Below are 144,179 nucleotides of genomic sequence, written 5' to 3'. Positions count from 1 at the left end.
GTTACAAGTCGGTTAGATATAGGAGATAACCGGTAAGTAATAACATATTACAGGGATCGATCATATCCTAACAGATCTCGTAGCATCTTCAGGATATCACTCTTGACGTCTTGCGGTACACGCCAAGCAGTACCGTGCACCGTAAGTCTTCGTCTTGTGGGCTGGACCACCCCTGACGGCGCAACACATGTAATCTGCCGTGGGTATCCGGGGTCATAGCCCCCACAGTGTCCTAATTTTTGGGCCTTTTTTTGCAGCACAGAAAGATCCGTGATACCTGTGGCGTATTCGGTGCAGGGGGACGCGGTGGGTGATTAATTAGTTTGAATCTTTTATTTGAATGAAATTGAAATGCATTCTTACTCTCAAACTGTGTGTGAGCCTGTTTTCTCTTGCTCTGCTACAACTAGAACCACTGAGTTGTTTAGAATACTAGTGACTCCTCCATTCTCAAACAAGCTCTTCAGTCTCCTTCAATGGACATGGCAGCGTGTGGGATGTTGATCATGGACACTCTGTTTCTTGTTGCGGGAGCACTTTATTTGTAGTGATATATCTTCAGTTCCTAGAGCTTGTAATGTTGTGGCACATGAGTTAGCCAAGTATGCTATGTGTGGGGACCCGGGCAAGCTCCATGTGTGGGCAAACCCCCTCCCAAAATTTGTAAAGACACTTATTGCTCGCTGATTTGGTCGAGCCTGTGTTGCCAATAGTAATGTCATAGAGCCGAAATTTGCTTAAAAAAAGATCTTTCGTCTTGGCTATTAGCTTGGCATCCATGGTCCATGCATGCATGGTGACTGGTGAGGAAATTGCAGGGTCTCGATCGGTGGAGAAGAGGAGTAGCGCTACCGCTACCGCCTGGTTCATCAAATTATTATTGTTGTTATATCTAGAAAAATAGGAATAGGAGTAGGACAATTAAGCACTCGTTCAACCCCGTCGCGACTGGTGAAATGACACCATGTGCATGTCTGGAAGATGGAAGTTGTAAGGACAACATAGAAGGGGACCTCACTCAAATCAAAACCGTATATCCTCCACAAGGCTTCTGGAGGGGTCACCCAAAATTAAAGGAGAGTGATCGTGCAAGGCAGCCCAGGTTATTAATATTGCATACATTGCTAACGCGATTTTTAAAATAAACAATAATAATAAATATATGCATATAATTTAAAAAAACCAAAAAATGAGAGGAATAAACTCTTTCCATGCGAAAATAAATTAAAGATATAAGAAGTTTATCTAAAGTAGACATATGCAAATAACAATTCCCTCAAATTCATCTTAGATAGCTGTGGTGAACACAGGTGTTGCACTATAAAATGGATTTAATCGATTTCAAAGTGATCATGTCAAGATCACATGTTCCACCCGGCACTAATACGAAGACTAAATCTATGTGTCCCCGTTTGATACGAAGTCTTCAAAGCTCACACGTTCACATCCTAACCGATTTCAATACGAAATGTCCGCATCCAATATAAAGTCCTTATATCTCACACGGTCCAATTACTAAGGTTCACTCAAAAAAAAAAAAAAAATTGGCCCACGTGCAACGCACCGGTATTTATCTAGTGATTTAAAAGATGCCCAGGCCACCATAAGTGAGGAAAAAACAGTCTCAACTGAGTAGCTAGGTAGATTACCAAGAAAAGTGAACGAAACGTGCTCAACTGAAATCTAAGAACTCACTAATCACAGCTGCCTACGATTGCTGTCTGTAGTGCAGACACGCATGCCTACAAATCGTAATCCAAAATCTTACGCCTGATGAGTACTTTCGCTCTCTTTTTTTCCCCCTTAAGATTTGACATTTTCAGATCATGCAGCAATTAAGGAGTTCTGCAGAAAGGTGAGAGCTTACTCAAGAAAAATGGAGAAACATATTTTGGCCTTGTATTTGCCGTAGAGGTCGTAGTGCTCTCGCCGGAGCCCGAGCTCCGCCGCGATGTCGGCGATAGGAGGCTCGACGGAGCTGGCGATGTCAATGTCCGCCGGCACCGGCGAGGCCACGTCCAGCCAGATCGTCAGGCTCGGCATCTCCGGCAGCAGGTGGCGGCGCTGAATCTCACGACGACGGCTTGGGCACCGTACGTGGCGCTGGATTTGGCGTGCAAAGAAAGCCCGCTCGCACGCAAACCAGAGTATGCGCACCGCGCGGGATCCGAGCACGGGCCCTCGCCGGGCGAGCGTCTGCGACCCCAGCTGAGGTGTTTTTTTTTTTTCTGTTCTTTTTTTTTAAACGCCGTCTCCCAGACGGGATAAGGACGGGCGTTGTACATACATGCCCTGAGGAGGGAGAGAGCGGGATGCAGCCATGCAGGCATGCAGCGGAGAATGAATTGCCGGCCGCCGTTACCATGTTCCGTCGACTCAGGTCGTCCATCGGCCGACCATAACCAAGTCCAAGGATGATTCGAATGTCTACTGCTCTAGATGGACAGACCTAAGTCCAAATTGTTTAGGCGGACGATCATGCTAGTTCAATTGGACAATGCCAAGGCAAATAGTCCGATAGCTTAAATGGACAATCCGCATAGACCGGCTAACAACCTATTGTGTCAAGTGTTACCTAAGTGATAATGTGTTACCCTATCGTCCCTGTATATGTTCTATGTTGTATCTAAAGTGTTTCTACCTGAACTAGTGGAAATGCACGTGCGACACGGCATGTGTCTATCAAAAACAAAATCCTTTATAAGAAAGAAATAGCAATGGTTTATTTTTGAGAAGAATGCACATACAACACACTTTTGAGAAATAAGAATGTACATACACCATACATATCTAAGAAATAAATTCATATATAATGTTCAATTATCAATTAATTATCTTGAAAATTGAGCTTAGTATTGTTAATTATTATTCTAAAAATATAATGCATCGATTAGAATTCATGATGGATACAAACATAAAAGCAATGTGCACTAACACTACTAGAATCTCGAATTACCCTGTGGGATGACCAATTTTTCTGTGCGTTTTTTTCGCTACACACAGGAAAAATTCCAATTATTCTGTCGGTTCCTAGAATATACCGACATAAAAATACGAAAAACTCACAGGATAATTGTATGATTTTTCTATGCATCGACAAAAGAGACACAGAAAAAGTATACACTGACAGAAAAATTGAAATTATTCTATGGGTTTTTATAAAACTCACAGGAAAAAACTATACACGCATGGAAAAAACACAATTATTCTGTCGGTTTTGTATTACACACAAATTAAAATTATGTACGCACAGAAAAAATAAGTTCTGTGCATGGATTTGGCTTTGACGCCCGATTTTTGATAAGGGCGCCTGCCTTTTGGTATTGTCATGGTATGAAACAGAAAAGAAAGTGAAAAAAACAAAAAAACTCCAAAACCTAATCCTCCAGCGGCCGCCACCCCCGCTCCCTATCCCAAACGTGCCGCGGCCCGCGCCGTTATGACCCGTCGCTCCCAGTTCCATGTCTGCCGCCCCATCTCCGCTCCACATCCGTCGCTCGCCACTCGCCACCCCAGCTCCATGGACATCGCGCGCCGCCCTAAGTCCACCGCCGCCCGCCGCCCCTAGATCTGCCTCCTGCCGCACCAAGAGCTTCGCCGTCGGCCACCGGCCCTCTAGGGTGCGGCCTCAGGCATGCCGCTGGTCGTCCAGGCGCGTCCCCAAGGCCCACCGCCACGTGACTCGCCTCGACCGTCCTCCAGGCCACCGCCGCGGGACGCGCCTCGCCTCCAAGCTGCCTGTGATGATGGAGCCACCGTCCGTGCCCACCGCCCTATGCCTTGCGCCTCTGTCTTGTCCACCTCTGACCCTCGCCCCGCCGCGCTCGCTCTCGCTCTGCCCTGGCACCCAGGCGTCCAGATCTGTAGCTATGAGCATCCACAACACCAGGTATGCCTGTCCCTTCTCTTCCCTTCCTTTTTTGTAAAACTTAGCACTGGAACCCTAATTTAAGCTATTTGGCTATCTGTAGATCTAAACCCAAGTGTGTGCTTGTATGAGCAAATTTTGATTTGGTCTTCCTGCAGGATGTGGATTGAATTTTGTTAATAAATCTGTCTATGAATTTGGACAAACTTAGAGAAGTTTGATACAAATGAGTTAACTTTGACATTGCCCTGTAGTGTAGGTTTGTCTCAAGCATATCTCATTTTGAATAGTTTATGTATCTTGAAGCCAATACTTCTTGATACAGATAAAGGCACTTATGCTTAATTTACTCTAATTCTCTCACAAGTTGTTCCCTTATTATTCCTGATTCATATATGTCTCACAATTAAAGTACTACTTTTGACAAGTTGCATCACAAATCCACGACAATTGTATCCAGGGAGTTTTAATCTTTAGGATATTGCTATGCTTATGATTTTATTCTTGTAACTGATATGCATCACAAATACATGGAATCAGGAAATCATTCTATGGAAAATCAAAATATTGTCTGTCATGTATTTTCCTTTTGCTCATTGTTATTAGCATTATTTGAAAATCAGGGAATGATTTTATGGATGTATCTCACGCCAAGTATGAAGCTAAGTCAGCTAGAGGTGCTTTGCATTTACTGTGGTTGTGGACATTACGCATTTGTACTGTACAGTTCATAATACGAACGTCACCTGATATTGTGGATTCTTTGATCGTTGAAATTTTTGTTCCCTGAACTGCTTGACATCAACAGGTATCCATAGTTCTTATGTTAAAGTCTGTGAATCTCTCGTGTTGCTTTTAAGGTTTTTATGTAAGATAAGTTGGGGTGGAATAATTTAGTGGAAGCACTGGATACTTCTGTGTATGTTTTGGTGCTCGTTGCTCAGGGGGGGCCTGCAATAATTGAAGAATACCAAACTCTGATCTAGTCCTTCAAATACTCTGTGATCCACTTGAGTGCGCAATGATAAGTTTTGATTGGGCTTTCCAAGGAGAGTAAAAGTAGGTATCAATGAGAATAGCATAGTATTTCTCCAATAAAGCCTAATCGCTATAAGCTTATTCTTTATAAAGTTTTGTTTCTTTCTATTTAAGATGGAAAGATTGTGCGCCAACTGTTTGTAGAGTTCCTTATAGTTATGTTACTATCACATATGAATGTATGATTGGAGCAGTACTTTGGACTAGGCGCAGAACACTTTATAATTCTTGTGATATTATTTTCATTGGTATTACTCCTTGGAGTACATGTTACTGTGATTTTACCAAATGTTGCTGTAGTTGACAAACTGTTGACAAGCCTATTCAGTCCTACTAGTTCAGTGGAAAACTGTTTTCAATCCTAATAGTTATTCAGTCCAAATAATAAGCTACATGGCAGGATTGTATCCCATAGACTCCTGGTATTATCAAAGCTTCTATGTGCTCAAAACATATATCCATAAATGATGAAATTTCTTCTGTTAGACACTAGAGCAGCTGGTATACATTACAAAGGAAGTAGCGATCCATCCATTTTGCATACTCATCATTGCAGGTCAAATAGATCAATATCTATTGGAAATCTGGTATAACTTGTTTGTTCCTAGTTCCATGACCTTACTGACTGATGGTTAGATAGGGTCTGTGTAAGGTTGTAAGCTTTGGGATTGGCAGATGCATGTAATCTTTGGCAAGTGATCCTTTGTTGTGTTTGTTAAACTATGTGATTTTGCCACAAAAAAAAAAAAACTGTTTCATGGTTTGTGTGTGGAATCACATGAATGCATTCATCTCTTTGAGCATATTGTTGGACATATTTGATTCTCTATTTACCACTATTGTCTATTAGAGCACATGCTCTTGATCATATAAAATTAAAAGTAGTTACTTGTCTTTGTTTTGGTGTTGGCAACTTAGTTTGTTAGCTACTAGCTTAATTTGTTATCGGGACAACATGGAATAACCCAAGCACAGGATCAAACAGACAGGGTGTTCTTAGTCCACATGAATTTGTTAGCTACTAACTTAGTTTGTTATCTACAACACTAAAAATATGTAGTTACTTGTCTTCGTTTTGGGGTTGGCAACTTAATTTGTCTGTTTATTCATTGTGAGCAGCTTGGGGAATCTCTCTGTTCAGTCCTTAAATTGTTATACTAGCTTTATCTTGGTTATGAGAAATTATCTTTCAAAATCATATCAGTCTTCCATTTTGTTGATCATTATTCTTAATGTGTCAGGAAAGGGGTATGCAAGTTCTACAATGGAAAGTCTGGATCTCTTGCAAAACTTCAAGATGCTTGTAATACCTGCTCTGCTGAAAGACCTTCCAAAGCCAGAAACACCATCCCCTAGGAAGCACAAAGGTCTTCTTCCATTCAGTTTCAAATGGGGCAAACCGCAGAATAAAGAGGTATTCCCCGAAGATGATGCAATCTAAAGCCCCACAAACTGCAGGAGGATGACTATATCGCCTGCTGCCACAAGCAGCTCGGGAAGCAACAGTGGCAAGCGATGACGAACATAACCACTCCTAGAAGCTGTCTTCCCGTCGCCCACACAGAAGGCCCAGCAATGCCATGGGTGTTTTTGCTTCTCCGCCTGCACCTCGTCCACCCCAGCAGTTCTCAGCTCTCATGAGATCTCAGTCAATGCTTGACCGATGTGACAGACTCAACTGCCATGGTCACTCCTAGGGACAAGCGCATGAAGAATTAGCAAAAGTTGAATAGTATCAGGGACAAGCGCATGAAGAACTAGCAAGAGCTGAATCTTGGTTAGTATGAGGGTTTTGAATGTATTGATGCCGGAACATTTGGACATCATCTATGTACCTATGAATGTGCTGAACATTTAGACACCTATGAATGTATTTATTATGTTGTGATGTGTCATGAACTTACTGTATGGACAATATATATTTTCATATGCTGTTTCTACTGTGTGTTTAACTCTTTTTCTGTGAGGATGGCTACACAGAAAATTACTTTTAATCTGGGCGAAAGAAATTTTTCTGTGAGTTCACCTAGACCGACAGAAAAATGCACGTATTTTCTGTGTGTTTATTTCTTTTTTTCTATGTAGATATATATCCTCACAGAAATTTTATTTTTAATCTGGCCAAACACAATTTTTCTGTGCACGTAAGACCGACAGAAAAATTGTTTCTGACGGCGAACACACAGAATAATTGAATTTTTCTATCATTATATTTCCGTGTGTATTTTTCTGAGGGTACACCGTCAGAAAAATATTTTCTGATGGTATTCGCATTTTTCAGTGTGTTTTGCGCACACACAGAAGAATGCGAGTTTCCAGCAGTGTAACAGCGTCTAAGTCATATCATTTTAGCAAAAGGTATGGTGGAAAAAAGATGAAAATATCAAGTACAATTTTTAACTTCACCCAAATAAGAGAAATGCCACAGCAAAATATGTACAATTGGAACTCTTGAACTGGTAATCATCTACATAATTAATTAAGTATCATATTATCTACTTATAAGCTTGCTATGTTGAAGGAGCCGGACGATTTGGCTCCGAGAGCAGCTGACAACTCAGCCACCAATCCGATGCTGATCTTGTAGCCATCCTTCCCGCTCACCATAGGAGTCAAATGTTTAGTGGCAGGCAGCCTGTGGTAGACATTTTTGCTCCACTTCCTGTCAAAACACACAAAAGGCAGGGAATGAAAATCAACCACTATGTTATCAATCAGTCGAGTTGTTGACATATAGATAGACGATGATATGTTAGTCTTGGGGATACAAAATTAAGTACAAGAAATGATCACGAGCACATGTGTATGGAGATACAAATACAAATACCTAATTCTATCAGATAAACAACGACAATAAACAAATATACCTTGCACACTCTATGTTAGAATCATGTTTGCATCAGATCTATCATGTGCAAAAGGGGGAGTTAAAACAGAGGAAAATCAATCGTTTCATATGCAATAGGATAGCTCAAGGAATTTAATCTATGACCCATCAATTGATCATGAGCATCAATGGAAGAAAATATGGTGGTTCTTAAGTAAGCACATGTTTTATCGGTTGGTTCATAGGTTATTTAAGTTGTAGCTACTACTACTACGACGACGACGAAGAGGCTAGGTGATCATACATGTTTTTCCAGCCACTGAATCTCCTACCAGCTCTCAGATATTTTTAAACGAAATTACCTACTCAACGCAACATACTTGCAACTTCGCAAGTGACAGGGCTAGGTGCCCTACCGGAGTTGCTGCGAAGGTTGTAGGGATGGAAGAGCGGAGGGCGAGGCTTAAGGGAAGCGGGCAGCGGGTTGGCGCCAGTGGTGATCACTGGCGCAAGGAGGAAGAGGAGGTGCGGCTAGGGCTCCCAAGGGAAGCCGGCAACAATTATGTTACTTCTGCTTAATTCCAATCTCAATTGTTTACAGAGTCTTTATCCTCTCTAGGAATCCTATAATTAAGGAATATATACCATAAATAGCTAATAATAATAATATGGGCTGTTAGCCCCTATAGCCAGCGTCCTCCTCTAGCCACTAATGGGCCTGCGCCTATTATAGTAGACGCCGGTCATAACATCTCTCCCCGCATGCGCAAATAGCTCGTCCTCGAGTAGAAAGTCAGGGGTAGAGGCCTTTGAAGTCGTCGAGGAGCTCCCAGGTGGCTTCGTCGCTAGGGCAGTCCGCATGCCATTGGATGAGGACTGTGCCAAGCGCCCCGCCAAAGAGTTGAGCTCGGAGGGTGCGCTCAGGAGCAGGAAGGAGCCGACCATCCAGCAGCGGCGGTAGAGCAGCAGGCGCGGCCGAAGGATCCCCCTTGTGAGGCTTGAGAAAGCCCACATGGAAGACGTCATGCAGTCGAGCGCCGGCCGGAAGCTGCAGCTGGTAGGCAACCCTGCCAATGCACTCCAGCACTTGGAATGGCCCGGTGTAGCGAGGGCCAAGCTTCCCTTTTGCCCCGGGCTCCAAAGACTGTGTGGTCCGATGAAGCAGGTGCAGCCAAACCCAATCGCCCACAACAAACTCCAGGTCGCGGTGGCCGGCGTCGTAGTACTTCTTAGACAGGTGCTGGGCCTGAAGCAGGCGCTGCCGGACCTCTGCCAGCACCTCAGCTCGGCTGTGGAGTAAGGCGTCGGCCGTATCAGTCCGCGCCGACCCCGGCTGGTATGGTAGTATCGGCGGGGGCGGCCAGCCGTAGACCACTTCGAACAGGGTGGCACGTAGGACGGTATGAAAGGAGGTGTTGTAGCAATACTCCGCCCATGGCAACCAGTCCACCCACGCCCGTGGCTGATCACCTATAACACAACGTAAATACATCGCAATAACCTTGTTGACCACCTCCGACTGGCCATTCGTCTGAGGGTGGAAGGCCATGCTCATGCGCAAGGTGACGCCTGCCATCTTGAAGAGGTCGCGCCACACGTGACCGATGAACATGGGGTCCCTATCGCTGATGATGGAAGAAGGGAAACCATGCAGTCGAATGATGCCGTCGAAGAAAGCACGGGCGACGGAGGCGGCGGTGTAGGGGTGACCAAGGGCTATGAAATGCGCATACTTGGAGAAGAGGTCGACCACCGTGAGAACGACGGATTTGTTGCTGACCTTGGGCAGCCCCTCGATGAAGTCCATGGAGATATCCGCCCACACCTGGGATGGGACTTCGAGGGACTATAGCAGACCGGCGGGTTGTAGCAACTTCGTCTTTTTCCGCTAGCATGTGCTGCACGCCCGCACCCAATCCTGGACAAGGGCGCGGTCTCCTAGAATGTAGAAGTCGGTGCGCAAGTGGTACAAAGTCTTCTGGACCCCCTCATGGCCTGCCAAATGAGCCAAGAGAAGGACTTGGTGGCGCAAGTCGTCATGGTCCGGGAAGAAGATGCGGGACCCGTGGAGAAGGATATCGCCGTTGAAGTGCCACAGTGCCTGCAACTCACTAGCTTGCAACCGTTGGAGGAGCTGCTGGGCGTCCGCAGCTGCTGTTGTAGCCCGGCGAATGTCATCAAAGAGGGCGAACGTCGGCCCGGAGAAGGCATGAGCAGCAGGGACAGTAGCTGGACCCTCCTCCATGCCGCAGCGGGACAACACATCCTCCACGATGTTCAGGCAACCAGGGCAATCCTCCACAGTAAAATCAAAGCCAAACAACTTGCTGATCCGCCGGTGTTGAGGTACAATTGAGAGGCGTTGGTCCAGCAGGAACTTGAGGCTGTAGTGATCTGTACGAACATGAAAATGACACCCCCATAGGTAAGGTCGCCAGTGACGTACAGCCTGAACCAGCCCAATCAGCTCGCGTTCATAGGCGACGAGCTTGAGATGGCGAGCAGCGAAGGACCGGCTGAAGAAAGCGAGGGGTCCGGTGTCTTGGTGGAGAACAGCGCCGAACCCCACGTCTGACGCGTCATAGTCCACCACGAACTGCTTGTCGAAGTCGGGCATTTGGAGGATGGGTCCCGTGAATAGGGCAGACTTGAGTGCCTGAAACGCCACGTCCGCCTCGTCGTCCTAGGCGAATGCATCCTTCCGTAGGAGGCGCATCAGTGGCGCAGCGATGAGGCCGAAGTCGTAGATGAACTTCTTGTAGTAGCCGACGAGGCCCAAGAAGCCCCGCAGCCCATGGGAGGAGTAAGGGACTGGCCACGAGGCGACCACAGCCCCCTTGTCGGTGTCCATAGCGATGCAGCTTGCTGATATAACGTGGCCCAGGTAGGCCACCAACGACGCCCCAAAAGAACACTTGGAGCGCTTGAGGTGGAGCTGGTGCACCCGAAGTGCGTTGAGGACGATGCTGAGGTGCTACAGGTGTTCGTCCCAGGAGGCGCTATATATGAGTATGTTGTCGAAAAACACAAGCACGAACCTACGCAAAAAGGGGTGGAGCACGTCGTTCATCAAAGCCTGCAAAGTCGCCGGTGCATTGGAAAGGCCGAATGGCATGACCAGGAACTCAAAATGGCCATGGTGAGTGCGGAACGCCGTCTTGGCGATGTCGTCGGGGTGCATCCACACTTGGTGGTAGCCCGAGCACAAATAGAGCTAGGTGAAGAAGCGAGCCCCGTGAAGCTCATTGATGACCGGAATCGGGAATTGTCGTTGGACGTCTTGGTGTTGAGGGTCCGGTAGTCGATACAAAAGCACCAGGAGTTATCCGCCTTGCGTACCAGTAGCACGGGGGCGGAGAACAAGGATGTGCTTGGGCGGATGATGCCTTGGACGAGCATAGCAGCGCACTGATGCTCCAACTCGTCCTTCTACGGCTAGGGGTAGCGATAGGGGCGAACGGTGACCAGAGCTATACCCAGTAGCAGGTGGATGCGGTGATCATACGGCCGCATCGGAGGGAGCCCTTGTGGCTTGGTGAAGACTGACTCAAACTGCTCTAGGAGCCAGTCCAATAGTGGCTAGGAAGGGGCAGCGGCGATCGCCAGCGCTGCCAGTTCCCAGATGTCATCACGGGGGGACCCCTGGCCCTTCCATAGAATGTGCCAGGTGCCCCATGTGAAAGCCATGCACAAATCCTCAAAATCCCAGAGGATAAGGACCCAGGGTACGTAGGAACTTGATGCCAAGAATAAGATCAAAACCACCCAGGCTGATGCCATAGCAGCTGATGGTGAACTCCTCTGTACCGATGGTCAGGGCCACATCCTGGGCAACGCCTTCGCACGGCACACGATCGTCATTGGCCACCAGTACCTGCATGGTAGGATGCGGTGCTGTAGAGAGGTGTATACGACACAGGAGATCAGCGTTGATGAAGTTGTGCGTCGAGCCGGAGTCGAGGAGCGCCACAAGCTGATGGACATGTACGGAGATAGGAAGGAGCATAGCATTCTCGGTCTGGATGCCGGCAATGGCGTAGAGGGACACCTAAGGCCGGGCTATAGGTTCTTGCCCCGCTGCTGGTGCAGGCGGAAGCACAACAGCCTCCTCTAGAAAAAGCAGCCACAACAGCCACCTCCGCTGGGATGTCATCGTCGAGGTAATCCGCCGCTTCAAGGTAGAATAGGGGTTGGCACACATGACCGCACACATAGGGCTCATCACAATTGTAGCAGAGACCTTGGCGGCGGCACTCCAATTGCTCCGCTGAGGACAGGTGGCGGAAATGACGAGCAGAGGCTGCAGCGCCAGCTGGTGCTTGAGTTGTGGTCGCCCCTGGGGCTGCTGGTACCGCTGCAGCAGGCTGTAGCGGTGCTGGAATGCCCGGGCGCTGAGGAGGCTGGGCGCCACGTTGAGGAGTGGCCGGTGTCATGGCAGCGGCGTGGCGCTCAAAGGCCATGACCAAATACATGGCCATTTGGAGGTTCTGGGGCTCCTGCAGCTCCACGTCGACCTTAATGTGCTCCAGAACCCTGCCCACAAACAACTCCGTCTTTTGGGATGCGGAGAGGTTCTGAGCATGACAGAGCACCGCATTGAAGCGTTCGGAGTAGGTCCTGTACCATGGAGGTGAAGGGTAGGCGAGCAAGTTCGGATAGATGGGTCTCACGAACAACTGACCCAAATTACAGATTGCACAGCTCCTTAAAATGATCCCACGTAGGCATGCCCTCGTCTTGCTCGAGGGCATAGTACCATGTTTGGGCCGCACCGGTGAGATGGTACGACGCAAGCCAAGTGCGGTCCAAGGACAGGGTACGCTGCCCCGCGGAAGAATTGGTCACAATGATTGAGCCAATTGAGGGGATCCTCGGCGCCATCGTAGGTGGGGAACTCCAGCTTGTAGAAGCGCGGAGGGTGAGCGCCGTGGCTGACACCCGGAGCTGCTGGTTCTGGATCAAAGGCCGCGGATGACAAGGCGCCGGAGTGGTGCTGCATGTTGCCGCCATAGAGTATAGGGCCATCAACGCCTCCATAGACATACCCCTCCATGTAGGAGGGCTGCTGTACCGCCCCACCGTAGTTGATCAGGGCGCCTGTGGTAGGGGCTGGTGCAGCCAATGTCGTGGTCGTCGGAAACGTTGCCATCGTATACACCGGCCCGACCGTCGGGGCTAGGGCATAAGATGGGATTGGCGACGGGAAGGGCGGCATCTGCAGTAGATGGATGGTCATGCCTGTGGTGCTAGACTGGGGCATCCCAGCAGGGAAAACCGGTGGTAGTGAGGCCATGGCCGATTGCGGCGGCGGTGGCGGCGGTGGTGGGCGCGGTGGGGAGGGCAGCGGCTGCTGCGAGCTGAGGAGGTAGGACTGCATCGCGGCCATGGAACGGGACAGCTGTGGATGGCCGCGGTCATCTGCTCCATCGACATTATAGAGGACGAAACGGCCGTTGAGGCGGATGGCAGCAGCTGCACAGCAGTGGTGATTGGCGGCAGCGGCGGTGGGCTGGTGGAGGTGGAAGGAGGGTCTGACATCTTTGATACCAGATTGATAGGGCTAGGTGCCCTACCGGAGTTGCTGCGAAGGTTATAGGGATGGAAGAGCGGAGGGCGAGGCTTAGGGAAGCGGCGGCGGGTTGGCGCCATGGTGATCACAACGCTAGGAGGAAGAGGAGGTGCGGCTAGATCTCCCAAGGGAAGCCGGCAACAATTATGTTGCTTCTGCTTAATTCCAATCTCAATTGTTTACAGAGTCTTTATCCTCTCTAGGATCCTATAATTAAGGAATAAATACCATAAATAGCTAATAATAATAATATGGGCTGTTAACCCCTATAGCCGGCGTCCTCCTCTAGCCACTAATGGGCCTGTGCCTATTATAGTAGACACAACAGCAAGTCTCAACTAAATGCATAATCTCCTACCAGTTCTCAGATATTTTAAAACGAAATTACCTACTCAACGCAACATACTTGCAACTTCGCAAGGCTCAACTAAATGCATAGACACAGTTACATCCTAACAAAAGGCCAAGTCCCAAGAGAACTGACCTGAACAAACAAATTTATATTGTTGGGGCAATACATAGCTAGACAGAATACTTTGATGGCCTGCAAAGGAGACACAACAGTCTTGAATGAGCAAAAATTACAAAAAAAAATGTCATAACAGTTGACATATACATACTTGCAAGTCTCAGTGCAACAACAAACTATCCGTCCCGGCCAGGCTGTCTCATTGCTGAACCCTCCGAGGGCGCTTGCCTCTACATACTCCAGCCAGTCTGCCTCCTTGGCGGATCCGTCCAGGGCGAGTGCCGGGCTGCCTACTCCCCTATCAGGCTGCCTCCTTGCCATATCCACCGAGGTCGAGTGCCTTGCCGCCTGCTCCCTGGCCAAAAGAATTCACCGAGAAAACAAAGTTTTTTGAGATCACTGGATAGTACAATAACCTGATCTTAGTAACGCACAGTTTTGAGTCATACATAAAGCAGCACAAATAAAATGAAATGTGAATCAAACATCTAAAAGTCTACGTGTTTTGGTTATCAAGCCATAGAATAAGATTTATAACTCACCCAAAAAGGGTAGCATACATAGAGTTACTTATATTGTTGGTTGCCGCCACCGGTGAGCATGGAGAGGTGCCGCCGCTAGTACTGGTGGAGATGGTGGCGCCGCTGGTAGGGGTGAGGGCGCCGCCGCGTTTGTTGCGGGCTGGATCTGGTCCACGCGCGCTGCAGGGTGGGGCGCCGCCACTGTCGTGGGAGAGAGGGCACTGGAACCGCGGCGACCACCTCACGCCCTACGGCTCCGCGTCGCCGCCGAGGCTGCCCATCGCGGCGGATCCGAGAGGCGCATGTGCCAGAGGTGAGGTTTCCTCTCGTCTCATCCCCCCTTCCGCTTCTTTTCCGTTGCTCGAGCGAAGAATACACAGAACGGGCGGGTATACGGAGAAGGAAACCACCATGGGTACACGCGGCCGGGTAAAGAATCCTTCGGTGAAAAAAGAAATATGACGGGAGCACTACCCCAGATCAGGACATCACTGTCGGATCAAAATCCCCCTTCATTGCCGGATTTTAAATCGGCAGTGGCATACCGGCAGTGATGTGGGATTCACATCACTGCCGGTACTCAGAACCGCCAGTGATGTCCAGGCAAGACTGTCGGTTACTGGAACCATCTGGTATTGTCAGTTGAGCCAACACTGCTGGCTCGTGGCACGAGCCGACAGTGATGCTCAAGCAAACACTGTCAGCTTGTGGCACAAGCTGACAGTGATGCTCAAGCCAAAATTGCCTTCTTGTGGCTCGAGCCGATAGTGATGCTTAAGCCAACAGTGCCGGCTTGTGGCTTGAACCAGCAGTGTTGCTCAAGACATCACTGCCGGCTTGACATGCAAACCGACAGTGATCTCTTTTTTGCATTCTATTGTTTTATATCATTTTTTTGTGGAATCAGGTTTCGCTTTATATTCTCTACGTAGATGACAGGTCCATCAACATTAAACATTACAAATGTTGTGGTTACAGTTCAAATGTGTAAGGAAAATGGATCCTTGGCCCATTTACTTTGGATTTTGGTGTTTGATGATCAACAAGACTAAATTGGACTAATGTATTTGGAAGTGTTTACTTTGTAGTTCAATAGGGTGCAAACGTGACTTGGACGAAGGCGATGTGATGATCCGATGATCAACACCTCAAGCAAGACCTAAGAAGCACAATGGAAGACATACAAGATCAAGCAAAGTCCAAGGCACCAAGTTGGAACCAAGCCGGACGCAAAACCACGAAGAAACGAGCTTGGTAGAGGCGACCGGATGCACCCTTCATAAGGACCGGACACGTCCGATGAGCAGTCTGAGACAGCGGCAAGCGTCGGTAGGTGATCGGACGCTAAAGAAGAAACATGATCAGACGCGATGATGGCACTGTTCATCATCATGACAACACCTTCAGCGCGACCGGACACGGCGGATGGATGATCGGACGCACCAGGCAGCAGCGTCCGATCGGTTACAGAAAGGTTCCAAAGAGGCATAGACATGACCAGACGCGTCCAGTGGCAAGTGACTGGACTCAACACCGAGTCCGATCCACACGCCAACTTCAACGGTCAGGAAGACCGAACACGTCTAGTGTGGACGTGACCAGCGTTCGGTCACTAGCAGATTGTTGGGTTTCAGGGTCCAACGGCTAGTTCTCACTTGTTGGGCTATAAATAACCCCCAACCAGCCATGCGAAAAGTGGAGAGTTGAGGAAACATATCATGGATGTTGATACACTATTTTAGTGGTCTCTACTTGCATAGTGCTTAGTGATTCATTAGGTGATTAGCGTAGGTGCTTTGTAAAGTGCTTAGGTTGATTAGACCACCGCTTATGCACTTGCTCTAGGTTTAGGCCTAGTGTTTAGTGAGGTTTGCACACCTCTTATCTCTTGGTGCTTGCATGCACCATTGTTGTATATCAGAGGGGCTTGTAGTCTTGCGATATCACACCAACCACGTTTGTGGTGTGGCCTGCCACCAGTGTATCGAAGGGAACAAGGTCCGCGGCTATTCGGCCGGAAGCTTGATAGTGAAGACAGGCGGGGAGCGGTCCAGGAAAGGCTTGCTGGAAGGCACACCAGAGACCCACTTTCATGTGGGGAAGGCCCGAGGGCTATCCACGAAGTTACCCGACTAGGGGTAAGCTTGAGCGCTTCTCGATACCTCGGTAAAAATACCAGAGTCGTCGACTGGGAGTTTGCATCTCTACCTCATCTTTACCTTCGGACATTTACATTGCTACCTTGGTTGTGTGCTTTACTTCCCTAGCTTAGTTGATAGGCAAATTGATAGGATTGGAATCCTAGGTTGCATAACTCTTTTACGGTAGAGATATCAACACACCTAGCAAAACTGTAGTTGCACATTTAGATAGATTACTTTCTTGCATAGGTTTTGACTTGGTGAAATTAGAGGCCTTAGTTAGAAGTAGAATTTTAAAGTTGCCTAATTCACCCCCCTCTTAGGCGTCATGATCCCTTACAAAATGTACTTATGAAGCTCTCGATCCCTTGAAATAAAAAAGAAATTACAATAGTCTAACGAGCCACTCTGGCCGTACTGCACCTTGTACTTCACGGACTGTGCAATGGAGAATGTCCCTTTTTTCCAAGCACTCCGATATGATGAAGGCTGCTAGCTCCAATGATAGTACTATGACCTCCATTTCTAACAGCCTATTGTGTTTAAATTTCTTGCGTTGTCATTCAAAAAACTGATTTCAAAAGGCAGAAATGTTAGAGAAATAAGTAGATCATTTTGTTGACTTAATAGATATAAATGAAATGAGGATTATACACACCAAATCATATGTCCACCTCTGATTTTACTGCCGAGGCAGCGAAGCATTGCCCACATTACGTAGAACCCGCATCCATTGTTTCCCGCCGGCCTGGTCTGGGGTCTCCAATTGCATTGGTGCAACCTAGAATTGGACCTTTGCCCCACCGACCATTCTTGCTTGGACACTGTGCCACATTATAAAAGTGTGAAAAAGGGACAACATTAGAATATGCTATATGCGATTAGAAAATAATATGTTATTAGGTTCGCTTATGCATTAAGCACATCGACTAGGGGATCGAGCAAAGAAAGTGGCTTTTTCTTCGAGTCCCACACCTTGATACGATTTCTTTTAATATCGACAACAATGAAGACAAAATAGTTGATGCAATCACAAAATCCTAGTTAATGAATAATCGTAACTACAAAAAACAATCATAAAAATAAAAGCAGAGAACACATACTCGCAGTTGTAGGCTAGAAGTATTTCGGTTTTATTACTCATCTTGAAATTTTTGAAAATGGCAATCAGTGTCTCCGTCAATCTTCCACTTTATTTCCATGCATGCCTCCACATGTTCTCTTATTGCCTAGCTCGGGGTCCAGGAAAGACATATGAGCATACTTTTTTTTGAAGCAATGTTTTGCTACACACATGCATAATTCATGGGGAATGTGTAGTCGTTAACTATTTGTGTATCGAGAGAGTAGTTAATTATAATATCGTGCAGGTAGGGTACTTACATAGTCCACAACGTCAACATTTGTGTATCGAGATCGCATCTCTGGAATAGCTGAAACAAGTGATCCCAACCGACAACGTGCTTCTCTTCATTAGGATAATAGAAAACATGCAGCAGGCGGATAATATATTCGAAACCTGCCTGCCCCGTCTCAAGTGCTTAGGTCATGTAATAATCATGCAAGTCAAAATAAATATGTTGTCAAATTTTTATACTCCTCTTGGTCCACCAAGAAATTGCCTTTTTGAAACTGCATTGCCGGTCTTGCCGTCTCATATAGTGAATCATAATAGATGTTCGCGGCATCATCTCTGGTTAACCTGGGGTTGTCTTTGACAACTTGTTTATCTTCCTTTGATCTTCATGGTGTATTTCTTTGACTTTTAATTGATTATGCTTACTCTCTGTTTGCCTATTGAATTCGGACTGTACCCTCCACTTGGGCAGTGAGGCAAATAGATTCTAGAATCTAACTTTGTCTTCCTTGGAGGCTACTTCTGGATTTTGTTGGTTCATCAAGTTTGTAACGCTGCCACTCATTGTCCTTTTCTTTTTTTGTTGGTCCACTTTGGGAGCATTAGCGACCGAAACCGAGGACCTTTTCTACGACTACGAGGATGTCTTAGATCTTGTTTTGGGTTGTTGTGGAGGAGGAGGAGGAGGAGGAGGAGTCTTCTCTTTTGTTGGGGTAGATGAAGATGGAGGACAATAAGGAAGAGAAGGAGACTTCTGTCTTCTCGAGGGTGATGGCAAGGAACTAGGGAAGGTAGTGTGATCTCCTTTGTTAGGAGATGGTGAGTGATCATCTCTGGGCGGCGAAGATCCACCATTGTCCTCATCATCATCCGAAGACAACTAGTGATCAAGCTTAATGAAGCGCTTGCTCCAGGCCACATGATCGCCCTTGTTCTGAACAAGGTGTTGTTGTTGATGGTAGTTACCGATCATTATAAACATCAATATAACTTGAGATAATGCATGAAAATGATCACCAATATAGACTTAGGGGTTTAAACTGACAAATACCACAAGTTTAGGTGAATCTATGTTTTCAGCAGGGTTTAATCAGAAAAACGTCAAGAGGGATCTAAACGTCAAAGGAAAAATTAGAATTCCGACACGAAACCAAGTCCAAAAGGTTCCAGGGGACTCCAGAAGCCTCATCACCAAAGTGGAGGCTGAGATGCTGCCCACTTGTTGGCCGCCCAGCCCCATAGGGGCCCACCTGTCAGCCTCGTCGCTATGTTGGTTTCCCACCGCCTCCTAGGATCCATCTAAGCCATTGCTTAAGTTGGTTTGATCCAAGGACTCACGTTGGACCCTCAGGGCTATATAATCCAGCCCCTGCACCCCTCCCTCATTAGATCCTCAGAGATCTAGAGAGATCCTGAAACCCTAATTCATATTCTCCTCATGAGGATTATAGCTAGCTATCAAGAGAAGATTAGTCATCCATAGGATCTAGTCTTATAAATAGAAATAGTGAGATAGAGAGTGAGGGAAGAGTTTGGAGGAGATGTCGACCTATCAGTGCTCTCTCTACGGCTTGTACCTTGGCGGATCCAAGTTCTACTTGAGCTTAGTCTTTGAGATATCTCTGGTAATCAACTTCTGATTCAAGTAGTATCTTGTTTATATTGTTCATCTAGATCATGACTCTCTTTTGAGTGCTTTATTCTCTTCCTAGGGGAGTAGAGTATTAAACAGTAAGTGTAAGCGTGGTGCTTAGACTTAGGTTAATCATGGATGCCCCCTGCATTCCGGATCGGTGGTAGATCACGTGTGTGACATCAGTACTATATAGCATTATACTATATAGCATCATTGATCCTTTGTAGTCCACCTCCCAGTCTGTAGGCACACTGTAGGACCCGATTACTAAGGAAAGCATCCTCTGTTAGGTGTCTTCCCTTAAGTAATGTCCCTAGTTGAACAGTAGAAGACATAAGCTTACCCAAGTCCAAACTAGAGAACCTCAGTTATCCTCTCTACGCTCCTGTTTATCATAACCTTGTTGCTACTCCTAGTTAAAGTAACCCTTGACCTAATCGTTACCCCTTGTTAAGTTAGACTGTAGTTAGTCTCACATGTTTCCCTGTGGATACAATACTTGGAATACTTCTGGGTGAAATCTACAGCGATATCCGTGTGCTTGCGGATTTATCTGTGTGCATTAAATATACCAACAAGCTTTTTGGCACCATTGCCGGGGAAATGGTTGCTGAATTAACTACAAGCCTAGCTTAACATTTTATCTTTTATTCTTTCTTTTGTTTTACTTTTTCATTTAGCATGGATTCCACTCCTATCTATCAATATGCTAAACCCACGAGCGCAAGCCTAAAGCCACCAGAATCCTCAAAGCCTATCATAACACCTGGTTATGAGCTGCGCCCGTGTTTAGTAAAATTGATTCGGGATAAATCCTTCTTGGGAGAAGGCTATGAAAACCCATATTCACACTTACAAGAGCTTGAATAGACATGTGCATGCTTGCGTATCGCTGGCATGTTTGATAAGACCTTAAGATGGAAGTTATTTCCATTCTCTTTGATGGGAAGAGCTAAACATTGGTATAGTCAAACCGTAGGAAGTGTGCAAGGAGATTGGGAAATGTTATGGCCTAAATTTTGTTTTCATTTCTTTCCTATCTCTAAAGTGGTTAGCCTTCGGAAAGAGGTTCTAAATTTTAGACAACTAGAAGAAGAATCTCTTGGCACATTGTGGGATCATTTTAATAAACTCATCATCACTTGCCCAGCACTTGTTATTCCAGGCCCAATGCTCCTTCGACATTTTTATATGGGTCTTAGCAAGGATTCTACGCAAACCCTTGATGCAGCCTCTAGAGGAGCTTTCATTCATTTATCTACTAGTGAAGCAAGGGCTATGCTTGATAGAATTAGTGAAAAGACTCCATGCACTAGCATTCATAATGAACTCCTCGAGAAAGAGAAGGAATCATCTTCCGAACAAGAAGAGAAGTTTTGGTAGCCAAATCACAACCACTTTAATCCGAAGATTTAGCTATCAATCCTGAACTACCAATACACCAAAATCCTCCAAGAGAAGAAGGAATTCCACCTTTGGAAATCCCTATTGAAATTACGGATGACCTCTTTGGTGCTAATTTTGGGAGGACATTAAATTCTCATCTTCACAAGAGACCTTCGAGCGAATATAATTCAAATCCTCTTAAGAAGAGATCTCTTGGAAAGCTGTCCTTATTCCCATATAGGACATTGGGAAGAACATAAGGGTGGCATGTCTAGTGAAACCATAGAAGGAGAGCTAAGCTATCTAGAAGTCATTCCTATCCTCTCCCCTTCTATGCCCACATTAGATGTCTCATCTGAACCCATCTGTTTACACCAAAATTTAGGAGAAGAGCGCGGGAACTCACAGGATTCCAAGATTGTGCCAATCAAGGAGTCAATTGAGTAAGAATTGATATCTGCCGGGTTGAATGCGACACTGGGATCGGTTCTCTCCGAATGACGTCAGCAGATAACAATGACGAGATATAATTGGCATCGAGAAGATACATATTGGACTCTACAAAAGGGGAAAGATTAGAGTCCAAGTTATCTTAAAATAGGAATGTTTTCTTCGTACCAAAGATTGTACTGAGTCATACTCGAGTAGGATTCGTTTTTAGGCTCCGGGTATAAATATCAAACCCCAGCTATTGTAAAAGACACATAATCAATCAAATACAAGTTATTTACTTTTTCGGCTTTGGCCACCCCTTAGGAGTAGGAGTAGAGTAGATCTCGGCGAGTTCTTCAGCAAGTATGGTTGCATTGATCTGGTCGACCTCCACTGCTTGTATGTAAGTTTCGTCATGGCTTATACCTCTGTTTGTACGGCTGCATCGATCCGGTCAACCTCCACTGCGACTCTGGTATAAGTTAGTTATCGACCCTTGTCTAGTTCAAGTACGGCTGCATCGATCCGATCGACCTCCACTGCTCGAACTAGATTAAGGTCAAGTTATCGGCTCTATCTAAGGGTGGTGTTCCTTCGGATAGATTCATTAAGTTACCGATATTGCTTATTGCTTCCATTGTTTATTTAATTCCAGCAATATCACTTCACCCGATTGGGATTGATCTAGATCGGCCTTATATCTTGTTTAACCCATCGTTTGTTAATCTAAACTGATCTAATTTGTACTTTAAACGATGAGTTATGTTTTATTAGCTATTTTATGTCAATCTTGATTGTGCATAGCGTGCGGTTAAGACGTGTTTGATCTTAAGTAGATCTATTGGCTAGCGGAAACCGTTCCATAGCCTGTTATCACGGCCTGTGTGATTCTGCCTCACACCCCACTGTTAGCACCGTGGAGTGGGGATCATTAGTTGGTAGATCTGTTTCTGAGAGGGCATGATCTTAACTGTGCGCTATGCCTGAATCGGCTATTTTAGCCGATATCGAGCGCTTTCACGAACAGTTCGCATCACGAGATCGTTGAAGTAGCGATAGGTTGAAAGATGTGTTAGCCCCATGATCTTATTATTGTATTACGGCCTGTATGATTCTGCCTCATGCCCCACTAATATTAGTAATAAGTTAGGGTTGTCGAGTCTATTGTTGTTTCTATGGCCTGCATGATTCTGCCTCATGCCCCACTGGTCATAGCAATAGATGAGATCTAATATATTCATTAGATTTATCTCTATTAAATGGTTGAAGGATGATGAACTGTTTCTTTCATACAAAAGGGTTTGGTTACTTGCAGTTATTGGCTTAGCATGAACTAATTATTGTTGATATCCTTTTGCCAATGACCAATATTTGTCTAAACAATGATATTCATCCAGAATGATAACCGATTCTTCTTTCACAACCCCATGAGCTTTAACCGATTTATTCTTACGAATATGCTGGAATTGACTATTTAGTCGATCTCCTTTCATATCGGCTCTCAGAGCCGCATATTCGGGACTATCTAGCAACACCGGCATGTTCCGCCCTTAATTACTGATAAATTTTCTCTTCTTGTCAATTGTAGGGTCAAATTGACTGGCACGTCTCAGGAGGAGTGCGCGGGATCGACCATCCCTGCGTTGAAGCCAGGCGGATCTCCAGCTCCATCGAGCGGACCCTTCTAACTTGCTCATGTGCCCTCAGCACGAGACGAAATTCCGTGTCGACACCATCCTTGACCCCGATGATCCCTTTTATTCTCTTTCTCCTCAGTCTCATGATGACCCTAGAAATCCACCAAGATACCCAAAGCATAGGAATCATGAAGGCCACAAGGAAGACCAAGAAGAGCAACAACAATGGCTAGAGGATATTAAGAACTTATGTGTCGTTGCCATTGAATGGATGGACGAGGCTTTAGATGAGATAAACCCAAGAGTCACCAACCTAAGGGAAATCTTGGACAACAAAATGTCCAATGAATGTCATAGGCATAGAATGATGGAGACAATGTTTCCACCTATAGACATTCATGAAGAAACACCTTTGGGGATTGAAAAGAAAGATGACATCAGCAAACATGGAAGTTATTTCTTGAGCACCTCATCAAATCCATGCTCACATGAGAAATTTCCTAAATCAATTGGTCTCTCCAACTTTGCCACACACTGAGATCTTCAACCCCTCGTACTTCCTATTCATAAAAACTTTAAAAGGGTGGTTGTAGATGCTTATGTTTATCATAAATATTGTAGATCTTATTGTGTGAATCTTGAGATAGGCACACAAGGGTTGGTGTTGGAGGGGAAACCACTTCACCAACTTGAAATACAATTCGAAGGTTTGCCAAGAACGAGCTTTCTCCCTAAAGCAAGCACTTTCGGGAGATAACATGAGTTTTCATCTTTTGCTATAATGCCCTTGTGAAGTGAGCATAGAAACATAATTGTGAAAATATTCCTTCGGGTATTTTTGTCACTAACCATTCCAGGTTTGAAGTAAAAAGAATGAAGGATGATGACGCAAGGTATGTCCAACCCATTATCATGCAACATTTAATCACATCCATCCAAACTTGATTTTGCATTTGCAAAATTCAAGCATGGAGGTTGGAATTCTCTAAAAAATCTCTTGCCATGTTGCTAAATTTATCTTGGTTGTCTCTACCTTTAAACTACGCTCAGTTTGCTAAATAACAATCATGCTCTTCATCTCTATTTGAATAAAACTCTATAATGTTTTCATGCTACCTTTGTTTGCTATAGTATGCTTAAGGTTTGGAGTATGTTCATACATCTTTTATATTAAGCATGGTGCTTAGTTTAGGAGTGCTGATCCTACTTTAGAAGGCTTTTTAAATTAAGCGTCATGCTTAGGTTAAAATGCTTTCCTAGATTAAATTAGACAAGGTGTCTAGTTTGATTTTTGAACCAAGAATATGCTATAGTGGATACTGGTCATTTTGCTAGATTAACCCCTATAGGAAACTCTTAATTCAATTTGGGTAAGTCACGAGATGAATTCAAATCAAAGATGAAGCAAGGCACATGGTGAACTCCAATAACTTTGCGCAAAGAAGACACAGCTCATTCATCATGGATGAAAGAACTATAAGTATCAAAGGTCATTCACTTTGTCTTCTGCTGCAAGTTACCTTTGCCTTGAGCCATGTTTGTATAGAACATGATAAAGAAAAACTATGCTAAAATAATTCTAACACTATCTTTTCATTCGCATAGATGGAAATTACAAAATTATGGACAAACAACCCATATTTCAAAATTGTATATTCCTCTAGGTATGCGTTGTCCACTAATCCTTTGCAGGCATAAAACAATGAGTAAAGAAAAAGGTCTAACAAGGTGTCAAAAGATCGAAGAGCAAAAAAATGGCATGACAGAAGGATGAGAAAGATAAGGTGTGAACTAGGAAACAAGATGCTCATGAACAACTCGTACCACGAGGCTAGCCAAACAAGGAAAACTTCAAGAAAAAGGGAAGGACCATCACGAGTCATCTACCCTTTGTCATATGGTGTCATTACGCTCCAATAACAAAGATAACATCCTAAGGTAAATGGTCATTATTCAAAAAGCTTTTCCTTAATTTTGGTAGGCACATAAATAAGAAACAAACATGTTTGAGTTACAAATTTACTTGATCCAATCTGATTAACTCAACATGTTTAGTTCTTTAAACTTGTTCCTAGCACCGGTTTCTTGAGCTCATAATCTTAACTAAATGAGCTAAAACGTTGCACATCCTTATCTCTGAAAAATGATAGTCATAATCATGTAAAGATTTATACATTATGTAAAGATAGACGATCCTTCCATAGGTTAAGCAACTCAATCTTTTTTAGCCAAATGTATTTAAATGCTATATTCATGCTCAAACGTCTGATCTTACCACCCATGTTATAATTAAACAAAGCAAATAACATCAACTTCATCTTGTTAAGGGTGCCTAAGGCTAGAGAAGAATAAATAAAGTTTTGGTTCTGTTGGTGTTTTCCCACCAACAGAGCCCATGCACTTGATCTCTACCTTGTCTGTATGAATAGGACACACTTCAAGCAGAGTATGGGAGAGTTATTGATTTCCCAATTTCTATAAGTGAAGGTTCTGAACTTGCTAAGCCAAAAATCAAAACTCAAAACCAAGACAGGTTTGGTGGAAGAAGGTAACATCATCATCAAAGATACCATCACAAGATATGCAGTCATCTAGGTCTCCATCGTTGAGACCGGATGATACATGCAAAAGGTAAAGGACTCTTCTCCAGCCGAGTCTGGTCTGGAGGACTTAAAAATCCAAACCCTGACTGTGAGGTAACATCGGTAGTTATCTATATTTACTTTTTAGCATTGCATGAATTATTTTCGCTCTTAGCGTATTTATTTTTCTGCATTAGCATTGCATTTAGAAAAGAAAAATAATAAAAAGTTTTTCATTACTGCATTACATCATCGCATCATTAAAGCCTAAGGCCCCATGTGAATAAATCTATGGTGTGTAAAAGCCCGTAGGAATATTTATTGTGGTGACATAAAAATATAAAAATAAACATGCATACATATTTCTTTCCACATTATATAAATAAGAAAATCCAAAAATATTAAATAGACATCCTGTTAGAACTTGAACAATTAGGAAATCTTTCTAAACCTCCAAGAACAACAAATCTCTGAATGACTGGCCGCTAACCCTTTATCCTAATATGTGCCATGAGTTTTGGTGTTCTTATTGGAGTATTTTGCCGGATGATCAAGAGTAACGCCATCCATCCAACGTATATTCTTCCAAAACGTTGCTAACACCCGCTACACGAGGAACACAACTTTTTGGACGGATAAGAAAAACCACGACAACATCCAGCTTGGGGGAGCAGTATCCTCCATGTATCTAGCTAAGTATTTCTTTCTCTTTTTGGTTCTACTATTTTTAAGTTTGCTTCATATTTGCAAAAGAAATAAAAAGATGTACAACAAACTAAAACAAAATAAAAATTTATCTTAGCTATATATATAATAGTAAGGTGTGATTTTAAATTATGAAAACAAAATAAAAAGTATGTGTCTAGTTTTCTGTTTTTAAAAGTTGAATAAAATAAAGAGGACTCGGAATAATCTCTTAAATAAAAATGATGAATAGTTGCTCTATTGTAATTCCTTTCAAGTACCTAGTTTTTAGTCTTGAATTCTCCAGAGTTTTGGATACGACTGATTTGATATAAAGATTTACTCTGAATTTGAAACTCGTGGGTAGCAAATGCTTAATCTAAGTCTAGGTAATTGATGGATATGATATGAGAAGGTATGAGCTGTTGTTTATCTTGTTCCTAGTGACACCAAAATTCTAGAGATTTATTTTTGAAAATATAAAAATACAACATGATGAGTTCCTGTATGACAAAGCTTGAATTCCCACCAGAGCCATACATGTTATTTAGGCTAGGAAAACTTCCACATATATGCTGCTAGAATATGGAAGAGGAGAATATATATATTGTATTGTACCTAATAAAATTCAAGAAATATGAATAGAAATATATATTGCATTATATAAAATATGTCAAGTAAAATGTCGCAAACTAAATAAATATAGATCGACGATGCATATATACATAGCTATAATGTGAGAGAGGAGAACATATATATACCTACAATGAAATATCCAGGAGCCATGACCAAATCACGTAGAGTGAAAAGAGTGAGAAGTGAGAGTATGTGAAACTAAGAAATGAGAGTGAAGTGAGGGTGCGTGCGTGGGTATGTTCCTAGTTCCTTTTTATAGGGGGAAGACATATCACTGCCGGTTTTAAAACAAAACCGACACTGATGGTGACCGACAGTGCTATGGTTGACAGCACGTACTTCCATGCATGTAGCAATAAAAGTCATTACTTACAGAAAAAATAGTAATCCTATGATCTTTATTGAATGCATAGATAATATCCAAAAAAATTCGTATCAATTGCATAATTTTATATATGGGTACAAAAACACCATCGTCCACCAAAAAAAATGCTTGATAATTAATTATTAGGGCACCATATATATGTAAAATGTCCATACATGCATTGCCATTTCAAGAGACAAACATATATATATATATATATATATATATATATATATATATATATATATATATATATATTTCGGTTACAGAAATACAACATAAAATAACAGAAACCTTAAAATAAAATTACATATACGATAACAAAGACATGACACTAAAATTAAATATACGGTAATAAAAACATATTTCCTTCTAGGTTAATGTTACAATCGAAGTGTACAAATACATTATAAGATAACCATCTCAGAATCATTCTTCTAGCACTCGTGTAGGGTCGAATAGCCGCCAGAGAACGCTAGAGATGACTGACGAGCTACGCCTTCGGGAGACGAACAGAGAGGTTGCCAGGCACTGTTGAACCCATGCCTCTCCGGACAAACAATCCAGAGCACATCGGACGGTTGCCAAGCGCCGATGAATCCATGCCGCTCTGATCAGACAGGCTAGAGCACATCGCATAGGATGACTCTGTCAACCTCGTGGCGTCCCCAAGCTTCGGGGTTGCTCTATCTTCAGAAACATTCTTCTAGTACCTTTTGTGTGCATCATCCTTCCGGATGACCATTGAAATTTGTATATGGAGGGCTTTCTCCCACAGAGAGGCCATAGATGTGTATACTAGCTAAAGAGAATGAAGTGAGAAATAAGCAGCAAGAGAGTGGCAAGACTTGGCTGTTGAGAGGCTTCCGGCCGAGGCCCATTTTATAGTGGCTAGCAATCGTGGTACGTTTTTTTGAACTAAAGTCGTTGGGGTAGGTGGGAGCAGTGCTCCTGCTGTGGTGGTCAGCGGGAGCACTGTTGGTCTGTGAGGAGCATCTAGACATCACTATCAATTTTGGTTTAAAAATCGACAGTGAAGGTGGCCTTCTGTGCTAGTTTTGGAAACCGACAGTGATAGCTTCTATCACTGTTGGTTTTAAAACCAAAACCGATAGTGATGGGCCCTGCCATGCTAACACCCAGCAGCTGAGTTGTCTGTTGTCGCAGCCTTATTATAAAAAAAAAAAATTCTCGCGCCTAGGATTTGAACTCAAGTCTCGGCGTTCTTAGTTTGGAGCCTTAACCACTGCGCTGGAATAGGGATTACGTTAGAATTAGTCGTACATTTTCTTTTATCCCGTCGTAAAGCACTACTACTACATAATAAATAAAAAATAAAAAAAGTTTGGCCCGTCTAGGATTCGAGCGCGGGTCACAGGGTCGAGAGTGTGCGGCCTTAATCGCTAAGCTAGGATAGGGAGTTCGGTTAGATTGGTTTTATCTTTTCTTTTATCCCGTCATAACGCACTACTAAATAATAAATGAAAAAATAAAAAGTTTAGCCGGCCTGGGATTCAAGCGCGGGTCTTGGAGTTGATGCTTGTTACTAACCTTAAAGCAAAAAGATCAAGCCATTCTTCCAAATCCAAGAGTAAGCTTCACGGTGAAGAGCAGCCGCAACAATAGAGGGCGTGGCCCAAACGTGCACCTCTGTGCTCGGGATGGAAGAGATGAGGAAGGAGAGGACGGCGCCAGCTTTTTGTACTGCTATTTTATCACCGTCGGTTCTTGTCTCGAATCGACAGTGATAGCACCAAATCACTGTCGGCTCTTGGTTAGAACTGGTAGCGATAAGTGGTCGCCAACTCACTGTCGGTGCAAGCCACAAACCGACAGTGATATGGTCCTTCACTGTCAGTTTTAGCCTAGCCCCAATCATTTTCTCATTTTCAAGCTCAGAACCGGCAGTGAAGGTACATCACTGCCGGTTCTCACAAATCTGACAGTGATGAGGCCGACAGTGATGTCCAAATCTGTAGTTGTGAGATAAACACGTTGTCAATGTAAATAGTTTCCGACTGGAACCACTTGTCAGATCAGGGTGAGAGGTTTAGATGCGTTGAATTAGAGTTTAAAGTCGATCTAAGGGACTAGAATCAAAGTAGGTATGAAATATCTAGGTGAAAGTTTATTTCTAATTCCTTCGCTCCTTTACAGTATAGATAGAAATGAAACAAATAAAATGGACACACGTCGATTTCACTTGTTTTAACAAGCCATAAAGAATCAGAATTTATACTACTTGGACAGTCTTAATATTGGCCCTGTTCGCTTTGCTGAAAAAATAAACCGAAATACTGTTTCGATTGATTTGTTGTGATAAAAAATACTGTTCCAGCTGAAAAAAGCAGCTGAAAAGTACGGATTATAAGAGAAACGAACAGGGCCATTGTCGTCGAACATCGTGGATAAGTTTTTTGAACATAATGACTATTTGTATTGTTTATAAATAAAACTATTCATCCCAAATTAAATTTGGTGCGATTATTCCTGCCACAGACAGCGCGTATCATCAGTCCTAACTAATCGCATTCAAGGCCAGATATACTAATATTAGAAGGCATGTGACTGACTGCTGTGTGCCGACAGTTACGCCCGTGATGTCTCTACGTCCGCTCATCTCCTCTCCTCTCTCCTGTCCTGCGACCGATGGATGTCTGTCTCTGGTAGTCTGTTTGTTTCCGCTAGTCATGGCTGAAAGTACTGTTGGTGTTGGTTGGTTTGGTGTGAGAGAAAAATACTGTTTGTTGGCTAATAAGCCAAGACTTATAAGCCGAATACATGCTACAGTGTAGGCCCGTGATGGATGTCTGTCCTGCGACCGATGGATGATACTTTTGATCTACTTGTCGAAGCTTCTACTACTGTCCTTTTTATTCCGAATAATGCTTGTGGTGAACAATACGCCTGCACTGCATGCAAATGAAGGATCTCGCGCTGCAATGTCAACTAAGCTGAGCTGTGCCAAAAAGAAACACATAACTGCATAAGCTGTCATTCACATTTGCTTCAGTTCAGTCCTGGAAAAAGGAGACAATTGGAGCTCGTCGTCGGCCGCGTGGCCGATTTGTGATGTTCCATAATAATAATAATTCGAGGTCTGTCGCTTCTACAGACTGTAGTCTGTGGGAGAGCTTGTGCTTGTCTAGTTGTCCTTGGGCAGCATATCGATCAACTGCATGTTCCGCACTGCAGCAAGACAGCTGGTGTCAATCTGCTGGTAATTACTATACTACAGTAAAACTAGCGTGTTGGCTCCATTCGCTGGTCTGAAATCTGACTAAAACTGGCTGAAAAACACTGTTCCGGCTGAATTGTTGTGAGAGAAAAACACTGTTCCGACTGAAAAAAGAAGCCGAACAAGCCATTTTTAAGACAAGCGAACGGGGCCAATGTCAACCTCATGAGAAAACAAAATTGCCGACAAATTAAACATCTCGGCTTGATCTAATCGGATAAGTCATCCAACGCAATCGATGGTTTCGAGTTTATTTATTTATTTGGTTTGGTTTGACTTGTGCTGCGTACCCGCCCAGTCTCCACCTTGCTTTGGTTGGTCAGAGAAAAATAAATATCAGGCCTGGTTTAGATTGAGAAAAATTTTAAATCGATGAATAGTAGCATTTTCGTCTTATTTAGTAAATATTGTCCAATCGTGGACCAACTAGGCTCAAAAGATTCGTCTCGTGATTTACAATCAAACTGTGCAATTAGTTATTTTTTTACCTACATTTAATACTCCATGCATGCATCCAAAAATTGATGTGATGGAGAGAGAGTGAAAAAACTTAAATTTAAACAAGGCCTCAGTATTGTTGACGCAGGTTAGCGGCTGGGTCACGTCAGTCAGTTTGGTCAATCCGATCAGATAGATCATCCATCGCAACACATCAAGACAAGACCAAAACCAAAAGAGAGAGAAAAAAAAATCTATACGCTGCACGGTCGGCAACCCATCGGCGGCTGCAAGTCTGAAGATGTTGCGTGCATGTTCAGAGCAGGAGTACAGCACATTGGAAGGCCGGAGATTTCTTTTTCAGACTTAGGTTCAGCGCCACTCCATCATCACAATTCACAATTCAGATATCGCATTCCCAAGTCCCAAGTCATTTTTGTCAACACTAGTAGTATGGATTCAGTTGTTCATGAACTTGGGGAATAGTGTCAGATTTTTCTTCTCAGACTATCAGACAGCCTCTCTCTCCCTGTCAGTATCAGCTGCTTCAGTCAACACAACAAGAGCACGTCAGTGAATCGAAATTCGAAACTGTGTGGGAGGACCAAGGATCAGTCATGCCAGGGATTGCAACAACGGTGGAGAAGAGAAGACAGTCGTCAATCGTCAATCGAGCTTGTGCCTGTCTCAGTCAGTCAAGTTTCCGATTGATCATCTTTTATTACTAGTATATTACGCAAGACTGTTAACCTGTTGATAACAGCACACAGGAACAACATAAGTAGTACATAGAACCACACCACAGCAAGGAAAACTAACGCGAACTAGCAAAATTTCCTTCCACAGTACAGCACAGCAATAGCAGCGGATGGACTGACATGGACCAAAGTCATCATCATCATCAACCGCTGCCTCCGCCATCGCCTGTATGTACAACTCTGACAGGGCCCGCCGCCAGCAGCAGTGACAAGGAACAAGGAAGGCCGGGCAAGAACCGGACCGCTCTCTGTCTGTCTGAATCCACGGAGCAGAGCAACTCGCCTCTGCTCTGCTCTGCTCGGTGCTCCGACCAGACGACATCAGAGCGCGCAGCAGTAGGATGCCAGCCTGCTCCAAGCAGCGACGGCGGCGTCCTTCCTCCCCGCCCTCCCCGGCCGCGTCGTCGCCGCCACGCCTTTGCCGGCGGCGGTGGGTCGTCGTGTGTCGTCCCTGACGCCGCTGCCGCTGCCGCGGGTGGTGCTGGGTTTGCTGAGCATCTCCCACATGACGTGCACGTCGCTGTACTCGCAGGTGCGCACCTCCTTCCGCAGCCGCCCCAGCCCTGCACATCCATCATCGAAGCCATGTCAGCCGCCTCGCCGTCGTCTGATTCCCAGGTCCATTCCACCGGCGTGCGTAGGTGTATATATATAGGTAAAGACGTGACGACTTACCGGTGGTTCGGCGGAGGCCGATGCGCGCGCGGATGCCGCGCCACACCCGCTTGGCCGGCGGCACCAGGCACGACATCCTCGGTTCCGTCCGGTCCCCTGCTCTGCTGTCCCTACTCGATCCAATCGACCTCGCCGGAGATAGCTGCTCGTGCTCGTCTTCGCCTTTGCCTCGCCTGACCCTCCTCCTCCTTCCTCTCCGGCCGCACGCCTTGTACGTTGACGACGCGCACCGGCTGGGTTGGGCTGACCCCGTTGCCAGCACTGGGACGACCACAACTACTCTTTATTTATACACAGGCCGGCGGTGGAGTGGAAGGAATGGAGATGGCTCCACGTCCACGAGGAAAAAGGAGCCAGTGAGAGGGCAGCCAAGCCGACGGCGGGCGTCCGCTGCCCGTGCCCCGATGTGGACGCGGCGACAGCCGGCGATCGCGCACGTGGATGGACACCACTGGACACGGCTTGCTTTCGTCGCGCCTTCCCGTCCACACCACACGCTCTGCTTATTAAGACAAAGCTCAAGAGGCACCCAACGGCTACACATGTGTATTTTCCGATTGGGTGCTTTATTAATTAATTTATAATACTGAATGAAAGAGCCTAATGGTCAGTGTCTGACAAGTCCACTTTTGTCTCCATATTTTAACAAAACAAATGAAATTTCAATTTCGTTTCCATCTTTTGTTCCTCGCCCAAAGTGTAAATGAACATCGATCTCATCTTGATTTTTTCTATATCAGTAGGTAGGAGTATTATATTCCTTTAGGCCTTGTTTAGATATGCATGTATTTGTCTTAATCCACGTGTATTGAAGTGGATTGGTATGGAATTAAACTAAGTTTCGTACCAATCTACTCCAATACATGTGGGTTGAAGTGGATACATGCGCATCCAAACAAGACCTTATATACCTGCACTGTACTAATCTCTCGATCGTCATCTCACCTGTGAGTAAATAAATAAATAAAGTAGTGCTGCTTTTCCCCCGTAATGTGTACAGCAATAAAAATTTATATAAAAAACCGGAGAACACCACTAGATAGTTTGACTTGAGATAATTTTATTTTGTGATGAAAGGTTAACTTTATTCGATAAGGACATAGACGCTGCTGAGATGACAATTTTACTTCTATAGTTAATAAGTAGAATAGATCATGTATATTATACATTCTTGCCTGATAACGATATGGACGCTCCTTAACTTATTGAATGTCCCAGTCCCAGACACAGTCCTCCTGTTCATTAAAAACAAAAGCCCAATGCAAGCGGATGTTGACAGTTCTGATCAAAGAAGAAAACGTCAGTTTCCTCAAAACAAAAAAAAAAAAGAAGAAGAAAACGTCGGCTGCAGTTTTCAGCAGCAGCCAGCGACTGCTAAGTTGCCCCTGCACCGTTAACAACAACAAAAGATAATCCGCCCTTGACTGTCAACAGATAGAAGTTCACTGTCAGGTTAGTTGTCCATCAGTCCAAATCAGCGGACGACTCTACTACTAACAACAAGCTGTGGTTGTTAAAAGAAACTAGCGGCAGGTCGTCCCTGTCTGTCTCATCCGAGTTGCCGATCCATCAGCTGCTGCTGCCTAAAATACTCAAAACTGCCGCCCCTGAAGCAATTAAAACAGGATTAGCGCCTGACTCATTACACCACTTTATGCAGAAAAAGAAGGCCGTGTAACACAGACTGAAAGGCAACACGTGTCTTGTTTTCCATTTTGTTAATAAATTATTATAATACTTGTATATTGTATCTTATACTATGGTTGGTTTGGGGATCCTTGTCTTTTTGCAGGAGATTGGTACCGAGTGATGATTGGGTGGACCAAGTTAGGTCCGGCCAAAACCTATGTGTCCGGATTAGACTCCGTGCTCATTCATTCAACTATTTGTCTACGTGATCACATACTGTACGTATATATACTAACATACAAAATGTTGAGGGCTTGTGTCACCGAAAAAAAATAGGGAGTATATCTACCATGTACTCGGGTGTTCCGAAAGGCACTGACACCCGAGTGTCAGATCGGCTGAAATCATTCGATTCTACCGAACCAAAAAAATCGAGTGTTCCAGGGCTAGGAATCACTCGATTTTCGTAAGCACACGATCCACATCTAAGGGACCAAATATAAAAGATCACATAAATACAAAAAATAAAATGAAGGATCCATATGGACATCGTCAGTCTCCGTTCGGCTTGCTGAATCTTGGCTGAAACTAGCTGAAAACACTATTCTGGCTGAATTATTGTGAGAGAAAAATATTGTTCCGACTAAAAAAACAAGCCGAATATGGGGTAAGCCGAACGGGGACGGATCCTTCGTGCATGAAACATCTACAATTCGGTCAAATTTGGTGCCATTCTGAATACGATGATCATTGGTTCACGAAAGCCAAGAATGGGTTTGTATTGCTCCGAGGAATAGCGAGTGGTTGCGAGGCTAGTGACGGGTTCCATTTGTCATCATCGTCTGAACCGGTGGTGGCGTCCATGTCCTGCTCATACTGGCGCACACCTTCTGGTATAAACTCAAGATAGTCCACGTTGCTGTAGAGACCTATCTGCACTCAAGTAGCCTGCCGAAGGTGCACACGAAGAGGACGCGACGGTCATCGGCCATCTCCACAAGCTTTTAGCTATTCGACTCGATCTTGAGCTCGTCCCTGCCGATGTGTGGCGAATGTGGTAGCTCCTCCGGATCGTGGGACACAACGGCCTATGTGTCTCACCGCTACTAGATTCAGGTTCTTTGCCGAGTGCCTGAGACACTCGGCAAAGAACACATGGTAAAAATTTGATCGGCAAAGTCCTCTTTGTCGAGTGTCTTTTATCGGACACTCGGCAAAGAAAAGCGACCGTCACGGCGCCGGTCCCATTGACGGTCGCTTTGGCGAGTGCCAACCCTGAAGGCACTCGGCAAAGATTTTTTATTTTTTTTTAAAAAAAATTCTTTGCCGAGTGCCCTCTATCCGGTCCTTAGCAAAAATGTTTTATTTTTTTTCTAAAAATTCTTTGCCGAGTGTCCTCTGGCCGGCGCTCGGCAAAGTTTGAATTTTTTTTTGCCGAGTGCCCTCTGGACGGCACTCGACAAAGTTTGAATTTTTTTTAAAAAAAAAATTATTTACCGAGTACCATGGTCATGGCACTCGGCAAAGCTGGAAAAATGGTTTTTCGAGCGCCCATTTTTTCAGCTTTACCGAGTGCTGTGACCATGGGACTCGGCAACGGAGTCCTTTGCCGAGTGCAACACTCGGCAAAGTGACCCAAAACGTCTCACTCGCTTCAAGTATAAGGCGCTCGGCAAAGAGGTTTTTTGAATTTTTTTAGAAATTTCCTTTTTGCCGAGTGCCTTCACATAGGCACTCGGCAAAGGTATTTCAAAAAAAAATGTAATTTTTTTAATTCCTCCCTTTGCTGAGTGTCAAAGCTGTTAGGCACTCGACAAAGACATATCAAAAAAAAAATATTAAATCTTTGTCAAGCGCCGTGTCAGGAGCACTAGGCAAAGTATTTTTCAAAAAAAAAATCTTTGCCTGACCGAACACCATTACGTGGGGCAGCCTATGCCGAGTGCCACGCTTTTGCCGAGAGCCTGGCACTTGGCGAAGAAGTCCTTTGCCGAGTGCCCTTTTTTACCGAGTGCCGGCACTTGGCAAAGAATTCTTTGCGGAGTGCAATTCTTTGCCGAGTGCGGCACTCTGCAAAGAAGGCCTTTGTCGAGTGCCTGATTTTTGACACTCACAAAACAGTTTGTACTTGGCAAAGGCTCTGTTTCCAGTAGCGCAGGCGTATATATATACAGGCAAATCTGTCGATAGTGAACGCATTGCCCTTGTGCGCAACGACGTCTTTGTAGCCTAAGTGATGGCCGTCAGGATTCCTCAGTGTCTTACCAAGTTCTCATCGCCGTCTCTCACGATTGCCTGAAGGAGTTCGTTGGCTATCATCCCGATTATGAGGTAGCCATCGCCGATGTCGGACGATGAAAGCACACGACGATCCTATGGAAGGCATGATTGGTCCTAACACCAGGGATGACGACAATGGTGATAGGGGATAATTCGACTCGATGGCCGGTGTAAGGGTTGAGGAGTTGGGCGCTATCGTATTCGTTGACGATGGCGAGCCAATCGTCCTTAGCTCTGACGCACCACTGCTCCCACACATCCTAAATGAGTGCACGGAATGTGACTGGACCTCCCTCGCGTGTGAGGTGCATTAGCTGGTAGGTTCACTCCTCGTAGTCGTTGCGGCGAGCCCCATAGTCGTCCTCTTCTTTGCTAGTCATAAGTAGACACGGTGTGCCAAACGAAATGCGGTATGTTCAAGGCGACAGCCACCTTCTAGGGCGTGCAGACGGTTGCAAGCTAGGTGCTATTGTAAATAGATAGGGTATATCGATCATTTCATGTCACTGCCACCGCTATTGTAAACAGATGGGGTATATCGCCTCCATGGTTCATCACTGTTCCTGCCATCCACTGTCAGAGCTTGTCTGCTAGTGCGCCCATTGAAGGCCAGGCGTGCTTCTTCCACCAGCATCAGTCGAGGGGTACACAACTCCTTGCTGCTATACTTCACAGGTGCAGGTGCAGTCAGAAGAAGATGGGTGTGGCCACACGCATCACAATCAAGAACAACAAGGGAAGGATACTCGTCTGCTCTAGTCTCCACTCCTTGCATTTGGCTTGCCAACATTTTGCAAGATGTTTGATGTAACACTCATCTGCTTGTGTGCAGGACTTGACTATGATGGCACTGATGATCACGTTCAATAAGAGGAACCAATCTTCCATGGCAATTGGTGTATTCCAATTCTATAGAGGCGACTGCCACACGGGCAAGTGGGCTGGTGGCCAGAGCCACAACACGGATAAGCGTTTTGAGAGCTGCTTTGATGGCTATTTGTCCGAGAACTACCAACCATCAACTTTGCATCATCAAGGTATTTACTAAGTAGTAAAGAAGACATAGAATGCTTTTCAGGAGCTGGGTTGGTCCCAGTTCGCTTGCTGTTTAGGAGAGTCCTTGTAAGTTCATTCTCCTCTGTTTATTTATATGCTTAAACTTAGTGGGTAGTCTCCACTGACCTAGGGTAGCGGTTTGAGTGGCGATACACTATTTTGCTCAATGGGTCCTTAGGGTCGATGCGCTGGTCGCATGCCGGGCTCAAGAATAACCAGATGTCGCCCACCACATGTTGTGCCCGACATGGTTCGCCGATAGCCCCAACTTCGACCCACCATGCCTTACCGACAATGGGGCCAGACACAACATTCCTCCACGAGGTTGGGCTGGGATTGTCTTTTGGCGTGATGCCTAGGAAGATGTGCCCTCAGCCAAAAGGCCTCGAGCACAACTTGTGTTCAAAAACTCGATAGTTCGCGGGATTCTGCAATTTACATCAGGTATCACATTTGGCTACATTCTTCGTTCATGCAAGAGCCGAGATATCTGCTATCGAGAGTCGTGTGGATTAAGATAGCATCATTATGCGGAGAGTAGAAGGCAGACCAACCACCTCGCCTGACATGACAATATAAGTGTTCCTTGATGCCTAAGGCGTTGTAGATTCTGTTGCTTCCCCTCCGTCCTATGATGGAGCTCAAGGGACAATGGTCATGCTAGAGCCCAGTGGCACGGGAGATGTGTTTGTGGTCTATTTTGTTTAGGGGTCATGGTAATCATCCTTCCATAGTTACACCTACAGAAACCTTGTTATGACCTCTATTTCCTCTAAATGATAAGGTTCAATGGACTTCTCATGACGTCGGGGGTGGTGAACTGCCCCTGTCGCCGCAATCTTCACTGGACCATTTAATCGGTAGGATCACAGGCGATGTGTACAAAGGGTAGGGACATAGTCAACATGAGCTAATGACTCGCTCTTACTAGTCATCCCTTATTGTAGAGTAATGATTGCAATGATCTATCACCATCACAGTGAAATTTCCCAAGATTACCCACGCCCGTCGACCAAAGCTATATACTCGTTGAATACATCAATGTAGTGCGTGTGAGCTTGTTGGCCAAAACTATATACTCGTTGAATACATCAGTGTAGTGCGTGTGCGGCCTAGAACATCTAATGGCATCAAAGACCTATTATTGCTTCAAACATCTATGGCCTATTTAAAGTTTGTCAATCCTTGCTATGTCCGGACCTGGTAAGTTTCCCTGTGTTGATTCAAATTAAGCTGTAGGATCTATGCCTGGTGGGGCCCTTCCACCAATTCAATTAAGTTTCAGTCTTGCGACCATAGTCCCTCGGAATCCAGACACTTTGAAATCCAAGAATTTCAACTCAGACCATGAAGGTATGAATGCCCCCGACTGTCCCTATTATTCATTACTTTGATCCCAAAGGCCAACACATTCAAGGGGTGCACTCTACAAAGGAAACATATAATGGATGCAACTTCCTGTGGGACACGTAGCAGCACACAAGCACTTGTCACGGTAGCAGGCAAAAGGTGCCCGCAAAAATTAAGGGACACAGATGCCGGGAGTCGACTGCACACCATCAGGGGTCCTTCAAGTAGTCATAGGTCCAATACAACTCATGTGCCAGTGTAGCCACAATGATTAAACTGCCCAAAGCATCCCTTCACGCTAGGCACAATAAGTCTACTTGTGAGGATAGCAACCAATGGTCCATAGAGCACCACTACAGAAAACTGGATCTTTGCCGAGTGCGTAGAGGTTTGCCGAGTGGCAAAACTCGGGCACTCGGCAAAGAGCCACTTTGCCGAGCGCCAAACCCAGCACTCGGCAAAGGACGCTTTGCCGAGTGCCTGACTCTCGGCAAACTCGGGCACTCGGCAAAGAGTGCCAGGGGGCAAACGGCATCCATGGCCGTCACCTTTGCCGAGTGCCTGCCGTTAGGCACTCAGCAAAGAGCTGCCACGTGGCAGGCTCTGGGGCCACCAGGTCGGCTAGATTTTGCCGAGTGCCATGTGGCCGACACTCGGCAAACGACCTCTTTGCCGAGTGCCAGCCCTAGCACTCGGCAAAAAATATTTTTTTTTTGGTTTTGGCTGCCAGTTTTTTTGTGAAGCATTCCTACAGTACCATGATCAACATGTTCAAATTTGGCACATTTTTAGTACATTTTGCTATATTTTTCACTTTATTTCGATTTGTTGATTTTTTCCGGGAAATGTAGGTTTGAATTGCGGGTGCATCGAATATTCGATTTGAATGATTCAAAAAATGATATTCTTGTTTTTGAGTGTAAAGTTAGGCCAAATCCATGAACTGACCCAAAATTTCGATCAACGTGCGCACGGGGCAACGCCACCATCTTCCGTGCGGGCGGTTTTTGGGGATGTACTGGTTTGTGAACATCGTACGTGCAACGTGCTGGAAACTTTTTCAAATTTTGACCACAGCATACGCATACGATATCATGACATCTTGACAAGTTTCGCGATTTTCGGAATTCGTTTGCATTTTTTAGAATTAAAAAACCGCCTGCACGGAAGATGGTGGCGTTGCCCGGTGCGCACGTTGATCGAAATTTTGGGTCAGTTCATGGATTTGGCCTAACTTTACACTCAAAAACAAGAATATCATTTTTTTGAATCATTCAAATCGAATATTCGATGCACCCGCAGTTCAAACCTACATTTTCCGAAAAAATTCAACAAATCAAAATAAAGTGAAAAAATATAGCAAAATGTACTAAAAATGTGCCAAATTTGAACATGTTGATCATGGTACTGTAGGAATGCTTCACAACAAAATTGTTGGCCAAAATAAAAAAAAATTGCCGAGTGCTAGGGCTGGCACTCGGCAAAGAGGTCCTTTGCCGAGTGCCGACCACGTGGCACTCGGCAAAGGCGAGCCGGCCTGGTGGCCCCAGAGCCGGCCACATGGCAGCTCTTTGCCGAGTGCCAGCCGATCTGGCACTCGGCAAAGCGCGCGGCCCACCGTAAAACTGATCGCGCACGGCCCGTGCCCGCACGCCACTCGACACACACACGCGAGCACGCCCGCGCCCGCCGCCGCTGCATGCCACCGCGCAGCGCCACCGCCGCCGCACGCGCCGCCTCGCCTCGGCCCTGTCCCGGCGCCGCCTCGGTCTGGCCCTACCGCGCTGCCGCCACACCGCGCCCCGGTCGTGCCCCGCCGCGCCGCCCGGCCCTGCCCCGGCGCGCCGCCTCGGCCCCGTCCCGGCGCCGCCGCGCCGTCGCATCGCCTCCCCGGTCCGGCCCCGCCGCCCCCGGCCCCGGCCCCTTGCCCCGGCCGGTCGGAGAAGAGGAGGAAGGAGAGGAAGGAGGAAGGAAGAGGGGGAAGAAGGAGAAGGAGAAGGAGAGGAGGAGGAGGAGAAGGAGAAGGAGAGGAGGAGGAGGAAAAGGAGGAGGAGGAGGAGGAAGCGCCGCTAACCAACCCATCCCCGACGCCCAGCCATCCTCACACGTCGTCGACCACACCTCGCTCAGTGGCCCACCAGTCCGTCCACGCCGTCCTAGGTATACTCTCTTTTCTCCTTTTTCCTTTCTCGTAGTAGTGTAGCCGTGTGTTGTGTTGTGTTGTGTTGTGTTGTGTTGTGTTGTGTTGTGGTGGTGATGGTGGTGGAGGTGGTGGTGTGGTTGTGGTGGAGTAAATGGAGGTGTTTGTGGAGGTGGAAATGGTGGTGGGGTTGTGGTGGAGTGGTGATGGAGGTGGATGTAGAGTTGGAGGTGGAGGAGGTTTTATGGCTTCATAATTAAAGTATATGGTTGTGATGTATGCTTGTGGTCTTAAATGTGTACTTGTGGATGTTTGTGTGGTTGCCGGCCATCGTGCCGATGATTTTTTGCAAGTTTTGGGAACCTCACCGTGCAGGGGAGGTTCTGCCGATTTTTTTGGAAATGACAGTATTTTCTTGTTTTGCAGAGAAGAGCGGATCCGGAGTAGCCCCGCGCCGTGCCGGTTTGCCTGCACAGCGTCGCCTCACCTCAGCACCGCCACCCTAGGTATAACCCCTGTACTCGTACCTTGGTCATAGATCTCGTCAACCAGTTAGGCGTCTCCCGTCCGAAAGAGATATGGTTCCCACCGTATCTCTTTTGGATTGTCCACATTTTTTGGACAGCCCTTGGATACGTAGATGGGTTAGCTTCCATGTTATGCTCCTATCCGAGTTGGAGTTTCGGCAGCACCTCCCCGTTGTTCTCTAGATACACACTCTCCTTTGCAGGATGTGTATCGAGAGAACAGCGGGGAGGTGTTGCCGAAATTCCGTCTCGGATAGGAGCGGAGCATGGAAGCTAACCTTATCTACGCATCCTCGGGTGGGATTAGGACCTATCCTTCACCTATTAGATGGTAGGAACGCCGTGTAGATGCAATTGCTTGTTTTATTACTCGCTTACATATGTGTATGATAGAGGATGGATAACTATGAGTGGATGTACATGGGCTACGCAAGTAAGAGCCATGAATGGGTTAGGGGGACCGGTCATTTCCTGGAGCATGCATTTGGCAGGGCTGCTAAAGGGTCGAGTCGGATGCCGCGTCCCTGCAGCAAATGTAAGAACACGAAAAGAAAACGAAAGAGTCAGGTGGTGAGAGATCTTTACAAGCACGGATTCGTTGCAAACTATACCCGCTGGATCTACCATGGTGAAGGCGATCGTATTAGAGAGGAGGTGGTGAGACCACGCCTCGAGGAGTATGATGGAGATGCCGGGATGGCAGACATGATGGCAGACTTTCACGATGCACAGTTCGTTGAAGGATTGGAGGAGGAGGAGGATCCAGAGGAAACCGCAAAGGCGTTCTTAGCCATGCTGGATTTGGCACAGAAGCCCCTTCACGAGAAGACAATGGTTTCGCAACTGGATGACATTTCACGCCTAATAGCGTTGAAGTCGCAATTGAGCCTGAGTCGAGACGGCTTCGATGCCATGTTGACAGTTTTGGGCAAACTGCTTTCGGAGGGTCACATCCTACCGAAGAACACGTATGAGTCACAGAGACTCCTTCGTGCACTTAAGATGCCATATGAGCCGATCCATGCTTGTCCGAACGGGTGCGTCCTATTTAGGGGAGACCACGAGAAAGCAACGCACTGTCCAAAGTGCAAAGCCTCTAGGTTTATGGAGGTAGACGGTAGTGATGGCAAGAAGAAACAGTCTAAGATCCCCGAGAAGGTCCTACGGTACCTTCCTTTCCTACCGAGGATCCAACGGCTATACATGACAGAGGAGTCCGCGAAACAAATGACATGGCACAACAATGGCAAAAGATACAGTCCTGACAAGATGATACATCCATCGGATGGTGACGCATGGAAGCACTTCGATGACATGCATCCTGGCAAAGCTATGGAGGCTCGAAATGTACGTGTAGCGCTGGCAACAGATGGGTTCAACCCGTTTGGAATGATGGCGGCCCCGTACACTTGTTGGCCCATTTTCGTGATCCCCCTCAATCTTCCCCCCGGTGTCATTTTTAAACCCAGGAACGTGTTCTTGTCGTTGATAATACCTGAACACCCAGGCAACAATATGGGTGTGTTCATGCAGCCAGTATGGGATGAATTGCAAGATGCTTGGGAAAAGGGGGTACTGACGTACGATCGAGCTACAAAGAAGAACTTCACAATGCATGTGTGGTACTAGTATTCAATGCATGACTTCCTGGCTTATGGCATATTCAGCGCGTGATGTGTTCACGGGAAGTTCCCTTGCCCAACATGCAAGGCAGCTATGATGTTCACCTAGCTGAACAAGGGTGGCAAGTATTCTTTGTTTGACAAACATCGTCAATTCCTGCCTGACAACCATGAATTCAGAAGAGACATCAAGCACTTCATGAAAGGTGTTGAAGTCACCGACCCCATTCCTTAGATTATGGGCGGTGTCGAGGTCCTTGCTGAGATAGAGGCTCTCCAAATTGATGAAGTCAAGGGTGGTTTTATTGGATATGGTACCAAACACATGTGGACTCATATATCGGGCTTGACTAGGCTCCCCTACTTCAAGGACCTTCTTCTTCCACACAACATCGATGTAATGCACATAGAAAAGAATGTCGCCGAGGCACTCTAGGCAACACTCATAGACATAAAGGAAAAGTCAAAAGACAACGTTAAGGCTAGACTGGACATAGAAAAGATGTGCGATAGACCAAAGCTAGTGATGAAGACCCTTACGCCCGGCAAGAGATGGAAAAGGGGCCCGGCCGATTACATCCTGAAAAGGGACAATAGGAAGGAAGTACTGCAGTGGATAAAGACGTTAATGTTCCCTAATGGGTATGCGGTGAATCTGAGTAGGGGAGTGAACTTCAAGACTATGAAAGTCAACGGGATGAAGAGTCATGACTTCCACATATGGATTCAGCGACTCCTTCCTGCGATGACCCGGGGATACCTCCCCGAAGCAGTGTGGCGCGTACTGGCAGAGTTGAGCTATTTCTTCTGCTAGCTTTGTGCCAAGGAGTTATCTCGGGCCATGATTGCTGAACTGGAGCGTCTTGCACCTTTGTTGCTCTACAAGATGGAGATGATCTTTCCACCCGGCTTCTTCCTGCTGATGCAGCATCTGATTTTGCATGTACCACGCGAGGCACGTTTGGGGGGGGCCGTGCAGGCCCGTTGGTGCTATCCAATCGAGAGGTGTCTAAAGGTTCTTCGGAAAAAGTGTAGAAATAAAGCCAAAATTGAGGCTTTCGTGGCAGAGGCATTCATTCTGGAGGAGGTGTCGAACTTCACAACGGCGTACTATAATGAGACCCTTCCCAGCGTGCACAATCCACCCCCTCATCACAACACCGTCGAAAGTTCATCGAACCTCAGCCTTTTCATAGGGCAACTCGGAAGAGGAAGCACAGGTACCCCCAAGAACTTGTGAGATTCTGAGTGGCGCACTGTCTTCCTCTACGTGTTGTTGAACCTTGAAGAAGTGAATCCTTATCAGAGGTAAGTTCTCAATGAGCTTGTTACATACGCCGTCACTATCCTCCACCTATCGATCTGACCCCCTTGTCTCTTGTTTTTTAGGGAATTTATTAATGAATACTAGAGAGGGAATAGGGCTCCTTCCATTCAAGAAGAAGACCATCTTCTCAAATATGGTGTGCCCAATTTTATTTCCTGGTTCTGTACGAAGGTACCATCCAACTTACCTCGTTCCAACTTTGAGATTCCACTTTGCTCCTAGGAGCGAGTAATGTAACGATCTACCTGGCCTCACCTTGCAGGCCCGCACGGATGCAGAAATGAGTGATGAATTGAAACAGGTTGGCAGGGGCTTCTCCCATAGGGTCAAGTCATTCACCGTTTATGATGCGAATGGCTATCGCTTTCGCACGAGAAGCTACGAGGAGAGTCGGCCCAACCGAAGCACCACATGCACCGGAGTTCGTACGCCCGGCACCGATGCGTGCGACTATTACGGCATAGTCGAAGAAATATACGAGCTCAACTTTGAGGGTCCCACAGCTCTTAATCCAGTGGTTTTCAAATGCCATTGGTTCAATCCTGAAGTCACGAGAAGAGCCCCTGAGATTGGGCAAGTCAAAATTCGATAGGATTCCGTCTATAAAGGACACGATGTCTATATTGTGGCTCAACAGGCCAAGCAAGTTTATTATCTCCCATGGGCATGCCAAAAAGATGAGAAGCTTACGGGTTGGTACCTTGTGCACTTGGTATCGCCGCGCGGTAAAGCGCCTGTCCCAAACGATGATGATTACAACTTTGACCCAAAGACAGATAGCAGAGAGTTCTATCAACCTAAGGGGCAAGAAGGGAGTTTGGAGATAGACATAACTTCGCTGATGGGCATGGAAGTAGACAACGACATCGATGAGGACAAGGGTGATGAGGTGTAGAATGCTAAGGACTTAAGAATGCTTGAGCGATGGAGGATGGAGCGCGATGGAGTTGTTGAGGACGATGTATATGATGAGGACGATGTAGATGATGAGGACGATGGAGATGATGCCATTCGTGGATATGATGAGGACTTATACGAGCTCAACAATATTGATAGTAATGACGACAATAGTGATAGTGATAGTGATGATGACGACGACACGCCAGTCACTGCCGTTCGTGGAGATAATTTCTAATTAATGTAATAATATATTGTTATTATTATTACCTTGCAATTATGTTTTGTTCATTTTGCATCTCTTTACAATTACTTCTCATTTATTTGTGAACAAGGGTTTAATCTTTGTCATTGCAGGCACACAAAAAAATGCCGGGCGGAAGGCGGCAGCAACGACAGGGGATCACCTCGGTCTACTAGAGGGACCGCTCACCCACCGCCAACAAGGAGCCACCGTCAGTGGAGCCATCGACGAGTAGGGAGAGGAGGCCCTGCGGACGTCGCTCGACGACGAGGAGGCTGGAGTTGCCTCCTGACCCGACGCCCCAACAGGGGGTGACGACGACGACGATCGGCAGTTCCTCTTCCTCGTCGGACTCAGACCATGGGGGCGAGGCGACACTAAGGGAGACACCTTCCTCAGGTTCGAGCAAGGTCTACTCGCACGGGCCCTCGTCCCTCCCTTCAGCGCCGCTCGCGCCTTCCCGCCGCCCGGTGATTTGACCCTGTGGTGACAAGTAAGTAACCATTGATGTTTTCACTACTTCTTCATATGACATGTTGAAAATCATACTTCAGACTAACAATTATTCTTAATGACCGGTGCAGTAACTGGACGATTATGAGCGGAGGGGGCAATGCACGCCATGTCAATGGCATCTAGAGCCTCCGGCTTCGGAAGCACTACCCTAGCAGGGTCACCCACGCTAGGGTGACAGGGCTGCCCTGGTCGTGGGAGCACTTCACCAGCGTCGTGGACCCCGACCATGGCACCCTTGCGACGAGGATCAAGAGGGAGTTCTGGGTGAGTCTTCATCGCACCGCATTGCTCAGTACTACGCATTCGTTGGACGTTCTTGAAATAATGAAATGATACATGATGTCTGTATGCAGGACTACTTCACGTGCGAGGATAGGAAATAGGCCGAGGCAGCGCGAGTGCAGGACAAGGTCTATAGAGAGTGACTCAAGGACCTGTACCACGAGGGGCATATCCAGTGCATCATCACCTACAACGCCGACGTGCTTGGCCGGGTGGTGAGGAAGAGGGAAGCCAGGCAGATGATGCTCCAGAGGGAGACCGACCTCACCAGGGAGCAGTAGCTCCAGGTAAGTAGGAAACATTCATTCTGATTCCTTCCATGAAAAATAAGTAGGCTTCAATTCATCTTCTGACATGTCAAATACTTGACATCATGCAGATGTGTCCTGCTTGGTGCTCCAAGTACAAAGACTGCTGGGTGGACATCATGAACAAGTGGGTCTCAAAGGACACGTACACTCAGCGCAGAAGCCGTCGGAGGTGCCGCCTGGAGATGCAAGGGCCGTCACACCACCAAGGGAACCGGTCCCTCCCAATCTACATGGAAAGATGGGTACGCTTCTGTTGATCTATTTATTTATTTATTCTAGCGCTCAATTGTCATTACTTGTAATCATCTTTGTGTTTTCCTCATAGTCCTAGTCGCATGGTGGCCAGGAGATCAACGAGTTCATGGGGTACGTCCTGGCTCACAAGGGCCCAGCGACAGCGGCGGACAATGTCTACAACCCGGAGGACGGGGTCGACACGTACACCGACGCGAGCGTCTACCCCAAGCTTGCCGAGTACACCTCGGCGGCTCGCATGCGCCATGGGGAGGACTTCGATCCGGCCACCCAGCCCCTGGATATGAACCTCGTGATGAGGTTGGGAGGAGGGAAGTAGCACGGCCGGTACTGGATGGCCAACAGCGCAATCGAGTCATCCTCTGTTGCCAGACTGAGCCATATTCGACAAACCAGCACGAGCTCCTCCGACATCCCCATAGCACCTCGGCAGCCGAGCTCCACACAGATGGTGGTGGCATTTCAGGTAAGTATAGTTTTATTCGTCGTTCACTGGTTTTACACATGTACTTGGCCTTTGCATTGTTTAAACCTTGCGGGTGTAATATTGCAGGCCTAGCTGGCAGAGTTGCAGGCCCAGCAGATGGCCCAAGTAGAGGCCCATCAGCGGCAGCTGGAGGCTGTCCAGCAGCAGTCGGCGCATCAGCTGGAGGCTATCTAGCAGCACTCGGCGTGTCAGCTGCAAGACGTGGCGACCTACTTTCAGGGCCTTCAGATCCCGGGTTTGGTCCTGCCGCCATTGCCTCCGTCGCTGTTCGCTCCACCCCCTCCTCCTAGTCCTACAGGGACTCCGATGAGTATATATGGTTGTTTATTACTTTAGCTTATGCGGCCATCCTGCAGGTACTAATGGGATCGCTTCTCCTTTGTGCAGGCACAGTCGGCGGGTTTGAACCCGACTCCTCCAGGTGGCCCTTCTCCACAGCACGGGTGGCTAGTTGGCACGGTTGGCCCGACTCCACAGTACACGTGGCCAGCTGGCGTTCCTCCGTCTACGCAGCATGGGTACTTCTGGTGGACAGGCGGCCATCTTCCACCGCCCAGGTGGACATTCCAGGGTGGCCCTCCGCAGCAAGGGTGGCCTTCGTGGCCATCTAGGAGCTCTTCACACTCTGGGGGCCATGGGGACCAAGGGACGTAGTAGGTACCTCTCATTTCGCTTTTGGACTTGTGATGGTTATGTTGGACTAGTGATGGATTGGCTTCTGTGAGGGTTATGTTGGACTTATGTTGGACTAGTGATGTATTTGTGTGGATGTACTTGTGATGGATGGATGGATTTGTTATGGATGAACTTGTGGATGGATTTGTGTTGAATTGTATGGATGGAATGTGATATATATGTGATATATGTGATATTGTATGGATTTGTGTTGAATATATGTGATATTGCATGGATGGAATGTGAAAAAAACTGAAAAAAAAATTACCTAGATTTGCCGAGTGCAAACACTCGGCAAAGCTGGGGAAGTTTTTCCCAGCACAACAACTTTGCCGAGTACTGACACGGCACTCGGCAAAGTGACCATAAGTTTGCCGAGTGTCAGCACTCGGCAAAGATTGTTTCAAAAAAAATTACTTTGCCGAGTGCCTATCAAAGCGGCACTCGGTAAATATTATTTTTTTAAAAAAATTAAAAATTCTTTGCCGAGTGTCTGCCACGTCAGCACTCAGCAAAGAAACCGACAGATGACGGTGGACGTTAACTTTGCCGAGTGCTGACATGGCACTCGGCAAAGAATTCTTTGCCGAGTGCTCTTTGCCGACTGCGGCACTCGGCAAAGCCTTTGCCGAGTGTAAAGCGGGCTTTGCCGAGTGCAGCCTGCACTCGACAAAGAACCAGAATCCTGTAGTGCACGGGAGCAACCAAAACCTAATCAGCTACACGCCAAGAGCATGCGGCGCCTCAGGCCAGCCATGACCGCATGCCGACCACCATGGTGCAGCTGCCAGCCTGCAACAACTAGCTGAAACTAGTAACAACTACCTAGCAGTCAGCCAGGGCTGCCCGAGGGTGGCCGAGGGTCGGGTGGAGCAGTCCTAGTGAAAAGGCCCAAAAAACTTGTGGATTCACACCAGTTTACCCAGGTCTCAGCCACCCGAACACCTTCCCCCTACTATACTTGAGGGGAATCCCTCGCCCTAGGAGTTTTGGGTGTTTTCCATTCCTTACAACACACAATTTTGGAAAACAACATGAAATTCATGTGATACGAAGTTTTCCAAGTGTCTCGCTCAGAAATTGGGGGTTTTTAAGAACTAGGCGCACGTGAGTCGTTGTGACCATAGGTGGACCAAACCTTGGACTTTCCAAGTGCCGGATTCATGGGCGGGTCCCCAGAGGTCCAAGGCGGCCTGGTGGGACCAGGCACGTTGCCCATTTTTGCCCATTTTCACCTAATTTGGCCTCTCGTGAACCATTTTTGCCTCTCGCTACCCGACTGGCTTTGCCGTTTTCACAACCGCCTTGGCCCGAGCTTGTCATTACCTAACCGACTTCGCCATTTTCACAACCGCCTTGGCCTGACCTTGTTGTTTTCACAACTGCCTCGGCTTGACCTTATTTTACAACAACATATATGGGTTGGTTGACTGTAAACTTAGGAGATCATTTTGCATTATCTTTCATAATGACAAAGGTGGATAATTCATAAAATTATTAGGGGTATTTTAAATTCTTTCATAATAATAGATGTGGGCAATTCAGATATAAAGTTAGTGGATTGTTTTTAATTATTTGTCATTATGAGGTGATGCATCATGAGTTCATCCTATAAATTTTGGTGGAATCAACCAATTCGTTGTACATATACTAATTATTAACTTATGAAGAATGAGGTGGTGATGGATCAACTCGTCCTACTCCACCACCCAAATAAAAAAAGTGAGTGAGAAGAAGATGGACCACCTCATTCCTCAAACCAAGCCACGGGCACATAATTCTTTAGTCAGGTACTCGAGTGTGATGGATGTGAAATGGAGAACATGATAGACAGTGGTATCTCAACACACGAACCATATTTCATATCCTTCCTAGAAGCCTCGCTGCTATGCAAGCGACACAACTTGGTTAGCTAACTAACAACGAACAATTTGTTTTTCTTTTTCCATTCAGTTTCTATGTGTGGTTCAGACTTGTAGAGCGATGACCCAGCGGTAGGTCGGTCCACATTCTCCCCGATCATTTTACCGGTCGAAGGTAGCTCAGTGTCGGATATCTATACCCGAATATCCGAGTCAAAGGATTAATGAGCGTCATGTCAGTTCATCCGATGGTTAAGAATGCAAGTGCAGCCTCGACCGACCCCATGGGCCGGGCCACGCCTTGTCCGACTCCAAGGATGAGGTTTCTGCCGCATCCAACCCCAAGGCGTGGGCTTTGACTTTGAGGATGAGGTTTCCGCCTCATCCGACCCTAAGGCGTGGGCTCCGACTTGTTCGATCCCATGGGGAGGGCTCCGCCTCGTCCGACCCCCAAGGGTCGGATTCCATCTCGTCCGGCCCCCAGGGCGAGATTTCCGCCTCACCTATTCCCTGGGGTCAGATTTGCTACCGGACAAAAGCAGTGGCCCCAGAGTGGGACCTGAACCGCTTCAACCACTATGGCGTGGAGGCGCACTCCCGAGAGCACGTCTTGGCTGAGTTCTGATGTGACTGGCGGTCGCATCAGTCCATGATGGGAGACTCACGTCGCCCACCGCATCATCAGGGCAACACCGTGCTGCCAGCTCCCTGCCTGACCACCGTCCAACTTCAGTTGATCGGCATCAGTTGACTGGCACTGTACCACCAGCCCCCCCCCGTATGGCCTTTGTCAGGGGACCCTTTGACCATTTTGTCCGCTCGAATGGGATGGAAGACAAGAACGGCGCACGACGCCCGCACGTATGCTGTAGTGGCAAATAGGACCCCGGTGCGACACCGCTGCCACCACGATCTACAGGGTCAGTGGGACCGACGCGAAGAGGAGGACGGCACACCCTAGGGAGCCTTAATTTCTCTTTCTTTTTTCCCACTTCCCTCCTCTCAGTCTCTGGTATCCTGTTCTCTCCCCTTGGTCTATAAAAGAGAAGGCAGGACACTATTCTGAGAGAGAGAGAGAGATCGACCGATAGATCGAGCAGTAGAAACATCGAGCAATCAAACCAAAGAAACTTGGGAGTTCCTCCCTCTCTCGCTAGTTTGTAACCCCCTACTACAAACTTAGTGCTGGTAACATGAGCAGCCCGAAACTGGACGTAGGGACATTCAGCCCGAACCAGTATAATCCTCATGTCCTCTTAGCACACCATCCGGGTCAGACACGCAATATTAGAAATTTACTCATTGGTGTTTGCTTGAAACACCGACAGTTGGCACGCTAGGTTGGGGTACTTTTGCGTGTCTCGACATCAACACCAGGCCTCGGATGGCTAGTCACAGCATTAGCTGGGTCACGGGTGCACACGTGCGTTTAGGGGACCTGGACTTCATCATCACGGCAGAGGGAGAGCTGGCACGGGTGCCTGTCGTTGTTCAACCCCTCCACTCCGCTGGCCTCGACGCGATCACTGAGGCGCTTGAGGAGCTACGGCTGCATGCGTCAGAGGCCCACACCCCCAGGAGCGGCTAGCTCCTCGACTTTGACTATGGGAGGTTGGAGCGTCAGCTCAGCGTCTTCTTGGGACCCCAACCGTCCTGGGAGGGCCTGTACCACCTCACCTTCTTGTTCGCCAACGTCATGGCGCAGCTTGCCGAGGGAGAGCCATTCTCCCCAGAATACCACATCCGGAGCACCCCAACAGTGCTCCTGTTCGCTCTCCGCAACGCCGAAGAGACCGGTGGCCACCTTGTGGCGCAACGCATGATTCCATCCCCCACGAACGATGAGTTCGTGGGGGTGATCGAACACATCATGGAGTCTTTCCATGACCTTCTCGCAGAGTAGCTAGAGTCACCCTCTGGCTCTGACTCCAGCAGGGGGAGCCATCACCCCTCTCATGAATGCTTCATGATGGGTACCCCCGAGGGACATGTTGAAAGCATCCACAAGGAGGAGGCTACCTCGACGAATGAGGTCGAAGGGGATGCAGGAGCCCCCCCCCCCCGCCTACGGGTGGAGCGGCTGAAGGCCCGGCACCTAAAGCTTGAGGAAGCGTGACTCTAGCTCGAGCAGGAATGCGCGGAGCTCGATCACGAGATCGAGTGCCATGGAGACAGGGGGCGCGCACGCACCATGGCCCGTGACATTATCTGAAGGATCATCAAGGATGATCAAGCGCTCCCACACTTCGCCCAGGCAAGCCAGAACATCGCTGCTACGGCAGCCTTGCTCAGGGGGCTTCCAAGGCCTACGACGCCCGAGGATCAACGTGCCCATCATGAGATTTGCACCCTGCTTGAGCATGCGGCTGCGCAGCAGGCCGAGAGCTCACTATCTCGGTGATGGGAGCTTGACGCCAGCCAGCGCATGCCCTCGGTGTGACCTGACAAGGACACATCAGTCCACCAGGCGCCGCACGGTGGCAGGCCACGCATCATGGTTCCGGTGCATGAGCGTCTCAGCCACAACTGTGACACGCACGACACCCTTGAAGCCCGCTGGCGTACCCACAGTGATGTAGGAGAGGAGGCTGCCGACCATGTCTACCATCCTCGCCGTGGTGGAAGCTACGACCGCGAGGAGGACCAGAGTCATAGCCCCAAACCAACGGGGCCCTAGGCTTTTGATTGGCATATCCTCAAGGCGGCACTCCCTCCCCGATACCACCCGCCGACTAACATCCTAAAATACTCTGGGGAAACGAACCTCGACTTATGGCTCGAGGACTACCAGCTCGCCTACCAGGCCAACGGTGCGGTCAGTGATGACTTCGTCATCCGCAATATCCCCCTCATCCTGGCCAACTCGGCGTGAACATGGCTGGAGCACCTTCTGCCCAACTACGTTTAGAGTTGGGCAGACCTGAAACAAATCTTTGTGGAGAACTTCTAGGGCACTTACGCGCACCCTAGGAACCCCTAGGACTTGAAGAACTGCCGACAAAAGTGGGAGAGACTCTCCACGAGTACATCCCACACTTCTCTAGGCAGTGCAACGAGCTCCCTAATGTCACCGATGCCGACGTCATTGGAGCCTTCCTATCAGGGATGACCTGTGAGTCCCTGGTCCATAAGTTGGGATGTAAAGGCCCATGGACTACCAAGGAACTTCTCGACATCGCGACCAGCCATGCTTTCGACGAGGAGGTGGTTGGAGCAATTTTTGATCGCTCCAGAGGCAAGGCGAAGCGGGACGAGGACACCGACGAGGGCCCCTCTAACTGTTCGAATAAGAAGAAGAACTAGAAATGACGTGGGGGCTCGCTCATTGCTGCTGCCAAGCGAAAAGCCGGTCGAGCATCGGCCGAGGGCACCCTTGATCACTTCAACAAGTTACTCGAGGGGCCATGCCTGAACCATGCCTTCCCCCATCAAACACATGTATAAGGACTACTCCTTCATGAAGCGTTTCTTCACTGACGGCTCCAAGAAATAGGAGCAACAGAATAAGCCCAAGGCAGAAGCCGATGACACCGGAGAGAAGGATGATGACTTCCCATTGCCGGATGGCTGCCTCATGATCTTTGGTCAGTCAGAGGCAAACGGCTCCAAGCGCCGACAGAAGCTCGTGCACCGAGAGGTCTATGAAGCCGAGCCCACCACGCCCGCTTTCCTCAAATGGTGAGGGTCTCCCATAACCTTCGACCGATCTGACCACCTGGATAGCGTCACACACCTAGGCAGGTACCCGCTCATGGTTGACCCTATCGTCAGCACAAAGTGGCTCACCAAGGTACTGATGGGCGGGGGCAGCGGCCTCAACATCATGTACGCAGAGACACCTGATGCCATGGGCATCGACCGATCATGCATCCGGCTGACCAGGGTGCCTTTCCATGGCATCGTGCTGGGAAAGCAGGCCATACCGATCATGCAGATCGACCTGCCCATCACCTTTGAGAATCCGTCCAATTATAGGACAGAGACCCTCACCTTTGAGGTAGTCGGGTTCCCCCCGGTCTATCACACCATTTTGGGGCGACCGTGTAACGTGAAGTTCATGGCTGTCCCCAACTACACCTACCTCAAGCTCAAGATCCGGGGCCCACGTGGGGTCATCACTGTCGGCACTTCTTTCTAGAGGGCCTACAAGTGAGAGGTCAAGAGCTACGAGCTCGCTTCGGCAAGCCTCGCTTCTGAGGAGCTCGCAGCCATTGCGAAGGACATCGCTGAAGGAACGCTCGATGCGAAGCGGGCGGCCGGATCCTTTGAGCCTGTAGAGAATGTCAAGAAGGACTTCATCGACCCTAACAACTCCGCCGACAAGACGGTGTGCATTGGCACCGCCCTCTCCTCCAAGTAGGAAGGCATGCTCGTCGACTTGCTCCATGCCAATCAAGACATCTTTGGTTGGAAACTCTCGGATATGCCAGGAATTCTGAGGGAAGTTGCCAAGCATGCCTTGAAGATTAGGCCAGGTTCCAGGCCGGTCAAACAACACCTACGCCGCTTCAACGAGGAGAAGCGCAGGCTCATCGGCGAGGAAATTGCCAAGCTCTTGGTGGCCGGTTTCATCAAGGAAGTATACCACCCATAGTGGTTGTCCAATCCTGTTCGGGTAAAAAGGAAAAGTGGGAAATGGAGAATGTGTGTTGACTACACGAGCCTCAATAAGGTGTGCCCAACGGATTCGTTTCCTTTGCCACACATAGATTAGATAGTTGACTCGACCTCGGGGTGCAAAACCCTATGCTTCCTTGATGCATACTCCGGGTACCATCAGATCATGATGAAAGAGTCCGACCAGCTCGCGGCCTCTTTCATCACCCCGTTTGGATCATTCTGCTACGTTACGATGCCATTCGGGCTCAAGAATGATGGGGCTACGTACTAGCGTTGCATGACCAAATGCTTTGGAGACCTCATCGGGAGGACCATTGAGGCTTACGTGGACGACATCATAGTCAAGTCCAAACAGACCGACCAGCTCATGGCTGACATAGAGCAGACCTTTAGGAAGCTCTGGGAGAACAACATCAAGCTCAACCCTGAGAAATGCGTCTTTAGGGTCCCAAGGGGCATGCTGCTCGGATTTATCATCTCTGAGCGTGGCATCAAAGCCAACCCAGTAAAAATCTCAGCCATCATGAAGATGGGCCTGATTCTAAACCTAAAAGGAGTTCAGAAGGTTACCGGGTGCCTCGCAGCGCTTAGTTGCTTCATTTCGCGCCTTGACGAGTAGGGGCTCCCCCTTTACTGGCTCCTAAAGAAAACTAACCGATTTGTGTGGACACCTGAGGCTCAGGAGGCACTTGACAAGCTCAAAGTGCTCCTGACGAAGGCCCCGATTCTGGTCCTGCCGGCTGAGTGAGAGCCGCTCCTACTCTACGTCATAGCTATGACTCAGGTGGTTAGCGCCGCCTTTGTTGTAGAACGGGGAGAAGAGGGACATGCCCTCAAGGTACAGTGCCTCGTGTACTTTGTTAGCTCCAATATGCCATCCTGATCAACAAGAGGAAGCTACGCCACTACTTTGACTCACACTAGGTGACCATCATGTCATCTTTCCCCCATGGCGAGGTTATCTAGAACCGGGAGGCCATAGGGAGAATCGAAAAATGGGTGCTCGAGCTGATGGATCAGGGCATCACGTACGCCCCACGAACGGCCATCAAGTCTCAGGTACTGGCCGACTTTGTGGCCAAATGGACCAAGATCCAGATGCCATCGGCGGCCGTCGATCAGGAGTACTGGACAATGTACTTTGATGGATCACTAATGAAGAAGGGCACCGGGGTTGGGCTAGTTTTTGTTTCCCCCCTTAGGGTGCGCATGAGGTACGCAATTCGCATCCACTTCCCAATTTCAAATAATGTGGTTGAGTACGAGGCACTCCTCAATGGCTTGTGCATCGCCATTGAGTGGGGCATCCGACGGCTTGATGTCCGAGGCAACTCACAACTGGTCATCGACCAGGTCATGAAGGAGTCAAGCTGCCACAATGCCAAGATGGCTACGTATTGTCGTGAGGTCCAATAGTTGGAGGACAAGTTCGACGGCCTTGAGCTCAACCATATCTCAAGGTGGCTCAATGAAGCAACCGACATGTTAGCAAAGATGGCATCGAGCTAAGAGCCAGTCCCCATCGGCATCTTCGCAAGCGACCTACACAAGCCCTCGGTCCGATATGAGGAACCATTATAGACCGACAACGAGCCACCAGTTCTGGGCTCGAGGGCTGACCGACCCTTAGTTCCATCAGACCTTGAGGTCATGGAACTCGTCAAAGACCTAGTGGCAGAGCCCAACCCTCCGACTGACTGGAGAACACCTTATCTCGATTGCCTCCTCCATGAGGTGCTCCCTACCGACAAGACGGAGTCCCGATGGCTGGCGCGTCGTGCCAAGTCCTTCGTCATTATCGAAGGGGAGCTCTACAAGCGTAGCCACACCAGAATCCTATAGCGTTGCATCCCCACCAAGAAGGGGAAGGACCTGCTGGAAGACATCCATGGAGGGGTCTATGGACATCATGCCGCGCCTAGAACCTTGGTTGGAAACACATTCTGGCAAGGTTTCTACTGGCCAACCGCAATGGCCGACGTCGAGCAGGTCCTACTCACCGACAAAGGATGCTAGTACTACGCTCGGCAAACTCACCTACCAGCCCAAGTGCTCCAGACAATCCCCATCACGTGGCCATTCGTGGTCTGGGGGCTTGACCTGGTAGGGCCCCTCAAGAGGGCACCCGAGGGCTTTATGCACTTACTTGTCACCGTGGACAAGTTCACGAAGTGGATAGAGGCTCGGTCGATCACCGTGATCAAATCTGAGCAGGCCATGTTGTTCTTCACGGACATCATCCACTGATTCGGGGTCTCAAACTCCATCATAATCGACAATGGCACATAGTTCATGGGGAAGAAATTCCTCTAGTTCTACGACGACCACCACATCCGCGTTGATTAGGCTGCCATAGCGCACCCCCGCATGAATGGGTAGGTCGAGCATGCAAATGGCATGGTCCTCCAAGGCCTCAAGCCTAGGATCTTCAACCGGCTCAACAAAGTCGGCGGACGGTGGGTCGTGGAGCTCCCCTTGGTACTCTAGAGCCTAAGGACATCTAGCAACCGAGCAACCGGTTACACGCTGTTTTTATGGTCTACGGCTCTGAAGCCATGCTCCCGACCGACCTCGACTACGGAGCGCCAAGGGTCAAGGCCTACAACGAGCAGGGAAACGAAGCATCTTTGGAAGATGCCATGGACCTGCTTGACGAAGCACATGACATCGCCCTGCTCCGTTCGGCCAAATACCAGCAGGTGTAGCAAAACCGACCAATTTATAAGAGCACAAGTACAATAGCAGCCAGCAAGCGGTCACACTATCATACTTGAGCCCATATAAACCCGGTAGTCCATCGAGTACTATGATAAGTCTCAATTAACCATCAACATACAACCAAGATCATACATGATTCAACATACATGTCATATGTTACATAAAGTTCACATATACAATTCATTCATCAGAGTACGAATTAAGGTTATTACAAACCAAGCTCAGTAAATAATAGCGGAAGCAAATTTAAAGTTTTAAACTAACATCTGTCATCATAGTTCAAATACAGTGCCAACTAGTGATCACACTCCCACAAAAGCATATAAGAAGGATTAATAAGAGATGCCTACCCAGGGCTCACTCCTCGTCCACGGCAGGACAGAAGCAGTTCTTACAATAGCCATGATAAACTATACCATCCGCAACAATGGGAATAAAACCCTGAGTAAAAGAAGGTACGCAGCTAGACTTACTTGTCATAAACCAAAAATAAGGTGACTCCAAGGATTATGTAAGGCTTTTATAAGTGGAGGTAGCTTAACACATTTTGCATAAAAAGCGATTAACTCAGTTATATGATTATAAGTTGGTCATCAAGTTGATTATAGCTCTTTATCTCTAGATTAGCAACTAACCTATGCCAAACATGTGGTATATCATTTAGTAGCATACAATAGTAACCATAGCTGGTGTAGTAATTCTATGTTCAACTGAACCATCATGTTCCATAACACAGTTACTATGATGTTGGAGCTAGCCAAGTTTCTCACTGTCCGGGAGAGATGGTGATTCGAATCGATTTCAACCAACTGGGAATTTATTCCTAACACAAACCCAGGCAGACCAGATCAACAGTCACCTAAGGTCACCTTTGGTACAACTCAGGTACACATTTCGCGGGTTCACCCAGCGCCGCACAATCAGGGACAACCAGCTGCCAGGACGATCAGGACTACCCTACCCTTGGGCTTATGGCTGGCTCCCCGAACATCCTTACTACCATCTAGAGTGTGCACTCTAATAGAGCAGGGCCTAGCCCGAGTTGAGCTACTCGTCTTCATGGTCAGAAGGAGTTATCCAGCCAGCTAAGTGAGAGGCATGTGTTCAATCTTGTCAGAGTGCCAACAATGGTACGGTCCTTAATCAGCGCAGATGGAATCACATGAGTCCACCTACACATAGACTCCGTCCGGACTCCATTTACATTACCCCATGGTTCTTTTCCACAATAGCAAATATAGCCAACCATGCTTCGGTATCCACCTATATCTCGTAGGTGACAGGAAATCACCCGACTTCTACCGGTCTAAGTATGGCTAAGCATATATTCGATTCTAGACCTACACAGGGTTAAAGGTATATGTAACTGAACAAGGTAGTTCTATGCATCAAGTGGTTCCATTCAACTCTTATAACCTAATGCATCAAACATAAAGGACTCAAGTAATATTTTTTAAAACATAGGAGACTTAGAATGCTCCGGGGCTTGCCTTTGAGGAAAGAGGTGGGTCGGTGATCTGGGCACTCAGAGAGATCTTAGAGAGTTTGCTCCTCTTTTCTTGGAGCTGTGGCCTGAGGTGTCTCCGGCTGATCCCCTTCCTCTTCTTCGTTGAACTCCAACAGCATTATTTCTTTGAATGATCCTATATGCATGAGCATGAAATAAGATATCACGAATGCATATATGATGACATGTATAATATAATATGATAAGATAAATGTGTCCTCATAAGTATTTTCAACAACATGGTATTAAAGTAATAATAAGGTGCATCATAGTTTACTTAGTAGGTGCATATCTCTTTTCTAATAACTAAACAAACACTTATTTAAATTATTTTCTAAACTATAAGATAACAGCCACTTGTTTTGACCATAACTAGAGTTATACACATCAAAGTAATATGATTCTAGACATTCTAGAAAGCTTATGAAATTTCCTACAACTTTGTTTTAATCATCTTAATGTGATTCAGCAGTAATCTACGTCAAACAATTCCATCATTCAAATCTATCTAGAGAACAAGCATTTCGGACAATAGACTTTTAACAGCTATAATTCTTAAACCCTAAGCCTATGACTACGAAAATTTAATACAAGGTAGATCAGTAAATTATCTACAACTTTGTTACTAACAAGTTTTACCAAAAGGACCATTATCATCATGAAATTAACATCGCAATCGAAACTATACATGCAGCCATCTAGTTGAATTATAAAGCAATAATTAACTAGTTGCGTACTACCAATTGCTTTTAAGCCTAACTAACAACATCAACTGATCATATGCATCACAAAGCACCATAGAAAATATCATGGTTAAACTTAACTAATTTATTTATATCTATTTATTAATTTCCATAGATAATAAGGTGATTTAAAGGATAAATATTTATATTCCTTAATAAATTCTAAGAAAATTACAATAGCCCACAAATAATCTTAATAGCCTACTGTACAAATTTCATACCATTTCGATAAGTGTAACTACCTTTACAAAAATGACCAGTTAGATAAGCTTATTTTAGCAAAAATAATTTAGCATAGTAAAAAGTGTCAAGAAATAGATGTAATATTTTTCTTACATTACTCCAAGCATAAGAATACTATTTAAGAATTTGCATAACCATATGTTATGTATTTTTACCTTAATTAATTCCACTAGAAACTAGCAATTAATTAGGATTAAATATGAAGACCACATTCAAAGTATGCTTATACTAGGTTTAATATTTTTTATAGCTAGAGCATGTCAACACAAGACCAGAAAAATTAGAATCACAATTTTATCACTTTTCTAACTCAAGTTATGCAATTTATAAGATAGAAACTATTGAAAAAGCATTTATCTAAATACATTTTATTATCCTAGAAAAATACTAGAAATAGTGTATCTCATATTTTTATCAAATACTACACTTCAAGATAAAACTAACAAAATTTGGTTCACCCAATTTGGACACTCCTAGCTCTAGATATGAATTTTTGAAACATGCATTCAAATCTAGAAAAATAAATCAGAAAATCAAATACTACACAGACTGACAGCCGGGGGCCGCTGGTCAGTGGGACCTAGACGTCAGTGACTCCGGAGCAGAGGAGGTGCTTTGACCAGTGATATCTCACTAGCAACGAGATCACTGGCGATGACGACAACACCTACATGCTCGGCTCATCAATCCGTGTCGATGGGTGTGCTCGGATAGACCGGAAACTCATTGGAAGTAGCTCACCGGCGGCAATGGCGGACGGCGGTGGTCGCTCGGTGGTACGCCAGCATCCTTTGGTCACCATATGCTTCGGTGAGGTGCTCTACAACTTTGTGGTAACCTATCGGAGCTAACCTAGGTGGGTAGGGTTCCGGTGATGTGATGGCGAGCTCTGACCGTGTGCATGCCGTGGCAGCAGCGCACGGAGCACGGTGGTGCTCTTCCCATTCTAGTGAGATGGTGATGGGAGAGAGGTCTCCACCATGCTGTTAGCTAGACCTAGGGTTACCCTACCGAAGGTGCGAGAAGATAGAGGGACACGGTCGACTAGCTCAACGGCGACGAGCTCCAATGCCACGATGGCCATGGCAGCTAGTAGCATCAACCCTTGATTCGATCTAAGCTCTAATGCCACGATGGCCATGGTGAGCCATCCGACACCGACACATAGTAGCGTCAACCCTTGATTCGATCTAAGCTTGATTCGATCTAAGCTCCAATGCCACGACGGCCATGGTGAGCCGTCCGACACCGACACATAGTAGCGTCAACCCTTGATTCGATCTAAGCTACTAGACACTAGCGGGGTGCTGAACCAAACGAGATGGATGCATGTGATGTAGTGAGATGGCGGGGCCACGGTGAGCCATGAGCACGGCGACGCTCCGGTGACAACGGTGGCTGCGGCAAGGCGAAATGCCGATCTACCTGTGGTCGGTATGCGGTGCTGGTGGCTCGAGGAGGTGGAGGCTATGGCTGGGAAGAATTGGCTGGTGGAGCTATGTTGGCGGCAAGTAGTTGTGGCAGAGCTACGGTGGTGCTCGGCACGGTGCTGTGGAGAGGTGGAGCGAGCAGGAGGGAGTGAGCGAGCGAGTGGAGTGGCGGGTGCGTGGCGTTTATGCGCGCGCGCTGGACTAACCGATCGGGCCAATGTTGGCATACTATCGCCATGTGGCGGCCATGGCCTATGGCTAGTTGGCCACTGCCAGGCGCACGGGCGCGGGTTCAGTCGCTGCGATCGTCGACTGACAATGCCACTCAGCGATACAAATACTCCTAATCCGCTGTGAATTATCAAAAACCTCCTTAATGAAAGTTGTAGAGCTATATGAGATCTCCAACTTTGCTTTAAGAACCATCATCTAACTCTCACTGGTTAACAAACTGCACTGCTCCAAAGTGAGGTACTTTGAAACTGAAAATCGTTTCAACACTTAGAAAATTCGACAAGTCTCAAAACAACATTTTGTTACAACTTGTGAGATATTTTTGAACATGCTATACACTGAATTAGACCTTGACCCAAAAATAAAAGTTGTTACCCTAGTCAAGTACTACAACTTTCATTTAGGTCACATAGCCATGCAAATACTCTAAGCTACTTTCAACTTTAGTCAAACTAGCATCATGAAAATGGTATTTCAAATGAAACCAACACTTAGAAGCAAAATTGGCCTTGGTCATGAATATAAACATTGTTCCATTTACCATCCTAGACATGTCTAAGATGATTTCATGACCTCACAATCATTTCATACATTGGGCACACATGATTGCAAGCATAGCATACATATAAAATCAGCATTTCATGTGATAATGTATAAATGAGATGAAATTCCATATGCTCATGTTCATGAAATACTTGGATGATGCTTGTGCTCATGAAATGCAAGTGCCAAGTGCAAAGCTTAACACAGAGGTGTTATAGCAGACGCTATGATGGTACCATAGCTAACGCGTGTGGAGTCGCGCCTTCGGCGTAGGCAATTTAGTCCTTCGCCGCATCTAGAGCAACAAAAATCGCCACAAGCTTTCGGCATCGTGGGAAGGACCATACATCATCGCAGAAGTACTCTAACCCGGCACCTACAAGCTCAAGACTACTGACGGCAAAGCCATTGCCAATGCCTAGAACATCAAATAGCTACATTACTTTTACCCTTAGTCTTCCCGTTCCAAAGCTTCCAATATGCTTATCAAACTAAGTAATGTTTCTGCAAAAACTAAATAATGTTACCTCCTATCGGGTTCACTTCTGATCTGATCGGTCTTCAGTAACACCTGACCCCAGCAACTACCTAGGGTCGGGTTTACTCAGGGGCTGATAGGAGTACAAATACTCAGAAATATTTTCCCATCCGACCCTTCTTTTTTATGACAAGACCTAGAAATAAGAGTTGCCAAAAACTAACAATGAGTAAAACTGGTCAGAATGCAAAAAGCCTACGCCCCAACGGCTACGGCATCGCTTGCTCACCAGCGTGATCATTACTTAGTCGCTCGCAACTTAAGTTTCTAATGCCTTAACATAAAACAAGGGTTCGATCGCAACAAACTTTATATATATATTATATATATATAGAAAGGCCAAACAATGTTTCCAGCCATAATAAAAGTCTTTACAAAAAGACCAATGCCGGACTCAGCTATCTAACTAAACACCCTTGGGCAGGATTTCTTCTCCGACCTTCTCTGCCAAGTCCTATGCCAGGGGAGTCGCTTCCTTCTCAATTTTGTCCAGCTCGGCGTCAGTGTAGCCAGGCGTGAAGCCCTCACTGATCACCAGCAGGTTGATGTTAATGTAGTGGGAGTGGGCGATGGCGAACGCACGATGGACGCCGGTGTACAGGGCCTCCCTTGTAAGCGCGCGCCCGATCTGGGATATGGGTAACCCAGGCTACGAGCGACATCGTCTCCATGGCTGGGGCGACCCCGAGGTCATTGAAGACCAACCCGATGGCAGTGTGCAAGGTGTCATGGTCATCACTCTCCGACTGGAGTTGACCCCGCACCTCGGAGAGTTGCCTCTGTATGACTGCCTAAGCCGAACATCAAAGAGCGTCAGAAAACCGACTGCAAACGTCAAGCAAAAAGGTAACCAGAGCCTCACCTTTCACTTGCAACTCGAGGACCATCTTCTCCATCTGGAGCACGCCAACATCCCCAGCCAAGGTGGTGGCTAGGCCCTCAGCTTCTTCCCTTAACTTTTGCTCATTTTCGAGCTCACGCCGAGTGCCGGGCGGAGTCATCCAAGTTCTGCGGCATCTTCCCCGGCCTTGGCGACCACAGCCTTGAGCTTGTCCTCAGCCTCGTCGGTGTGTTGACGGACTTCCCATTCCTTGGTCTGAAGGCTCGCCACCTCCTCCTCCAGCTGCGGCACTTTGGTAGCAAGCCCCCAGACCTCCCTCTCGTGATGGAGGAATAGAGACTTCTCCCGACTGCGCATCATAAGGGACTATAAAAAAACTCAGGTTAGAATTATATAAACAGGGCTCGAAAGTAGAAAATATGAAGACATGACAAACCTGGCTGGCTGGGGCGACGTCATCCTTCAACACCCCCAACACGTCGGTCAGAGAGCGGACTGCGGACTCAAGTCCCGAGCGCACGCTCGTCCAGTCCTTCACCTTCGTCGGGTCGTCGAGGGTGAATACCGAGTCGCTCGGGTCTAGCTGCCTGGCCCAACAGAGCCGATTTCTTCCCCACGCAAGCGGATCATCGCCCGACCAGACAAGGGACTAGGAGGGCCTAGCCCCAACCGAGGGGTCGGCCGTCGCAACCATCGGTGTCGGCCCAACGGGAGCCGACGATACCTCCTCCGTCACCGGCGCTCCCTCAGGAGCGGACCCTCCGATGGCAGAGGATGCCTCAGTCGCGCCTCCTCCCCTCTGCCCCACCTTGGGCACGTCGATCGGCATGGGCACCGATTCCACGAGCACCTCCTCCAGCACAATCGGTGCCTCCGCCTCCCCCGCTTCCTCAGGCAGCGCCGTGTCCGCCTTGGCGCCATCATGGCGTGCCCCAGCACCACGCCAGTCAGCTCCTGGGGGATTGGTCGACACGTCAGGATCTTCTATGGCGGCAATGCCAGGAGGTTGCAGGTGCTGGTCCTATGGAAAGCACCAATGTTGCACGATGAAATCCGAGAACGCAATGAAAGGGCGAAGAAGTCATTAGCTCACCTCAACGCCATTATCTAAGAACGTTTCGGGGGCTGGTCGCTCGACTCTGACTCCGCCACATCAGCAATTGGCTACTTTGATCCCTTGGTGGGGTCGGTCAGAGTAGGGTGGACTTGCTCCACTGACCTTAGGGGCGCATCCTCCCCCGCTGATCTTGGAGGCGCATCCTCTTCGGTTTGCGTCGAGGCGTGCTATGAAATCGGGGTCATGTTGGCCTGCTCCGCGTCGGCCTGCTCATCCTCACGCGTAACCATGCCCCATGGGATGTTGGGGTCAGACTCGTCCTTCTCCTCTTCCTCCTCCTCATCGCCGTCACTCACCTCCGAGCCTTGCTGGCGCTTTCCACGCTGTAGCTTCGCTCTCTCCTTCGCCTTCTTCCACTCCTTCACCTTCGCCACCTCATCCATGGCGTGGTTCGCCGCCCTCCTGGCCACGTCCTTTGGCAGTGGTGGGCCGGACTCATAGGTGAAGAGGTCGGGCTGCAAATCTCGGCGCTTAGAATCTGAGAACAGAGGAGGGTCGACCAAGGAAAGAAACTAGAAGAAGGCTTACCAGTTCGATGAAACCCACGTCCGGCCACATCGTGGGGTGCCCCAGGATAAGGTACACCAGGGCAAAATCCACCGATAGATCCACCGGGCACTCCATCGCCTCCTTGATGCGTTGTGCCATTTCGCCAACGCTGAGGGCCTCACCGATGACCATCACCGTCCCTTTGGGCGTGGAATCCGGCGTCATCTTGTACATCAGAAGAGCGCGCGCCATCAGCGGTGCTAGCCTCCTGACGTGGTATGCTCCGACGATGCCGGTCCCACAAAGACCGTGGCCCTTCAGAGTCACGATGGCTTTGAGAAGGTCATCGAGCCTCTTCTACCCCTTCGCGATGGGCCCATACCTCCATGCGTCTGGCGCCTCCTCGATCAGGCGGCTAGTGAAGATCGGTAGGGGGGCGGCGATGTCGTTCCTCAGGTAGAACCAGAGCTTATGCCACCCCTTGTTGGACTTCGATGGTGGGATGGACATGTACTCCGACGACCGATGGCATCAAAGACGAATGCTAGCACATCCCATCAGCACCGCCAGGTCCGGCTTCTTCCTCTCCTTCTTTTGTAGCTCGACGGCAAAGAAGTACTTCCAAAGCTTGAAGTGGGGCTCGATCCCCAGATACTCCTCGCACAGCGCGATGAAGGCCAAGATGTGCTGAATGCTGCAGCTCAAGCCTATAGTAGTGCAGTTGCCCTCGGAGGAATCGGTGGGGAGGAGTCATGAACCCACGCTCGTGGAAGAGGGCGAAGAAGACGATGTAGCCGGCCGGCGGCAACAGCGCATCCTCACCACCAGGTATGATCCACTCCATCGTCGCGGTCCTTGCGCGGAGAAGGCCCTTCTTAACTAGACCCTCCACGTGCGCGTGGAGAACGTCGGAGCAAAGCCACTGCTCCATCAAGGAATGGGGATGGCGATGCAGACGATCCAGCGGTGGCGTAGGGCTGGAGAGCGAGAACTTCGTCGGTGGTAGAGCGGAAATAGGGGAGCAAAGATCGAAACTCGAGAGCGAAAGGCAGAAAGACTAGAGGGGCAAGGATGCGGCTGGGCGTACGGAGGCTAGGGAGAAACTGCTCCGTTTATAAGGTAAGGACGAAACGGGCGAGGGGCGAACCATCCGCCTAAATTAACACATCCCACGCCTCACCAGATCCGCTTCCTTCGGGGGTCATGCCCTCACTATTCCATGCTGCATCAGTCGCATCGCCGCCTCGAGAGACAAGTGGATGCCTATCCAAATCTTCCCCACGAAGGATCCGCTGGGCAACGGTTCGCCTTCAAAGGCTACGGGCCGTCGCAGGTAAGTGGGATACGGAGCTGAAAATGCTCCCATGGCCTGTTAACGCCCAGGAGTTCGAAGGCTAGCCCACCAGTGGGTTCACGGCCGCTCCAGGGCACCCTAGAGTGAGGGGAGGTTAAGGACGGGCCCGATAGCGGCCAATACCGGAGGCGCGCGAAGCGCCATGAGCGTCCTGACCCTCGTTTCGAGTCTTGGATGATGCAAGGTCCATGGTTTTTCCCCGAAGAAAGGCATCGAGCCCTTGGACCGGTCGAATGGATCTAAGAATTATATGGACCGTCCACCAAGAATATGGAATCAATCATCAGCTGATCTCGAACCGGGCCCCCGCAAAGGGATGCTGGGGCTCCACTCGAATAAGCCCGTTAACAACTCACCGAGCACCGTGCTCCGTCCAGTGACAAAAGCATGGCATGGCTCAACCCCTCCATTCTAGCAAATGGATGCGTGAGGGACGACGATCACAAGACGAACCGACCCCCCGACCGGACCACTGCTACACGCGGGGGCTTGGGGGCTCGGCATCGCAAAGAGACCGAACACGCGGTCGTAAACAAACGACGAGTCACCTTCGGTTGCGGAAACCGCGGAAGGAGTGATGCAAGAAACCAGGCGACAGATCTCAAAAAGCCTTTGCAGGAGTGTCTCACTCCTCCAAAGGTTCGGGGGATACTGTCGGATATCTATACCCGGGTATCCGAGCCAAAGGATTAATGAGCGTCACGTCGGCTCATTCGATGGTTAAGAACGCAACTGCGGCCTTGACCGACCTCTAGGGGCCGGGCCACGCCTCGTCCGACTCCGAGGACGAGGTTTCCGCCTCGTCCGACCCCAAGGTGTGGGCTTCGACTCCGAGAACGAGGTTTCCGCCTCATCCGACCCCAAGGCGTGGGCTCCGACTCGTCCGATCCCGCGGGGAGGGCTTCGCCTCGTCCGACCCCCGAGGGTCGGATTCCGTCTCGCCCGGCCCCCAGGGCAACATTTCTGCCTCGCCCGTTCCCTAGGGGTCAGATTTGCTACCAGACAAAAGCAGTGGCCCTAGGGTGGGACCCGAACCACTTCAACCACTACGGCGTGGAGGCGCACTCCCGGGAGCACGTCTCGGACGCGTCCTGATGGGACTGGCAGTCACATCAGGATAGGATGGGAGACTCACGTCGCCCACCACGTCATCAGGCCAACACTGTGCTGCCAACTCTCTGCCTGACCACCGTTCAACGTCAATCGACCGGCGTCAGTTGACTGGCACTGTACCGCCAGCGCCCCGTATGGCCTCTATCAGGGGACCTTTGACCATTCCGTTCGCTCGGATGGGATGGAAGACAAGGACGGCGCATGACGCCCGCACGTATGCTGCAGCGGCCAACAGGACCCCAGTGTGACGCCACTGCCACCACGATCTACAGGGTCAGCGGGACCCACGCAAAGAGGAGGATGGCACACCCCCGGGAGCCTTAATTTCTCTTTCTTTTTTTCCTCTTCCCTTCTCTCAGTCTCCGGTGTCCTGTTCTCTCCCCTTGGCCAATAAAAGGGAAGGCAGGACACCATTCAGAGATGGAGAGATCGATCGACCGACAGATCGAGCAGTAGAAACTTCGAGCAATTGAACCATAGAGACTTGGGAGCTCCTCCATCTCGTCAGTTTGTAACCCACTACTACAAACTCAGTGCTGGTAACACGAGCAGCCCGAAACTAGACGTAGGGATATTCAGCCTGAACCAGTATAATCCTCGTGTTCTCTTAGCACACCATCCAGACCAGACACGTAATATTAGAAATTTACTCGTTGGTGTTTGCTCGAAACACCGACACTCAGCTTACAAATCGGCCTCCCTATCGCCACCGGCTGCCAACAGCGCGCCGCGGCCGTGCGCAGCACCAGTCAGCAGTCAGCACAAGCAAACGCCAATGCTACCAAGCCGGCGCAGACGTACAATGGCACCACCGCGCCGAGTGTACCCGCGCGCGCGCACCTACTTTCTTCTGCTGCCCGCGCTGCTTCTCTGCCGCCTTGTGCGCCCGTGGCCGAGGTGCAGTCCCAGCCGGTGGACGACGCGCAGCTGCTGCTCCGGGTCAAGAGCGCGTGGGGCGACCCGCCCTTGCTCCGGACATGGGATGCCTCGTCCCCGGGCGCGCCCTGCACCTGGAAATTCATCAGGTGCGACAAGGCCGCGCGCGTCACCAACCTCACGCTCGCCAGCGCCACTGCGCCAGCGTGGCCGGCCCCTTCCCCGAGGCCGCCATCGGGGGCCTCACGGCCCTGACCTACCTCGACGTCTCCAACAACAGCGTCTCCGGCGCGTTTCCGACCACGCTCTACCGCTGCGTTTCGCTCTGGTACCTCGACCTGTTCCAGAACAACTTCACCGATACCATCCCGGCGAGTCTCGGCGCGCAGACGAGGCTTCGGACCCTGGGACTGGCCGAGAACACGTTCCTTGCGGGCGAGCTGCCGGCGTCGTTCAAGAACCTCACCAACCTAGTCAGCCTCTGGGCATCGCAGTGCAACCTCGTCGGCGACTTCCCGAGCCATGTGCTTGAGTTGAAAGAGTTAGAGGTACTGGACCTGTCCCTTAACACGTTTACCAGAAGCATACCTCCGGGTGTTTGGAGGCTCAGCAAGTTGCAAGGACTGTATCTGAACGGGAACAACTTCACCGGCGACATGGTGTTTAATGACTTAGCCGCGATGAGCTTAATGTATATCGACCTTTCGGAGAATTATAAGCTTACTGGAGCCATCCCGGAAGTCTTTGGGACCTTGAAGAACCTCACACTGCTGTCCCTCTCCAGCAACAACTTCTCTGGTGAGATACCAGTGAGCATCGGCCAGTTGCCGTCACTGTTAGTATTGATGCTTGCCAATAACAGGTTTACTGGCACACTCCCTCCGGACCTCGGAAAGCACTCGGGCTTGCATTATGTCAAGGCTGATTACAACAAGCTCACCGGCACCATCCCGGAAGGTCTGTGCGCCAGAGGCCAGTTCAAGTACCTCACTGCCAATGGCTCCCGGCAGGCATCGCAAACTGCCCAACTCTGCGATACGTGGCTCTAGATGATAACAATCTCTCCGGAGATGTTCCAGAAGATTTGTGGATGGCACCGCAGCTTTATTACTTGTCACTACAGAGTAACCAGCTCACCGGGAGTCTTCCAGCCATGATGTCTAGCAACCTTGTGACATTGCGCTTAGGCAACAACCAATTCAGTGGCAGCTTATGTTCGTGATGCTTAGATCAGTTGCGCTCAAGAAACTCACGGCCGACAACAACCAGTTCTCCGGCCCAATACCAGGCAGTTTTGGTGATGGGAGTAAAATTCATGAGTAGTTCTTCGACTTGGCAATGATGTCATCTAGATTCCTCTGTTCTCAAAATTATATTTTTGGATCAAAGAAACTTGGTTTCGGGTCTTATCTAGATCCAAGTTCCGTCTGAATCACTGCTAAGCCAATGGGAAACCACGCAGTAATCCAGGAAATTAGAAGCTTCCCAGCAAAGCATAACGGGCTCATACCAGTCAAAGGTAGCTCAAAGTACAAAATCACGAGCTCAAGCCGTCTGATTAATCCTGATTCGTTATCTTAGTCGGTATTCTAAACTCGTCTTGGAGCTACGACTTAATTAGACCGATAAGATTTGTGGTCGTCTGATTAATTTTTTTTTCTCGAATACGTACGAGTGTGCATATCATTGCATTAGAAGGAGCGAAGTATATAGTACAAGAGTGCCGTTATCGGCTAAAGTTTCCACGAGTGGCTACATTTTGAACTAGAACAACCCGGGATCCCTGCATGATCCAACAAAGCTAAGACTCAGCCAACAATGCCAGCTTTGTAGCTCCGGCTTCAATCCAACGATCAGCTTCCGCCTTGATAAGTTGGAGAAGCTCGCTCACAGTGGCTGTAGCATCCTGGAAGCACCTGGCGTTCCGTTCCTTCCACACCTGCCAAGAGACTGGAGCAAACAGGGAGTCCATGCCTGATCTTCGGTCTCCGTCATGCAGTGATCGCAGGCATCTCCACCAACGCAGTGTCGAGTTTGCTGCTTGAGGAAGCGGTTTCTTCCCCAGGGCGTGCAGGATGAAGTACCACAGCTCTCTGGTGAATGGGCAAGTGGCGAGGATGTGGTCGATGGTCTCCCTTTCCTGATCACATAGGTAGCACATCTCTCTTGCTTCCAGCCCATGCCTGGCCCTTTGGTCGCTCGTCCAATGCCTGCGCTTGAAGGCGAGCCACAGAAAGATCTTGATCCTCAATGGAGCCCAAGTCTTCCATATGAGTCTGTGTCCCAAGAAAGGAATTGCAGGAGCATGTAGCATGTTGTATGCAGACTTGGCCAAGTATTTGCCATCTTGAGTCCACCTCCATACTGTCTTGTCCGGTTGCTCGGTCAGATGTATGTTGCTCACCGTGCCCCAAAGGTGAAGATATTCAGTGAGAGCTTGCAGCGATAAACCTCCAGAGATGCTGCGAACCCATGCTCTGTTGGTGAATCCTTGCCTCACTGTTTGCCGTCTCCTCACTCGGTTAGGCACGAATTGGTATAGGCAAGGTGCTAAATCTGCAACTGATTCACCACTGAGCCACCTGTCATCCCAGAAGCGGGTCTGTGTCCCGTCACCGATGATGATGAAGGTTGACGCTCTGAAGAAGGCCTGCACTTCCGGCGCGGTTTGGATTGGCAGCTCGGACCATGCACGGTCATGGTCTGTTCTCTGCAGCCACAACCTCCTGGTCTGTAAGGCATATCCAGCTAGCTTGAGGTCACTGATTCCCAATCCTCCCAGCTGCGTTGGTTTGCAAACTGCCGGCCACGCCACCATGCATTTGCCTCGCACTGATGCATCAGTCCCCACCCACAGGAATTTCCTGCAAATGGCATCGATCTCCTTTCGGGCCCACTGTGGCAAGTTCTCGGCCATCATGGCATAGATAGGAACCGAGCGCAGCACGGACTTAATCCAAACCAGCCTGCCGCTTCTTGCCATCAGGGACTTCGTGCTGAGGGCAAGGTTTTCATTTTCGGAAATTAAAATTTATCGGGAGTCACGGATAAAGAGGATAAACATGATATATCGGAAATATCGGACCAAATTCGAATAAAATTTAATTTGAATTTAAGTAAATTTAAACAAAATTTGTACGAAAAAGATAGATATTTTCTTATCGGTACCTACGGATAAAGAGAATATATCGGAAATATCAGGAAATTTCGGCCGATATTCGAAACCATGGCTGAGGGGAAGTCCAAGGTACCTGATAGGGAAATCTTGAAGCTGGCAGCCGAGGATGGATACTATGTCGTCTAAGGCTTCCTGTCCCCCATATATTGGTGTGATGGAGCATTTGGCTAGATTTGTGTTCAGCCCGGATGCCTGACCGAAGACATTCAGAATTGATTAATTATTATCAGAAGACTAATTAATCAAGATTAGTCGAACGACTAGGGGCGGCCAAACGACCAGAAACAGGATGGAATTACTGGTAGCTCAGAACATGGGCTGCATCGAAGCTATTTGGGCTCATATTTTCCCCCCCTCCAATTTACAACTTTTAATGCGGCCCCCACTCTAGAATTATCTTCATGCTTGATCTTATATATACTCTAAAATATAATTAGATCTTATGAGGACTAGGATCGACTAGATAACTTGGTAACATTGATGTCGAGCACTGCTCTGTTCTCCTCTCCTTAGCTCAGAGCGCCCAGCCAGAAGTAGGATGCCAGCAGGGTCTAGGCTACGGCGGCCCTCGTCCCCCTTCGTGTCCGACGTCGTCGTGGCCGCCATACCCTTGCCGCCGGTGGCTCGTCCTGTAGGTCCAGCCCTGGTGCTGGTGGTGCTGAGCATCTCCCGCGGGGACAAGACGTGCACGCACGACGCTGTACAGCCCGCATGCCGCATCCAAGTCACCCACCTCGGCGCCCGACCGCTCCCTAGTCCTCATCCCCGGACCCCGGTCCATGGGATGGAACAAAGCTAGAAGATTCACCGGTAGCTCCGCGACGGCCGACTGGCCGCGGCGTGCGCTGAGCCGGCTGAGGCCGCACCACACCCGCTTCACCGGCACCGCCCTGCTGCTCAGGCAAGACAACGACATCCTCTGCTCTGCTCATCTGGTTGCTGGATCCTGCTGTGCAGCTTTGTGTATGTTGTGCTATCTTCTGCTCGATCGATCACCACAAGGGATCGCATCCAACGGTGATTTTAGTACCACAACAAGCAGTGTCGATGCGGGAAGCGATATGGTAAATAATGAAGGGCTAACTGTTATTGCAAACTATAATGAACAACACCGTTTGACGTGTGTTTTGGCCTGTAACAATGAAGATCAGGAGCACTTTGATGACTGGTTACAAACCTCTGCAGTGTATTTTGGCCTGTAACAAAATGTTCAGGTGTATTGAAGATGACAACAATGCAAAAGCTAATGTTGCAGACTGGTTAGCAAACTTGTTTCTTTTGGATTGCATTGTAACTGTAATCTGAATATCCTATGTCCAGACTGAGTAAAAAAAATGCTAATGGTCCTGGTGAAACTTAATGGCATTCAGACAATCAGCTGTGTGATATGTCCAAATCCTACCGATTCAGAATTCTATGCGTTAACACGTTATAATATGGCAACTAAGATGTCACAGAACATCTAGAATCACTAACAGTTCTGTTTCTGATGAATCTAGCTAGTACTCCAGAAACGCGAGGGCAACAGTTAAACTCTTGACAAGGAATAACCAAGCATTCTAGATTCAAATGGAGTAGATCGTATGCCAAAATGATGTCATAACTCATAATCAAGATGTATCTAAGGAAGAACAGGACGCCTACCATGATAAATAAGTGTGACCCATTTCGTTGGATGTTCTACATCATCCAGCGTTCTGAGATATAAGGGAATTGACTGGACATACAGGCATTGGCAGCCGTCAACTGTCTTTGCTTTCCAAATAAACAGGTCAGCAGAGATGTGCAGTTAACAGCTGAAAGCAACAGGATTACAGTATCTCAGTACGCAACATCTTGTTATTACATAGTAGTACATAACTTTAAATTAAAAATAAAAAGGCAGCCTAAAAAAAGCAAAAATACGAGGATATCGCAGAAACAAATTTCGGAGTCTGCAGTTCACAAATACCGTAGTAAAGTACTGTACTGCATATCACAAGCAAGGTCGTATCAAGAATATGATAGACTATAAGTCAGAGAATGAAAATCTCTCATCATAATCAGACCGACATCCAATTCAGATTCAGCTGCAGGTTGGACTGATACCGCTGCCACTAGCTGTAAGAAGAAATCCGATGCAGAACACAAGCAGGGGGTATTTGTCGGAGCAGAACCAGCACGGTATAAGGGCAATCTGCGTGGCAGGTCGAGACCAGGAGCAGAGTCCTTGCAGGGAGAGTCAGGGCACAGGGCATCTCGCACTAGCAGGCAGCGTCAACTGGGAACGGTTTGGATTTCGCTGGAAACAACGCAAGAAAAGAGACGAGCTGTAAGCATAAAACATGCATGCTGACAACAAACTACGCTAAAAAATAGATAACTTATGGTGCGCGAGCAGGAGCAGGACTGACCTGTTGTCGGCCGTTGTGATCACTTGGGAGCTCTCTTCGGCGTCATCAGGTTGCGGTTTGGTTGCTTCCACTTCAACACCGGATCTGATGACATCCCCCAGGTCAAGGTGGCTCTGTCCCCACGACAGTCGCAGCACGGGCTTATTGGGGTGTTGGTTGAGTTCCGCCTGCAGCATATTAAGCCCTGCCATCTTGTAGATGTTAGCAAATGAAATCTCCTTGAGCCTTGGAAGGTGCTTGATACCAATAATCCCTGACTTTAGCCGGGACTGAGCGATATGTATGCTTTCCATGTGGGGCGAGGCGTCCTCCTCAAACCTCATCTCTGTCAATTTATATTCATGTTCTTGACAAACAAGTTTCCTGAGACTTGGGAATGCTCCAGTTCTGAATGTTAGTTTCTCCCCAGTATATGCATTATCAATTAGCTGAAGGAGCATAAGCTGGGGCAGTGCCCCAAGTATCTGCAGGTCCTTTAGGTTGCTGTGTCGTAAGTAAATCTTCACCAACTGTGTAAGACTCCCAAACCAAGCGGGTGTCACCTGCAGCTTTCCAATCAACTTTAGGCTCCTTAGCAGCGGGGGAGGGGACAGAGGAGAACCTAGCCACTCAAGTGTTCCCCAACAAACAGAATTATAATTACTATCCACGTGGACAGAGCGGAGAGAGACAAGCTTCACAAGGGCTTTGCAAAAGGCCGTGCATTTTCCCTTTGCTGCCCCACTTGTCGTCACGCTTAATTTTCTTAGCTGACTTAGTTCACCCAACTCTTCAATTGCTTTCGTACTAGTGCCCTTGAGATCCACAACCTCTAGGATCTGCAGCACTTTTAGGTTGCCGATTCCTCTTGGCACCCGCACACCTGGTACTTCTGGATAAGAGAAGACCAAGTGTGCCTCAGCAATCATTTCATTGCGGTCTTCAGAATCAACTAGGGGTGTGAACATTATGGGCGCCAGGCACAATACCTTTTTCATGCAATCCAATAGGTACCTGGGGTCAAAATCATAAACCCCGATGGGTTTGGTACAACGGAGGCTTCGAAGACTCTGCAGTTTAGTGACTTCAGTTGGTAGTGCTGAAATACAACTACCTCTTAGATCCAGGACTTGCAAGCTCTGTAATTTTCCGATACATCTGGGAAATGCATAAATATTTGAATGACGACGGAGTGAACCATCATACTGAGCATTTACATATTTCAAGTGGCGCAATAATCCAATGTTGTCTATGTCTTTTTGCGCAATTTTGAACTGTGCATCCTTCAGATCCAATGTTCTTAACATCCTCAACTCCGGTGAACAAAGTGAAGGTGCGGGCTTCATTGGTCTCTCACCAAAGGAAGTTAATGATCGGACACAGCTCCAATCCACTCCAACATTTGTGCAGCTCTTGCCATTGTATGCCACATGACGGAATTTCTCTCCAACTACTACTCCAGCTACATTGTCTTCTGTCAAGTAAACAAAATTCTCCTCTCTGGATATTGAGATTATTGTATCACGCACGATATCATGAACACGGCAGCTCTTAACAACTCCTTCGAAATTTACTCTTGCTGGTAGAATCATGCTTCGGCTGATTAGCTGCTGAAAGTAACTTTCTCCAACTTCCTCAACTGTTACTCGACCCCTGGCAGTAACCAGCCCCTCTGCAATCCACCTATCTACCAGACGCCTCCTTTTAATTTCAAAGTCCTCAGGAAAAATGCTTAGGTATAGAAAGCATGGCTTGAGATGAGATGGCAAATGATTGTAGCTAAGGGTTACTATCCTTCGCACAGGTTCGAGGCCTGGGTTACTCTCAAGCTCTGAATGGAGTTGGTTATAAAATTTGCCCCACTCCTCTATCTTCTTACTAGCAAGGATGCCTCCTACTGTGAGGATAGCCAGTGGTAAACAACCACACTTGTTTGCCAGTTGTGTTACTGTGTCCCTCAAATTCTCAGTATTTTCCAGGTCTTTGGGATCTTTCTGTGCCTTCCTTAGTAGCAACTCTATGGCATCATCTAACTGTAGGGGTTTGAGATGGTAGACAAGAGATTCAGCGGAACTGCATCCATTTGCTATCTCAGCATTACGTGTTGTTACTATGATCCGACTACCTTTGTTATTGGTGCTTGGAAAAGCAATCTCGTTAATCCAATTCCATGCTTCAATGGTCCACAAGTCATCAAGAACAACAAAGTACCTTTTATGTTGTAGCCCTTCTTTGAGACAGATGGCAAGGTCATTTACTGGATGATTCAAGTATTTCTTCAACGATTCTTCACCCAACAGTTGCCTAATCATACTTTGGAGAAGCTCTGTCTTCGGAAAAGATTGTGATACAGTGATCCATGCACAACACGAGAAGTTCTTTGCAACATCTTCCTTGCTTTCATATATCTTCCTGGCAAGAGTAGTTTTACCCAAACCGCCCATGCCGACTAAATAGATCACACGTGCATGTCCATCATCGGCACGAACTTCTTTTATCATGTCGAGCAACTTCTTCTTTGGTTCGTCAAAGCCTACAAGCTGTGCTTCATTAATGTTGATAGCCGAGTGGCTGCGAATATCTTCCAAGTAGAACTCTGTCTCATCCGTGGTGTTGTTTGCCTCTGTCTTGATTAAGTTGTAGCGTGTGTTCCTCTTGCTCACTTCTTCAACTCTTGCCTTGAGATTGCGAATCTGGACAGCAATCCGGTGACGGTCTTTGAGCTTCATCATCTGTTGTGACAGGCTTTGGCTTCCCACATGTACTGTGAACTCGTCAAGGCAATCTTCAATGTCGTATGACAGATCTCGTACTTGCTTTGCCCAGACCTTTACCAGTTTATCTTTTTTCTTGGTTACTTCAGGGCCCACCAGGAACGCTTGCATAGTTTCTAGCTCATCTTTCATGAACCTGCAGTCAACCAGGATTTTGATGAAATTTAATCTTTTTCAACTTTTGGAGAAATTGTTACTATCAGGGGAATTTCGTTCCTATTTCACATTTTTGTGCTTCTTTATTAAAAATGATTCTAAACTATTACCACACTTAAAAAAATATTGCTCACTCTCGGACATTCTTTTGGTGTGAAAAAACAGATTGGATTCTAGGAAAAATGTGACAGCTAGTCAGTTGTATTACCAGCTCCCTAATGTCTTCATTTGTGATCAAGATATAGTATAGTTGTGCGTTTGCTTAGTGGAGGTAAAGCAAGCAAGCATGGATAATATATTTTAATCATATATACTACATGGAGATAAAGCAAGGCAATCAGTATTGTATTTGGCATTGTATGGGGTATGTTTGGTATCATTGCTAGGTTTGCTATTATTTGGCAAGTTTGGTATCAACCTAGCTCAGGTAGCCTAGCTTGGCCTAGCCGACGCGAATAACGAGAACCTTACTTAGCTTGACAAGTCGATTTGGCTCTCAGGCGGGCAAGAAAAACTCATGAAGCCCTAAGAAACTCAGTGATACGGCATGGGTGGGCTAATCGGTGAGGAAAGCGTAGTGGTGAGCGTAGGAAAAATTGGCATTTAGTCAGAGAACACAGAGGATAGCGATGAACTGGTGGAAGGTCGTGGTCAACGGCGGCGAAAGAACCCGTCGCCACCGTCAAAGAGGAAACCCACACCTACTACACGGGAGGGTTTATTCTCTTTGATGATTAAAATCCAAACTAAGGTGCCCTTTATATTTTAGGTGCACCTCCTAATCAACAAACTTGCCCAACAAATCTTCCTAATTTCCCTCTCGTCACCACCATCTTGATCGGCATGCCTCCAATGTCGCTCTAGCCACAGTTTGGGCTGGCCAGTTGCTTAGAATGACGGCGATATTGGCGTCCCATGAAGGAGTCCACAACGCTTCACTCCTCCATGACAAAAATCTCGTCCTCGAGTTGAAACTCCAGGTAGCAGTCCTTACTTTAGGTCGTTTTTAGTTTAGGGATTTTTCGAGTTGATTCATTCCAATGCGAAGTCCCCTTCATGGGTATGTAGGAAATAGCTACTTCCAAGTGAATCTTCCCTATATACCTAAAACCTATTTTATTATGATCCATTTTGGTCTTAAATATGTCTGTCTTGGCTACCCGTGACTTGCGTTGACCTATCCCTACTACTTAGTTATTAGATTACCCTTTTATACCTATTAGAAACCCTAGCTAGCTTGTAAACACCTATCTCGTGCTTGACTTTATACCGACCTAAACATGAACAATATGCCTACCTTTTTTATGTTTCTCAACAATTGTTGGTGGTGACAACAAACCATATGCCAACAAACAACTCCTTAAAATGCTTATATGTATACAGCTTGGCCTTGCTATTCACAAATGTCAATCAACTTCTCCTACTTCTATACTTGCCTCTTAGTAAGAAGGAGCTCCCATCCAAGTCATGCACCTAGGAACGAATGTTGTTGTGGAGCCTGTCGAAAATCCTCTTTATGTGATACCGACACGTATTTGCTACTTTGTTGCTTCAAAATCATGTTCTGGCTATTATATTAAGTAAGGGCAAGTCAGAAATCTGTCATGCTCTTATTGCGGATGGAGTGAGCCTATAAACAGCGAGGAATTAATTGAATGGATTCAGGTATAAGAGGGAGATGTATAAGGCTAACCAGATCCCCTTGGAAAGTACCCGGAGTTCGAGACGGAAGCTTTGCTTTCTTAAGGAATCTTCTTTGGTTTGAATATTCACTTAAGACCATTCTAAGGCTCCTTTTCGCCATGCATAAACTAAACCAACAACTAGGATAAGCACAAAAATGAAAGCTTCGATAAAAACGGATACATCCAATACGTCGAAACTCATTGCCCAAGGGGTAGAGAAAGATTGTTTCCACATCAAAAATAGCAAAAGACTCCCATGTGTAGTGTGGCCCTCCCAATGGACAAAGAGCTGCCACTAGCTATGGTTGAGATGGACACGCACAATCTTGGTGGATGTCGGAACCACACAACCATGAAGCAAGGGCGATAGTGGGAACCATCGCTATCAGCGGAGCACCCTCATACTTTTCATGAGGGCGACATGGAACACACATCATGAATCTTGTCCTCCTTCGATAGCTACAGACTATAGGTGATGGTACCTAGGTGTTCGATGACTTGATACGGCACAAAGAAGCATGGGCCAAGCTTGTACAGGGAAGCTTGAGTGATCCTAGACATCGTCCGGTGGTAAAGACAAAGCCACACCCAATCACCAACAACGAACTCCACAAGGCACCTCTTGTCTTACTGGTGCTTCATCACATCTTGGGCCAGTAGTAGGTGTTCCTGTAATTTAGCGAGGAACTCATCTTTCTTCATCATCTGAGGATTCACAATCGCCATCTTGGTTGTCCTCGGCGAAAGCACTGGTTGTGACCACACCCATAGACCACTTCGAATGGCGTAGCATGAAAGGTCGACTAGTACTATCAGGATGCAAACAAGATACCTCAAAGCATTGCCTTAAGAGCACTTAGGATGGCCCAGCTGGCCACGTCCCAGTTGAACATGGCTCACCTTGACCTCTCACCTCTGAGCCGTACGAGGTCTGCCTCGACCTCTCCCACCTCTCACGCTGCATAGTATCACGACCACCCCTTTCCTTAGCCGCTAAGGAAAGGACGAGAGGTGGGTAACGCATTCATTATGCCTGCCCAGATGAGACGCGCATGCGTACTCCGCCAAGTACTAGAAGGATGGTAGCCCCTCTGACCGTCCAGCCCTAGGGCAGAGCGATGCCTTGGTTAGCACTCTGCTGATGGATAAGACCACACCAAGGCATAGCTATGTCACGCCACTTGGCTCGGCACCGCCCAAATCCTGTCCAACTTGATGGACGGGCGTACCATCATACCCGCCACGACATGGAGCCACGACAAGAAGTCATCTCTCCACTCTAACCTGATCCTATGCCCCCGATCCGACCCTAGGAGGTCAGGGCAACGGGATCCCGACCCTAGGAACAGGCAGCCCACGAAGGGACAAGCCACTCTCCCCATACAGTGACATCACAACTTCTCCCAGAAGAAGCGGAGCGCTAGGACGAAGGCCACAACGATAGCAAGCAAGCCATACAGGGCAAGGGAGTTGGTCAGCAACCAAACTCCCCATGTGCTGCCATGGCCGGAATAGTACCTCCACCGTACGATGCCCCATGGCCTAAGGAGCAAGCACAAGATGACCATGCCTCGATGACAATACTAGATAAATAGCTTAGCAAGCACGCTAGCTTCCCCATCCCTCGGGCTCCTAGACACTCGGACTGGGAGAACCCTACTCTGCATGTAATCTAACCCCACGACTATATAAGGGGAGCCAGGCCTTCCTCCATAGAAAAAGAGAGGGATCGACCGATCAAGAAATCCATCTAAAGAACAACTCAAGATCGAACTTCCTACAATCAACTTCCCCTTCCTCGAACTCTTTCTTCCAGTAGGACCCTGTTGTAAGCCTTTTGGAGCACTTTGGCATTGAGGGACACATACTCATAGGTCTCTGGCAACTAGACATAGGGCTCAGTCCCGAACCAGTATAAATCCTCTGTGTTCTAAGTGCTTTCCATCGAATCCCTTGAGCAGCGCGGTGATAAATTTACTAGTCGGTTCTGAAAACACCAACAGTTGGCACGCTAGGTAGGGGAAAGTCGCACACTCATAGTTGACTTGCAAATTTCAAGTAGGAGTCATGCGAGGATTAGGAACCGTTGGAAGAAGTCTTAGGACCTAGGGATTCGACCATGCTCAAGCATGCCTGTGGTTTAGAATGGCACTACACTGTAAAATACCTCTATATATAGTAGCTTCCACCCTGCTATAAATAAATGCCGCTTCACGGTAGTAGAACTCCGCTAGACATGTTGAGCCTATGGCTATGCCCTTCGGGCCACTACTGTAAGACCTTATTTTAAATATCAATAAAGCTTAGAAATTTTATCCTATATGTGTGTGCCATTTCTGTTATTTGGTGCATACTTGTACGTGATCCTAGTGCAAGTACAGATGCACTTTGGACTCTTAGAATGAGGCGATGACATTTACTTTAGTAGTAAAGTGGTTTCTCTCTTGCGTAACTAGTTGGCTTATGTAGCCTTGCTAGTTATATTGCTTATTTTGCGTAGCTAAGTAATTGTTGAGCTCTCTAGTTTTGCTTGTGTAGCCTTGCTATTGAGTTGTGCTAGTGAGCTTAGGCTTTGTGCACTTTGCATCACTAGTATGTGTAGGAGCTCCCCGGTTGTTGGAGTACAAGTTGCATAGGTTTGTGTGACCTTACTAACTAGAATTGTTTAGGTGAGCTCTACCTAGCCCGGCACCTTAGTTGCTCATATTAGGATCTTTGTAAGGTGCTTGTGAATATAGATAGAGGGGTGTAGTCTTGGCTAGACCGATAGTTGTAATTATGTATTTGTTTCGAGGTGGCACGGTTAATTTTAGAAAGGACTATTCACCCCTCCTCAGTCCGCCATCTCGACCTATCTGGCAGTGAATAGCCTTCTACATCCCCTCATGGCTGGCTTCATGGGTGTTGTGCAGAAGCTGAGGCTACTGGGTGAACAAATAGCATTGCCCATTCTGGTGCTTCTTTGACATCTCCTTGGGCGTCAAGCTACAGAAGTGAGGGTGTGGCCCGTCTAGCCTGCCATCGGTAGGCATTGCCGAGGGTGCCACCATGGTGGTTGCGGGAGTTGCGTGGCTGCACAGAGTCATCTTGGTCATGCCATAGGTGATGACTGAACCCGCCTCCTGCTGGTGGCATTCATACTCCCACGCCAAGCTCATGGTCATCTATAGATTAGATGGACACTAGAGTTCGACATCAGAACACAATGGCTGGCCCAAGCCAGCCATGAAGAGGTCGATCATGTGCTATGAGGTCAGATGTTTGCAGTGTCAAAGGAGTGCGAGGAAGCTTCGTTATTAATCCTCCATGGACCACGGAGCTAGAGCTATGTAGGGCCTTCAACTCACCGAGGGCATTAGAGCAGATCGGAGACTGAAGCACAAATTGATGAACTCGATGAAGGGCGGCCAGGAGACAATGTAAAGTCGCATTCCATCTTATAGTACTAGTCCATCACCGCCCCACCAAGATGGAGAGATGCCATCCATGCCTCCTCCACAAGCATGCGATGGCCATAGAAGACGTTGTCGAATTTAATTTGTTCAGCCATGTCAATGGATCAGACTCATTGTTGTATGATGGAAAGTTGCGTTTTGAGTGGCAAGGGCAGCCATAGCAACCATCATGATCATAGTAGCGATCGTGGCAAAAAAAATCATCGCAACTTCCACCACCGTCGTCGCTGCCACCGTCGCCACCACCACCATTGCCACCACCGCCACCATGGTGGTGTCAGCCTTTGGCAATGGAATCATCGGTGAGGCCACTGGTATCCTCACCCAACTGAACTTTTTTGGTGCACGCAATCCAATTGTCATGGGAGTCCACCTGATTGTTGAGAGTGGTAAGATGGGCTAGGATGCGATCCAATTTGGCTGCCAAATCCATATGATCGGGAGGGCCGGACATGGTACATGCCCTAGCTGTGGTCTAACATGGTGTTGGCGCACACTAGTTGGCCGCCCATGCCATCTCTGACCTACGCACCCTCCATGAAGAGCTGCTATAGTCCTACAATGACATCTTGGCTGAGCCCCGTAGCCTTCCACTTGAATGCCGCCATGACCTTCGCATCCACCTAATGCCCAACGCTATGCTCTAGCATCAGTAGTCATGCGACTGTACCGCTATCCACACCTCTTGAAGGGCGACATTGAATGCCAGTGTGAGGATATGCTCACCCAAGGGATCATCCGGGTGTCAACATCACCATTTTCCATCCCAGTGCTCTGGGACAAAAGCATGATGGTAGTTGGCGCTTCTGCATCGGCTACCGTGCCCTCAGTGACAAGACGGTCAAGGACAAATTCCCTATGCCATTGATGAGCTACCACTAGTTGTGCATGCACCCTAACAATGTCACCAAGATGGTTTTCCAAACCCACCGGGGCCACTTCAAGTTCCTCGTCATGCCAATCGGCCTCGTGAACGCCCCGGTGACTTTCTAGGCTTTGATGAACGATCTTCTTAAAGCATTCATCCACTACTCTATACTTGTATATTTTTATGATATTCTTGTGTATGGCTTTTATTAGGCTGAGCACTTATAGCATCTGAAGACCATGCGGCAACAGATGCGTGACCACCACATCTTTGCCAAACATTCCAAGTGCTTCTTTGGTGAGTACACTGTGGCATACCTCTGCCATATCATATCAGCCAAGGGCATTGCCATGGATCTAGACCAAGTGGCGGTGGTGTAGGCGTAGCTGTGCTTGAGCACACAACATTCTCTACGAAGCTTCCTAGGCCTCACTAGGTATTATCGAAAGTTCATCGCCGGCTATGGTGGTGTGGCCAGCCCTTTGATGGGGCTACTCAAGCACGAGGCATTCACATGCATTGGTGGGATAATCAAAGAGTAGAAAGTAGTGGTGAGCGTTGGAGTAACTATGAATGAGGAAGAGAACATAGAGGATAGTGAGGAACTTGTGGAGGGTCATGGTCGACGGTCGCGGCAGTGGGCAGAAGAACCTAGCACCACCGTCGAAGACAAACTCACGCCCAACACAGGAAGGTTTATTCTCTTCGATGATTACAATCTAATCTAAAGTGCCCTTTATATTTTATAGGTACACCTCCAAATCAACAAACTTGCCTAATAAATCTTCCTAATTTCCCTCCCACGCGTCACCACCATCCTGATTGGCATGCTGCCGATGTCACCCTAGCCACAGCTTGGCTGGCTTGTTGCTTAGTGCCAGTATTGACGGCCCGCAAAGGAGGCTAGAATAGTCAGACAAGGCATCCAAATAAGCAAGCTTGTTTTATATCCTCGCTTGGTAAGGCTACACAATGATAAACAGCCTATTCTGACGCCAAAGGGTGTCTAGGTCACACACCAATAGGGCTAGCATGCCCAAAAGAGGTTGCAAATCAATCTACACACAGCAAGAACGCAGCGTTGTAATCGACGAAACCGATCTAGAGACCGGTTAGGCTGATGTCGAGCTCGTTCTAGGCTGAAAAGACTCTCAAACTTCTCCCAGGAAGACATGTCGGGGAGGAGCATGTGGAGGATGCCCTAGGACCAGCAAGGCCGCCTAGGACGCCGACAGAACTAGTTGGGAGACGTGCCGAACAGCAGGAGGGGTTGGAAAAGGGGTAAAAGTGTTTGGTAGATTGGTTTGTTTGATGATTGGATAGATGGGAATTCAATCGGTCGTGATCCTCAATTGGCCGTGGTCTTATCCCAGTAGAAAACAAGTCCATATCATAATCTCCAAGTTTCTCATGTCCAAAAATACCAAAAACCGACTTTTAGAAGTCTCCTAGTCGATTTCCAGACACGAGTCGACTTAGCCGACTGGGGAGTTGGCTAAGACGACTTTCACGGGCCTGGGTGCCTTGGCCGGCTATTAGAGGGGAGTCGGCTTAGCCGACTCACGGACTCAGCCAGAGTACGTGCTGCTGGGTTGGCTAAGCCGACTGGGGCGGCTCGCTGTCTTCTCCGCGTGTTCTGTTCATTATTTTGTCGCATCACTTGGCCACCAACATATATACAATGTACACAATTTGTTGGAGACACTACCAAAACGTCAAATTTGCCGAGTGTTTTTGTGTTTGCCGAGTGTTTTCTCTCGGGCACTCGGCAAACAAGTTCTTTGCCGAGTGCTGCCATAAAAACACTCGGTAAAGAGGTGGTTTGCCGAGTGTAAAAAAACACTCGGCAAAGATGGGGTTTGCCAAGTGTTTTTTTTACACTCGCCAAAGGGAAAAATATTTTTTATGGGAAAGAAAGAGAAGAAAAAAATAAAAATAAAAAATCTTTGCCGAGTGCCCAGATCTAGGACACTCAGCAAAGTAAAAAATATTTTTTTCTGGGAAAGAAAGAGAAGAAAAATAATGAAAAAAAATCTTTGCCGAGTGCCTAGATCTAGGACACTCGGCAAAGTAAAAAAAAATATTTTTTTCCTGGGAAAGAAAGAGAAGAAAAAAAATGAAAAAAAAATCTTTGACGAGTGTCTAGATTTGGGGCACTCGGCAAACGAAAAAAAATCCTTTTTTAACCCCAACGCCGCGGGCTCCCCTTCTCCCCGCGCCGTCCGCACGCCCCCTCCCATTCTCGGCCCCCTCCCCGTGCACCTCCCTCGCACTGCCCCCTCCTCCCTCTCGGCGCCGGCGTGGCCCCGCCCTCCCCTCCTCCCTCTCCGGCGCCGGCGCGGCCTGCCCTCCTGTCCTCCCTCGCCGGCGCAGCCCGCCCTCCCCTCCTGCCTCGCTGGCGCACCTCCCTCCCTCCTCCACCGCCTCCACCAGATCCGGCCCCCCGCAGGGGCGGATCCGGCGACGGTGGCGCACAGGGAGGCTGGATCCTACCCCGGCGTGGTCGCCCCCTCCTCTCCCTCTCTTCCCACCACCGGCGCCCCTCCCCTCCTCTCCCTCCTCTCTCTTCCCCGGCAGCGGATTCGGCGCGGCCGCCCCCTCCTCTCTCTTCCCTAGATCCAGCCCCGCGCGCGGCCGCCCCCTCCTCTCCCTCCTCTCTCTTCCCCGACGCCCCTCCCCCTCCTCTCTCTTCCCCGGCGGTGGATCCGACGCGGCCGCCCCCTCCTCTCCCTCTCTTCCCACCGCCGGCGCCCCTCTCCCTCCTCTCACTTCCCCGGCGGTAGATCTGGCCCGGCCACCCCCTCTCTCCCTCTCTTCCCCGGATCCGGCGGCCGCGCCCTCCTCTCCCTCTCTTCCCCGGCATGGCGGGTGGTGGCATGGTGGTGGTGGCCGGTGGTGGCGGGCGGCAGTGGCGCGGTGGTGGCTCGTGGCCTCCAGATCTAGGTGCCTTTTTTTGTGGTGGCTTTTTTTTATTTTTCGAAAAAAATGTTTGCCGAGTGTATTTTGGGCACTCGGCGAAGTCTTTGCCGAGTGTCTGACAAAAAACACTCGGCAAAGTCTGTTTGCCGAGTAAAATTTCACCGAGTGTCGTTTGCCGAGTGTGACACTCGGCAAACCCTTTACCGAGTCTGACACTCGGCAAACCCTTTGCCGAGTGTTTTGCAAATCTCCTGATTCCCATAGTGAGATGCCTATAATCTACCTTGGGGACATTTTGGGGTGTCTAACACAAGGTAAGAAAATATTGCTAGCTAGGCGTTTGGTTTCGTTGACCCACCTTGTCCCCTTCCCGAGGTAGAAAGGAAGTGATGAGTAGCAGGCTGTCAGTTAGCTAGAGGCAACTGAAAGGAGCCTGCGATGGTTTGGTGAGCTGCAGCCCCAATCGGACAATCCAGTGTGAGGGTCTGAGGTATAGATGTCCAACGGGCCGGGCCGGCCCGGCACGGCCCGATGAGGGTCGGGCCGACAAGGCACGACGTGCCCTGCGGGCCGTGCCGCCATGGGCTTCGTGCCTGGCCGTCGGCCCAAGAACGGCCGGCTAGGCCATTTTTCGTGCTGGCCCGACCCGAGAAGCATGGCTAATCCAGCGTGCCAGGCCGGCCCAAGGCCCACTACACCGATAGAGAGAGAGGGGGAGGCTAGGGCGCCAGGCTGCTGTCGTTGCTTTGGAAGGCCATGGACGACGCGACCTCTCCATCCACGGAGGATGAGCGATGAGGAGGCCGGATCCATGGAGAACGAGGCCGGATCAGCGCAGAGGAGGCATGTGGAGGAGCAGCAGCGCGTGGTGGTGAGGAGGAGCCGAGGAGGTGGCCACTGTCGATGGAGGCGGGTTGGAGTGGAGGTGGGATTCGGTGAGCCGCGGGGAGGCAGAAGCTCGAGGCGTCGGTGGCCAGCGGGGCGGAGCTCGAGCACGATGCGCTCGCACCCAAGGCGTGGCCTCGTGGAGGGACGGGAGGAGAGGAGCCTGAGGTAGGTCGCGGATGGCCACCGTGGCGTTCTGCAGCTTGTGCGCAAGGAGGAGGCGGGTGGTTGTAGGGCGGAGAAGCAGGTGAACAGCGGGGAAGGAGAAGGCCGCGTCCACGCCGCGCATGTGTGGAGTCACGTTGCGTCCGCGCGTGTGCGGTGCGGGGAACGGGAGGTGGCGGCGGGGAGGGGGAGCCGGAGTGGAGTTAGGGTTCGGCCGGGAGTTGGATTATGCTGCGGGCTGCGGCTGCGCGGGCCATATGAGGAGGGGGGTCGGGGGGAGGCGAGGACGACGCTGGGCCAGCCGCGCTAGGCCGCGCTGGGCCACGGGGAGGGGAGGAGGAGTGAGGAGGGGGAGGGGGGAGGCCGGGCCGCTGCCGGGCAGGCTGACGCAGGCCGGGCCGTGCCGTGCTAGCCCATGGGCCTGAGCAGCGGCCCAGGCACGGCCTGCTCCCTCGGGTTGGGCTAGCCCGGGCCCACATGTCATCAGGCCGTGCCGTGCTCGTGTCGGGCTAAAAAAGCGGGCTTCGTGCCATGCCGTCGTGCACTAGTAGAGAACAGACCTTTGATCCTCGGCCAAAATGGGCTCTAGTCCTGGCATTTTTGCGCCCGGGACTAGAGAGACCTTTAGTCCCGGTTGGTGGCTCCAACCGGGACTAAAGGTCCCTGCCCAACGGCTACTGCGCTAGACAGAGGTGGCAGGGACCTTTAGTCCCGGTTGGAGCCACCAACCGGGACTAAAGATAGACTTTTACTCCAGGTTGGTGGCTCCAACCGGGAGTAAAGGTCTACTCCCGGGCCGTGGCTGCGCCGGGGGTTGGAAAGTTACCTTTAGTCCTGGTTGGAGCCACCAACCGGGACTAAAGGTCCCCCCTTTATATCCCGGCCGTCTCCTTCTTCCTCCCCGAGCCCGAGCTCAGCACATTTTGAAGCTCACTGCACTAGTGTTCTTGCTTCCTCCCTCCATTATTCCTCCATCCATTCTTCGATTCCTCCATCGATTTCTTCGATTCCTCCGTCGATTCTTCAGTTGTAAAGGTTACCAATCTCATACTCTTATTTTTCTTCATTGGTTTATCTCATATTGTTCACTATATATATATTGTTTTTATGGTGTTTTTTTTGTAAACAATTTGAGCTCAAAATAACTTATAGTTTGCATATTTGGATGAAGAAAGGTTAAAGTAGGTATTTAAAATTAGTATTCACTTTTTATTTCTAGCTTGCATAGCGCACTTCATTGTTTAGAGATATAGATAATTTTATAGTTTCTTAATTTTATTTGTTTATAAAATGAGAAATTTATAGTGTATTAAAAATGAGTATAGAGAGTAGATGGCAACTGCTTCCGGGTCCTCGGCCACTCATGGGTTTCCAAAGCCACTTAGGCCGGGCCTCCCTCTCATTCCATGCGGCAAGTGTCGTGATGAGATGAAGATTGTGATGGAGTACCGAGTGAAGAAGGAGGGTCCCAACAAGGGTCGTATCTTCTACAAGTGTCCGGATCGCAATGTGAGTTATTTTATCGTATTTTATGATTATGGTTAGTTTATACCTATTTTCATGATGGTTGTGATTAAAGTTCTAATTTTTTGTTTTAATTTCAGTGGGATGGCAGTGGACGATGTTCAGGCTTCTACTGGGAGGAAGAGTATGTTGAACTCGTGCAAAAATATCTTGCACAACAGGCAGATACGACGGCTAATGAGGCAATGATCCAGCCGAAGAAGCCCAAAGATGTTGCACAATCGGGGGATCTGTCTATTTTAGTTGAGATTGGTCGCGAAATCCTTGTGCTCCTGAAATGTATTTTAGCTTTAGTTCTTTTAGTGGTAGTTGGGATTGTCTACATTGTAGTGATGCTTTCATAAATTTGTACCTTTTGTGGTGGCACGCATGTTGTATAAATAATTAATTATGATCTAGGTTTTAATATGGTATTTATGTCATGTAATGCAGATGAGCCGGCATTGGATGTACAATGCTGATCGCCGCTCCTAAGAGTTCATTGACGGCGTGCATTCTTTGTTACGTGCGGCCGAGGCAAACAAACGCGATGGTTTCATGTGCTGCCCATGTGCCATATATAAGAATACGGTGGAATATCCTTGCTCAAGGACTCTTCATTCACACTTATTCAAGTCGGGTTTCATGCCAAACTATATTTGTTGGACGAAGCACGGAGAAACCGGTGTTGTAATGGAAGAAGGTGAAGAAGAACAATGGGACGACAATGATATTATTCCCGATGGTGCGTGCTTCAATGATACTGCAATGGGAGAAGCTGAAGAAGAGGTAGCCGCAGAAGATGAGCCTGCTGATGATCTTTGTCAGGTCATTCGTGACGCACAAAGAGAATGTGAAAGTGAAAAGGAGAAGATCAAGTTCGAGCGGATGCTAGAAGATCACAAGAAATTGTTGTACCCAACTTGTGATGCAGGGCAGAAAAAGTTGGGAACCACACTAGAATTGCTGCAATGGAAGGCAAAGAATGGTGTATCTGACAAGAGATTTGGAGAGTTACTAAAAATCTAAAAGAAGATGCTTCCGAAGGACAATGAATTGCCCGCCACTACCTACGAAGCAAAACAAGTTGTCTGTCCTATGGGGCTAGAAATCGAGAAGATACATGCATGTCCTAATGACTGCATCCTCTACCGTGGCAAAGAGTACGAGAAATTGGATGCATGCCCGGTATGCCATACATCGCGGTATAAGATCAGGCGAGATGACCCTGGTGATGTTGAGGGCGAACGTCCGCGGAAGAAAATCCCTGCCAAGGTTATGTGGTATGCTCCTATAATACCAAGCTTGAAACGTCTATTCAGAAACAAAGAACATGCAAAATTGTTGCGATGGCACAAAGAAGACCGTAAGGTAGACAATATGTTGAGACACCCTGCTGATGGGTCCCAGTGGAGAGCAATCGACAGAGAATTCCCGGAGTTTGCAAATGACGCAAGAAACTTAAGGTTTGCTTTAAGTACAGATGGTATCAATCCTTTTGGAGAGCAGAACAGTAGTCATAGCACTTGGCCTGTTACTCTAAGTATCTACAACCTTCCTCCTTGGTTATGCATGAAGCGGAAGTTCATTATGATGCCTGTGCTCATCCAAGGCCCAAAGCAACCTGGCAATGACATCGATGTGTACCTGAGACCACTTATTGATGAACTTCTCATTTTGTGGAATAAAGAAGGTGTACGTGTGTGGGATGAGTACAAACAGGAACACTTTGATCTGCGAGCATTGTTGTTCGTAACAATCAATGATTGGCCTACTCTAAGTAATCTTTCAGGACAGTCAAACAAGGGATATAATGCATGCACACACTGCTTCGGTGATATTAGAGGTGTATTCTTGAAAAAATGTCGAAAGGTCGTATACCTTGGCCATCGTCGATTTCTTCCTGCAAATCATCCCGTAAGAAAGAAAGGCAAGCATTTTAAAGGGAAGGCAGACCACCTGACCAAGCCTCGCAACCGAACCGGTAAGGATGTACTCGATATGGTCAATGATGTTAAAGTCATCTTTGGAAAAGGACATGGCAGCCAACCTGTTCCGAACGACGCTAACGGTCACGCACCCATGTGGAAGAAGAAATCCATATTTTGGGAGCTACCCTATTGGCAAGTCCTAGAGGTCCGCAGCTCGATCGACGTGATGCACCTGACGAAGAATCTTTGTGTGAACCTGCTAGGCTTCATGGGTGTGTATGGAAAGCCTAAGGACACATTTGAAGCACGACAGGACCTGTGTTGTTTGAGAGAAAGAGACAACCTACATCCAGAGAAGACAGATGATGGACGTCATTACTTACGTCCTGCCAGCTACACTCTAAGCAAAGAGGAGAAGGAAATCATGTTTGAATGCTTAAACAACATCAAGGTACCATCTGGATTCTCCTCGAATATAAAGGGTATTATAAATGTGCCAGAGAAGAAATTCTGTAACTTAAAGTCCCATGACTATCACGTTCTCATGACGCAATTACTTCCAGTTGCATTAAGAGGAATTCTACCTCCAAATGTATGTCTAGCCACCGTGAAGCTATGTACATTCCTCAATGCAATTTCTCATAAGGCAATTGATCCAACTGATCTAGCTAAACTACAGAATGATGTGGTTCAATGTATCGTCAGCTTTGAGTTGGTGTTCCCTCCTTCCTTCTTTGATATCATGACACACCTCCTAGTTCACCTAGTCAAGGAGATTTTCATTCTCGGTCCTGTGTTCCTACACAACATGTTCCCCTTAGAGAGATTCATGGGAGTCCTGAAGAAATATGTTCACAACCGTGCTTGCCCAGAAGGAAGCATCGCCAAGGGCTATGGAACAGAAGAGGTCATTGAGTTCTGTGTTGACTTTATTCCTGACCTTGACTCGATTGGTGTTCCTGAATCGAGACATGAGGGGAGACTAAGCGGAAAGGGGACACTAGGGAGGAAAACATATATTGGTACGGAGGATGATTATTTCAATAAAGCGTACTACACAGTTCTACAGAACTCCTCTTTGGTAGATCCGTATATTGAGACACACAAGGATCTCTTACGATCCGAGTTTCCAGGGAAGACTGAAGCTTAGATTACACGTAAGCACATGGAAACTTTCGACGGTTGGTTGCGAAAAAAATGTCAAGGTGATGAGAGCATCCATGAGCAACTGTATTTATTGGCTATGCAACCATCATGGCATATCATCATATACAAAGGGTACGAGATAAATGGGAACATATTCTACACAGTAGCCCAAGATAAAAGGAGTACCAACCAAAACAGTGGTGTCCGCATAGATGCCACAGACCCGAATGGGAATAAGCAGACATATTATGGCCGCATAGATAAAATATGGGAACTAGAATATGCACCTACTTTGAAGATCCCATTGTTCAAGTGCCAATGGGTCAAGGTGACCGGAGGCGGGGTAACAGTAGACAACGAGTATGGAATGACAACAGTAGACCTTAGTAATATTGGGTACAAAGACGAACCATTCGTTCTTGCCAAGGATGTGAATCAGGTGTTCTATGTCAATGATATGTCTACCAAACCAAAAAGAGGGAAAAACGATAATGACTCAACCAAAGAGCCAAAGCGCCACATAATTCTTTCAGGGAAAAGAGTCATCGTGGGAATTGAGGACAAGTCGGACATGTCAGAAGATTATGAAAAGGATGACCGAATTCCGCCCGTCAAAGTGAACAAAGACCCTATCATCTTGGTAAATGATGAGGACACTCCATGGTTACGACGCGATCATAACCAAGGGACATACGTAAAGAAGAAGTTCATTGCTGAGCCCACTTGATGATATAGTGATTTAATGTAGTGTGTGTTTGAGATATTATGTAATAATTATGAATTCAGATGTTTATTATGTTATGTTTCAAATTAAATCAATATTTGATTTGGTGGGATTTCTCTCTCGAAAAGTTAAATTAGGATATTGAGTGATGAAAAATTAAAATATTAACGTTAAAATGATGTGAAATCAAATTTTCTATCCAAAACCAATAGTTTTAATAATTTTAATTAAACACTACATTTTTGCATTAACGAAATAATAAATATTAGTTACATTATGTTTTATAATTATAACAAAAACTAAAAAAGTTAGGTTATAGATTTTTCCTACGTGCAATAAAGAAAAAGAAAATCCATATTTTTAACAAAATAATTTTATGCCTTTTATTTAATTTACTATGTATTTAACAAGACTATTGCATTTCTATTAAAAAAATTTGCTCAAAACAGGCGGGAAACGAAACTGCAGCCCACCTTTACTCCTGGGTGGGAAGCCCATCCGGGAGTAAAGGTGGGCTGCAGTTTCGTGGCCCGCCAAAAAAACCTTTGCTCCCGGTGCGTGTTACCAACCGGGAGTAAAGGTATTTTTGTCCCGGCTGGTGGCTAGCATCAGGAGTAAATCTCCCTGGTATATAAGCGCCAGTGACTGGCGCAGATCGATCCCCTCCTTTTCTTCCTCGTCGAACACCGCCGCCCTTTCTCTCTTCTTCCTCGCGCCGCTGCCGATTCGTCTTCCCCTGCCGGCGCTACCGCACGCCTGTCGCTGCCACACACCGGTCGCCACCCCGCCTCGAACACCGACGCTGCTGCACACCGGTCGCCACCCCGCCCGACGCAGGTCGCCCGGCCCCCGCGCATCAGCCTGCTGCCGCGACACCGGAGCCCGTGCCTCGCCTCGCGCGGCCACCGACGCCTCTCCGGCCGCCCCCAACACCGAAGAGCCGGCCAGCCTGCGACACCGGAGCCCGCCCCGCCTCGCCTCGCGCAGTACGCCGGCTAGCCGGCCGCCTCGCCTCAGTCGCCTCGTGCGCACGGCCGTCGACGCTGCGCCGCTGGTCTTCCTCATCACCGCGCCCCCAACACCGGCCCGCCTCACGTCGTCGTCGTCAGCAGAGACAGTAGTGTGCGCGCCCCCGACGCCGGTCGCCACCGCGCCGACACGGCCCGGCCCGCTCTGCTACGCCGACCACCGCCCCGGCCCACTCTGCGCCGACGTCGAGACCACGCCGCTCGTCTTGCCGTACGTCCTTGTCCTCGATCGCGATCCCTATGTTTTCTTCATTTGTATTCATATGCATGTATATATACGTCATGGAGCACTGCCGCCCTTGTTCGCCCATGCGTTTCTATGTATACGGCAGAGCACCGCCGCCCTCATTCGCCCTAGGGTTTAGGGTTTATACGGTGGAGCACCGCCGCCCTCGTTCGCCCTAGGGTTTAGGGTTTATACGGCGGAGCACCGCCGCCCTCGTTCGCCTTAGGGTTTAGGGTTTATATGGTGGAGCACCACCGCCCTCGTTCGCCCTAGGGTTTAGGGTTTATACGGCGGAGCACCGCCGCCCTTGGTCACCCATGTGTACAAACATATATACGGCGGAGCGGAGCACCACCACTCTCGTCACACCGCCCTCTCTCGCGGCCTAGTCGATCAACATTCGTATTATCGTTATCGTTAACGCTAAATAATCACACTAGGGCGAATTGCGTCGGTGACTAGGGCGAACCACGTTGTTGATGTCACCGACGTGGTTCGCCCTAGTCACCGACGCAATTCGCCCTTGGCCGTTTATGTATAGCCCTAATTTGCCCTAGTACTGACACAGTTCGCCCTAGTGTGGCGAATTGCGTCCGTGACCGAGGGGCAAGATTTAATAATGCATATTGTTCGTAGATTTTACGCATGTAAGCAAAGATTTGATGTACTATATATTGGTTTTGTTTTTTGAAGCTAGATGGCCGACCCGAGAAACATGGATGAGGAGTTGATGATGAATTTGATCAACACTGGCACTCAAGTTGCCGGCGATGATGGTGCTAAAAATAACGTGCAAAATGAGCAACAAGATATTGGCCAAGTATATATTTTTTATTATTAGCTATATATATTATCATATGTCTTATGTGTGCTCATGACATTAAAAATAATGTTTATGTTTTGTAGCCCTCTGGATCGACATCAACAACTACAACGAAGAGTAAAAATATTCGAGGTCCCAAAAAGCCATTGGAGGGCCGCTTCATCATCTCGGAGTTCAATGTGGATACAGGCGAACCGAGGGGGCCAAATAAAACGAAATTCGTGCACCACTGTGGTTACCTTGTAAGGGACCGGCTCCCGATCAGTACCCGTGAATGGAAGAAGAAGACCAATGCTCCTCATATCAGTTTTGTCTCCGATCGTGACAAGACGTTAATTTGGAATGATGTCTTGGAACATTTCACGCTCCAAACAGATGGTTATGATGATATAATAGATGGTGATGAATTGAAGGAGCGAGTTAGGGATTGGGCAATGAAGAAGATGGCCACCCAGTTTCAGACTTAGAAGAAACACCTATACACGACGTATGTCAAGAAGAACATAGCACCAGATTTCACTGTTCCAGGCCCGATCTCAAAGCAGAGGCCCTATTGGGATGAGTTTGTACAGTACAAGACGTCGGAAGAGGGTGTGAGTCGGGTGATAAAGAACCATTGTAATGCCCAACAGAAGACATACCACCATAACTTGGGATCAGGTGGCTACCCGACTGCCATTAAGAAGTGGAACAAAATGGAAGCAGACCTTCTTGCCAAGGGTATCACACCAGAATCACTCGAGAGGAGAGAGCGTGCAAAGAATTGGTTTTTCGCTCATGGGGGGACACTGGACCAGGAGACAGGGAAGTGCGTTTATGGCGCAAGACTGCAAGAAGCAGCAGAAAGATTGTTTTATGCTCAGAGAGCTACTGCTAGTGGTGCGTTCAGGCCCAACAGAGAGAAGGATGAACTGACATACGCCATCGGGACTATTGAACACGGTGGCCGAACTAGAGGCAAAGGAAGTGTCTCATGAGAGCATGGATTCCCTCAGGACAGACCTTCCTACAGAAGCCGCCAGAGAAAGAAGGAAGAAGAGGCACAGCGGCTCCAGAGGTTGGAGGAAGCGGTGCGTGAAGCACAGGAGCGGGAAAAAAACCTTGAAGCGAGAATGCAGGAGAAAATCAGAAGGCAAGTGCAAATAGCAGTGAGTGCAAGCAAGCAGGCATCAGAGCCAGGAAGCAAGCAGGCATCAGTGAGTGCTCAGTTGAAAAGCAGCTGCGCTTCCACGGAGATACCAAATCAAGGGGACACAGGACTGCACTTCCCTGTGGATGACGTCACTGAACCTTGTACATCGTGTGAGCTACACATTCCGAAGGGGAATTCCACAATCAAGGTGGCTATCGGTCTTGTTAATCCTATCGACCGAACCAAGACACCAAGGATTCATGGGAATATAATCCAAGAAGGATATGCTACCATCTCGGTAGATAAAGCTGAAAAAGGTTTTAGTGATTTGCCTCTTGACATTCTTGGAGGTGATGGCGAGAAGACTCTAGGAGAAGCAGAGAAGACATTTATTCTATGGCGCAAGCGCTACATCATCATTCCTGGGATGTCGCCTCCACCTCCTCCTGAACTACCTCACCATAGGTGCGGATGAAAACACTACATCATTAATTTATATTGGCTTAAATAATTAACAATCTGCTCATAATAATATGTCATTCCTTTTTTTGTAGCAGATCCTCCCCCAACCTAAGTCCAATTGTTCAATCGCCAGATCATCATAGTGCTCTGTACGAAGACAATGTGTTGGAAGGCGAGGCTGCATCCACACCATCTCCAAGGAGGTCTCCAACGCCGTAGCCACCACCTCCAAGGAGGTCTCCAACGCCGCTGCGACCACCTCCAAGGAGGTCTCCAACGCCTCCCCTGCCCCCGCCTACCAAGAAGCCAAGTACTAGCAAGAGGCTAGCCTCGCAAACGAAGAACCAGCCCCCGCTGGCAAAGATAGCCATCGTGAAACCAAGGGCTATTCCCAAAATAATATCTGAAGAGAAGGAAGAAGTAACTGATGCATATAAAAAAGATATGTCCAGATTCTATGACAAACTTAAAAAGGATCAAGAAGCAAGGAGAAACCCGGAGAAACCGTACTTCTTTGTAGCTCCAGATATTCTAAGAAAAAAGGTGGCTTCTTACCAGCAACAACAGCGGGAATCTCGTAAGCCGTCCAAAGCAACGTTAACGGACTATGACCGCACTCTCACCAAGTCAATTGAGGCGGCACAGAAAAAGAAGCGGGTAGGGAAAGGAGTTGCACAACTCGGACAACAATCGCACCAATCAGTCCCCCCGCTAGTTGTTGGTAATGAATATGGTTCGAATTTAGTATTAATGCAGCAGGCAAACATACCTCCGGATGTCGATTTGGATCACCTTGGTGAATTTATTGAAGAGACTGGTCTCGACCTTTACCATATGTTTGGTGATGGAAACATTGAGAGTGCGGCGGAGGTTGATATTTGGAAGAAAAAATTTGTACTATGCCAGAGTCTATACAACCCTCAAGCCTTAGGTGATCTGGGGACGCAAATGTACCTGCTAAACAAGTGGTACATGCAGGCGTCTACCGGTGGAGACTTCTGCGTTGGTGTCAGAATTAGAGACGAACATTGGTTCCGTGGCGATGATGTTATGTATGTTGACTTTGCATAATTTCATCAACTATGCCACCTGATCTCTCTGGACAAAGTTATCATTAGCTGCTATTGCCTGTAAGTAATAATTATTTCGATCTTTTATTAAACTCATCATATATGTGTATATGCATATAAATTATCCTAACAATTACTATATATATGCAGATTTACAATGACAGAGCGCAGAAAGAAAGGCTACAATGAAATTGGTTTTGTTGATCCCCATATAGTATTCAAAGACCCAGTTACTCCAAAGCCTAATTGGAAGTCTGAGTCAGAGAGTAACCTCATGAACTTCTTAGTGAACCAACGCCACAAGAAGGATATACTCTTCCCCTACAACTTCAAGTGAGTGTTAATAATGTCGATCATCCTTAATGGCTCATATGTTGATTCTAGTTAATTAATGAGTGTTATGCGTTATATCCTATAAACACATGCAGCAATCACTGGATATTGATGGACATCGATCTGGTGAAAAGTCACTTGATAATCTATGACTCGATGAGAAAACCACAACAAGACTACCAAGATATGATAGATATTATCCAGAGGTAATTTCGGTATCTCTAGCAACTATATATACACACAAACATGATGATTAACTATATCTGATGACGTGGCAAATTTTTTATTGGGCAGTGTTTGGAAAACCTTTATTGAGAAGCAACACATGGGAAAATGCAAAGCGCTACTGAATGTAATCCCTTTGAAAGTAAGTCCCCTAAATCGCATCATCTTTATTAATTAAACATATAGCTTTCACCGGATCACCAGATTAGATGACAAATCTTTTTCTCGTAAAGTAGTGTCTGAGGCAGGAACAGGGGAACAACTACTGTGGTTACTATGTTTGCGAGTTTATCAAGTAGGTCTCCCAAAGAACTCCTACAGAGAGACTCAAAGTACGTTAAAAATACACTATATATTCATTTAATTATTATTATTGATTGTGTTACTATGTCTTTATATATATATATATATATATATATATGTATGTATGTATGTATGTATGTACATATATTAATTTATTTTCCTTTAATTCAAACCTGTAGGCTCGATGGTTGGAGGAAAAGATCATACGGCAAGACCAGTTCAAAGCAATTCAAGAGTCTATAGCCAGATTTTTTAATGACTAGGTCATCGATTCCAAGGGCGAGTTCTACTTCGACCCAACACTGCCATGGAAGCCAAGCTAGAGGATGAGAGGAAACTTGTTATATCACAACAACTGTAATGCAATCTTTTGTAATATATGCACATGAAATAATATAATGTAAAATACACATATGCATGCATGCATGTATATATATATATATATATATATATATATATATATATATATATATATAGTTCTATGCTTGAATTGTGTCATTTAATACGTTCATTGTGCTTGAACCGAAACATACTATACGCGCGTATAAATGTATTATTAGCAGTGTACAATACGACTTCGAAAACCTATTTTGAAAAGAAAACAAAAAAATGAAAAGAAAAGAAAAAAGAAAAAATATAACCTTTAGTCAGGCACCTTTAGTCCCGGTTGGTGTTACCCACCCCCTTTAGTCCCGATTCCTGACCCGAGACTAAAGGACCCCCTTTAGTCCCGGATGCTTGCTCCCGGGTGGGGAACCGGGACTAGGGGGGGTTCCCCACCGGGAGTAAAGCTCTGTTCTCTACAAATGGTGCCTCGGGCTGTATGGACAACTATATAGTCCGAGGGACGACACTAGCGGAGTCCTCCATCTCGCCGGCGGGGAACTCAAGCTTGAGGTCATGGTGTGGTCCTGCAGGTCCATGGACCATGGCTCAGATCTGGGCAACGTGGACGCTGAACTCGCAGCACAGCCTCGTTGCTGCTGCCCGTGGGCGTTTCTGAGCTGGAGTAGAGTGCGGGCAAAGACGAGATCTGGCTCGCCCGCACGGCCAAGAAAAAGGTTTCCACTGGCTAGGACGTGTGAGCTTTCTTGGAGAGCAACATAAAAGCAAGCTTTTTGCCTGCCTGCCAAACGTCAAGCCTCGCTATGTACATATCCAGCCCATCCCAGCAAATAAAGGTCACCAAGCAAATAAAGGAACACAAGTCAAGAGCGAGTAACGGCGCCAAAGGCGGTCACGGACGTACGTACCAGATCTCGTTCTGCACCCCCATGAGCAGGCTCATCTCTTCGGAGGCGGCCACCGAGGCCTTGCTGACGGCGCTCCCCAGCATGGACCTCGCCATGCTCAGCACCGTCTCCGCCATCTCCACCCTCTCTCTCCCTCTGCAGCTAGACGAAGCTCGCAACAACACTGATGAGGGCAGGTCAGGTAGCCCCAGGTCTTGCATTGGTGGGTTTATTTGATGTAAAGCATTCTAGCACCACTAATTGCCAGGCCCCATTCACACTGATTAAAAAACGGTTGCCCGGATCACCACACCGAAGCAAGGAATCCGGTTGGCGCGGAATTTCTCCCTAAGAAATTTGGGCCGGCAGGGTAGGTTTTGGCGGTCAGCGATTTGTCACCATCTGTGGTGGTGCCGGTCGGAAGAGGAAGCGAGAACGTTGGCACGCCAAGAAGATGGTGACTCTGAAGGTCAAGGCTGCAGCAGAAGCAATGTCATCAGCAGCAGAAAACAGGACGGAGGACGGGAACTCTTCAAGCCAGTAAAATGGATGAGCTGTGTGTGTCACGTGCTGTCCTAAACAGTTTTAGAAAACTGTTTTAAAAAGTTTTGAGATTCAATTTTTTATTTTTTCCAAATAATATTGACTTCAAATAAAAAACTTCTCGACTACAATATTTTTAGACCCTAAACACATATTTGGGACTATTAAGAACTATAACTTTCGTATAGACATGTCCTAACCTTCGAGAGTACCCAATAATCCCTCCCAATCCATAATTTTTTAGAAGAATAAAAAAAATTCATCTCCAACAACTATCAAACTCTTTCGGCACTTGGGAAAAAAATCCGCTTAAAGTTGCACGGTCTCCAGGTTTCGCGTAACGCAGTTTGGCCGCGTGGTTTCCTCTTCGCGCGCGGGAGTTTGCGGCGACCGCCAACCGGGTCTCCTTCGTGCGTATGCGCGTGATGCGGCAGCGGTCCGTCCACCGCGCCAGTGACACTGACACCCTGCCGATGCGCATCTACTCGCCCTCCCAATCCGCACTCAACGCCCTGCGCAACTCCGGCATCGCCCTCACCTCGACACCGGCAACGGCGATGAGCTTGGCCGGCTTGCGGGCAGCGCCTCAATCGTACGCGGCGTCGTGGGTGCAGAACAACGTGAAGCCCTACTACCCCGCCGTCAACATCAAGTACATCGCCGTCGGCAACGAGGTGCAGGGCGGCGCGACGCAGAGCATCCTCCCGGCGGTGCGCTTCGACGTGGTCGCCAACTCCTACCTGCCCTCCAGCGGCTCGTTCACGGAGGGGTACATGGCGGAGGTCGCGCGGTACCTGGCCGGCACCGGCGCGCCACTGCTGGCCAACGTGTACCCTTTCTTTTCTACTACTCTCACCTTGACTACTACTACGTGTTCTTCCTGCTTCGCTCGGTGGTCAATATGGCTCTGTTCATGTGGGTGGCGATGAGATACAAGTACAAGAGGGAGTTCCTGGAGGTCGAGCATCCGGAGTTCGGAGATCGCCGGCAGGGGAAGGCTGGGGATCGGCAGAAGCTGCATGGAGGGCTGGAGGCGGCGGCGATGGATGTGCGACTCCTTGCGCGGAAACCGATCTGTCGCGGAAAAAAAATAAATTGCCGCGTACAAAATTGCGTATGGGACCAAAATTTTAATGTTTTCGGAGTGAATTATTGGAAAATCTTGGAGATGGCCCAATACATTTTTGGGAGTTGGAAAACACTATGTTCTTAGAAGAAAATATTAGGTACTTTTGGAGATGCTCTTATTATATATTCTTGCAAAATGAACTTTTTGGTGTGCTGATACGTACGGGCGGGCCGTTGGTAATTACTTGCTGGGGTTGCACTCCAGGTGGCGACATGCCGGCCGGCCAACCAAAACTATTGTAACATGTCGTTTTTTATGTGACGTCATTGACTATTTTCTCAAAATGTTTCATGTAACGTGTGTTGCATGTTAGATGTTAGGTCAAATGTAAGTCAACTTGTGCATATCAAGCAATATAACTCTGTGCATATCATGCAATACTCAGTATAACTCTGTGCATATCTCTACTATAAGGGATCAATCAAAATTACATTTGGTCCACCCAGGAATTTGTCCCCCACAGAGATGGTTTTTGCTATATCTACCCCACTTTGTGCGACCAGAAAATCCCGTCTTTTAGAAATAAATGGCTGAGATCTGTTCTAACGAAACTTCGCTATGATCAGATGGCCTGAGTTGTTTTGGTAGTGAAGGCAGGCTTCATCACACCCCCACGCCGCTACCCCACGCCTGTAATCAGCGCGACGCGTGATGGCCCGAGCCGTGGCTACCTCACCCGCGATCAGCGCCGAGCGATAAAGGAAGGATCTCTTTCTTTCTTTTTTCCAAAAAAACACGGCGGATCCACCTCCGGCCGACCCCTCCTGCTTCGCGACGCGACTCCCGAAGGACGGGGCGACATGCGGCGCGGCCTGGCGGAGCCGCCGTGGCGGAGGCGGGGAAGCGAGGCGTGGTCGGGAGACGGCAGCGGCGGCTCCACGACCAGGAGCGCTCGTGCCTAGGGTTTGGGCGAAGGGCACGGCGGCCGCTTCACCTCCTGCCGACCCCTCCTCCGTGCGTCGATGGTCGCTGTAGACCCGCCGCCGCCTATCCTGGCCTCCCACGCGTCCGTAGGGGCTACGGCCTCCGTCGTATCCCACTCCCGCAGGGGAAGCCTTGCCAGCGACCACCCGCCGCAGGTCACGGCCCTCCGGCGCGGCGACTGGGTCAAGCTCATCTGCGGCGCCAGCTTCGAGGTACCATGTCCCTTCCACCTTGCTGCTTCACCCGTCACTACATTGGGCTCCAGGGACTACTGGCTGTGCACAGCAGTGTCAGATGGACAGGAAGAGCATCGAGTGCCTCATCTCCATGAGACGGTGAAAACCTTGAAAGGCAAAGTGGGAGGGGGCTACGCACTTTGTGCCGGTGTTAGCTTATAAGGAAAAGTGAATCAGGTTGTGGAGGACAATTCGCTGGTGCAGTTGGTGTTTGATGTGGTAGCACAGTGAGAGTAGCAGTGGCCGCGATGCAATATGCATGAGTGAAGAACTGACTGACTGCGGCACTGCGCTATGACCCTCATGTTGTTTACATGTTCATTGTTCATGCAGGATGCTGCTTTTTTTTTTAAACTAGCTTCATGCAGGATGCTACTGATGTCAGGAATTAATCTCTCACTTTTGCTAATGCATGACAACTTCAAAGCCTCCTAGAAGTAAAATTAATGATTAGTCCATCCAATATTTGAGTTATTAGATAAATAACAAATGTTTGTGGTGGGTATATATTTCTGCAAAGTGAAAAGTTATATTTTTCTATCTGCATTCTGCAATGATTTTACCAATATAAAAGAAAGAACTCGGTGTTATACACAAGTATTGCTTTGTTTTGATTATTATCATTTGATATTGCAGTTAGTTTCCTGCTTTCACTAGAAGTATCTGCCAACCTGTTAACTTCTGAATTCTGTTGCATCTGAAAAACTTTGTTTATTCTCTAGAGTTTGATCGTTAGGATTGCCCACCGGATTGCTCAAAGCCATGTGAGAAAGTTTGTCTGGCTGATGCAATATTACTGAAGTGTGCAATGGTTGGTGGAGAGCAAACTCAATCTGATCCCTTACGTGGTAAACATGAGGTATCAGTAGCTTTGGTTCTTTACTTATTTTATTTACTCTGGTCCTGTTATTTTCTTCATGAGCTTCATTTTCCTTATGAGATGAATCTGCCTTGTGTAGGATGGTGTAATTACAGAGCGGTGCTATGGATGTGGTCCATACTTGCAAGTTTGCCCATATGACAGAATAAGTTAGTGATGTGTCTTTCTTTTTCCTTCAGTTCTTGTCCTATATATGATGCAGCCATGGTTTCCGCATGTGAGGATCTAACACCAGGCTCACAATTTCCACAAGGACAAGGAGACACTGAGAGATGCTGTCGATAAACTTGTTTTTGACAAATTAACAGCAAGTTTTGACCTTCTGATAAGGTACTCTCTTGGCTTTAAATGCTGTTGATAAACTTATCTCTGTGTTCATCTAGACCAAAATCAATGGATATTAGGGAATTAGAAGAGCCTGAAGAGTCGATTTATTTTATTTTTATGATTTATTTTTTTTAGATGCCACCGTAGCGTTAGCACGTGCAATATACTAGTCATAATTAATTACTTAAAAGCGCGTGGTTTTAATTGGGTCTCTTTAAACCCATCTCGACTCCCTTTGGAAGGAAAAAAAAAAGTCCTTGCGCATCCCTAACCAACCAGGCCGGCTCGGCCTAGCCCAGCCCACCTCCTCTTTTCCTCGCACATGTGGAACAAAGGGCACTTGTAACACCCCAAATTAAATAGCATTCTATGTCTTCTTTCTGCAGTTCTAAATGTTGCAAATGCTTTTTAGGTGTTCACAAGGGCAACTAGAATGCTTACTTTAGCATCGTGGGTAAGTACACATGGGAATGTTCACGGATCAGGTGTCGGTGCCACGACGTACATGTCTCGAGTGTTGAATTCGTTGAGATACTTCCGCACTTCTGGGTCTAGATGTCTTGTCACATCGTCCCAGCAAAGCAGGCATGTCGACTTTAGGTCAAACCACTTGGTGACGCTCCAGCAGTGAAAGGCATACGCGCAGCTCCGTAGCTGCACCACGTGGATGTCCTCACGGCCCACCATATTCTCCTTCACTATCGTGCTGCATGTCAAAGCAGATGCCATCTTCGTCGCCCAGGATATCATCGGGGCAGCGGCGAATCTACCATTTTAGCTCAGGGTATACCGTCTAAAAAAATCATATATAATTCGGTAAATCTATTTTACCAATTCGGTAATAATTATAAATTAACAATGTAATTCGGTACATTTGCACTAAGTAACACAATAAGGCTTAAATTCATGGATTAAGTTTAAACCATCCACTAAATATGGTATAAATAGTTCAAAAGTCATACCGATAATTGAAATATAGGCATAAAAGATAACCTGAGACTTACAATGCTATTTTTCTGACTACTTTTTTTTTACGCTTTCGAAGGGACATAAATGTCTTGATTATATCATTTTCATTAACTTCAAAGAAAATATCCCGCTCAATGAAAGTGACTAGACTTATCAAAAGATCATCTCCTATCTTATTTCTTAACTTTGTTTTCACTAAAACCATTGCAGAAAATACCCTTTCAACACTTCTCAATATTATAATCAATTGCAACCTTTGAATTTTTAAAGCCAATGTATCTCTATCGAACTGCAATATGTGCCTTACAATCCATATGTTTGAGAATCCTATGTTCCAATTCTTCCAGATTATAGAATACCAAAAGCCAATAGTTGTAACACCCGAAAATTTGCTCCTTTTGAAATAGACGTAAATTGAGGTAATTTTAAATTTTTGTGCATGAAAACATAGGGAAGTAATATTTTTTTATTAAATTAAAATTCATCATAAGGAGTAGCAACATGGATGTGCATATATACATGCCGGTGCATTTGATCTATTGTAATGAGTGGTCAAATCCAAAATTCAAAATGAATTTCAAATGCTTTTGGAATTGGCTTTGAAGTAAAAGAAAAGAAAATTAGAAAATAAAAGCATTTAAAAAGTTGTAAAAATGTATTTTTGAAAACTTATCAAAATTTTTCATTTTTATTTGAATTGAAAAGTATATTTGAAATAATATTTAAATTTGATTTTGATTCAATGTTCAAATGAATTCAAAACCCATTTGAAAAAATATTAGGAAAAACAATTTGGAATAAAAATGAGCAAGCCTTGCCTTCTGGCCCACGGATTGCTGCAGCCGAGGCCGCGCTGCGCTGTCTCACACCGCCGGCCCAGCAGCCGTGTTCCCTCTCTCTCCGCGCTATGTCTCTCTGTCATCGCGACCCCGCCTCCTGAGTCGCTGACGAACTGGGCCGCTTGTCAGCCGCGTCTTCTACCTCGTGACCCGCCCGGACTCCGCCGTCGCCGCCGAGGAGTCCACGTTGCCCCCGCCGCCGCGTCGTCTTGCCGTGTGCTCCAAGTTCCCTGCCTCCCATAAATACCGAGCCCTGCACCCCGCCGCCTCCTCGTCCAGCTTTGGAAGCAAGCCATACCCGACATACATAGCGTTGTCTCTATTGGCTCCATGCTTCGTTGCCGCGACGTACGTACATGTCTTCCTGGTCGCCGGTGCTCGTCGTCTTCTGAAGCCATCATTGTTCTGATGGGAGAGACTCGGCTGCTGCCATCTGCAAGTGCTAAGTCGGTCGTCTTGGCCGCCGGCAGCTGCGGAACCACTAATGGAGGCGCACGACCGCGTGCATGAAATTCCAGTTGCTGCCTTCTTCTCGTCCTGCATGATCTTCACGTCCAGCCATGCAGGGCCATCAACGATGCTGCCTGTGTTCGTTGGTGAGCATCTCCATGCCTTCCTCTCTGCGTTGACTGCTTTTGCATATATGATATACGTCTACATGCCTTATCTACATATACTTAATCATGCATCAGCTATTTTTTTATTCAAAATTCTACTCCGTCTCTTCTAGATCAATGCGAGCTATCTTCTTTATCCATTCATCATATGTTTCTCCCAGCTCATCGATAGCCATGTTCTTTTGGTGTATAATAAATTCTGGACTGAGTATGTATAGCTCCAAAGTTAATATTCTTTTGGTATTTAGTTAAATTTATATTGTTGCAAAGGATTATAAATTATTATTAATATAATATTTCTATGCCATTCTAACAATATGAATATAAATGATCAAATAAAATATTAATTTGAATGGCGTACATATATTAGTATCTTTTACACGAAAATCTCCTTCCAATCGTTCAAACTTCATACCTTAAGCATTTGTAATAATTAAACCGTAGCTCCGATTAGCGTGCTTTTCACGTCTGTGTGTTCGTAGCGATGCGTAGAATCGTATTTTAAACTCTTTTACTTATTTTTCTATGATTGGTGTACTATTCTAATTTAGATCTATTGTTTGCTTTGTGTATGATTGTATGAATGCTTGTGTGGTGCTTTATGATTTCGTCTAGTCGGTGAGATATACGTGGTGATCAAGAAGAAGAAGAAGAACGTTGAAGATTAAATCTTACTGAAGGATCGGTGTTTTAAGGCAAGTATAGCATGGGATCTTCCTTGTTGTCCTATACACCTTTAAACATTTAATTCATACTGCATGTGTCTACCTTGAGTGCCATTAAGGATTTCCTAGTACTTTGTACTTGTACCTTGACACCTTTGGGTTGTTGCATTGGATACTTATAACTTGACTAATGTAATATGCAATAAACATTAAAAGATGTTTTTTAGCAACATGAAATCAGGGGGCTAGAGCATTGAGCTATTTTTATGGTGCTCTAAATTCCTCTCCCTAAGAACTTATCTATAAGTGATCATCCAGAACTTACAGTACAGCTGTGAGGGCTACATGGCTCTGGCTTTAGCTCAGTATGAGGACCTTTTCTAGCTTGTTAGTGGTTACCTTTATTGGCGTAAGAATGGCTTGCCGAATCGGATATAGGACAGCCTCTGTCCCCTTATGTATAGGCTGCGTGTCATTGTGTCATCGGGAAGGGGGTTCCTACATCTGTTTGTCGAGTGAATCTAATGGCCCTAACTTGTTAGACGAATCTTTGAAAGGCTTCATAGTGAACCCTACCGACATTCCTTGGAAGTGGGCCAAGAGATTAGCTACCTCGGGTGAAAGGGTAAATCACGACTCACAGTGAAAGTGTACAACCTCTGCAGAGTGTAAAACTGGTATATCAGCCGTTCTCACGGTCACGAGCGGCCTTAAAACATTTACGGAATAGATGATCACTAATGGTTAATGATGATGAACACATATGATACTGATGATGAATATGCTCACTAATTATTACTGTTTATGCTATTCATCATTCATGTTTACCTGATCATGTGTTTATATGGGCTTGTGATAAACTTGTTGCTACTCAATTGCTAAAATCATGACTCATTAAAAGCTAATCGCAGTTAAACCAGTGTCAGCCTTTTGAGCCTCATGAACCCCATGTTATATTTGTTGAGTACGACATATACTTACGCTTGCTTTACTTTTTAAATCTTTGGAAAAAAATCCGGATGGGTACCAGATTGCTAGAGTTTAGAAGAATTAGGCTTGTGATCAACCAGTCAGTTGTCCCTGTGGATTTGGAGTCTTCGCCTGAAGATCGGAGTTGTCTTTCCGCTTTCTATACTCTGAGGTTATAATCTTTATACTAATACGCTATGTATTTAAGCATTGTCTTTTGATATTACCCTTATTTGTAGCTATATGTGAGATTTGACTTCCTGGGCTCACATATGGTGTGTATCTGGTTTTGTTCTTAAAACCAGGTGCTACAATAGTGAACTATCGTGTAGGCGTGTTCGTACTTGCTGCGTGGGCCACTTCCTGGGCCTTATAACTTGCTGCTTCCGTGATGGCGTGATCAGGCGAGTATTTTTTCTTTTTCTTTATAAATACATATGTATAATACCTATATTATATTGTACACTTGCCGTTCAAACAAGGTATGCCAGGGCATACCCGGCATACCTGTGGCTCCGCCACTGCCTTGGGGTAAGAGTGCGTCGCCTCCGTGGAATGTGCGCACCACCGGCCGCCGGCCATGGCTGGCACTCAGGGTCTTGGTCACATGGCAACATAAGTGCACATAGGACTTGGTCTCGATGGTGTCGGTCCAACCTGGTGGCGCTGATGGTCCGCAGAATGCGGTGGGTCATGGTCGACACTGAGCATGCTGTTTTTGATCAAGCACGACGATGATCCGCCAGTGTTGTTTGACCCTATTGCTTTGCTCTCGTTTCGACTCGTCTGCCACAATTGCCGTTATCACATCTCACCTCTCTGGTGCTCCTGCTCCCTCGCTCGTCCAATTTCCACCCGTCAATGCAGCTTAGTATATATATGAACGGTTGTCTTTTGACTACCCGCTTCACGAGCAAGGTTGCAAATGTGGAATCAATTCAAAGCTAAGGGTTATTTGAACTTTAATTCTACCCTGTGAATGTGAGTTTCAATTTTGAAGGTGCAACACCAACTCCTTGCATTGCTTCGTTTCTCACGCGGCTTTTGTAGGATGGTAGTTTCCCACACCGATCGTCTTTTATTAATGGTGAAGCTTACCGAGGGGCGCTTGCCATTCGGCCAAGAACTTCTCCCTTCCTGCTGAACCGCCTCCGTGACTCCTCAAATGCATCTCATCTCATCTCATTTCATCCGACAAACAGCCTCCACATCTGCTGTCTGCTCCTCTCATCTCAATTGACGGTCCTCTCTTTTGGTCTGTGAGCTCTTTTTGGAAACAAAATATCTGCAAACTTTCTTGATTGGTGAAGTTCTCAATCGAATGTCCTCATCAATTATTTTTCTCGTTCTCTCATATGTGGAAGAAATTTTTGTCCTCCTCTCCTCCACTTAGCATTTAAACAAAAATTTCCAATCCAATGTAGTTTGTATATTTAATATCTTCCACATGTCCTCTCATGTTAGGTATTGTTCGGTATGTGACTTCAATCTTTTAAGAATGAGCAAGTGACCCCTAATACTAATTAAAGTAAAATCATTGAACTATTTTTTAGTGTGATTAGAACTTTCTAAACTTTTATTTTCTAATTATTGCTTGACATGTTAAGAAGATGTATGAAGCAGCAATGGCAGCAAGCATTCAATCAGATGCTACAACCAATGTGGTCTCAAGAGCACGTGAACATAACGAGGTTAATACTATACTCTTCAAAATATCTATGCTAATCTTCTCGTATATTATTTGAGAAATCTAATATTATTATAAATTGCTGAAAATAATATATTGCATCGTTTTCTATAGTGACCAGACAATGGTTCATTGAATTGCTCAATTCAAGTGCAACAAAATTTTGTACACTGGTGAAAGGGCCTGTAGTTTAGTGGTTACAAGAGCCTCAGTAGCACCTTAGGTCCTGGGTTTAACTCCCCACGGGAACGATTTTTTAGGATTTAACGGCGTTGTGCTTTAATTCAGTTGTAGGCAATGTTCTCGTCAACAATTAATGAGACGCTTGTGGTGGCATCGCCAATCTCGAGGATTATTTGTCAGCCCAGTCATCGAAGATGCTCATAGGAGTAGGTTTGCGTGCGTGGCGTTCGTAGGGGCGAGTGTGCATGTGTTGTGAAGGTCTGACTTGTACTGTGTAATCGCAAAAACATGTACACCGCCTGTTGTTTGCGCCTTAGATATGTTCATAATATGTGGTGCACATAAGTACATTGCATAAGTTTATTTGATTCAGGGTTTCGAACTTAGTGTTGACATTTTTCTGTTTTCATTTATCTTTTAGATGGATCATCGAAAGCATCTTTCTTTTAGTTTGACTGGCCTAGAAGCTGGTGATCAGAGTCATCTAATGGCAGCAACAAGAGTAAAGAACCATCGTGACAAAGTTATGGTTGTTGCTCATGCACTGCAGGAAACTCGTAGAATATATTTCGTTAATAACTAGTTCTGTTATGATGCTGATGCTACTGTCTATGCCCTCAGTCACTTGGATGGGGATGCTTATTTTATGAGAGGAAAAAAAAAATTGGAACCGGTGATGATGGTGTTACCTTCTTCTGGGTGAAGAGTATTGTTCCTAGGGAAAATACCTCAACAGAGTTTATGGAATTTCTAGTTGAAATGAAGGTTTTCCTATTTTGTTTTTATGTTTTGTTCATGTTAGTTTGTTTTGTGAATCCTATTTTTTATTTTAACTGTCTTGATATGTGTACAGTCTCTTGATCTCACAGGTGAATTATATCTCTTTATATGACATGGTATATATGGCTAGTTTCAATTTAAGTATTTTTTTTTTGGCTACCACATTGTTGTGACTTCATCTTGAATTATTGCAATTTCATTCTAGTATTATGAATTTAGGGTGTGTTTGGTTGAGCTGTGGCTGTGGGAAAAAGCTGCTGTGGGCTGTGAGCTGTGGGAAAGCTGCTGTGGGCTGTGAGCTGTAGAAAAGCTGAAAGCTGTTTGGTTAAACAAGTATAAAATATACCTTCTATCTTTATCTCTCTTGAAACAACTATGAAAAAGCTTTTTTATGCCACCAATTTCGAAAAGCAGAAAGCCAAAAGCCAAAAGCAGGGTCAAACCAGCTTTCAAAAATGTACTACGGAAAAGCAGCTGCTTCTGAAAAAGCAGCCTGAAAAAGCAGCCCCTTTGGTTGGGCTTTTGGTTTTTTGGGCTAAAAGCCAAAGCCAAAAGCCCAACCAAACGCACCCTTAACCAGTGTCATGTCACAGTGTGTTTGTGATGTCAGTTCTTATATGTTTGTTCTTGTAGTTCTTATACATTTTTCCCTGTGTTGGTGTTTATTAACGTGTCACTTGTTTTAAGTACTTAGCCACATTTTATAAACATGTACCTCCTAGCTTTACTAGGTTGTCATCCCTAGTGATGATGTCGGAGATATGTGTTGGTACTACATAGTATTACTAGAATAACACTAAGCGGTTCTTATTAATGCAAGTGACTAGAGAGACTATATATAAATCTATGAATACAAAGTATCCACAAGCGCACAGATAATATACCGTTGTAGTATTTTACTCGAGAGTATTCTAGGTATCGTTATTTATATTTTTACCACCGGGAAGGTCTAGCATGGATATATATTGATAACTTATACTATTGAAGGAGAAATAAACCATAGCCAATATTATACTCACAACAGGGGTAAGTCATAAGATAAAAGATGTATAAATAATAAGTAATGAGAATAATAAATCACTCAGAGCACTCCTTTCTATAGCATTAGCATGGTCAGGTAGAATATTAGAGTAATAATTCCTAAGTCATTCTTAATTATGAGTCAAAGCATATATTTGATTAGTGCAATTACACCTAGTAATCATGGCTAAGATCATCATCATATCTACACCTAATGGATATTACCAAGGAAGAATGAGGGCAGAGCTCGTTCTACCTTCGTAATCGGACCCTACTTGCACCTATATTCGGGGAGTGGACTACGAAGGACTCAACGGGAGTGTCACATCTGCGATCTACCACATAACCCAGAATATAGGGTATATCCGTAGGTAAACAACGTATAAGCACCACGCTTATACAATGTCGACCACCCACCCCGTGTACATCAGAGTGAGCGCTATACGAATCTATGCATAAAAACAATGATAAACTAGCTATACTAAATATATAATCAAAATAAACGTTGAACATCATAATGAAGAACATGAATAAGATGAACACTGAGATTGTCATAACAATTGTAACTAGCATATAAAAACAATGGAGAAATAAGAGACAGAGGGGTACAAAGTTTATACCGAACCACACTCTTGACAAGATCGGGAATCCAAGCGAAGTCCTGCTTGCCTCCCTCTAGATCTATCCTAACTAGCTATGCTATGGAGGAGAAGGAGCTCTGAGGATATTAGGGTTTCTATCTTCTCAAATGACTTGATGACTAGGGTTATGCCTGGGGTGAGAGGCAGGGACAGGATTATATAGCCCTGAGGGTCCAACGTGAGCCCTTGGATCAAACTGACTTAAGCAACGGCCTAGATGCATCCTCAAAGGCGATGGGAGATCGACATACGAAGCTAGCTGACAGGTGGGTCCACAGGGGCCGGGCAGCCCCATCTGTTAGGGGGTGGCCCTCCGCTTCGGTGACGTGGCTTTCGAACCCTTCTAGAGTCTTCCCACGTAGGTACCGTGGCGGAACTCCGTGTTTTCCTTTGACGATTAGGTCCTCCTTGGCGGTTTTCTGATTAAACCCTGCTGGAAACACAGATTCACCAAAACTTGTGGAATTTATTAGTTTAAACCCCTAAACCTTCATTGGTGATTATATTTATGCCATTATACATGTTTAATTGATGGTTTATATTAGTTGTTAACTACCATCAACAAGCTGCTTCACTTTTAATTGTTATTTTAGCTATTTTCGTTTGCTTTATTTTCCATATTCTAATCATGTTCTTATATGTTTTAGCAATAGTCTTATCATTCAGCTTTCTTGATGTAATAGATATGAAAGTCATACCTAATTCCCGTGGCAAAGTGCGGACAATTTACATTTCAATGCTTCTGGTTTTTGCACAATAGTGAAGAGTGCTTATTGTAATTCCTGAGTTCTCCAACAGACAGTTAGATACTTACATTTCCAAAATATACCTAGATGTTCTAAATACTCTATGCTCCATAATAATAATAATATGAGAGGAGTCCATACCTAATTTCTGCAGCAATGCACGAGAAATACATTGCTAATTCCTACACAACACGCGGGGAGTTCTTCTAGTTATTACTATTGTCATCCGAAACACTTTACAAACACATGTCGAACTCGATTTGTACGGTATGTCTTCGACATGTTCGAATAGACTTACTCCCAATATGGTTGCTCCAAGAAAGAGGTCGTCATATATATATTTATAGCTGATCAATCTACTTTATGTAGGGTCACAAGAATCAAGTCACGTTATAACTTATTTTCAATAGTCAAGCATTGCTACTCTGGAAAGCGATGATGCTCAGCAGTGGGCAGACCTTCCCATAGAGATGGTGGATGTCATGGTCCAACACCTTGATCTCTTCAGCACCACCTAGCTTGCAGCCATCTATACATCTTGGGAGGTGGTTGTCACCTGAAACACCACACTGCCATTTGGCATGACATGCCTGCTTATGACTAGTGAAGAAGAGGACGACTACGGGGTTCACCATGATGACTACGAGGAGTGGACCTACCAGCTAATGGACCTCACATGCGAGGGAGGGTCGGTCTCATCCCGGGTGATCATCTAGGACATGTGGGAGCAGTGGTGGGTCAGAGTGAAGGACGACTAGCTCATGTCATTAACGAATATGGCAACACCTAGCTCCTCAACCCTTACACCAGCCATCAAGTGGAACTGTTGCTGAAAGGTCCTAGTTTGGTTTTGGTAATTGAGTGACAACCTAGGTGGACTAATGTGTTTATGTGAGATACATAGGTAATTAGTCTACAATTACATCTTGTTGAGCAACCTATGCCATGAAGGTGAAGATGGCTTGAGATGTTGCAAAGCTCATACATTCGATGAAGGAGCTCATTGCATATGAGACATGACATTGAGTCATGTGACTAAGGTGGAGAAGATCAAGATGAGGCTTGGCATGATGGACCGGTTGCAAGAGTGAAGGGCAAGTCGAGGACTTGGCGCCGATGGACCGAGGCAACAGTGAAGAGCAAGTGAGGTCAAGATTGATGAACCAATAAGGTCACTTGATGATATGAAGTGGATCATATCATTATTGATCAAGTTGGTGCATGTGTTGCATCGACATTGGAGGAGATGAAATGTAATGCTCAAGGCAAAGGTACATTTGTAGGGCATTTCCTTTCACCGGTCTAAGTTGAGTAGAGAACTACTTGACCAGGTTTAGGATAGATAGCCGTACTATAAATAGGAGAAATGTTTTAGTTACAATGGTTATCTAGTGCCACTAAGTGTGAGTCTAAAGTGCATATCCATTGTGCTTAGTGACGTGGTGAGGTGTAAGAGAAAAGTCTTTCAAAATGTTTGAAAAGTGCTAACATGACAGAAACACATGTCACAACACTTGTACATGTTGATCTTGGGGGTTGTCCATTTAGGATGGATAGCCCTCTGAATAAGCTTTCCGGAATGTCCAAGATCATCGAGATCGGAGTTTAGAGCTAAAAATTATGGCTATTTTAGTTTTCTTGGTGAATTCTGAGAGCCCACACCGAGCTCCGGTCCTGACCGGAGATCCGGAAGATACTCGGTTTTATAATTGCTCTAGGCTAAGAGTTTATACCGAAGGTCCGGTCACCAAAGCTGGAGGTCCACTTTTTGCTCTAAAAATGTTTTTCAGAATCTGAGTGCTCCTACCGGAGGTCCGGTTGCCAAACTGGAGGTCCGGTTTTCGCCCTAAAATTGGTTTCTTCTCAGAAGCTGAGAGCCTCAACCGAAGGACCAGTGGAAACCAGAGGTTCGGTTTTGCGCTGACAGATGTGTTTTAGCACTAAAAACCGGAGCTCCGGTTTGGACCAGAGGTCTGGTTCTGGGCGTTTTAGCACTAATGGTCAGATTCAAAAAGAGCCGTTGGAGTGGCGTGGGAGTGCACTTCGGCCACACCCTTGGGTGGCTGGTTGGCTAGTGGATAAGGGGTGTTCCCCCTACTTCTCCCTTACCCCCTTGGCTCATTTGTTGAGTTTGGGGACTAAAGCTCTAGGGTTCTTCCTCCTCTCCTCTCTCTTCCCTCCATTGCTATGTGCTAAATCTTGAGAGGAGATTGAGTGCCCTTTGTGGGTGTGGATGAGAGCTTGAAGATCCACCTCCTCCCCTTCCTCTCCCTCTCAAGCTTGGTGCTAATTTGAGTGAGGGATTGAGAGCCTAGTGTGTGTATTTGAGGATTGCATTTGGTGGCACTAGGAAATCTTTGTGATTGGGGGGGGGGGGGGTTCATGTTACTCTTGGTGATTGCCATCACCTAGATGGCTTTGTGGATTGTGGTTTCCGTTGTGAAGCTCGCGTGGTGATTGTGCGGTGCTCCGGAGAAGAGCTTTGTGAGAGGTATTGTGCTCACAGGAGCTACGAAGAGCGACTCTGGTTGAGCGTGTCATTGAGCTACACTCACTTCGGGTAGGTTCTTGCGGCACCCTAGTGAGGGCTTAGCATGGTACCAATTAGCTCGCGAACCACTAAGTGAACGGTCTACACAACGGGGACTAGCATGTTAGCAAGCACGTGAACCTCGGGATAAAAATCACCATGTCATGCTTGTCTTCCCGTTGGTTTGCATCCCCTTTACACAAGCCTATATTTACTTTCATATATATTGTGCTTGTGTAATTGCTCTTGTAATTAGTTTGCTTGTGTAGCCCCGACCCCAGGGCTCCGACTCGTCCGATCCCGCCGGGAGGTCTCCGCCTCGTCCGACCCCCGAGGGTCGGATTCCGTCTCGCCCGGCCCCCAGGGCGAGATTTTCGCCTCGCCCGTTCCCTGGGGGTCGAATTTGCTACCGGACAAAAGCAGTGGCCCCAGGATGGGACCCGAACCGCTTCAACCACTACGGCGTGGAGGCGCACTCCCAGGAGCACGTCTCAGGAGCGTCCTGATGCGACTGGCGGTCGCAACAGTCCATGATGGAAGACTCACGTCACCCACCGCGTCATCAGGCCAACACTGTGCTGCCAACTACCTGCCTGACCACCGCCCAACGTCAGTCAACCGACGTCAGTTGAGTGGCACTGTACCGCCAGCCCCCCGTATGGCCTCTGTCAGGGGACCCTTTGACCTTTCCGTCCGCTCGGATGGGATGGAAGACAAGAACGGCGCACGACGCCCGCACGTATCCTGCAGCGGCCAACAGGACCCCGGTGCGACGCCGCTGCCACCACGATCTAAAGGGTCAGCGGGACCCATACGAAGAGGAGAACGGCATACCCCGGGAGCCTTAATTTCTCTTTCTTTTTTCCCTCTTCCCTTCTCTCGGTCTCTGGTATCCTATTTTCTCCCCTTGGTCTATAAAAGGAAAGGCAGGACACCGTTGAGAGAGAGAGAGAGATCGATCGACCGACATATCGAGTAGTACAAACATCGAGCAATCAAACCACAGAGACTTAGGAGCTCCTCCCTCTCTCAGTCAGTTTGTAACCCCTACTACAAACTCAGTGCTGGTAACACGAGCAGCCCGAAATTGGACGTAGGGACATTCGGCCTAAACCAGTATAATTCTCGTGTCCTCTTAGCACACCATCCGGGTCAGACGCGCAATATTAGAAATTTCCTAGTTAGTTTGCTCGAAACAACGACACTCAGCTTACAAATCGGCCTCCCTATCGCCACCGGCTGCCAACAGCACGCCGCGGCCGTGCGCAGCACCAGTCAGCAGTCAGCACAAGCAAACGCCAACGCTACGAAGCCGGGGCAGACGTACAATGGCACCACCGCGCCGAGTGTACCCGCGCGCGCACCTACTTTCTCCTGCTGCTCGCGCTGCTTCTCTGCCGCCTTGTGCGCCGCGTGGCCGAGGCACAGTCCCAGCCGGTGGACGACGCGCAGCTACTGCTCCGGGTCAAGAGCGCGTGGGGCGACCCGCCCGTGCTCCGGACATGGAACGCCTCGGCCCCGGGCGCGCCCTGCACCTGGAAATTCGTCTGGTGCGATAAGGCCGGGCGCGTCACCAACCTCACGCTCGCCAGCTCCACCGCCAGCGTGGCCGGCCCCTTCCCCGAGGCCGCCATCGGGGGCCTCACGGCCCTGACCAACCTCGACGTCTCCAACAACAGCATCTCCGGCGCGTTTCCGACCACGCTCTACCGCTGCGTTTCGCTCCGGTACCTCGACCTGTTCCAGAACAACTTCACCGATACCATCCCGGCGAGTCTCGGCGCGCAGACGAGGCTTCGGACCCTGGGGCTGGCCGAGAACACGTTCCTTGCGGGCGAGCTGCCGGCGTCGTTCAAGAACCTCACCAACCTAGTCAGCCTCTGGGCATCGCAGTGCAACCTCGTCGGTGACTTCCCGAGCCATGTGCTTGAATTGAAAGAGTTAAATGTACTGGACCTGTCCCTTAACACGTTTACCGGAAGCATACCTGCGGGTGTTTGGAGGCTCAGCAAGTTGCAAGGACTGTATCTGAACGGGAACAACTTCACCGGCGACATGGTGTTTAATGACTTCGCCGCGATGAGCTTAATGTATATCGACCTTTCGGAGAATTATAAGCTTACTGGAGCCATCCCGGAAGTCTTTGGGACCTTGAAGAACCTAACACTGCTGTTCCTCTCCAGCAACAACTTCTCTGGTGAGATACCAGTGAGCATCGGCCAGTTGCCGTCACTGTTAGTATTGATGCTTGCCAATAACAGGTTTTTACTGGCACACTCCCTCCGGACCTCGGAAAGCACCCGGGCTTGCATTATGTCGAGGCTGATTACAACAAGCTCACCGGCACCATCCCGGAAGGTCTGTGCGCCAGAGGCCAGTTCAAGTACCTCACTGCCAATGGCAGGCCTCGCAAACTGCCCAACTCTGCGATACGTGGCTCTAGATGATAACAATCTCTCCGGAGATGTTCCAGAAGACTTGTGGATGGCACCGCAGCTTTATTACTTGTCACTACAGAGTAACCAGCTCACCGGGAGTCTTCCAGCCATGATGTCTAGCAACCTTGTGACATTGCGCTTAGGCAACAACCAATTCAGTGGCAGCTTATGTTCGTGATGCTTAGATCAGTTGCGCTCAAGAAACTCACGGCTGACAACAACCAGTTCTCCGGCCTAATACCGGGCAGTTTTGGTGATGGGAGTAAAATTCATGAGTAGTTCTTCGACTTGGCAATGATGTCATCTAGATTCCTCTGTTCTCAAAATTATATTTTTTGGATGAAAGAAACTTGGTTTCGGGTCTTATCTAGATCCAAGTTCCGTCTGAATCACTGCTATGCCAATGGGAAACCACGCAGTAATCCAGGAAATTAGAAGCTTCCCAGCAAAGCATAACGGGCTCATACAAGTCGAAGGTAGCTCAAAGTACAAAATCACGAGTTCAAGCCGTCTGATTAATCATGATTCCTTATCTTAGTCGGTATTCTAAACTCGTCTTGGAGCTACGACTTAATTAGACCGATAAGATTTGTGGTCGTCTGATTAATTATTATTTTCTTTGTCGAATACGCACGAGTGTGCATATCATTGCATTAGAAGGAGTGAAGTATATAGTACAAGAGTGCCTTTACCGGCTAAAGTTTCCACGAGTGGCTACATTTTGAACTAGAACAACCCGGGATCCCTGCATGATCCAACAAAGCTAAGACTCAGCCAACAATGCCAGCCTCAATCCAACGATCAGCTTCCGCCTTGATAAGTTGGAGAAGCTCGCTCACAGTGGCTGTAGCATCCCGGAAGCACCTGGCATTCCGTTCCTTCCACACCTGCCAAGAGACTGGAGCAAACAGGTAGTCCATGCCTGATCTTCGGTCTCCGTCATGCAGTGATCGCAGGCACCTCCACCAACGCAGTGTCGAGTTTAGTGACTTCAGTTGGTAGTGCTGAAATACAACTACCTCTTAGGTCCAGGATTTGCAAGCTCTGTAATTTTCCGATAGATCTGGGAAATGCATAAATATTTGAATGACGACCGCGTGAACCATCATACTGAGCATTTACATATTTCAAGTGGCGCAATAATCCAATGTTGTCTATGTCTTTTTGCGCAATTTTGAACTGTGCATCCTTCAGATCCAATGTTCTTAACATCCTCAACTCCGGTGAACAAAGTGAAGGTGCGGGCTTCATTGGTCTCTCACCAAAGGAAGTTAATGATCGGACACAGCTCCAATCCACTCCAACATTTGTGCAGCTCTCGCCATGGTATGCCACATGACGGAATTTCTCTCCAACTACCACTCCAGCTACATTGTCTTCTGTCAAGTAAACAAAATTCTCCTCTCTGGATATCGAGATTATTGTATCACGCACGATATCATGAACACGGCAGCTCTTAACAACTCCTTCGATATTTACTTTTGCTGGTAGAATCATGCTTCGGCTGATTAGCTGCTGAAAGTAACTTTCTCCAACTTCCTCAACTATTACTCGACCCCTGGCAGTAACCAGCCCCTCTGCAATCCACCTATCTACCAGACGCCTCCTTTTAATTTCAAAGTCCTCAGGAAAAATGCTTAGGTATAGAAAGCATGGCTTGAGATGGGATGGCAAATGACTGTAGCTAAGAGTTACTATCCTTCGCACAGGTTCGAGGCTTGGGTTGTTCTCAAGCTCCGAATGGAGTTGGTTATAAAATTTCCCCCACTCCTCTATCTTCTTACTGGCAAGGATGCCTCCTACTGTGAGAATAGCCAGTGGTAAACAACCACATTTTTCTACCAGATGTGTTACTGTGTCCCTCAAATTCTTATTGTTTTCTAGGTCTTTGTGATGCTTCCGTGCCTTCCTTAGTAGCAACTGTATGGCATCATCTACCTCTAGGGGTTTGAGATGGTAGACAAAGGATTCATCGGAAGTGCATCCATTTGCTATATCAGCATCACGTGTGGTTACTATGATCCGACTGCCTTTGTTATTTGTGCTTGGAAAAGCAATACCGTGAATCCAGTTCCATGCTTCAATGCTCCACAAGTCATCAAGAACAACAAAGTACCTTCTATCCTTTAGCTCCCGTATGAGGTAGCTTGCAAGGTCATTGATTTGCAATTCCTTCCCTTCAAGTTCTTTCAAACAGTTCTTCAACGATTCTTCACCCAGCAGTTGCCTAATCATATTTTGGAGGAGCTCTTTCTTCACAAATGATTGTGATACAGTGATCCATGCACAACAAGAGAAGTTATTTGCAATGTCTTCCTTGCTTTCATATATCTTCCTGGCAAGAGTAGTTTTACCCAAACCGCCCATGCCGACCACAGAGATAACACGTGCTTGTCCATCATTGGCACGAACTTCTTGTACCATTTTAAGCACATCCTGCTTTGGTTTGTCAAAGCCAACAAGCTGTGCTTCATCAATGTTGGTCGCAGAATGGTTGCGAATATCTTCCAAGTAGGACTCTGTCTCATCCATGGTGTTGGATGCCTCTGTCTTGATTAAGTTGTAGCGTGTGTTCCTCTTGCTCACTTCTTCAACTCTTGCCCTGAGATTGCGAATCTGGACAGCAATCCGGTGGCGGTCTTTGAGCTTCATCATCTGTTGTGATAGGCTTTTGCTCCCGACATGTACCTTGAACTCGTCAAGGCAATCTTCAATGTCATATGACAGATCTCGTACTTGCTTTGCCCAGACCTTCACCAGTTTATCTTTTTTCTTGGTTACTTCAGGGGCTACCAAGAACGCTTGCATAGTTTCTAGTTCATCTTTCATGAACCTGCCGGTCAAATTAGGTTCAAGAAGAAATGTATCATTTTCCAACTTTTGGAACTGTCACAACTTTTATATTACACTTAAAAATACATATTGATCACTCGGACAATTGCACAGGAACTGATTCGAGCGACTAGATGAAAACGTCGCTGCCGCTCGTGCGTTTCTGCATGCATGCGCCGGACCAGAGCTAGCTTGAGCAAGGGAACCTTGCTTGCCGCCCAAATGGCATGCATGGGGCAAGCTAAGGAAAAGTTTGCTGCTTGCTATTAGGACGAGACGACGAGTGAACTAGCTAGCTAGCTTGCCAGAGGAGAGCAAAGCAAAGCTGTAGAGCCTGTTTGGAGAGGCTCCGGCTCTAGCTACTGCAGCACCACTGTGGAGGAGCCGCCCGAGTAAAAATCACAGCTCCTCTGGCTCTGTTGGTTTCGCAGTGCAATTTCGAGAGAGACGGAGCCTGGAGCCGCTACAGTCACCAACTGTGTTTAACAGGACCGAGGCATGAGGAGCCGGGAGCCCCTGGAGCCGCGCCCAACACTGCCTTATGTTGATTGCCTACGAATGCAAACTACAGTAGGTACTAGCCTCGCTCGCTAACACGCCCAATTTCTTCATTCAACCTAAGGAACAACTTAGCTATAGCTGGTGAAAGCCTGAAAGGTATATTAGAGCATCTCTGAGAGACTCTCCATATTCTTCCTACATATTAGGAATAGAGATTTTGATGAAAAACTACCCTCTAACAGCTTTTCTAAATGGTCATACAAATATAGCCATCTTCTATTCCGGATTTTTCGTTAGCCAAAAATAGAAGATGAGAATGGCTCTATAGAGTGTGCATGAGATATAGAAAAACTGTTGGGGAGTGAAAAGATATAGAAAATGATTTTTATACAAATGACTCTCTAAATGATGATTTAGAGAATGAGATTTAGAAAGGCTCTTGGAGATGCTCTCGGAGACGAAGACGGATGGATCGTACATACGTACCAGATCTCCTTCTGCACCCCCATGAGCAGGCTCATCTCTTCCGAGGCAGCCGCGGCGGCCTTGCTGATGGCGCTCCCCAGCATGGACCTGGCCATGCTCAGCACCGTCTCCGCCATCTCGCTCGATCTCGCCGGCCTCTTTCTGCTCTCTCTCTCTCTACCAGCTGATGACTAGTAGAGGATCGGAAGAAGCTCACAACAGGGAGGGAAGCTCGGAACACTGGGAGTCTGGGACTGGGAGATATGCACAAGAACAAAAGAACAAGTCTTGGTGGGCCGGTTTACTTTAGTAAAGCAGATGCAAAGCACGTACAAGAACAAAAGAACAAGTCTTGGTGGGTTTACTTTAGTAAAGCAGATGCAAAGCACGTCCAATAATTGCCGGTGCATGGGCCCGTTCCGTCTCCCACAGACCCGCGCCATTCATGCATATGATTCTGCAACCGCTGCCTCTGAAGCAAAACAGGATGTTTTCATTTCTTTTCAAAAAAAGAAAGAAAGAAAAGAAGCCTAAGGATTGGCGCGCGCCAGAGTTTTCAACTGACTATCATAGAGTAGCTACTACACACACTGGGTCTTAACACAAGGAACAAAACACGTTTCTTCTGCTTCACATTTCTATGTAGAATAATGCTCCCTCTATTTCAAATTATAAGACGTTTTCTTCTATAGTTCTACTCCATAATTCTTTCCACTCGAGAGACCAAGGGGTTGCCTATGCCAGGCAAGGAACCAGCTAGGCATCGATCTCAACCCAGCTAGGTGGCTAAATCAGATGCCTCAAGAGCCTCCCTGGGCCAAGCAACCTTGCCTAGATAGGAACCAAGCAAGCCCCAAGAAACAGATGGAATTATGCTCGATCCTAGGACAAATGCTTTAATTTGGTTCACCTTCACCCAATGTCCAGTTGACATGCATTGATACCTGCTCTCACACGCTTCTGCTGTTTTTTTTTCACATGCATGTTCATAGATGCACCTTTACACGAGATGCCCCAACTGAGTGAAGAGTGCGTCCCACTCCCACCCACAGGATGCCAAGAGAAGGGGTAAAAAATTCCATGGGACCATCTGCATCTGGCACGGTGCGGACGTAGAACCAAATCACAACACATGGCAAGAGAGTTCGGAACCAACGCTAGAAAGCCAAGGCAGCAGGTGTTAGGATAAAAAAGTCACAAGTCAGCAATTGGGTGGACATCCGCACGCTGTAGGGTGCGGACAGTCCCCATGATTTTTTTTCCAGAGAAGAAACCTGTTGGACCAAGGGACCCCAACATGTATGAGCCACGCGCCCAATGGCCTATACGGAAGGCCTTCGCCCAGCCAGTTGCTCTGGACGAAGGTATGAGAAGAGGAAGGTGGGCCCAAGATCAGTTAGGGTTCCACAAATGTACTCACCAACCAAAAACTTTGCACAGGACACCTTCCCCTTTTATAGGGTGCCACTTGCTAATTTCGAACATTACAATCTTTCCCTCTAACTACTCAAGCATATTGCCGAGATATTCCTACACTAGTTCTAACCCTCAAGGTGCTCTTTGACTTTGTTCTCCTACACCGCCTGTGCTCCTTGGGCCCCGATTTCAGGCCCACCAAGGGCCCATCTCTAGTTTTTGGGCCGTACTGTCTCGGCCGTCTTCCGCACAACCAGTTTCTTTGCTCAGGGCGCAGGTGCCTCCGTCCTTCGCTTTGGGGCCTCCGCCATTGATTTCCTGTCGCCCCTATGCAGGCCCATGGGCAGGCCTTTGCCCATCCCATCGGTTGCAGGCGGAGGCCTCGCTGTGCCCGGCGAAGGCTCTGTGGGATTGCCTTCCGGGTCCCCCCGCGTGGGCCTCCGCCTTGGCCTCCCGGGTCTCCGCGTCGTCCTAGCCTTCGAGCAAAGGCTCTCCGTCGGGTGCTCCTGCAAAACATCCAAAGACGATCCGAGGTTGTTGAGCGATGTTAGCCTTAGCCTCCACGAATCCGTGTTCTAGTGTCCCAACAGCAGTGGTGGGTTGACTCATTGTGGAGAGAGAGAGAGTGCCACCTCATCACATAGATCGAGTCGACTTTTTGGAAAATAGTACCATGGGGCCTGCATATAATGTAGAAAAAATGAACCCTCAATTCATGCGGCCTCTAATCCGTCATGCATGCAATTGTGGGACCCACAACCAAAGTTGTTTTCTCTGCTACGAAGTGGAGCACTCGTTCTGTACATGAATATTTTAAGCGACGAGTCGACACCTTATCTTGAGTCGATTCTTTCTCTCTCCTGCTTGAGTCGGCTTTCTCTAGTCGTTTGAGTTGACTCACAAAGGTCTAGCAAGGATGATGAGTCGGTTTGGAGAAGCCCTAAACACTATAGTGCTTCGTGAACAGAGAAAGGAAAGAAACCACGTGTCGGAATCGGGCACGTTGTTGGAGTTGGACACACGACGACACGCGTTGTCAACGTCTGGTCTCTGAACGAATCGGACGAGCAGGGAGGGCGTGGCATTCTTGGCCTTGGAGAGCAAGCATGCAGCTTCAGTTCAGTGCTAGCTTGTGCTTCATTCACTCCACGCGACTTTGATATTATTGTTGTCTATATATATAATATCAGAACCAGGCTCTGGAGATGCAAAACTATACAGGAGCTCTTGACGATGATTCTTACCTGTTTGGTTTAAGGAGTAATAACATCCCGAATGAGTCCATGCGGAACGAGTTGGTCCGGTAGTTTTTCACGGAATGAGTCGGTCATGATGGACTTGCGCACGAAAACAGGCTTACTCGATGAGAGACGGGTTGAACCCATGACAGAAACCAAACGTTGTGGCTAGCTTCCTATCTAGGATCGGATCACTCACTCCGCATCGGTGGTGCATTCTCTAAACCAAACACGCTAGGAACGTAAATTAACATAGGCATGGATGACTTCATGCAAAACTATGTTCTATAACAGAGAGCGTCATAATCCTTGCAGCCATTAAAAATTGGTAACTATACAGTACTGTTGCTTTTCCTCTAAGTTGTCACGTCATTTCAAAATAATATTATTCGTAATTGTACCTACATTACTCCTTTTTTTAGGGAATATTACACTCTCTCTTTTTTTTGCAACCGAAACTGACTGATCTTTGCCATCTATCATTGACCTTAAATTCACTCCTAAACTTTTGCATCAACGGAAATTCACCTACTTCGTCCCAAAACAGAGGTTGCAACTTCCTTTGCTGGGACACCAATTCAAGGAATGAACGGATTTCTGATTGCCCTAAGGACAGACGCTACGGTTTGCCCAATGTCCAGTTTACCGCGCATCAACACTTGTTTTTGTTGTCCTTCACGCGCGTGTTCCAGATGATGTTCCGTGCATGTCCACCATTGCTTTGTTCTTCTCTTGTTAGCTCAGAGCGCGGAGCAGTAGGATGCCAACCGGGTCCAGGCGACGGCGGCCCTCATCCTCATCCTGGCCCGCGTGGTCGCCGCCGCCGCGTCTTGCCGCCGGTATCTTGTCCTCCAGCCGTAGTTCTGATGTTGCTGAGCATCTCCCACGGCGACATGACGTGCACGCGCACACCTCCTTCCGCAACCTTCTAAGGCCCTGCAACGTGCGTGCACCGAGCACGCCCGCATGCCGCATCCATGTCACCCGCCTCGGCACCCGACCGCTTCTGAGTCCTGATGCCGGTCCATGCGAAGGAAAATAGCCACCGCCCACCGGTGGTTTTGCGGAGGCCGAGGTGTGCGCTGAGGCCGCGCCACCCGCTCCACTGGCACTGCTGTGTGGCTCAGGCACGACATTCTCTGTTCTCTAGTTGCTATCCTCCGCCGATCGATCACTACCACCAGCAAGAACGGCGTCACGAATCACGATCACCAGGATCGCTGTCAGCCTCTCGACCCGAGGAATTGCTGAATTCAACGGCCATTTTAGTACGACAACAAGCAATTGATGCGGGAAGTGATATGATAAATAATAAAGGGATAACTTCTGTTGCAAACTGATGAGCAACACCGTGTGTTTTGGGCTGTAGAAGTCCTTTATTATTTGGATGACCGGTTTCAAAGCTCTGCAGAGAACGATGACAGCTAACCAGCAAACTTTGGTTGTTTAGGCCAAGTAAAAACTTATGTGGTTGGCACCGTATTTTGGCCTGTAACAATGTTCATGTGTACTGAAGATAACAACTATGCAGAAGGTAATGTTGCAGACTGGTTAACAAACTTGTTACTTTGGGATTGTAAATATATTCTGAATGTTCTGTGTACAGACTGAGTCAAAAAATTGCTAATGGCCCTGATGAAACTTAATGGCATTCAGACAACCAGTTGTGTGATATGTACAAATCCTAGTGATTCAAAATTATATACGTTAACATGTTATAATATGACAACTAAGATGTCAATGACAACTAAGATGTCACAGAACAACCAGAGTCACCAACAGTTCAGTCTCTGATGAATCTAGCAAGTACTCCAGGAACGAGGGGCAACAGCCAAACTACAAGGAATCGAGTATTCTAGTCTAGATTCATGTTGGAGTAGATCATAAGGCAAAATGATCTCATCGTAATCAAGACGTATCTAAGTAAGAAAAAGACGCCCACCGTGAACTCTACAGCCAACAGCACCCAATGGGAATCAAACGAGCTCCATGACAAATAAGCATTGCGTTGCCAATCATCGTGCCCCATTTCTTTGGATATTCCACATCACCCAACTGAGATATCACACATGCATTAACATCCATCAACTGTATTTGATTTTTGAATAAACATGGCTGCAGAGATGAGTTAAAAGCTGAAAGCAAAAGGATTGCAGAATCTCAGTATGCAACATCTTGTTATTACAGACTACATAATTAGAAATAAAAATGCAGCTTCAAAAGCAAAAATACGAGGATATCGCAGAGGCAAATTTCGGAGACTGCAGTTCACAAATACAGTAGTACAGTACTATAGTGCATATCACAAGCAGGGTCGTATGAAGAATGATGGATTATCTCACTACGCATCATAATCAGACAGCCAATTCAGATTCAACTGCATGGTGGACTGATACCGCTGTCACTAGCAGTAAGCAGAAATCCGATGCAGCTGCAGCACACAAGTGGGTATTTATTCGAGCAGAACCAGAATGGCGGCATAAAAAGGTGATAGCGATCTGCGTGGCAGGTCGAGACGAGAAGGGTCGTTGCAGATAGAGTCAGGGGCTCAGGGCACAGGCATCTGGCACTAGGAGGCAGCATCAATTGGAACGGGTTGGATTTCGCTGGAAACAATGCAAGAAAAGAGACGAGTTGTAAGCAAAAAACATGATGGTAATAGACTATATGTGCTTATGGCGAGCGGGCAGGAGCAGGACTGACCTGTCGTCGGTCGTTGTGATCACTTGGGAGCTCTCTTTGGTGTCATCAGGCTGAGGTTCGGTTGCTTCCTCTTCAACCACCGGATCCGACGACATCTCCCAGGTCATGGTACTTTCGGTCCTCCTTCAGTCGCAGTCGCAGCACGGCCTTATTGGGATGTTGGTTGACTTCCGCTTGCAGCATATTAAATCCTGCCACCTTGCAGCCGCGACCAAGTGAAATCTCCTTGAGTCTTGGAAGGTGCTTGATACCAATAATCCCTGACTCTAGCTTCAGATATTCGATATGGATGCTTTCCACGAAGGGTGAGGCGTCTTCCTCAAATGTCACCTCTGTCAATCCCTCTGGTTGAGAAAGAACAAGTTTCCTGAGACCTGGGAATGCTCCAGTTCTGAATGTTAGTTTCTCTCCACTATATGCCCTTCTAAAAAGCTGAATGAGCATAAGGTTGGGCAGCGCCCGAAGTATCTCCAAGTCCTCTAGGTAGGTCCATTCTAAGTACTCCTTGACCAACTGCCAAAGATCCCCAAACCAAGCCGGTGTAGTCCCTATCTTTCCAATCAACTTTAGGCTCCTTAGCTGCGGGGGAGGGGAGAGAGAAGAATCTAGCCACTCTAGTGTTCCAAAACCATTATTAATACAGTAACTAGCCACTCTAGAGGTGAGCTTCACAAGCGCATTGCAAAAGGCCTCACATTTTCCCTTTGCTGCCCCTCTTGTCATCACGCTTAATTTTCTTAGCTGACTTAGATCACCCAACTCCTCAATTGCTTTCGTACTAGTGCCCTTGAGATCCACAACCTCTTGGATCTGCAGCGCTTTTAGGTTGCCGATTCCTCTTGGCACCCGCACACCTGATACTCGTCCTCCATAAGAAAAAGAGCTAGAGAAGTCCAGGTGTGCCTCAGGAACCATTTCATTGCGGTTTTCAAAATCAACTAGGGGTGTGGACATTATGGGCAGGCACAATCAAGGTTTTCATTTTTGGAAATTAAAATTTGATTTGAATTTAAGTAAATTTAAATAAATTAAATAAAATTTATACGAAAAAGATAGATATTTTCTTATCGTCACCTACGGATAAAAATGATATATCGGAAATATCAGGAGATTTCAGCCGATAAAGGAAACCATGGGCATAATACGTTTTTTCAGACATCTCAATGGTCTCCCGGTGTTGAAACTATAAATAGCATCTGTATATTTGCTACAGCGGAGGCTTCGTAGGCTTTGGAGTTTAGTGACCTCAGTTGCTAGTGCTGCAATACAACCGCCTCTTAGGTCCAGGACATGTAAGCTCTGTAATTTTCCAATAGATCTGGGAAGTGCATAAATATTTGAATGATGATAGCTTGGACCATCATACTGAGCATTCACATATTTCAAGTGGCGCAATAATCCTATGTTGTTGATATCTTTAATTTTTGCACGATTTTGAACTGTGCATCCTTCACATCCAAGGTTCTTAACATCCTCAACTCAGGTGAACAAAGTGAAGGTGCGGGCTTCATTGGTCTCTCACCAAAGGAAGTTAATGATCGGACACAGCTCCAGTCCATCCCTACATTTGTGCGGCTCTTGCCATGGTGTGCCACATGACGGAATTTCTCTCCAACTACTACTCCAGGTACATTACCTTCTGTTGAGTAAACAAAATTCTCCTCTTTGGATATCGAGATTATTGTATCGCGCACGATATCATGAACACGGCAGCTCTTAACAACTCCTTCGAAATTTACTCTTGCTGGTAGAATCATGCTTCGGCTGATCAGCTCCTGAAAGTAACGTTCTCCAACTTCCTCAACTGTTACTCGACCCCTGGCAGTAACCAGCCCCTCTGCAATCCACCTATCTACCAGACGCCTCCTTTTAATTTCAAAGTCCTCAGGAAAAATGCTTAGGTACAGAAAACATGGCTAGAGATGGGATGGCAAGTGATTGTAGCAGTGATTGTTGCTATCCTTCGCACAGGTTCAAGGCCTGGGTTGTTCTCAAGTTCTGAAGGGAGCTGCTTATTAAATTTCTCCCACTCCTCTATCTTTTTACTAGCAAGGATGCCTCCTACTGTGAGAAGAGCCAGTTGTAAACAACCGCATTTTGTTGCCAACCACTACTGGAAAACTGGACTTTGCCGAGTGCTTGAGACTTTGCCGAGTGCTTTTTATCGGGGCACTCGGCAAAGCAATATTTTGCCGAGCGCCGCACTCGGCAAAGATGGCTTTGCCGAGTGCCAGACACTCGGTAAAGCCTGGCTCTCGGCAAAACTGGGCTTTGCCGAGTGCCGCGGCACTCGGCAAAGATCCCACTCGGCAAAATGTTTTTTTTTATTTTTTTTAAACATATTTTGCCGAGTGTAAGCCTTGGGCAATCGGCAAATTTTTTTTTAATTTTTTAAAACTTATTTTGCCGAGTGCCAGCGCCAGGCACTCGGCAATTTTTTTTTTATTTTTGAAAAACAACTTTGCCGAGTGCCCCTGGGCCGGCACTCGGCAAAGCCCACTTTGCCGAGTGCCTCCCATGGCACTCGGCAAAATATTTTTTTTTTATTTTGGGCCCAAATTTTTTTCTGGGGCCTTGTGACAGTATTTCAAACTCTATTTTAAAATTTGGTTCAATTTTGACTTTTTTTGATATATTTCATTAGTTTATTTCGTTTCGTTGAATTTTTCGGGATATTTCAAGTTTGAACTGCAGGTACATGGAATAATGGACTTTGGTCATCCAAAAATTGATACTCATGATATTTAGGGTATGTTTAGGCTGTATCCAGGAACTCACATGAAATCTCGAGCATCTCGTTGACGTAACATGTCGAGGTACTTGCCGGAAATGTAATTTTAAATTATATAAAATGCAAACGAAGTCCGAAAATCACGAAACTTGTCGAGGCATCGTGTTATCGCATGTGGAGGTTGTGGTAAAAAATTGAGAAGGTTTCGAGCAAGTTGTGACGTCGGATGCCAAAAACCCAGACATCTCCAGCTGAGAAACCTTTTCAATTTGTGATCACATGTGCTGGGTGACGAGTTCTGCTCCAAATACAAGATGCCTCCTGGGAGAAAGGTGCAGACTAACAGGACAGCTGAGACGCCCACATGTAATTCCTCAAGTTTGAGCGCCGGGAAAGGGAACAACGAGTGGATCTGAGGGGTGCCGATGGGATTTGTTTTTTTTTTTTTTTTGTGTTCTGATTTTCGAACTTAGGGTTTGGGGTGAGAGGTTTTTGGTTCCTGTGCCTGTGGGCGAGTCCGCGTCCAGCAGCAGCGAGTGGGCGACGGCCGTGCGCCTCCGTCGGCTTGAGCTTTTGGGGGAGTGGGCAGCGAGTGAGGGCCATCTGGAGCAAGGAGTGGCCTGGTTGATGGCTGTCGCCAGCCCTGTTGTTCCTCTGCACGGACGAGTTCGTTTCTCCTCTTTCTGTTACGCTTATGCAAGAAGATGAACAGTAGAAGCTAGTTAGCATGTATGTTTGTACCATTTATTCATGGTTTTTGAAAAACGAAAGGAAAATAATGGTAGATCCATATGGCTTGAAACTAATTTTGTTAGTTTACCAGATCCATCCTATACACAAGAAAAATATGTTTATGCATTTTTTTATGGTCTAGATTTCTATGTTTATTAAAATGTGAAGAGAATGTTTAAAGCAAAATAAATCTTGAGTGCCCTTAACATTAGGAAAACTAATTGTTTTTTTAAGCCAATTGATAGTTTTCATATACAAAACATTGAACAGTGAGACAACATATTCAGCTGATTTCCAAACATAAGAAATCTAAGTAGTTTCATGTAAGATCTAGCTATTAATCCATTATATATGTGTATTTTCAAAAGTAGTAAAACCAGAATTAAATTTGGTAAATAGGGGAAAGCAGAGTTCCACTTTGCAAGGATGGTTGCCTAACAATCCTGAATACCACGACTAAGGAGATCCTTTGATAGTTATTAGCAAATATTGAACTGGCCTTTTGGTGAATCCGCAGCCTATCTAAAAGTTCAGAAGTTCTACACAGGACTTGCAGGAGCATTTACATGTGTGGGAAATCAGTGGTAATCTAGAAATAGTAAATAATACAGGATCTTTTTGCTAGCAGCAGCCGCATACACTTTTTGCTAGCAGCAGCATACATTTTTATTTTTTGCTCTGACTACTCCCTTACAGTTGTTTTAATTGAATGTACAGAAGCAATGGCACTTGAATATTTAAGACAGAGGGATCAAAACATTATGAGGAACAGACCAATTCTTCCAAAGCCTTGGGCTCAGTACCCTAGATGCACAAGTTAAGGGTAAAAGTGCAAGGAACAAGGATGATGTTCCTGAAAAATCTAGATCTCTGTACAATCCTGAGGATGACGAGGGCTCTAACCAACATGACGAAGATGAAGTCAGCATGGTACAAAGGATTGTTATTGATCATTATCATTTTGGTGACAACACTTCCATTATTTTTGGGTCTAATTCTTCTTGTTTGCTTCATACTAAGCTTCTAAGGTGGGTGAGGATGTATGTAACAAGAATGTCCAATATATTGGCAAGTTCTCTGCTAGAGGTTCGAAAGCATCAAAGAGAGTGGTGGCACCACAAGAAGGGGAAACTACTAGAGTTACTAGGCAAAGGACTGCTGCCAATCCAAGCCTCGCTATTGTCACACATGATGCATTGGCATCTACCAATACTACTACAAGCCCAAATGAGGAGCACATCAACAACAATGATGAAGGCAAGTTACTAGATCAAAGTTATTGGCTTCATTTATTTCTATCATGATGCTTCATTGTAGACTTCATTGCTTGTTAGGTGCACATCAACATTCAGATATGCTAATAAAATAAGATTGATACTTATTTAGTAAATCTGGAATATATTTGCTACTAACTCTACAAATGAAATCTTGTTAGGTGCATTATTTGCAAGTGCACAGCAGGTGCCACGGAAAAAATATATGGGCAAAGAGCTGGATGCGTTGAATAGAGGGCTAGGGACAAAGATTAAAATTGACATTACTGAAGGCATTTGTAGTCCTTTTTTAGTACTTGTTTTTGTTTCCTTTACCTTACAAATTTGTGTGGTGTACAGGACACTTATGTCAAAAACCAAGTTAATCATGCGAAAGTCCATTTCCATCGGCGTATAGGTTCTCGATGTTACATTGCACATGCCTATGTCACGGTATTACAAATTTAATGCTATGTGATCTTGTTGCTTATCTTCTAATTTACATGAATTATAGATAAAGTCTGCAGCACATTGTTTGAAATAAGAAACCATGAAATTGGTTCAAGCTAATAAGAAACAAGAAAAATATAAAGACACAGAGCCCACTGCAATTGATTTGTTCAAGGAGATGCATTGCAGCAAGAAAAGTGGTTTTTGTGAGCCTGTCAAAAATGCAATTGTAAGTACTGTTCCCCTCTTCTGCAAGACATACTTGAAAGTCAACTTGAATATTTGGCCTGATCGGCTGCACTTCTTGTGCTACAGCTGTTGCTGCATGCTGCTTATAATCTGAACCACTGAAATCTGATGCATAGAATCTGAACCTTTCAAATCTGAACTGTGCACGCAGCACCGGCTGCAGCTATTGCCTTTACTTCATGATTGGAAATGATTGTGGGCTGTTTTTGCTATTGTCAGAAATGATGTTGCAAGAGTTATGATATACTTTTTGCATGACTACTTTGTTACATGATTCATTTCCCAAGTTGGGTGTATATAGTCTTCTAAATTCAAATATGATATACTATAAGTATACTGTCTTTTCCTTCATATACTGCTTTTAGCTCTTGTTTGAGTTTAACTTCATACATGCTTGAAACAATGTTTGAGGCTATTTTGGCTAAAGTAAGGTCATTTTTTAGTTCTCTGTAAAGTATTATTGTAGGTTATTTTTCCTATACTGCTAGAAATCTGTACCAAAGTCAATACTAATTTTTGTATCATTCTGTTGCTAGGCTGCTATGGAAGCAATTGAGGTTAAACCAATGCAAGAAGGCCAGAAGTCGATGTCTTCTATTGAAATTGTTTCCAAGGTGCTGCCGCAGTTCGGGGGGCCACACCTGCAGTCTCCGTCACCGCAGTAGGGATGTTGAACTTGTGATGTTGAACTTGTAATAATAAACTTGTGATGTTGAACTTTGGTGCATTTGTGATGGATTTTCGATGGATTTATTAAATATGCGTGTGCTTGTGATATATAATGCATGTTGGTGATATAGATGTGATGATTGATGTATATATATTTTCGATGTAATAATAAACTTGTGATGTTGAACTTTGGTGCTTGTGATGTTACAATGGAATGTAAAAAAAAATTTGCAATTCTCGGGGTCTTTGCCGAGTGCCATGGGCAAGGCACTCGGCAAAGATTTTTCAAAAAAAAATATAAAATTTCTTTGCCGAGTGCCTCGCCGCGGCACTCGGCAAAGTATTTTTTTTTTAAAAAAATTCAGAAATTCTTTGCCGAGTGCCTAAACAGGGGCACTCGGCAAAGAAATTATTTTAAAAAAATAAAAAAAACTTTGCCGAGTGCCTGGGCAGGGGCACTCGGCAAAGTAATTTAAAAAAAAACTTTGCCGAGTGCCTGGGCTGGGGCACTCGGCAAAATAATTTTTAATTGCCGAGTGCTGGGTCGGCCACTCGGCAAAATAACCGTTAACGGTCGCGCCACAACGGCCGAAAATATTTTGCCGAGTGCCGCCCCAAGCACTCGGCAAATTTTTTTTATTTTGCCGAGTGCCCCGATAAAAAGCACTCGGCAAAGACCCCTTGCCGAGAAAAATTTTGCCGAGCGGACTTTGCCGAGTGCTACACTCGGCAAAGCCTTTGCCGAGTGCAAAGGGCTCTTTGCCGAGCAGTGTAAAAACACTCGGCAAAGCCGTGGCCTCCAGTAGTGAACTGTTCTACTGTTGTCATCAAACCCTCACTCATGGTGGCTTTGGTATCTTTTTGTGCCTTCCTGAGAAGCAACTCTTTGGCATCACCTATTTCTAGAGGTTGAAGATGGTTAACAAGAGAGTCATTAGAACTGCATGCCTTTGCTATAGCAGCATCATGGGTTGTAACTATGATCCGACTACCTTTGCTTTTGTTGCTTAGAGAAGCAAACTTATTAATCCAATTCCATGCTTCAATGGTCCACAAGTCATCAAGAATAACAAAATACATTTTATCCTTTAGCCCTTGTGTGAGGTAGCTGGCAAGGTCATTTACATGCAATCCCTTTCCTTCAAGTCGTTTCAAGCATCTCTTCAATGATTCATCGCCCAACAGTTGCCTAATCATATCTTTCAGAAGATCTATCTTCAAAAATGATTGTGATACAGTGATCCATGCACGGCATGTGAAGTTCTTTGCAATGTCTTCCTTGCTTTCATATATCTTCCTGGCAAGAGTAGTTTTACCCAAACCTCCCATGCCGACCACTGAGATCACACGTGCATGTCCATCATCGGCACGAACTTCTTGTATCATCTCAAGCAACTTCTTCTTGGGTTCATCAAAGCCTACAAGCTGTGCTTCATCGATGTTGCTAGCCGAGTGGTTGCGAATATCTTCCAAGTAGGACTCCGTCTCGTCCATGGTGGTGTTGGATGCCTCTGTCTTGATTAAGTGGTAGCGTGTGTTCCTCTTGCTCACTTCTTCAACTCTTGCCATGAGATCACTACTGGAATCGCGCAATTTGCCTAGTGCCGCAGGCACTAGGCAAAGGCCCAGAAACACTAGGCAAACAGTTTGCCTAGTGTCACACTAGGCAAACAAGGGTCGGCAGAGGCGGACTAGGCAAAGAGCACTTTGCCGAGTGTCAAACCTCGAACACTCGGCAAAGTGTTTGCCTAGTGTCAAGGACACCACTCGGCAAAAGTATTCCACTGACGGTGGAAATCGTAACGGATGTTTTGCCTAGTGTCGGAGGTCTGACACTCGGCAAAGTATGCAAGGTTTGCCTAGTGCCAGGCGTCCGACACTAGGCAAATATGTTAAGCTTTGCCTAGTGTCAGACCGCCTACACTAGGCAAATATGCCAAGCTTTGCCTAGTGCTAGGCCTCCGACACTAGGCAAACTGCTTACTTTGCCTAGTGTCAGTTTCCTGACACTAGGCAAAGTCTGTTCCTAGGTGTGCCACGTGTGGCCCCTTTGCCTAGTGTCAGACCCCTGACACTAGGCAAAGTAACCAGAAGCTGAATTTTTTTTTTGATTATTCCATTTGCGACACAAATATAAATCATATTCAAACACCACAAATATATCACATGAATCATAAATAAGAACCACATGTTCACATATATCACACTAGTAGAAGGCGCGCGCCCTCGCGCACGTAGGGGGACACCAGGAAACATTTCGAAGACGGAGGAAATATGCTGGATGTATGAAAAAGACACAAGAATACCAGTTTGAGCATGGTACTTAGTAGTTCACATCCGAACATATGTATGTAGTTCTTTGAAGAATGAACGGAGAGTGGTTAAGTAAACAGCTGGTACATAGTCGGTGCCATTACACAGCCATAGTAGGCTACTTGCACCTGAAGCTGCGATATGATATACAAAGATCAGTTCGAGCGTCATTTTTTTAAGTAGCCTGGGTTTTTTTTAGCCTGGGACTGTTCCTATATACATAGGGTGGATATGGTAAGGGAACGACGGGTGCCTTTGCCGTTGGAAATCTAACCATTCGCATGTCTTGAAAACGCTGGAGCAGGCATCTTGCTGGTTGCCGTCAGTCACCTGCTATAGGAAGGAACATAACGAATTAGTAAACGTTAGGGAAGAAATAGGTTAATTATATCTTCTCCCTTTTTTTGGAGGGGGGTGGGGGGGCAAAGTACAGTAGCAGGCTGGGTAGGAAGAGAGCAGCATTTTGTCATTAAGGTGTCATGATGGGTCTTTTTTTTGTTTTTACACATGATAGTTTTTAACACTTAGGCTGACATAATTTTTTGTAGGGATGTATGCTTTCTATTATAAATGTAGAAGTGTGAATTTTTAAAAGTCTAAGAAGTACTAATATATGCTAGAAGAAAAGGGACCCTAAACCAAAAACTGCAAGTAACGAAGCACAAAAATATTTAGCCAAAAGATGAACTGGCACAATAAATGTAGGACTGCAAACTAAAAAAAGGGTGTGTTGAGGAACATATGATGAATGGCACAATAAATGTAGGACTGCAAACTAAAAAAAGGTATATTATACAATTAAAATGACACTGCACCTCTGATCTTAATGAATCAATGTTCATAAGAAATTGTAACTAACAAAATACTTCTACTTGATAAATCTGTGGAATGAGACATTTACCAGCTAGCCAGTACCAACTTCTCTGCCAAGAAGGGAACTAACAGGACGAAAACATTGCACTATAGTTTGAAAATTTATCCTTTCAAAATCACAGCAGGCATGTGTGCTGTATAGATTAAAAAAATCATTTAGCGTAAATAGTTTTGTCACAGCAGTAAAGCACGTAGATTTTTTCATTAGAAGTGTAGGACAAGGGAGCAGATCATTAATTCCAAAACATTAGATCATTCAGTTACCTGAGCATGAGTACAGGAATCTCGAACGAGAGTTTTGAAATTCACTACTACTCTACATTTTACATGCTGTTGTTTGTACCCACAGTAGAGGAAGAACTATTGAAAGAAAGAATAAACAGCCTGGTCCTGAAGAACTATTGAAAGAAAGAATAAACATCTAAGCTGACAATAGCACACACAAGAGTAAAAAATAAAGGATGAGAGAAAGCTTGAAGGCACTAACCAAATCTTAGAGAATTTAGGTGCAGAGAACCCACCCAAACCTCAACTCCAGATGACTCAGACCTACATGGAGCATAGGAACAACATAAGACAATGTAAATGTGAGCGCACTAAAAACTGGAAACAATATAACTTCACAAAGTGGACCTTGATAATGACTCAACCAGCGCCAACGCACAATCACTGCAAATCACATGAGCCTATAGCTAGGACTGTCACCATGGATCTATATTGAGTCAAGCATCTATTTTTGGTTGCATCTAATGCCTCCCAGCCAGATTATGCGTACACAGAAGCATTTTTTCCCTGTAAAATACAGGCAGTAAAATGCAGGCCTAAATTGCGAAGTGGTCGCTTTTTAAAAAGGCACCATAGGCAGTAAGGCAGAAGTCTATATGCTAAGATAACCGCTTTTTAGAAGTTATTATTAGAATAGGTGAAAGCAAAAGACACCATGATGCATTGCATTGCTGCTGCATTATACAGGCAAATGACATAGTAACTAATATTAGCTTAGTGGAACTCCAAAAATATAGAGATAATTTTTGCTGGTGCTGCAATGGAATCCGGTGTGGTGATCTAGCATCTACGTTTTCATAAATCACAATGAAAGCTACCAGTTGTTAAAACAAATTATAAAAGAGGTAAGGGCTCAAGCAATAGGTAACATGTGAAAGCAGAATACAGAATGGAGCACTACATTGTTGCTGCAACTTATATAGAAGCATCGGGCAGGAGCTCCCCAGTCTATGCATCGGGCAGGAGCTCCCCAGTCTTCTATATGGTCTGCTTTGACCTTGTGCTTTCACATGACAGCAAGTTTTAGAGAAGATATGGCCTAGTAAGTTGAAATTCATAATTAGTAACCGATATGTGAAGAAGTCAAAAATTGTTCATAAAAAATGGGCAGCTGCAGAATGCTTGGTTCATGTACATATCCCAAGGCAAACCTCCCAGAAAACATGTTCTTAATGAATGGAGAACTGCTATGCTTGTCATTTAGTTGCAGGCTATCTTTCATAAGGTTTCTTGTACATATCCTGAACTTACTTTGGAAAGTTTCTCACAAGCTTCAAGTGATAGATTTGTCACTAAGTGGTAATCCAAATCTTCAGGAAGATTCCTGTTTTCTTGGTTCACAATCTTCACAGACATAGGAACAAACAATAAAGAGTTAGCTGCCTTTTGAATTTAATAAACAAAACAAATGAAATAATGCATGGTCATTACTGCTGGACATCCTGAATAATTATGTACCATTGTTCTAGCAGCTGAACTTCGCTCATAAATCTACCGCAGAAAAAATTGCATAACCATAAGCAATCACCTGACGTAATTGACTCTGTTGTCATGAGATGAAACCTTCATACTTGATATCAATCTCTACACATTCCTTCTCATTTCAAGATAAATTTCCTTTTCCACATGATCTAAGTGACAAATAATTACATCATTGCATTGACTGTGTTACCTGAAGGTCCCCAATGGCCTGGCTACCTATGTGCTGCCAATTTGAGAACTTGTCAAACAGTGTCACCTGTACCTGGTGGCTGGGCTTGTATACAGTGGGAGAGAGGCGAGGAGAAGGGGATGACCTGATGCTGCCGCCTCCGCTGCGGAACCCCGGGTGGAGGGGTGAGGTACGGCCAAATCGGACCGCCGAGCTGAGCTTCCTGCGCCGCGCCGGAGAGGAAGAGGCCAGGCGCCTAGGGTTTCGTCGATGACAGGAGCAAACGCAGCGGCGTGAGGAGGCAGCGCCGCGGCGCAGTGCCGGTGGCCAACGGCGAGGCCAGCTCGCCCCGCGCCGTCGCTGGGGACGGCCGGCGCGGGGGACGGCGCGTGGCGCCTCTGCGACCCGCTGCACCGGCGCAGCACCCGGTGGGGGGGGGGGGGGGGGGGGCGCCGTCGCCCCGCCCTTGTGCCGCGAGGGGGGAGGGGCATGGAGGGGGAGGAGGGTGGCTGCCGCCGCGCCGAGGGCCGGCCACCGCAGAGATCGCCCGCGCCGTCGCCCCGGTCGCTTCGGGAGAGAGGGATCGAGCGAAGAGGAGAGAGAAGAGGGGAAGAGAGGATTCCTTGAATCAGAAGGTGTAGTATATATTCTGTACATCGGTACTACAGGCTGAGCCAGTTTTTGAAATAAAAAAAATTAACTTTGCCGAGTGTCGATAACCCAACACTAGGCAAACACTATAAAAAATAAGTTTGCCTAGTGTCTTCCATGAGACACTAGGCAAAGAGGCCAGTTTGCCTAGTGTCTAGCTGGCACACTAGGCAAACTTATTTATTTTTTTTTAATTTTGGTCTTCAAACTTTTTATCGAGCCTCCCAACATAAAATGAGACTACATGTTGAAACTTGGCACAATTTTATGAAATTTTGCTATATTTCTTTAGTTTATTTAATTTCTTTGAATTTTTTCGACAAATGCAAATTTGAACTGCAAGTGTGTCGAATAATGGCAATTCATGAATGCAAAAATGATATTCATGTTAGTAAGTGTTAGTTGAGGCCGTATCCAGAAACAGACCAAAAATTTCACACATCTTCACATCGAGACATGACCACGAACTTGCGAGCAAATAGTTTTTAAATTCTATTAAATGAAAACGGAGTCTGAAATTCATGAAACTTGTCGACAAGTCAAGATATCGCATGCGGGTGCCATGATAAAAATTTAAAAAGATTTCGAGCACATCGTCACGTTTGATGCTTAGAAACCCTAACATCTCCACATGTGATCATGTCTCGTGGAGATGTTAGGGTTTCTAAGCATCATACGTGACGATGTGCTCGAAATCTTTTTAAATTTTTATCATGGCACCCGCATGCGATATCTTGACTTGTCGACAAGTTTCATGAATTTCAGACTCCGTTTTCATTTAATATAATTTAAAAACTATTTGCTCGCAAGTTCGTGGTCATGTCTCGACGTGAAGATGTGTGAAATTTTTGGTCTGTTTCTGGATACGGCCTCAACTAACACTTACTAACATGAATATCATTTTTGCATTCATGAATTGCCATTATTCGTCACACTTGCGGTTCAAATTTGCATTTGTCGAAAAAATTCAAAGAAATTAAATAAACTAAAGAAATATAGCAAAATTTCATAAAATTGTGCCAACTTTCAACATGTTGGTCAAGGTATAGTAGCAAAGCTACAGGAAAAAATTGGAAGCTAAAATCAAAACAAGAAAAAAAATTTTGCCTAGTGTCTCTGTAAGACACTAGGCAAACTGGCCGGTTTGCCTAGTGTCGTCCGGAGACACTAGGCAAAGTTCTAATTTTGCCGAGTGTTAACGGAAGACACTCGGCAAAATGGTAACGGCGGTTGCCCTCCAGCAGCCTTTGCCGAGTGTGATGGTATGCCTAGTATTGACACTAGGCAAAATGGTCATTTACCGAGTGGATTTCTTTGCCTAGTGTCGACACTCGGCAAATCGTTATTTTGCCTAGTGCCTTTGGTTTGCCGAGTGCTCCGGGGTCTAACACTCGGCAAACAAGCTCTTTGCCTAGTGTCCGACGATTGGCACTAGGCAAACCATTAAACACTAGGCAAATCTCGGTTTTCCAGTAGTGGATTGCGGATCTGGACAGCAATCTGGTGACGGTCTTTCAGCTTCATCATCTGTTGTGACAGGCTTCGGCTTCCCACATGTACTGTGAACTCGGTAAGGCAATCCTCAAAGTCATATGACAGATCTCGTACTTGCTTTGCCCAGACCTTCACCAGTTTATCTTTTTTCTTGGTTACTTCAGGGGCTACCAAGAACGCTTGCATAGTTTCTAGTTCATCTTTCATGAACCTGCCGGTCAAATTAGGTTCAAGAAGAAATGTATCATTTTCCAACTTTTGGAACTGTCACAACTTTTATATTACACTTAAAAATACATATTGATCACTCGAACAAATGCACAATTGCACAGGAACTGATTCAAGCGACTAGATGAAAACGTCTCTGCTGCTCGTGCGTTTCTGCATGCATGCGCCGGACCAGAGCTAGCTTGAGCAAGGGAACCTTGCACACTGTGGAGGAGTGGCCCAAGCCTCTAAATCACAGCTCCTCCGGCTCTGTTGGTTTCGCAGTGCAATCTCAAGAGAGCCAGAGCCTTGATGGGAGCCGCTATAGTCACCAACAGTGTTTAACAGGACCGAGGCATGAGGAGCCGGAGCCCCTGGAGCCACGCCCAACACTGCCTTATTTTGATTGCCTACTAATACAAACTACAGTAGGTACTAGCCTCGCTCGCTAACATGCCCAATTTCTTCATTCAACCCAAGGAACAACTTAGCTATAGCTAGTGAAAGCCTGAAAGGTATATTAGAGCATATCTTCGTGAGATTCTCCATATCCTTCCTACATTCTAGGAATAAAAATTTGATAAAAAACTACCCTCTAACAACTTTTCTAAATGGTCATCCAAATTATAGATGTCCAACGGGACGGCCCGGCTCGGCACGGCACGGGCCCGTGCCAGGCACGGCCCGATGGAGTTCGAGCCGGCAAGGCACGTCGTGCCTACCGGACCGTGCCGAGGCGGGCACTGTGGCTGACCTACGGCCCAGGCACGGCCTGCTGGGCCATTTATCGGGCCGGCCCGGCCCGAGAAGCACGGCTAGTCCAGCGTGCCGGGCCAGCCCGGGGCCCACAGAGAGAGGGAAGGGGACGTAGGGGCAGCCGTGGAAGGTGGTGGCGGCCGTCAGCGTGCTTGTCCCCGAGGCAGATCCGGCTGGAGGCGGCGGCCGTGCACCCGCGCGTGGCAGGAGGAGGCAGGGGCAGCCCGCGGGAGGTGGCGGTGGACGCCACCGAGGAGGATCTGGCTGCGTGCAGCAAGAGGAGGTAGGGCCGTAGGGGCACTCCACAGAGGGGGCAAGCGGCACGCCGGTCGTCGGATCTGGATCCCGACCGGCGAGCGGAGGTGATGAACCCCGAGCCCACGGCGGCGTACCTCACCGGCGGAGTGGGGAAGGAAGGACGGAGGAGCGAGCTAGGCGGGACACGGGGAGGAGCGAGAGTGCGACGCACGTAGGGAGCCTACGGTGCCGCACCTGGCCAGCGAACGAAGAGAGGGAGCGAGGGAGAGAAGAGATGTGAGTCAAAGGCGAGAGTGGCGATGCTGCTCGTGGAGCGTGTGGGAAAGGTGGACGGCGACTGGGGATACGGGGAAATGAGATAGGGTTATGAGGAGCCGGGGAGGTGAGACTGAGCTAGGGGCGCGGCCGTACGGGGTTGGCAGGTCGGGCCGCCAGCGGGCCTCCGGTTGAGGAGCAGGCCGCACGAGGTTTGCATAAAATGATTTTTATGCAAATGACTCTCTAAATAATGATTTAGAGAGTGAGATTTAGAAAGACTCTTCGAGATGCTCTTAGTCGATCGAGAGTAACTAACGGATCGGAGACAAAGACAGATGGATCGTACATACGTACCAGATCTTCTTCTGCACCCCCATGAGCAGGCTCATCTCTTCCGAGGCAGTCGCGGTGGCCTTGCTGATGGCGCTCCCCAGCATGGACCTCGCCATGCTCAGCACCGTCTCCGCCATCTCGCTCAATCTCACCGGCCAGCCTCTTTCTGATCTATCTCTAACAGCTGAGAGCTGACTAAGCTAGTAGAGGATCGGAAGAAGCTCGCAACAGGGGCAGTGTCTCGAGAGATCGAGATGCACTGGTCAAGTCATGTCTTGCCGTCTTGGTGGCTTTATTGTCTGTAGTTGTAGGTAGCTGAAACATCCTCAATTTTTCTTGAAGGGAAAATCCACAGAATGAATTCTAATATGATAAAACCAAGAACTGATTTCATCATATTATCATATTTCAGTCGATGTCACAGTCATACATCGTAGGATTACAAGAATACAAGATATTACATCACTGGGGAACACACCTATTACAGAGTTAATCTAGCGGAAGACTATCGAGTGAAGGCTCCTCCTTCATGGGTATCATCAGAGTTGGCGTAGTGCAGCGTAGATTCCATCTCCGAACCAAACTTGAGCGTAGGCACGAGACCTAATCCTTCTAAAGTCAGCATCTCTGAGAAGCAGGAGATCTGCACACCGCCAGATGTGTGCAGGCCATGGTCAGCACCGATGAGCTTTAGTGGAAAAAGATAAACAAGGGATCTGGCGATCCTAATATTTGGCTGTGGTTTGCATTCTTAGCGCATGAGAAGTAAATAACAATTGTATTATAATAATAATATCCAATTTTTAACACATTCACCACCACACCATCCATATCCATCCACCAACCATCCATCCCAAACCATCTCCACAACACCACACCATATCTCATCTCACACACTCAGGTCGACAGGCCAACTCCCTCTCGGCCTTGTCTCAACGGCGCACAGCCCCCAAGGCTCACGACCGGAAAATACCCCAACCCTGGAGGGAGGAAAGAAGAATTCATCTCCTATCTAGTTTAAGTGAAGCCCAGGAAAGGTCCATAGCCGATGAGTCGGCATATGTATCGATCGATCAATCATACACTCTGCAGAGGTTTCACATACCCATAAGATAGCCATCCTCGACAGTGCCCCGTCTAGGCAGATTCCGGCCACTTGCTAGCCTAGAACGATGCCACCCTACCTCTCAGCCCTAGAACATCCCAAGTCTAGTCTGGGATGGCTGATACTGTGAGTCGTAGACAGAGCCGAGGCCCTCCGGATGTCAAGAGCCGGGTCCACAAGGCCTCCTGAAGTCTTAGAAGGGTGTGGGGGAAAACCGCGCGCCCCGTACCTCCTTGCACACGTTCGCCTAGCAGTAGTGGCATCGCTCTACCAAGTAGTCCGACCGTCCCGCACCATATAGGGCGAGTGGGATGTAAAGGATTCCCGGTGAATCTGAGTACTAGTAAGTCCTTAGGGATTGACCAAGCCAGAATATCTTTATCAGGGTTTTCATTTTACGTGCCACCACAGCACCTCCACCCTGGGCTCCTCCCATCACAGGTTCATACCCAAGGCCACCTCCAATTACCATTTACCCACCACAGGTATTACATATCCAAGTGCCCAGGTAGCACCACATGGCAAGACTCGCCCCAGGCTCGTTGTTATTCCAGCTCGGTCGACACAACCCTCACTCTCCACGCACCCAAGACACACGCAGCACGCTCACGCACCACCAAGTCCGGCACCCATAGCCAAACCATTCCTAGGGGGTTCACCACCAGCATCACATCCCCTATATAATGCGAAGTGGAGTTAATAATAAGTATAGTGGTGTAATATGCAAGCAAGCAGGCAAGTATGCATATATAAGCGAGCGAATGAGCAAAGCAGGGTGACGTGGTAGAGTGGGTTGCATCAGGGTAATAATGGCTCAGGTAGTAGCATGCATCAAAATACTAGCAAAGGAATAATTATAAAGTGCTAGCAGTTCTAGAATTTATGCAATGTCTAATAGGATTCTCTAAAAGAGGGTGCTGCCATGACACCTACGATGTCGAGGTAGTAGTGGTACAAATCTTTGTTAGTTGACGTAGTCGATCAGCAAGGTCTACTCTTCCTAGGGTCCTATCGTCGATCACGTTCTCCTTCTCCATCGGGTTCCGATCCAACGTTGTCCTCGTGGCAATTACCTCCAAAACACACTCAAGGCGAGAGAACAAACAATGTTCCAAAAAAAAGCGATAAGACCCAAAAGGAACACAAAGAGGAATTGACTTGGCCCTCTCGGCTGATGTCCGATCCATGGGCCAAAGAAACACGAGTGGTGGTATGCTGAGCAAAAGCTTAAGTCATGGCCAAGCCAGTATGGCTTTACGATAAACGGTTTAAGCTAGAGCTTATCCAGAGCAAACACCACGGTTCACGATCTTCGATCCGGTATCATTGAATTGACAGGGATTGGAAGTCGGGCCCCAAGAAAGAAGAACGACGGGGTTCGGCTCTTATAGCCTTATCCCGCAAGTCACCATTGGACACGAGTAGCAGACAAGAACGATTACCACTATTGTAACTTGGCTCCAACGTACTTCGGCTCGCCCGCTATGGTAGAAAGCGGTAGCGCAAAGAGATTGGACATCAACGGTTTCCCTCGATCCACATGACACAATAACATCGGGAGCCGAGAAGAGAGTCGCTCAACATGGCAAAAGATGCGGGGGTTAGCTAGGCACATCCATGTCATGTTCTCAGACACATCTTCAGGAAAGATGGTTTTAGACGGTCGATCGGGTCAACGCGCACGGGTCCAAGGTAAGACATAGACCATAGCTTCGCTAACCCAAAGGGAATAGTCCGGTCTTTGATCCAATCGTCATGGGCAAGACGGAATCGAACAGAGTGGGCTAATGGTGCAACAAGAGCAAGAACAATAAGGGACAAGGTCTACTTCTTCCAACGCTCGCGCCACGATGAAAGACGAGGCATTGGAAGGAAGCGACAAACACCAAGTGCGCAAACCACTTGTAGGGTACCCAACTTAGGTGCACTGGCACTAAGACATCTCTCTAATTCATA

General features: G+C 47.0%; 3 protein-coding genes, 4 long non-coding RNA genes and 6 pseudogenes across 9 annotated transcripts; 6 read left to right on the top strand and 7 right to left on the bottom strand.

Annotated features, from left to right (window-relative positions):
- Window positions 1-3,461: 3,461 nt before the first annotated feature.
- Window positions 3,462-6,625, top strand: LOC136543134 (uncharacterized; annotated as a pseudogene).
- A 24,909-nt stretch (window positions 6,626-31,534) lies between these two features.
- On the bottom strand, window positions 31,535-32,505 carry LOC136544966 (uncharacterized). Its single transcript, XM_066537023.1, has 2 exons — window positions 32,257-32,505; window positions 31,535-32,144 (listed from the first exon to the last, which is right to left on the bottom strand). The coding sequence occupies exons 1-2, from the start codon at window positions 32,330-32,332 to the stop codon at window positions 31,903-31,905; spliced, it is 318 nt and encodes a 105-aa protein (XP_066393120.1). The 5' UTR covers window positions 32,333-32,505; the 3' UTR covers window positions 31,535-31,902.
- Window positions 32,506-37,570: 5,065 nt separating this feature from the next.
- LOC136547633 (5.8S ribosomal RNA) lies at window positions 37,571-37,726 on the bottom strand (annotated as a pseudogene).
- Window positions 37,727-53,467: 15,741 nt separating this feature from the next.
- On the top strand, window positions 53,468-53,854 carry LOC136543132 (uncharacterized). Its single transcript, XM_066535674.1, has one exon. The coding sequence runs from the start codon at window positions 53,468-53,470 to the stop codon at window positions 53,852-53,854; it is 387 nt and encodes a 128-aa protein (XP_066391771.1).
- Window positions 53,855-65,181: 11,327 nt separating this feature from the next.
- Window positions 65,182-69,486, top strand: LOC136543131 (receptor-like protein kinase 5; annotated as a pseudogene).
- A 2,830-nt stretch (window positions 69,487-72,316) lies between these two features.
- Window positions 72,317-98,814, bottom strand: LOC136541363 (disease resistance protein RPM1-like). The gene is made up of 3 exons (XM_066533205.1): window positions 98,699-98,814; window positions 73,654-76,542; window positions 72,317-73,541 (listed from the first exon to the last, which is right to left on the bottom strand). Exons 1-3 carry the CDS (start codon window positions 98,812-98,814, stop codon window positions 73,517-73,519), a joined length of 3,030 nt encoding a protein of 1,009 aa, XP_066389302.1. The 3' UTR covers window positions 72,317-73,516.
- A 3,849-nt stretch (window positions 98,815-102,663) lies between these two features.
- LOC136541365 (uncharacterized) lies at window positions 102,664-107,124 on the top strand. The gene is made up of 3 exons (XR_010780343.1): window positions 102,664-102,719; window positions 106,837-106,947; window positions 107,081-107,124. It is a non-coding gene; the product is annotated as an uncharacterized lncRNA (long non-coding RNA).
- Window positions 107,125-115,063: 7,939 nt separating this feature from the next.
- LOC136543130 (receptor-like protein kinase 5) lies at window positions 115,064-116,978 on the top strand (annotated as a pseudogene).
- A 426-nt stretch (window positions 116,979-117,404) lies between these two features.
- On the bottom strand, window positions 117,405-120,832 carry LOC136541364 (putative disease resistance RPP13-like protein 3; annotated as a pseudogene).
- A 5,195-nt stretch (window positions 120,833-126,027) lies between these two features.
- On the bottom strand, window positions 126,028-141,346 carry LOC136543129 (putative disease resistance RPP13-like protein 3; annotated as a pseudogene).
- Window positions 130,202-130,964, top strand: LOC136541361 (uncharacterized). The gene is made up of 3 exons (XR_010780342.1): window positions 130,202-130,348; window positions 130,439-130,675; window positions 130,854-130,964. It is a non-coding gene; the product is annotated as an uncharacterized lncRNA (long non-coding RNA).
- LOC136541360 (uncharacterized) lies at window positions 134,330-136,412 on the bottom strand. 2 transcript variants are annotated; one of them, XR_010780341.1, is made up of 2 exons: window positions 135,254-136,412; window positions 134,330-134,685 (listed from the first exon to the last, which is right to left on the bottom strand). It is a non-coding gene; the product is annotated as an uncharacterized lncRNA (long non-coding RNA). The 2 variants fall into 2 exon arrangements; XR_010780340.1 differs by having other exon boundaries at window positions 135,713-136,412.
- Window positions 136,436-137,781, bottom strand: LOC136541359 (uncharacterized). Of its 2 annotated transcripts, none has more exons than XR_010780338.1 (3): window positions 136,969-137,781; window positions 136,762-136,854; window positions 136,436-136,549 (listed from the first exon to the last, which is right to left on the bottom strand). It is a non-coding gene; the product is annotated as an uncharacterized lncRNA (long non-coding RNA). The 2 variants fall into 2 exon arrangements; XR_010780339.1 differs by having other exon boundaries at window positions 137,039-137,781.
- Window positions 141,347-144,179: the final 2,833 nt, after the last annotated feature.

This window comes from Miscanthus floridulus, chromosome 3 (assembly GCF_019320115.1).
Source record: "Miscanthus floridulus cultivar M001 chromosome 3, ASM1932011v1, whole genome shotgun sequence".
In the NCBI taxonomy this organism is placed as follows: domain Eukaryota; kingdom Viridiplantae; phylum Streptophyta; class Magnoliopsida; order Poales; family Poaceae; genus Miscanthus; species Miscanthus floridulus.
Note: the sequence above shows the minus strand (reverse complement) of the source record. Positions and strands in the feature narration are given on the sequence as shown.

What these genes read in the sequence shown, in the direction of transcription:
- LOC136544966 (XM_066537023.1), bottom strand. Translation starts at nt 32,332, where the DNA reads ATGTCGTGCCTGGTGCCGCCGGCCAAGCGGGTGTGGCGCGGCATCCGC. An exon ending in CGGCCTCCGCCGAACCACCG is followed by an intron (nt 32,145 to 32,256) that starts GTAAGTCGTCAC and finishes ATGGATGTGCAG; the next exon opens with GGCTGGGGCGGCTGCGGAAG.
- LOC136543132 (XM_066535674.1), top strand. Translation starts at nt 53,468, where the DNA reads ATGGTTGACCCTATCGTCAGCACAAAGTGGCTCACCAAGGTACTGATG.
- LOC136541363 (XM_066533205.1), bottom strand. Translation starts at nt 98,814, where the DNA reads ATGGCGGAGACGGTGCTGAGCATGGCGAGGTCCATGCTGGGGAGCGCC. An exon ending in GGGGTGCAGAACGAGATCTG is followed by an intron (nt 76,543 to 98,698) that starts GTACGTACGTCC and finishes GGTTGACTGCAG; the next exon opens with GTTCATGAAAGATGAGCTAG. An exon ending in ATCACAACGGCCGACAACAG is followed by an intron (nt 73,542 to 73,653) that starts GTCAGTCCTGCT and finishes CGTTGTTTCCAG; the next exon opens with CGAAATCCAAACCGTTCCCA.